At 36.1% G+C, this 144179-nt stretch overlaps 1 protein-coding gene, 1 long non-coding RNA gene and 1 pseudogene across 2 annotated transcripts; 2 read left to right on the top strand and 1 right to left on the bottom strand.

Moving 5' to 3' along the window:
• Positions 1-30692: 30692 nt before the first annotated feature.
• LOC122221146 lies at positions 30693-127022 on the bottom strand. Its single transcript, XR_006203102.1, has 5 exons — positions 126843-127022; positions 125979-126043; positions 66307-66455; positions 31271-31332; positions 30693-30995 (listed from the first exon to the last, which is right to left on the bottom strand). It is a non-coding gene; the product is annotated as an uncharacterized LOC122221146 (long non-coding RNA).
• Positions 127023-127129: 107 nt separating this feature from the next.
• Positions 127130-128783, top strand: NDN (necdin, MAGE family member). Its single transcript, XM_042941243.1, has one exon. The coding sequence runs from the start codon at positions 127229-127231 to the stop codon at positions 128201-128203; it is 975 nt and encodes a 324-aa protein (XP_042797177.1). The 5' UTR covers positions 127130-127228; the 3' UTR covers positions 128204-128783.
• Positions 128784-133558: 4775 nt separating this feature from the next.
• LOC122221719 lies at positions 133559-134104 on the top strand (annotated as a pseudogene).
• The last annotated feature ends 10075 nt before the right edge of the window (positions 134105-144179 follow it).

Raw genomic sequence — 144179 nt, 5'->3', positions numbered from 1 at the left:
CTAGAACTCCAAGTTACATGTTGAAGGGTAAAAGATGGGCAGAAAAGGCAAACTTCTGAGAAGTTTATCCTGACAATTGTTTCACAGTAAAAGGTAAAAACACAGATCTTGAGAAACCCTGGATTCAGATAAAGGGAGGGGCAAGTAGATGGGAAAATCAATCCTACCACACCTAACATCCACAACCAGGGATGTACAGGGATCCAGTCAGGAAGCAGGTGCAAAAAATGTGTCACAGAGAATAAGGAACAAAGTCTCCATATGGTCTTTTTTAGCTCAGAGAGTTAAATGAGTTTCATGCTGACATAGTTTGTGTAGACACCTGAACACTAGCCATACCTAAAGGCTTCAATTACAAAAATCCTGTCAACACCTGTTATTTCTTATGTTGTTGATTTTAACCACTCTGACAGGTGTGAGATTTGTGGTTTTGATTTGTATTTATCTGATAATCAGTGATGTTGAGCATCTTTTCATATGTCTGTTGGCCATGTAGATGTCTTCTTTGAAAACATGTCTATTCATATCTTCTGTCAATTTTTTAAGTGGATTATTCATTTTTTGGATAAGTTTGATAAGTTCTTTATAGATTTTGGATACTAACCCTTTATCAGATATGTCATTTGCAAATGTCTTCTCCCATTCCATAGGTTGCCTTTTAGTTTTGTTGATTGTTTTCTTCGCTGTGCAGAAGTTTTTATTTTGATGAAGTCCTGATAGTTTATTTTTGCTTTTGTTTCCCTTGTATCAGGAGACGTATCTGGTAATAAGTTGCTACTACAAATGTCAAAGAGGTTACTGTCTGTGTTCTCCTCCAGGAATCTAATGGTTTTATGTCTTACATTTAACTCTACAATTCTTTTTGAATTTATTTTTGTGTAAGTTTAAGAAAGTGGTACAGTTTCATTCTTTTGCATCGTGCTGTCTGGTTTTTGAGGATGTTAAAAAGGAGAACGCTTTTGCTCTGTTGGTGAGAATGTAAATTGATGTAGCCGCTCTGAAAAACAGTATGGAGGTTCCTCAAAAAATTAAACATTAGAACTACCCTATGATCCAGCTATTGCATTCCTAGGCATTTACCTGAAGAATACAAAAATACTAATTCAAAGGGATACCTGGGTCCTAAAGTTTATAGCAGCATGATCTATACACACACACACACACACACACACACACACACACGCACATATATGTAACTCAGCCATAAAAAAAGAATGGAATATTGCCATTTGCAATAACATGGATGGACTTACAGAATATTATCCTAAGTGAGATAAATCAGTAAAAGAAAGAAAATACCATACAATTTCACTCATATGTGGAATTGAAGACACAAAACAAATGAGCAAAGGGGATAAAAAAGAGAGAGAGGAAAACCAAGAAACAGACTCAATATAGAGAACAAACAGATAGTTATCAGAGGGGTGGTGGGTTGGGGATGGGTTAAATAGGTGATGGGCATTAAGGAGTACACTTGTGATAAGCACAGGTTGTTGTATGGAAGTGCTAAATCACTAATATTCATGTGATTATAATATTATACCATGTATTAACTAACTGTAATTTAAATAAAAACTTAAAGAAATTACACTTAGCATAATATTCTCCAGTTCCATCCATGTAATTGCAAATGGCAAGTTTTCATTCTTTTTGTTTGCCAAGTAATACTCCATTGTATATATATATACCACATCTTCTTTATCCATTCATCCATTGATGGACATTTGGGCTCTTTCCATACTTTGAAATATGAAATCATTGTTGCACTATATGCTAACTAATTTGGATGTAAATTAAAAAAAAATAAAAATAAAATTAAAAACAAACTTAAAGAAATTAAACACTGGGAAGTTTAAGTAAAAATAAAATCCTATCTCTGGTTTAAACATTCTTTTCCATGCTAAGCTTAACATGTGGAGTATTTTGTCCACACGCCTCTAGACAAAATGTACTTTAAGGAAAAAGCAGCCTGGCATAAAGAATGAGGATGGATGGAACATCAGCTCATATTTGTGATTAGAAAAGCTCCCAAAGAGATAAACTATCCACACAGCCTTCTGGGAAATCCCTCACCACTCACAGATATTTGTTCCCTTACAGCCTCTAATTTCAATACACACTTATCAGAATTTAGTTTTTAACTCTCTACATTCTTTCAGTGTGGATTCTCACAGACCTAAACAAAACAATGTTTGACAAATACATGTGGACCGGGGAGAATTGATCTGAATTTAGAACCCTGGATGACCCTACTTGTTTTCTCTACAAGTCAACAAGACAAAAAAAACAAAACAAAACAAAAAACAACTGAATAGATGAGCATAGGGAGGAGAGGAAAGCAGGAGGCAGACTCTCTACATCTCTGTTCTTCAAGTAAGCCCTCGAGAATACAAACAGAAAGCACAGAAACAATGTAGGACCTCCAGTAAGACTCTGGAACAAAACGTTTGCTAGCAAAGAAGCCTCCAAGTGTTTTCCTCTCCTTTCCCTTTCTAACTTTCTGCAAACTTCCTGTGTTCTCAAAAAATGAATCTATAGAATTATAAGTCTACATAATGTGTCTATAAATGAATCCAATTGAAAGGCTTGAACACTCAGAAACCAAATCACAAATATGCCATTTTCAACCACCTCATGGAAGAATTTTCTAGTTGTCAGAGGTCCAGAATGAGAAATGCACAAAGCTAGGGAACTCTTAATAGTCATGAAGGGAGGTGTACCAGCAAGCATCCTATTATTTCTCATTCATTGCTTAAGAAACATGTTGGCTGCACTGGATTTTTAACTTAAACACCCTTTACTTTTCAATCTATGTCTTGAATTACTATTAGAGATTTTATTAATACATTTTCATAAGCCCCTCTGATAATGGGGACTTATTTGTTACCACAGTGAAGCCTATTCTATGTTCAGTATTAAAATGGTTTAAGAGTTCAGTGGGGCTTGGGGACCTAAAGGGGACAAAATTCAGGGCGAATATATAAAATGGCAGATCATTTATATTGACTGAGAGAGATGAATGGTCAGGTAGAAAAAAACCTCTCCCCCCACAAAAAAACCTACAAAGAAGTAAACAGAAATAAACTAGCTTCTCTCTATCTTCCTAAATTTCCCCATATATGTTCTGAGCACAGGTACAGTCACTACAGAGACCAGATGGGGGTAATATCCAGCCTTGTCCCAAAAACAGAGAGCAGGAAGAGCATTTGTCACTATTAAGTAAGGCTACATCCTGGTTAAGACTTAGAGAGCTGTGCTTTTCATTTACTTCTTACTCAAGGCCTGATAAATCTATAGTCTACCTCAGTGAATGAGACAGAACCATCTGGTGAACTTGGGGAAACATATATGGCTGAGTCCCTCATCCAGTTTCCAATTCAGTAGGTTTGGAATGAGTTCCAATAACCTGTTTTAATTCCAGGGATAGCTACTGGCCAAATACTATTCTCATTTTTTCCCTTTAGTTTCTAATTAGTTTTTCAGTTATCAAACTGTTCATGACATCCCTCCTAGGCCTCCACAAAGCCTCTCTGCAGTGTAGTCACAATGGGAGAGGTTGGAGTTAGAGGAAGAGAGGATAGATGGTGGAACCATGGTGAAATCTGGGCGAGAGGTGACTCTATACAGAATCACAAAATAGCATAGAGTGAGATCAGGGGGCTGTTTAAAAAAGAGAAGGAGGTTCTCTGAGTCGTATGTCAATACAAGGACAAAAGACACAGGCTTAACTGTGCACCAAGCTCCAGAGTTAAAGGTTAGAATTATAGAGAGGAAGGAGAAATTCCCAATTACTCCTTATTTCCCTAATCCAATTGTCAATGTATAGCAATATTGACGTGGACAATACAATTCTCAGAAGATAACCATTTAAAACATGCACACATGCATTAGATCAACATTTGAAGCCAGATCTCAAGGTCACATTCCTACCCTGTAGCAAAGAAAGGATTCTGGGGATTAGAAGCCTGGAAGGAGGAATGTAGCTGACAGGGCACACAGCTCATATTTCTGCATCTGGGATTTTTAGTTCTCTCTACTCAGACTTTATGAAGCCTTTTCCATGCTGGACAGTCTCATGTGAGATTCCTGGCACAGGTTCACCCAAAATATTAAATAGTAATCATTCAAATAACTCCAGGATTTTTCTTTCCTCAACATTTATAATGTGGACCCCAGTGTTAGATGTAGCCAGAGGTGTTGAAAGCAGAGCATCACATTTAATGCTAAACAAGAGTATTGCTGGAGTGACATATCATTACATTGCTGCTCCCAATCCAGTGGATGCAGAGGAATATGCTGCAGGGATATACAGACAAAACACTTATGTGGATGGAAATCAGGGGATAAGAAATGCATCAATAAATTCCTAGAATCATACAAGCTACCCAAATTTAAGCATTGAGAAATAGAAAATCTTGACAAACCAATAACAAGTTAGAAAATTGAATAAGTAACTAAAACTTCCTAAGAAAGAAAAGCTCAGAACCAGATGACTCCATGGGTAAATTCTACCAAACATTTAGAGAAGAATTCACATCAATCCTCCAATTCTTTCAAAAAATTGAAGAGGAAAGAATACTCCCAAACTAATTTTACAAGGCCAGCATGACTCTGATACCAAAGTCAGATAAGGACACTACAAGGAAAGAAAACTACAGGCAAATATTCCTCATGAATGTAAGTACAAAAATTCTCAACAAAACACTAGCAAACTGAATTCAACATCACATTAAAAGGATCATACGTCATGATCAAATGGGATTTACCCCTTGGATGCAAAGTTGGTTCAACATACGCAAGTCAGTAAATGTGATACACCACCTTAATAGAATGAGAGATAAAAATCATATGATCATTTCAGTAGGTGCAGAAAAATAATTTGACAAAGTTCAACATCTTTTCATGATAAAAACCCCAAAAAGATGGTATACAATGAATGTATTTCAACATCATAAAGGTCATATATGACAAACCACAGCTAATATCATGCTCAATGGTGAAAGACTGAAAGCTTTTCCTATAAGATGAGGAACAAGACCAGGGTATTTACTCTCACCACTCCTATTCAACATAGTACTCTAAATCCTAGCCATTAGGAAATCCTAGCAATTAGGAAATAAAAATAAATAAAAACAATTCAAATAAGAAAAGAGTAAGGAAAATTATCTTTGTTTCCAAATGACATACTATTGTGTATAGAAATTCCTAAAGACTTCACCAAAAAATTCTTAGAACTAATAAATTTAAATTTAATAGTCTCAGGATACAAAATAAACTTGCAAATATCAATTATGTGTCCATACACTAACAATTAACTACCTGAAAAAGAAATAAAATAGTTCTATTTATAATAGTATCAAAAAATAAAATATTCCAGAATAAATTTAACCAAGGGGGTAAAAATATTTTTTCACTGATAATTATAACACATTTATGAGAGAAACCAAAGAAGACACAAATAAATGGAAACATATTCTAAGGGGCACCTGGATGGCTTAGTTGGTTAAGCGTCTGATTCTTGGTTTTGGCTCAGGTCATGATCTTACAGTTGGTGAGTTCAAGCCCTGCATCGGGCTCTGCACTGACAGCGTGGAGCCTGTTTGGGATTCTCTCTCTGCCCCTCTCTCTGCCCCCTCCCTGCACAAGTGAGTTCTCCCTGCCCCTCAAAATAAATAAAATAAACATTTATTAAAAAGTAGAAAAAAAGACACCCTGACCCCATGGATCCATATCAAAATTTCAAAGGCATTTTTAGCAGAAAGAGGAAAAAAATCATTCTAAACCACAGAAGATCCCTGATAGCCAAAGCAATCATGAGAATGAGCCAAGTCAGAGACATCCCACTTCCTGATTTTGAACTATGTTACAAAGCTATAGTAATCAGAATGGTATGGTACTGACTTAGAGATAGATATACACATCAATAGAATATAATTGAGAGCCCAGAAATAAATCCACACATATAAGGTCAACTAATCTCTGATCTTTGTTAAGGGAGTTAAGATTATGAGTAAAGGACAATCTCTTCAATAATGAAAATCATGTTGGGGAAAGTGCATACTCATATGCAAAATAGTGACACTGGACCCTTACCTTATGCCCCTCACAAAAATCAACTTAAAATGGATGAAAAACTTAAAGACAAAATGTGAAACCATAAAACTACTGGAACAAATACAGAAGAGCCCTTTGACATCAGTCTTTTCAATAATTTTGTTGGATATGTTATCTAAAGCACAAGAAACAAAAGCAAAAATAAGCAAGTGGGACTATATCAAACTAAAAAGTGTCTGTGCAGAAATAAAAATAAAATGAAAACATACAGAATGAGAGAAAATATGTGCATCATCAGCAAAACAAAACAGCGACCAAATGAATGGAAAAAGATATTTGAAAATGATATATTTGATAAGACATTAATATCCAAAATATATAAGAAACTGATACAACTCAATAGCAATACTATAACTCATATAACCCAATTAAAAATGGACAAGGACCTGAATAGGCATTTTTCCAAGGTAGGTATGCAATGACCACCAGGTATATGAAAATGTGCTCAATATCATTAATCACCTGGGAAATGCAGAAAAAAACGACAGTAAAATATCACTGCATACCTTTTAGAATGGCTATTATCAAAAATACAAGAAACAAATGGTGTAGACGATGTGGAGAAAAGAGAACTGTACTACAGTCTTGGTGGGAAAGTAAATTGGGACAGCCATTATAGAAAACAGTAGAGAAGTTCTGTAAAAATTGAAAATATAACCTCTATATGGTCAAGCAATTCAGCTCCTGGGTATATATCTGAAGGAAATTGGTATATCAAAGAGATATCTTCACCCTAATGTTTACTGCAGCATTATTCATGATCACAAAAACATGGAAACAACCTAAGTATCCATCAACAGATAAATGGGTAAAGAAAATGTGGTATATATACAACAGAATATTATTCATCCATAAATAAGAAGGAAATCTTGTCATTTGAAACAACATGGATGAACATTGAGGAGACTATGCTAAGTAAACTGATTCAGACAGATAAAGACAAATACTGTCTCTTCCCACTTGTACATGGAATCTTAAAAAGCCAAACTCAGAAACAGAGTGTAGAATGGTGATTGCCAGGGGCAATCTGGGGGAATGAAGAGATGCTGGTCAAAGAATACAAACATCCAGTTTTAAGATGAACAAAATCCATAGATGAAATGTAGAGCATGGTGACTATAGTTAATAATACTGTACTGTATACTGGAAAGTTGCTAAGATAATTGATCTTAAATATTCTTAACACACACACACACACACACACAATCATATGTGGTAATGGAAATGTTAAATGTATATATATATATATATATATGTATATATTATATATACAACTGAGATACAATTGACAAATAACATTGTGTTAATTTAAGGTGTACAACGTGATGATTTGAGGCATGTATATATATATATATATATACATGAACTATATATATATGTATATATATATGTATATATATGTATATGTATATATGTGTATATATATGTATATATATGTATGTATATGTATATATGTGTATATATATATGTATATATATATGCCTCAAATCATCACGTTGTACACCTTAAATTAACACAATGTTATTTGTCAATTGTATCTCAGTAAAGCTGGGGAAAATGCATCTGAGATAAAATACTGTTCCTATTTCTGAGATCTTGGCACAAGTTCCTAAAGCTCAGCTTCCTTTAGATTTTTTTTAATGTTTGTTTATTTTTGAGAGAGACAGAGACATAATGCGAGTGGATTAGGGGCAGAAAGAGAGGGAGACACAGAATCAGAAGGTTCCAGGCTCTGAGCTGTCAGCACAGAGCCCAACATGGGGCTCAAACTCACAAGCCCTGAGGTCATGACCTGAGCCCAGGTCAGACGCTCAACCAACTGAGCCACCCAGGCACCCTGGCTCAACTTCCTTTAGAAGCTAGAAATACCTAGGAAGCTAGCACTCACCTCAAAGCTCAATTCATTCCAATTCTTTAGCCATCAACTCTTAGGGTAGGTCCAGCATCTAAAAGAGGGAGCCCCTCACACTTTAAAAATCTCAGAGACCTAAAACCTTGCTTCCAAAATTCCTTAGTGACTTACACTATCCCTAGCCCCTCCCAACTTGAAAGTATATAATCAATCACCCGTCACAACCCCAGGTCCTGTCGGTTCTTTAATAAAATCACCTATTTCACTGAAAAAAAAAAAATCTCAGAGACCTGTCCTTATGTCTCAGTAGGGATTTTGTTCAGGCCACCAAATAGCAGAGAAGCCAGCATGGGGCCATTTACAGAAATAGAAAAAAGAATGGCAAAGAAGCATTTCTCTCCTGCTCTCCCACACCTGCAACTCCTCCATGCATTCTTTGCACTAGGAAGTGGGCATTGACACCAGGAAGAGCCTATATGCTTTTCATATGCTGCAGACTCCCAGGAAATTCCTCCCAGTACCATGGATTGCCTTCCATGATGCCCTATGTGCCTTTCTTATCCTTTTTCCAAAACCCCTTGAGGATGTTTGACAATAGCTTTATTGTTTATTCTTCATCACTTAAAAAAGTGCATATTCTCAGAGTCCCTCCTCATCTTAAAGAAAACTATAGTGTTCTTAAGGAAGCTTCTCCACAGTACAGACTTGTCTGCTCTACTCTTTCTGAAGGGGTTGTTACAATGATCTGTTTTTAGGGACCAAATCTGCATCTACAAATCTCAAAATATTTCCACCCAAGGGTCCCAGTTATAAATTTCTGACCATGCTCTTTCAGATGAGGCTACAACATCACACAGCATGTCCTAACTAGCATAGCATGTTGCTTTCAACCCCCCGCCTTGAAATCATTTCCAAGATTTAGCAGCCTGGCCTGGGTAATGAGGCTGACAACAACTCTGTTCTCATAAACTCCCCAAAGACGCTTCAACGCCCCCACCACAAGCTCACGACAGCCACCTAGTTAATCACACGCCTTCGCACATACGCACTCAGTAGGCAGAGACCCAGCAGGTATGGGGACAAGGCATCAGGGAGCAAAGTGCGTAAATCTGAGCAGAGTCACGTTTTAGCCCGTCCCCATAGCAACAGAAAGTAGAAAACAGGCAATCAAGGATAATAAGCCCCGTGGGCGGGCGAACCTGTGAGAGCAAGTTAAGCCCCCATCCTTCCTTTTCTCTCTTTTCCACCCCCACCATCTCTTTGGATTATAAACAAACGTCAAGCCCCAGTAAAGAGGGCTCTTCAGGGCTCCATGACAACTGCCCTCCCTTCATCCTGTCTTCCCCCGCTAGCTTGGATACACCACCTTTCTGCAAAACGCCTCCATCTCAAACAATCTGGTGACAATATGGCCACTTCACAACACCCAATCCCTGAGCATGACCAGAAGGGGTTCTGAGGGTCAGCGACCTGGACAGTAAGGAATGTAGCAAAGGCAGAGCAGAGGCTAGACAGCTACACACAGAACAATGCTGTTCTTTCTTCTCTTCTTTTCTCCAATTATTTATTTTGAAATATTTCAAAGCCACAGGAAAGTTGAAAGCATAGAAAAGTAAACCACTGTAATATCCTCATCTAAATTCACCAGTTGCTAACAATTCAGCTTTTTAATATTCTATCTATACATCTGTTTATGTGTCTGTGTACTTATCATAGTCGTTTATTACATAACTATGATAATATCACATCTAAGAAAATTAAGATTAATTATGTAATATTTAACATGTAGTACATGTTTAAATTTTCATTTTGTCTCCAAAATATCTTTTATAGCTTTTTATTTTTATTTATTTTTGGACCCAAAATGCAAGCAAACCACATGCAGTGCATTTGGTGTCTTGTCTCCTTTAATGTATCATGATCATGTGCCCTCCACCAACACCCGTTTTTGGTTTTTGTTTTTAGTTTTTTTTAAAGGACAAAGTTCTTGTAGATAATTCTACATTCTGGATTTCTCTGTTTCCCCCCCGCTAAGGATTAGATTCAGGTTAGGTTGCCACACCATCAGAGATGCTGGATTTGATCACTACCCTACTGTACAGGCACATTTTTTTTCAAAGGGAAAATTCCTTGGGGAATGATGGTTTGAGACAACAAAACTATCCTGAAACACGGGAGCCTTTCACCTGGTGATTGTAGCCTTGACAAGGGTTCTGCCTGAATTATTACATCTGGTGAGAGTTGCAAAATGTTAATTTTCTACTTCTGTCACTCCTGTGGTTATTATCTATCAAAAGAAGAGATCTTCCCTAATAACTTGTATTATCTACCTACCTACCTACCTACCTACTAAGTATCTATCATCTATGTATCTATCTTCTATCTATCCATTATCTATCAATCATATCTGCCTGCCTACCTACCTATCTTCTGTAATCTATCTATCTATCATCTATCTATCTTTTATGTCTATTTATCCATTGCTTTATATCTTTATTGAGATAAACTGTAAACATCTAAAATCAGCATATATTTAAATTGTACAGTTTGATGAGCATTTACATGTGTGTATACCCATGAAACCATCACTATAGTCAAGATAATATCATTATCCCTAAAAATTCTGGTGACACGTTGTAATCTCACCCTCCTCCCTACAATCTCAATAGGCTACCACTGATATGATTTCTTTCACTGTAGATTAGTTTTTATTTGAATTTTATATACATAAAACAATGCAGCATGTATTCCTTTATGCCTGGCTTCTTCAGTCAGCATAATGATTTTGAGATTCAGTTATAATGTGTGCATCAATAGGTTGTTCCTGTTGTTCCTTTTTTATTTTTTACTGCTGTATAGTATTCACTGTCTTTCAAAATTTTTATAATTTACAATAATTTCAGACTTATAAAACAATTGCAAAGACAGTACAAAGAATCCCTGTATACACTTCTCTCAGCTTTCCCTAATGTTAACATATTATGTACTACGGAATGCTTAGCAAAAATAAGACCATTTGCAGATAACCTGATACTATACATGGGAAATACTAGAGACTACACCAAAAAATTATGAGAAGTAATAAATGATTTCAGGAAAGTTACAGATACAAAAGTTTTTTTTTAGTTTTTATTTAAATTCCATTTAGTTAACATAGAGTGTAGTATTAGTTTTAGGTATGCAATATATTGATTCAACACTTTAAGACATCAGTTGGTGCTCATCACAAGTGAACTATAGGATACAAAATAAATACCCATATTTCAGTAGCATTTGTATACCTAATATCAGTATACCTAATAACAGAGTAGCAGAAAAATAAAAAAAAATCTTTTACAATTGCACAAAAAGTAATAAAATACCTAGGAATAAACTTAGCCAAGAATGTAAAGAAGTGTACACCATAAACCATAAAAAATTGACAAAACAAAATGAAGATGATACAAGCAAATGGAAAAATATTCCATGCTCATGGATTGGAAGAAAAAATGTTGAAATATCTATATTACCCAAAGCAATCTACAGTTTCAATGTAATCCCTATCAAAATACCAACAGCATTTTTTCACAAAACTAGAACAAACAATCTTAAAATTTGTATGGAACTACAAAAGATCCCAGGTGGCCAAAACAATATTGAGAAACAAGAGCAAAGCAGGAGGTATCACAATTCCAGATTTTAAGATATACTACTAGTCTGTAGTAATCAAAACACTATGTATGAGACTGGCACAAAAATAGACACATAGGTCAATGGAACAGAATAAAGACCCCCCCAAATAAACCCACAGTTATATGGTCAATTATTGACAAAGGAGGCAAGAATATACAATGGGGAAAAGACAGTCTTTAATAAATGGCCCTGTGAAAACCACACAGCTACATTCAAAGTAAAGTTGGACTAGGGTGCCTATGTGGCTCAGTTGGTTGAGCAGCCAACTCTTGATTTCAGTGCAGTTCATGATCTAATGGTTCTGAGATCAAGCCCCACTTTAGGCTCTGTGTGGAGTCTGGTTAAAATTCTTTCTCCCTCTCTCCCTCTCCTTCTGCCCCTCCCCTGCTTGTGCTTTCTCTCTGAAACTACAACAACAGCAGCAACAACAGGACCACATTCTAATACCATACACAAAAATAAACTCAAAATAGAATAAAGACCTAAATGTGATACCTGAAACTAAAATTCCTAGAAGGAAACAGGTAGTAATCTCTCTTACATCAGCCATAGCAATATTTCTCTAGATATGTCTCTTCAGGCAAGGGAAACAGAAGCAAAAGTAAACTATTTGGACTACATCAGAATAAAAAAAATTTGCATAGCAAAGGAAACCATCAACAAAACCAAAAGCCTACTCAATGAGGGGAATATTTCCAAATCATATTTTCAATGAAATGTTAATATCCAAATATATTTTCCCATTCTGTTGGTTGCCTTTTAGTTTTGTTGATGGTTTCCTTTGCTGTGCAGAAGCTTTCTATCTTCATGAGGTCCCAATAGCTCATTTTTCCTTTTAATTCCCTTGCCTTTGGGGATGTGTCAAGTAAGAAATTGCTGTGGCTGAGGTCAGAGAGGTTTTTTTCCTGCTTTCTCCTCTAGGGTTTTGATGGTTTCCTGTCTCACATTCAGGTACTTTATACATTTTGAGTTTGTTTTTGTGAATGGTGTAAGAAAGTGGTCTAGTTTCATTTGCAAATGACATATCGGACAAAGGGCTAGTATCCAAAATCTATAAAGAGCTCACCAAATTCCATACCCGAAAAACAAATAATCCAGTGAAGAAATGGGCAGAAGACATGAATAGACACTTCTCTAAATAAGACACCCAGATGGCCAACAGGCACATAGAAAGATGCTCAACATTGCTCCTCATCAGGGAAATACAAATCAAAACCACACTCAGATATCACCTCACGCCAGTCAGAGTGGCTAAAATGAACAAATCAGGAGACTATAGATGCTGGAGAGGATGTGGAGAAATGGGAACCCTCTTGCACTGTTGGTGGGAATGCCAACTGGTGCAGCCACTCTGGAAAACAGTGTGGAGCTTCGTCAAAAAATTAAAAATAGATCTACCCTATGACCCAGCAATAGCACTTCTAGGAATTTACCCAAGGGATACAGGAGTGCTAATGCATGGGGGCACTTGTACCCCAATGTTTATAGCAGCACTTTCAACAATAGCCAAATTATGGAAAGAGCCTAAATGTCCATCAACTGACGAATGGATAAAGAAATTGTGGTTTATATACACTGTGGAATACTACGTGGCAATGAGAAAGAATGAAATATGACCTTTTGTAGCAACATGGATGGAACTGTGGATCCTGAGAAACCTAACAGAAGTCTATGGCGAGGGGAAGGAAAAAAAAAGAGGTTAGAGAGGGAGGGAGCCAAAGCATAAGAGACTGTTAAAAACTGAGAACAGGGGCGCCTGGTGGCTCAGTCGGTTAAGCGGCCGACTTCGGCTCAGGTCACGATCTCGCGGTCCGTGAGTTCGAGCCCCGCGTCGGGCTCTGTGCTGACAGCCCAGAGCCTGGAGCCTGTTTCAGATTCTGTGTCTCCCTCTCTCTCTGCCCCTCCCCTGTTCATGCTCTGTCTCTCTGTGTCTCAAAAATAAATAAACGTTAAAAAAAATTAAAAAAAAAAACAACTGAGAACAAACTGAGGGTTGATGGGGGTGGGAGGGAGGGGAGGTTGGGAGATGGGTATTGAGGAGGGCACCTTTTGGGATGAACACTGGGTGTTGTATGGAAACCAATTTGACAATAAATTTCATATTTAAAAAAGTGAAAAAAATGTTAATGTCCAATACATATCACTTATACAACTCAACACCAAAAACACCCAAATAATCCAGTTAAAAATGGGCATCGGATCTGAATAAATCTTTTCTAAATAAGACATACAAATGGCTAACAGATTCATGAACAGAAAATCAACACTCCACATCACTAATCATCAGGGAAATATAAATCAAAACCACAATGAAATATAACCTTAGATTTGTCAGAATAGCTAGTATCAAAATGACAAGAAATAACAAATGTTGTCAAGGATGTGGAGAAAAAAGAACCCTCTTACACTGTTGGTGGAAATGTAAATTAGCATAGCCACTGTATAAAACAGTATGGAGGTTCCTCAGAAAATAAAATAAAATTAGTAATATCATATTTTCCAATAATTTCACCATGGGTATTTATGAAAAGAATGCAAACACTAATTGGAAAAGATATATGCACCACTATGTTTATTGCAACATTATTTACAATTGTCCAGATATGAAAGCAACCTACCTGTCCATCAATATATAAATGGACAAGGAAGATGTAGTATATACATATATACACACAATGGAATATTTCACAGCCATAAAAAGGGATAAGATTGTGTCATGTGAAACAACATGGATGGACCTAGAGGGTATTACGTTAAGTGAAATAAGTTAGACTGAGAAACACAAATACCATATGATTTCATCCATAAGTGAAATACAAAAAAATAAAGATTAAGAAACAAAAATCAGAATCATACCTATAAATACAGAGAACAAACTGATGGTTGCCAGCAGGAGTTTGGGAATGTGCAAAGTGGGTGAAGAGGATCAGAAATACAGGCTTACAGTTATGGAATGTCACAGGAAAAAAAGATACAGCATAAGGAATATAGCCAACGATATTATACCAGTGATGTATGAAGACAAATGATAGTTACACTTGTGTTGCCCATGGCATAATGTATAAACTTGTTATATTGCTATGCTGTACACATGAAACTAATGTGATAGTGCATACCAAATATACTAAAAATATATATATAAAATAATACAATAATTCAGGAAAAAAATCTAAGCCTTTAAGTCCTTTTAATTAATTAATTAATTAATTTATTTATTTATATTGAGTTGTTTAAGTTTTTTATATGTTTTGGATATTAACCTCCTTTCAGATATATGGTTTGAAAATATTTTTCCCATTCCTTAGGTTACTTATTCACTGTTCAATTTTTCTTCAAAGAAAGATACACAGAACAATACATGTGTCAAAGTTTTTACCATCACTAATCATCAAAAAAATGCAGATTAAAACCACAATGAGATATACACAGCTTAGGATGTCTATTGTCAAAAAACAAGTGGGGCACTTGGATGGCTCAGTCAGTTTGTCGTCTGACTTCAGCTCAGGTCATGATCTCATGGTTCATGAGTTCAAGCCCCACATGGGAATGTCTGCTGTCAGCACAGAGCACGCTTCAGATCTTCTGTCACCCTCTCTCTCTGCCTCTCCCCCACTTAGGCTCCCCCTCCCTCTCACAGAAATAAACATTTAAAATATATGTTGGATAAAGGGTTAGTATCCAAAATGTATAAAGAACTTATCAAACTCAACACCCAAAAAACAAATAATACAGTGAAGAAATGGGCAGAAGACATGAATAGATACTTTTTCAAAGAAGGCATCCATATGGCCAACAGACACATGAAAAGTTGCCCAAAGTCACTCATCATTAAGGAAATACAAATCAAAACCATATTGAGATACCACCTCACATTGGTCAGAGTGGCTAAAACTAACAACTCAGGAAACAACAGATGCTGGAGTGGATGTGGAGAAATGGGAAGCTCTTGCACTGTTGGTGGAAATGCAAACTGGTGCAGCTCCTCTGGAAAGCAGTGTGGAGGTTCCTCAGAATCTTAAAAATAGAACTATGCTACAACCCAGCAATAGCATTACTAGGAATTTATCCAAAGGATACAGGAGTGCTGACTCATAGGGGCGCATGTACCCCAAATTTGATAGCAGTGCTTTCAACAATAGCCAAATTATGGAAAGAACCTAGATGTCCATCAACTGATGAATGGATAAAGAAGATGTAGTTTATCTATACAATGGAATACTACTTGGCAATGAGAAAGAATGAAATCATGCCATTTCCAGCAACATGGACAGAACTGGAGAGTATTATGCTAAGTGAAATAAGTCATACAGAGAAAGACAGATATCATATGTTTTCACTCATATGTGGAACTTGAGAAACTTAACAGAAGACCATGGGGGAAGGGAAGGGGAAAAGTAGTTACAGAGAGGGAGAGACACAAACCGTAAGAGACTCTTAAATACAGAGGACAAACTGAGAGTTGATGGGAGGGGTGGGGGACAGGGGAAAATGGGTGATGGGCATTGAGGAGGGCACTTGCTGGGATGAGCACTGGGCATTGTATGTAAGCGATGAATCACAGGAATCTACCCCCAAAACCAAGAACACACTGCACACACTGTACATTAGCCAATTTGACAATACATTATATTAAATAAATAAATAAACTTTTAAAAAAGAATTAAAAAAAAAAACAAGAGGTAACAAGTGCTGGTAAGAATGTAAAGAATACAGAATCCTAGTGCACTGTTGGTGGGAATGTGGTACAACCATTATGGAAAACAGTATATTAGTTCCTCAAAAAATTAAAAATGGAACTCCTGTATGATTCCACAATCCCACCTCTGGATATATGCCAAAGAAATAAGTATCTTGAAGATATGTCTGCACTCCCATGTTCATTGTGATATCTGTCACAATAGTCAAAATATGGAAATTATTTTATACATTCAGCTTGATTGGCAGACACTTTGATTGAGTCATCTATATTGTCACAAATGGCAGGAATTCCTTCTTTTTTTAAGGCTGAATAGCATTCCATTGTATTCCATTGTATGTGTATTTATTTATTTGTATGTTTACATATGCACACATAAACATACAATGGACTATTATTCCATTCATATGTATAATGTGTACACACACAAACACGCAGTGGAATACTATTCAGCCTTAAAAAATGACATCCTGCCACGTGGGACAACACGGATTAATCTGGAAGACCTTAAGCTAAACAAAATATTCCAGACATAAAATGACATATACCATATTATTTCACTTACATATGGAAACCTAAAAACATTAAATGTATTAAAGGAGAGAGTAGAATGGTGGTTGCATGGGTTTGGGGAAAATGGAAGATGTTGGTTCAAAGACCACATAGTATCAGTTATGAAGGATAAGTTCTTCAGGCCTATTGAAGAGCATGGCAACCATAGCTAATAATACTGTACTGAAACCCTCTCTGTTTTTATCACTTTTCCCTCTCTTCCCCTATGTTCATCTGTTGAGTTTCTCAAATTCCACATGAGTGAAATCATATGGTATCTGTCTTTCTCTGGCTAACTTATTTTGCTTAGCATAATACCTTCCAGTTCCATCCATGTTGTTGCAAATGGCAAGATTCCATTCTTGCTCACCACCAAGTAATATTCCATTATACATAATATTATATATAATATATATGGATATATTATGTATAATATATATGCATATATGTAATATATATAATATATGCATATATATACATATATTATATATATCACATTTTCTTTATGCATTCATCAGATGATGGACATTTAAGCCCTTTCCATAATGTAGTTATTATTTATAGCACTGTTATAAATATTAGGAGTATGTGTCCCTTAAAATCAGCATTTTTGTACACTTTGGATAAATTACCTAGTAGTGCAATTGCTGAGTTGCAGGGTAGTTCTATTTTTAATTTTTTGAGGAACCTCCATACTGTTTTCTACAGTGCCTGCACCAGTGGCATTCCCACAAACAGTGCAAAAGTGGTCCCCTTTCTCCACATCAGCACCAACATCTGTTGTTTCCTGAGTTGTTAATATTAGCCATTCTGACAAGTGTGAGGTGGTATCTCATTGTGGTTTCGATTTGCATTTCTCTGATTATGAGTGATGTTCAGCCTCTTTTCATGATGTCTTCTTTGGAAGTGTCTATTCATGTCTTTTGTCCCTTTGAGAGGGAGGCAAACCAAAAGACACTAAAATATAGAGAACGACTTAGGGTTGCTGGAAGGGAGGTTGGCAGGAGATGAGTTAAATGGGTGATGGGCATTAAGGAGGGCACTATTTGGGATGAGCATTTGGTGTCATATGCAAGAGATGAATCACTGGATTCTACTCCTGAAGCCAAGACTACAGTGTATGTTAACTAACTTGAATTTAAATTAAAAAAAAACTGTATTACATAATTGAAGTTTGCTAAGACAGTAAGTCTTACATGTTCTCAACACACAGAAAAGAACAGTAGCTATGTGAGGTTATCAATATGTTAATTAGCTTGATTTTGTTCATCATTTCACAATGTATATTATATTAAATGCATCATGACATACATTTTACTTTATTTTTTTAATGTTTATTTATTTTTGACAGAGAGCAAGAGAGAGAGAGAGAGAGAGAACACGAGTGGGGGAGGAGCAGGGAGAGAGGGAGACAGAGAATCTGAAACAGGCTCCAGGCTCCAAACTGTCAGCACAGAGTCCAACATGGGGCTCAAACTCACGAACAGCGAGATCATGACTGAGCCAAAGTTGGACACTTAACCCACTGAGCCACCCAGGCACCCCATAGTGTATATTTTAAATATATACAATTTTCATTTGTCAAATAAACATCAATAAATCTGGAAAAAATAATACATTAGCATTGGTACAAAGTATTAAATAATTTTTATTCAGACATTGACAGTTTCTCAGTTTTTTTTCATGACCCTGCCATTTAAAGAGCCTGATCAGATATTTTATAGAACGTCCTTCAATTTGAATATCTAATGTTTTCTTACTATCAGGCTATGGTTATGGGTTTTGGAGATGGATACCACTTAATTGAGGTGCCCCTCTTATCACATCAAATCAGGGGGTACATGATATTATAGTGACATGGTAATGTTAACTTTAATAACTTGGTTAATATGGTTTCTCCCAGTTTACTCCACTGTACAGTTACTATTTTTCATTTTTCCATACTTGTTAGAAGCAAATTACTAAGCCTTAACTCAAGGGAAGAGAATTAATCTCTACCTCTGGAGAAGTGAATATCTATGTTTATAGTTTGGGATTCTTCTGTAAATATTTATCCCTTATTTACTACTTATTTGTGTGTGTAATAATTTATTTTGAAATATAATTATGGATTCATGAGCATTTATTTTATTATTTTAATTATAACCCAAACCATCCTTAATTATTTTGTTGCTAAAGTTGTTTCAGCTCTGTTTGGTCACTGGGAGCTCTTTGATCTACTTCTATGGGCCTGTGATATGTCCAATTTTCTCTTCTTTTTTCATGTCCTTCCTTTCTGGCCTATAGGATGCTTCAGGTTCACCCTGTATTTTTCCTGTCCCAGCCCTAGAATATGCTGAATCCCTGATTCCTTTGTTGGGTAATAGAATCTAGAAAGTACAATCTAGGCATTGAATGTGCTCCTCATTGTTACTGGGGTTTTGCTACCTCTAGGCCCTGTCGGTGAACAGAATCATAAAATATAATGTATGCCTATTTTCACTCAGTTTTGTGAAAATGCTAGTTCTACCAAGCTCTTAGCTTTCCTTCATGAAACCCCATTCATTCGTTTATTCCATATCTTAAACTAGAAATTAGCAAAGCTAAATTTACTCTTTACACTTAACCAGAGATAGTAACATTCTTTCTTTCTTCCTTTCTTTCTTTTGTTTTCTTTTTAATTTTCTTTTTATTTTTTTTAATTCACATCCAAATTAGCATATAGTGCAACAATTGTTTCAGGAGTAGATTCCTTGGTGCCCCTTACCCATTTAGCCTATACTCCCTCCCACAACCCCTCCAGCAACCTCCCTCCCACAACCTCTCTAGCAATATGGAGTTTGTTCTCCATATTTTTGAGTCTCTTCTGTTATGTCCCCCCCTTGTTTTTATATTATTTTTGTTTCCCCTCCCTTATGTTCATCTGTTTTGTCTCTTAAAGTCCTTACATGAGTGAACTCATAGGATTTTTATCTTTCTCTGACTAATTTCACATAGCATAATACCCTCCAGTTCCATCCACGCAGTTGCAATTGGCAAGATTTCATTCTTTTTGGTTACCAAGTAATACTCCATTGTAGATATATACCACATCTTCTTTACACATTCATCCATCAGTGGACATTTGGGCTCTTTCCATACTTTGGCTATTGTTGATAATGCTGCTATAAACATGGGGGTGCATGTGTCCCTTCGAAAAACCACACCTGTATCCCTTGGATAAATACCTAGTAGTGCAATTGCTGGGTCGTAGGGTAATTATATTTTTAGTTTTTTGAGAAACCTCCATACTGTTTTCCAGAGTGGCTGCACCAGCTTGCATTCCCACAAACAATGCAAAAGAGATCCTCTTTCTCTGCATCCTCGCCATCATCTGTTGTTGACTGAGTTAATGTTAGCCATTCTGACAGGTGTGAGGTGGTATCTCATTGTGGGTTTGATTTGTATTTCCCTGATAATAAGTGATGTTGAGCATTTTTTCATGTGTTGGTTGCCCATCTGGATGTCTTCTTTGGAGAAGTGTCTATTCATGTCTTTTGCCCATTTCTTCACTGGATTATTTGTTTTTTGGGTGTTGAGTTTGATAAGTTCTTTATAGATTTTGAATACTAACCCTTTATCTGATATGTCATTTGCAAATATCTTCTCCCATTCTGTCGGTTGACTTTTAGTTTTTCGGATTGTTTCCTTCACTGTTCAGAAGCTTTTTATTTTGATGAGGTCCCAGTAGTTCATTTTTGCTTTTGTTTCCCTTGCCTCTGGAGACGTGTTGAGTAAGAAGTTGCTGCAGCCAAGATCAAAATGGTTTTTGCTGCTTTCTCCTAGAGGATTTTGATGGCTTCCTGTCTTACATTTAGGCCTTTCATCCATTTTGAGTTTATTTTTGTGTATGGCGTAAGAAAGTGGTCCAGGTTCATTCTTCTGCATGTCATTGTCCAGTTTTCCCAGCACCACTTGCTGAAGAGACTGTCTTTATTCCATTGGATATTCTTTCCTGCTTTGTCAAAGATTAGTTGGCCATACGTTTGTGGGTCAGTTTCTGGGTTCTCTATTCTGTTTCATTGTTCTGAGTGTCTGTTCTTGTGCCAGTACCATACTGTCTTGATGATTACAGCTTTGTAGTATAGTTTGAAATCTGTGATTTTGATGCCTCCTGTTGTTTTGTTTTTTTTTTTCCCTCAAGATTGCTTTGGCTATTCGGAGTCTTTTCTGGTTCCATACAAATTTCAGGATTATTTGTTCTAGCTCTGTGAAGAATGCTGGTGTTACTTTGATAGGGACTGCATTGAATATGGATATTGCTTTGGGTAGTATTGATATTTTAACAATATTTGTTCTGCCTATCCAAGAGCATGGAATTTTTTTCCATTTTTTTGTGACTTCTTCAATTTCTTTCACAAGCTTTCTATAGTTTTCAGTGTATATATTTTTCATCTCTTTGGTTAGATTTATTCCTAGGTATTTTATGTTTCTTTTTGTGCACCTGTAAATGGGATAGATTCCTTGATTTCTCTTTCTGTCGCTTAATCATTAGTGTATAGGAAAGCTACTGATTTCTGTGCACTGATTTTATATCCTGAAACTTTGCTGAATTCATGAATCAATTCTAGAAGGTTTTTGGTGGAATCTTTTGGGTTTTCCATTTAAGTATCATGTCATCTGCAAAGAGTGAAAGTTTGACCTCCTCCTGGCCGATTTGGATGCCTTTTATTTTTTTGTGTTGTCTGATTGCAGAGGCTAAGACTTCCAATACTAATCTTATGCCTTAAGGAGCTGGAAAAAGAACAACAAATAAAACCCCAAACCAGCTGAAGACAGGGAATAATAAAACTTATAGCAGAAAAGGGGCGCCTGGGTGGCTCATTTGGTTAAGCGTCCAAATTCAGCTCAGGTCATGATCTTGCAGTTTGTGGGTTCAAGCCCCACATCAGGCTCTGTGCTGACAGCTCGAAGCCTGGAGCTTGTTTAGGATTCTCTGTCTCCTTCACTCTCTGCCCCTCCCCCACTTGTGCTCTGTCTCTCTCTATCAAAAATAAATAAATGTATAAAAGAAAAAAAAAAGATTAGAGCAGAAATTAATGCTATTGAAACCAAAAAAAAACAAAAAACAAAACAAAACACAACAGTAGAACAGATCAATGAAACTAAAAGTTGGTTCTTTGAAAGAATTAACAAAATTGATAAACCACTAACCAGTTTGATCAAAAAGAAAAAGGAAAGGACCCAAATAAATAAAGAATGAAAGAGGAGAGATCACAACCAACACAAAAGAAATAAAAACAATAATAAGAGAATATTATGAGCCATTATATGCCAATAAAATGGGTAACCTGGAAGAAATGGACAAATTCCTAGAAACATATACACTACCAAAACTGAAACAGGAAGAAATAGAAAATTTGAACAGACCCATAACCAGTAAGGAAATCGAATTAAGAATAAAAAATCTGCCAAGAAACAAGAGTCCAGGGCCAGATGGCTTTCCAGGGGAATTCTACCAAACATTTAAGGAAGAGTTAACACCTATTATCTTGAAACAGTTCCAAAATAGAAATAGAAGGAAACCTTCCAAACTCTTTCTATGAAGCAAGTATTACCTTGATTCCAAAACCAGACAGAGACCCCACTAAAAAGGAGAACTACAGACCAATTTCCCTGATGAACATGGATGTGAAAATACTCAACAAAATATTAGCCAACCGGATCCAACAATACATTTAAAAAATTATACACCACGACCAAGCAGGATTTATACCTAGGATGCAGGGCTGGTTCAATATCCGCAAAACAATTAATGTGATTCATCACATCAATAAAAGAAAGGACAAGAACCATATGACCCTCTCAATATGCAGAGAAAGCATTTGACAAAACACAGCATCCTTTCTTGATAAAAACCCTCAAGAAAGTAGGGATAGAAGGAGCATACCTCAAGATCATAAAAGCCATATATGAACAACCCAATGCTAATATCATCTTAATGGGGAAAAACTGAAAGCTTTCCCCCTAAGGACAGGAACAAGACAGAAATGCCCACTCTTGCCACTGTTATTCAACATAGTATTGGAAGTCTTTCTTTCTTTCTTTCTTTTTCTTTCTTTCTTTCTTTATTTCTTTCTTTCTTTCTCTTTCTTTTCTTTCTTTCTCTTTCTTTCTTTCTTTTTCTTTCTCTTTTTCATTTTTTTCGTTTTTTATTTTTTGTTTCATTTTTTTTTAATTTAAATCCAAATTAGCATATAGTGCAACAATGATTTCAGGAGTAGATTCCTTAGTGCCTCTTACCCATTTAACCCATCCCCCCTCCCACATCCCCTCCCATAATCCTCAGTTTGTTCTCAATATTTATGGGTCTCTTCTGTTTTGTCCCCCTCCCTGTTTTTATATTATTTTTGTTTCCCTTACCTTATGTAACATTCTACTTCAAAATGAAATCCTCATGATTACATACAGATAGGATAAGAAATAAATGGAATTGGACAACATTTGTAAGCCAAATGAGAGTCTGTGTTGTGAAAATATACAATGTTGCCAACCCAAGAGGGATGAATGATCTGGGCAGGTCCCCCAGTCTGGCCCCACCCCTACTCCACCACACTCACATATGCTGTGAGCTATGAAAAGAGCATGGCTATAATGGATATCCATTGCACGGTGCATGGAGTATAGTGTGGAGGCTCCAGGAAACTCTCCTGGCTTGTCATATTTCTCCTCTTACTTCATACTCCCAGAAGAGCTCTGTGATTACCTCCTCTATTTTTCTCAGGAAGAAAATGTGAAAAATTGGGGATGTGAATCATGAAGGTCTATAGATAGAAAATATTTGGAATATTTGGGCCTTTCCATATACATGACATGTACTGTATCCTCATTTTATCCATGATTTTTGGTCCCCAAGATTTGTGGGGCTTTCAGTCCAAAAGGAAGAAATGCTGATAGTAGAGAAGACAGGGTACTTCCTAGGATTTATTAGGCAATACTATTTTCTTCACTCAGTTGTTTTGATGTGCAAATCTAAGACTTTCAATGTGCCACCCTGAAACCGCAGTTTTTAACTGTTCCAGAGATCACATCCTGGAATATGAAGTAGTTTGAGATTTACACTTACATCTGGAAATTTCAGAGTCCCACCCAAAGTCCTAGACCAAAGAGCTCTATGTTGATAGGAAAGAAAGTGAGCTGAGCAAGACGGTTATTTTGGATAAGTGTATCAACTTCAATAACACATACACACAATAGAAAAATTCCCCAGAAAATACAGTTTTAGGTGTGCATGGGGGGAAAGAGCCAACTGAGGTGGGGAAGACAACAGACACATAACCTACTGTTCCATCCCCATAATTCGATCTATGAGAACAGCACAGGTTGAAGAGGCTAGAGGGATAGAAAAGAACCTGCTGATGGAAGATGCTCTCACCTGCCATAATGGATCACTGCTGCCTGCTTTCCCCCACTGTGTGCCCACATACCTCTCCTCCCTGAGTGGCACAACCTGCTTAGATTTTCACTTGGACACCACATTTCCCCATACATCTTCTCAGACACAGTTACGAACTGTGGCTTGAATCCAACCACATTGGGTATCATGGCCTCTCCTCACTTCAATCCAAACCAGGGCTGGACCTGGGGTGAAGAGAGCAGCTGGCTAAGGTGTAGCTCATGTTTCTGATTTCAGGAAGACATTTCCTTAGGTGCTGTTATTCAGGCCATTTGGCCACCAGGAACCCCTCTGGCTCTCTGAGCTCTTACCTCATCCCTGGTCAACTTTCACAGGATTTTCCATTCCTTGTCTTAAATAGATCATGGACAGCTGTTCTTGTCATTTTATGCTCTATGGTTCTTAACCCTTTGCCAAGCCTCATTTTTGTCATTACTTTAGACACTCTGAGAAAAGGCAGAGTGTGCTGGGTAGGAAGAGAGAATCAGCTTTACAATCATCTGGGCTCAAACCCTGAATCTGACTCTCATAGCTATGTGACTCTGTGTAAATCATTTAACCTCTCTGTGCTGTTATTTCAACTGTAAAGTGGGAAAAAATAATAATAGCTCTGTTACCATAGGGTTCTAATGATGTTTACATGAGTTAGTATACAAAGTCCTAAGAAGAGCACCATGCACCTCAGAACTGTTATGGAAGTGTTGGGCACGTACTAAAAGCTGTCATTGCTCACAATCCTCTCCAAAATCCCAGGGTGGCCCAGGTATAGGATAGGAAGAAGGTCTGATACTTACTGCAGGTTAACGTGTTCAGGCCTTGAAGAGTCCAATAACAAATACCAAAGACCAGAAAATGTCATCCAAAGGGAAGGAATGTTTTCCCAGGCATGTACTCTTCGGGGGTAAATACATATTTTGAAGACCCTTCCTCTCCTATAAGATCTCACAAATAATCATTTGAAACCGCAGGCAACTTATATCCAATACCTAAGTTGTGAATTGTTAGGGCATGATTTGTAACTTCTTCACTTAACAACCCCAAAGTCAGCTCCAAATTCCAGCTCCCCAAAACATCTTAAGTTGCAAATAACATGCCCAGAAGGAGGTGGAGGTAGGAAGTGAAATATGGAGGTAATTATATTTGAGAATGAAGCTGACAGGGAGCACTTTCAGTTTCCTATTCATAGTTCCATAATCCCTTTGCCTCCAAAACTTCCATATGGCAATGAGTACAGCTAAGGTCACAGACAGAGTAAGGAATGCTGTGCTGATCCATGAATGTTCTTCTGTCCCCAGGAAGAACCCTCAGGTCCCAGAGCATTGTCTACTGTCTTTCTCCTCACTCCAACCCCTACCCTGCTCCTTGTAGTTGTCTCTCACTTTTGTCTTCAACAGAAAACCAAACAAACAAAATAGCCAAATATATAGGCATATTCTCAAATACATTTCTTATACTGAACTGGTAAATATTTTGGCCTCAATATTTTCAAAGATATATACATATACCTTTTTTTCCCCTCACAGTAACTTTCAAATACACATACAAATACTTTTAAGGGAAAAACCTTAACAAATAAGTTGTCTTTATTCATGATTGTTTTGACTGTGTTACCAAATATAGGTGTAGCAAAATAATAAATTTTCTCAATTTTATTCCCTGGCAGTACAGAATATAAACATATCCAGCTAAGAAGAATAAACAAGCAAAAAGAGATGACTTTCACATGTTGTGATGAGCAAGTTAAGGATTTAATATTTAAATTGTGAACACTGCTTGAGCCCTAAATATTTAATGGGTTTAGTCCTTTCTTTCTTTTTTCTCTATTCAATCATGAAAAATTTCAAACCAAAATGTTGAAAGAATTGTGTACCCACCACCTAGATTCTAAAATCAATATTTTATTATATTTGCTTTAGCAAATATCTATCCATTTATCCATTCCTACATTTAATCTATTTTACTTTTATGTACTTAAAGGAGATTGCAGATATCAGTACACATCACCCCTATAAATATCACTAATGAGATGAAAGTATTTTCTTACTAAAAGAAAATCTAAATATAGTGAAATGTATAAACTTAAGTGATGAGTTTTGACAAATGGATGAACTGATGGACTTCAAAACCCTATCAAAATATAGAAAATTACCATCAATGCAGAAAGTTCCCTCATGCTTCTTTCCATTCAATTCACAGCAACTGCTGGCCTGATTTCTCTTAACAATAGATTATTTTGCCTGTTCTTGAAAATCATATAAACATAATAAAATTGTATGGACTATTTTGTGTTAGATTACTATTCATCAGCATAATGTTTCTGAAGTATGCATGCTGCAGCATATAACAGCAGTTGTTTCCTTTTTGTTGATGAGTTGCATGCCAAAGTTTGGCACGGTGGCTGTTTCCAGGTGTTTACTTTTGTGTATAAGAAACATGGATCAAAAGACAAGCCCCATCTGAAGAGTCAAAGATGTGAATCAGAAAGAATTGTAGTATTTCATCATCAAAATTCATCATTCTTACATCTCTAATTTTAGCGGATTTTGATAAATTAGGTGGTGAGAAAACCCTCTGTAATTTGGACAGAAAGAGACCAGGATATCTAAAAGTTGGGTTTTGTGGAAATTAAGTGCTAAGAATCTTTTTTTGTGTGTGTCAAAAAAATTATTTTTAAATAATATAATTTATTGTCAAATAGGTTTCTATACAACACCCAGTGCTCATCCTAACAAGTGCCCTCCTCAATGCCCATCACTCACTTTCCCCACTCTCCCACCCCCATCAACCCTCAACTTGTTCTCAGTATCCAAGAGTCTCTTATGGTTTACCTCCCTCCCTCTAACTGTTTTTTACCCCTTCTCCTCCACCACAGTCTTCTGTTAACTTTCTCAAGATCCACATACAAGTGAAAACATATGGTATCTGTCTTTCTCTGACTGACTTATTTCACTTCGCATAATACCCTCCAGTTCCATCCAACTTGCTGCAAATGGCCAGATTTCATTCTTTCTCATTGCCAAGTAGTATTCCATTGTATGTATAAACCACATCGTCTTTATCCATTCATCAGTTGAGGGACATTTAGGCTCTTTCCATGATTTGGCTATTGTTGAAAGTGCTGCTGTAAACATTAAAAAAATGTTTATTTATATTTTGAGAGAGTGAAAGCAAGCAGGAGAGGGGCAGAGAGAGAGGGAGAGAGAGAGAATCCCAAGTAGTCTCTGCACTATAGTGCAGAGCCCAATGTGGGATTCTATCTCATGAACATGAGATCATAACCTGGGCCATAATCAAGAGTTGGATACTTAACCAAGTGAGCCACCCAGGCAAACCCCCCCTACCAAAATCATTTTTGTCAAAATTTGTTCCCAATAAAAAATCGTGTGGCACCCATAATGCATGGGAACAAAATGCATGGCAGATACCCTGTTTAAGAAATATATGTTGACTACAAAGGCAGAAGTTATTCTCATGTTTTATTTTAGAAAAGTTTCCCATACTTTATCATTCATGTTTATATTGGAAAGCTCTCAATAGTTGTTATGTTATATGATACAAGGTAGGGACCATATATTTCCATATTGATCTAAGGACATTTTTTAAATGACTATTTTACCATTGCTTTACAGTATAGTTATGTTATAACTCACTTATAACATAGTTATATATGTGTGGATCTGTGCCGGTATTCTCTATTTTGTTCCACTGTTTGCTTATTTATTTATTTATTATTTATTATTTTAGGAGTGGGAGATATGTGAACTTTGTGCATTTTGAGTAGAAAGTTGATTTTTCACTCGGTGTGTTTTAATTTGAACAGTCAACTTAATGTAATCACTGTTCTATTTGGGTTTAACTCATTTTATATAACTTCTGTTATAGTTTAAAAACTATAGTAGTTTGCTTTTGTTTTTAACTACTTTAAAATCAAATATTTAGTCATGCATTATTTTACCCTCTAAAATTATTATTTATTTGTTATCTTATTATTGTTGACTATCCAATTAATTACAACATGCTCAATTTTACAAATCCTAATATGAATTTCTACTTTTCTCATTTTCTCAGTAATGACAGAAACATGGAACACGTCAACTCCCTTCTCCCCTTTTTTGACAATTATTTTTATCTTGTATTTCGATTCTACTTATATTGTGAATCCTATAAAATCTTAGGATCATTGTTTTGTACACCAATATATATTCATATTTAAATGCATATTCAACTTTATTTGTCCTTCATATGAGTTTCTTTTAGAGATTATCCTGCTTGAATAAATCTTGTTTATTTTTCATTTGGGATGATATTTTGGTAAAATATCTCTAAAACTTTCTCATAGTATCTGACTTTTAAATAATGTTTCCATTGAACATAGGATTCTTGGTCATCTGGTATTTTATTTATTTATTTACTTTTGGTTATGAGAAGGCATTCTATTGATTTCTGGCTTAAACTATTTCTGTTTAAATCTGTTTGTTTTATTGTTGCTTCCTTAAACATAATATGTCTGTTTTTTTCTGTCTTCTTTCAAGATTTTCCTCATTGAATTGGCATTCAATAATATATATATTATATATACGTGTATATATATTAATGTGTAATGTATGTATATATAATGTATATATGTAAAGTATATATCAGTAATATATATGTAATATATTATATTACATATATATTAACCCATATGTACTTATTTAAACATATATATATACATGTATACATATATACATACATATATGTATATATATACCATAATGTCAATTTCTTTGTATTTATCCTGCTTGATTTTCACTGGACGTTTATAATCTATTTATTGATGTTTTCAACAATTTTGGAAAATTCTTAGGCATTACTTTTTAAATATTTCTTTGATCCCCATTTCTCTTTATTTTACTTTAGTCTAATTCCAAATGTGTTAGGTATTTTCACTGTGCTCTAGAGATTTCAAATATAAATATTCAATTATTTTACTTTAGTACTTATTTTCATATATTTGCTCTTGGTTCATCTTCTTTACTTTTTACTTGATCTTTCAAATGATATATGGAGTTATTAATTTTAGCTATAGTGTCTTATTTTTGTAGTTTTTGAGTATTTTATGCATTCTTCACCATTGAAAATGCCTTATATTTTTATCTTTCTGTATTTTTCTCTATTTCAATAGACATATTAAGCAAAATTAGAATGAAGAATGTTAACTCACCAACTTCCTCAACAACTGTAGAAAAAAATTGCCAGTTTAAAATATTATGCTGTATAGAAAAGTGCGTGGAAGTGTCAACAACAATGGAATACTACTTGGCAATGAGAAAGAATGAAATCTGGCCATTTGTAGCAATGTGGATGGAACTGGAGGGTATTATGATAAATGAAATAACTCAGGCAGAGAAGGACAGATACCATATGTTTTCACTCATATGCGGATCCTGAGAAACTTAACAGAAGACCATGGGGGAGTTGAAGGGGGAAAAAGTTACAGAGAAGGAGGGAGGCAAACCATAAGAGACTCTTCAGGACTGAGGACAGACTAAGGGTTGGTGGGGTGTGGGGGAGAGGGGAAAGTGATTGACGGGCATTGAGGAGGGCACCTGTTGGGATGAGAACTGGGTGTTGTATGGAAACCAATTTGACAATAAATTATATTTAATATAAAAAATTTTAACCATGAAAGTACATGAAAGTACAAAAATTTCAAAATACTAATGAATAGCATTTTAAATAGATATTGCTAAGAAATAGACTATAGCATATGGGTGTGTATCAAGAGTAATGTGCTTATGTCATGTTTTCAGTGTTCAGAAAACCCATTGAAAAAGACAGCAGAATGGGTTAATTCAAGATATCAGTGTTTCTCCAAATTTTCAGGTTAAAATAACTTTTATGAGACAATGATCAAAGTTAGAGAAAAAATGATCAGCTAGCATCTTCCTGGAAACAATTCCCTTTGTCTTTCTGGAAAGAGGCAAGACTGACTATGGGCAGAAAGAACGTTCATGTTGCAGACACAATGCTGTGTGGACTCCAATCAGAACCGCAAGCTCTCCCTTTGCCCTTACCCATAAATGCCCTCTCATGTGTCTGTTTCCAAACTTTTTTCTTATTGGTAATGCATAGACAAATAGACCTCAACATTGCTTCACTTTAAACACTTTTTAAAACTCTGGCCCTAGTATTATATGTTTTGGCTTGTAAAAGTGTGAATCATATAGCATGTCCTCAGCAGCTGCCCCATCCTAAAGCCAGAAAATGCTTCTAGGAATGAGCACATGGGATGAGGAGAAAGACTAATAGGACACAGCTTATACTGTGGGACCAGCACTCTTTATAAGGCATATCCTTCTTGTTTATGATAATTTTCTAATGGTTCTTATTTTTCTCAGGCCTTAGCTTATTCTTTATACAATTCCATATTACATAAATTTTTAAAATTTGCAGATTATCAGAGTATTTTTATGTACACTAAAGGCACCTTAATCAGGGATTGGGTTAATCCTTTCAAAGCCCAGTGACTACAGTGCTTGTCGACAGGGAAACAGGTGGTAACAGTGAGTAAATGTTGAGCTATATTTCATTCTATCTCCATAGCAACAAGATAGAAAACTTCAATTAGGATACATCATTTTCAGCGAGGAAGAATATGAGATGTTCCTTTCTTCTTTTCATTTATCCCCAAGTCTCATTTCTCTCCTTTTCCTCTAGGAAAAAAAAGGGGGGGGGGAACATAGGTACAAAGAAATCTATTTATTACACAAATAATGCCATGTAGGGTCTGTAAAGATATCTCAAGAGTAGGTCCTTTCTTGCCTCCCTCTCATACGGCAGCAGATTGTATTATTGGTACCAATTATTAATTCTCACTTTTTTATTAGAGTTTTGTTGCTCCATCAAGTGCATAGACACTTGACTTGCTTTTGGAATGTGAGCAGAAATTATGAATGCTGTGCTCGGGCATAAGCTTAAGAGTCCTTACTCGCTTCTGTGGTTGCTTTTGTTCCTCCTGTCACACAAATCGCATGTCCTTCAACCTGAATCCTAGAATAAAGAAGACATGTGATGAATTGCACATGATCCCCATCAAATACACAGCCACTATTTTTTGTGAAAAAAAAAATAATGCTTGTAATTATGAACATCAGAGACTTTGAAGTCCTTTCTTACTATATATTAACTTAGTGAAATTAATGAACAAAGAAATTGGCACCAGTTATGAGGTGCCACCAGAAAAAAAAAAAAAAAACTAATAGATTCTTAGCAGATCCAAACAATAGGCTGTTACAAAGTTGTTATTGATGCCTAGAAAATGAAGTGAGCCATGTTTTTTATCGATAAAACATTTTCTAAAACTTTTCTGTATGAAAAGTTGTTATAAGCTTATGGGTTTAGGCAAAGATATTGGGAATGTGAAGCTAATCATATGACTTAGCTGTTATTAGCTACAGTAAAATGTATTATGTGAAAGAGAAAATTTCAGAAAATAACCTGTGAATTTGATAGCAAAATTGAAATATGGAATTGTTTATTCTCTCTAAACAATGAAAGGTAAAACAGAAACAAAGATCAAAACTCAGTATTAAAGCAAAGACCAAAACAAGAGTATGGCCTCAAGGGTGTGGCCTCATATCCTTTGTTACAACCTCTGAATTGATTAAAGGGAGAATTCAGTCAACAAATTTAGCTTCACAAAATGTCTCAGGAGACAAAGGAGACTAAGAATATGATTCTTTTTTGGAGGCGTGATTGATTTAAGTTACATCAATTTACTTCAGATTACCTTAAGCCACAAGTGGAGGATGTCTTGGAAAGAATTGTGGGTGTGGTTACTGTCACATTGGAATTTTACAGAATAAAATCTAAATTTGTTTAGAGAGAGCTATACTGTCAAAGAGCCAGCAGCCTGTATTAAAATATGCTGTGGCTCTTTGAGACTTAAAATGATCTTTGGACCCCCAATAATCTGCTTGTCCCCAAAGAAGAAATACTGTTTAATGCCTTATGCCAATGTGGCCAAGGAGAGTGATGAAAAACCCTCTACTTTCAGAAGGTAGAGCCAAGAATCAAAGAGAATGGAATCCTGCTCCAAGAGAGTAGACACTGGGACCTAATAAAAGAAAACTGTCTACCAATTAGCTAGTACGGACACAATGTTTGTCCAGAAGGATTTCAGAAATCTTACAATGAAAGCTGAGTCCCCCCCCCCACCCCGCCACCAATCTTTGAATCTTCCCCTTTTAGAAGGAGGGTATTTATTGAAATAGCCCTGCTCTGATATTTTATGCTGATTGTATGCTGGGCAGAAAGCTTATATATATATGTATATATATACACACACATATATATATATATATATATACACACACATATATATATATATATATATATATGTAAATATATATGTGTGTGTGTATATATATATAAGAAAGCTTATATATATGTGTGTATATATATGTATATATATATACACACATATATATACTTATATATATGTGTGTATATATATATGTATATATATATATACACACATATATAAGTATATATATGTGTGTATATATATGTATATATATATAAATCTGGATAATAAAACAACAATATAGACTAGAATGTTATCATGAGATACAGAAGTTTAGCTATGATGGCATGGTTAGATGACACAGATTTCACTTACAGGAGGGAGTGAATTCTATACACTTGAGGGAATGAAGTAATATTTGTAACAAGGGTTGGGTTATGGTATATTCTATTGTTGTACTCAATTGTTCCTTCCCCACTTCCCTGCAAAAAAGGATATACTCTATGTTCCATATAAATTGGGCTTGGACATAGGACTGTCTTTGGAATGTGAGTTGAGGTGGTGAATATCACATCCAACCAGAAACTTCACCCATCCAAGCATGTGTTTTTACCTTTATTTTTACTATAAAAATGTAATGAATTATTTGGTTTGGATCCCAGAAGATACATAAAGGAAAGCTGTAATTGACAACTATTGATATATACATGAGTAAAATATAAATGTTTGGGATTTTAAGTTCAATGAAATTTGGGGGAGGGGTCTTTGATATTACAGTATAACATAATGAAATCCAAATAATAAAAGTGCATATACTTCATTTTTTAAGAGATGATTTCAGCAACAAAATCTCAGAAAAAAAGGGCTTTAGCAACTCATTTTGACAGATAGGTCAATTTTCAGACATCCTGACCTTTCTCTGTACAAATCTGCTTGTAAATCACATAGGTTTTTTTTGTGTTTTTTTGTAATATTAGGGAAAAAAAGGTGGTGAGAAATCCTGTGTGATTTTCCCTACGTGAGGGGCAGCCCTGCGTAGGGTATCTGAACTAGAGGGGCCTGAAGAAGGAATATATGTGTTGCGGCCTGGCAGGATATGGGTTCTGAGACAGGTGAGAAGGCACAGAGAAAACAAAATGGAGCTGCCATGGGAGAATGGTTACATATTACAGACACACTAAGTAAGAACATTTTTAAGGATATTGGAAAACAGGATTTCACTCTTGGAGAATGGACTTTCACACATTCAAAATCTTGTGCTGGATACTGTCCTTTGATATTTTTCTCACTTTATTGGGGCTCCCACATCCTGTGCTGGGCCATCACAACCACCTCTAAAGTCGCCTTCCCCCAGACCCATATGCAGTATGCCTTCCCTTTCACAACCTTCCTTACCCATTTCTATGCATGAAGGTACTTGGGATAACCCACTCATGCCCACAGTTAGTGTGTGAGTTTTGTAAAGAACTGTGCTACACCCTAGCTCTCTAAGCACTCTCCCAGATACCTACTACCAATTTGCTTCACTCATGGGTTTAAAAACAACATTTTAACAAAGTTAAGCCTGGATACCAGCTTATATAAGAAATTTCAAATTAGGGGCCCATGGGTGGCTCAGTTGGTTAAGTTTCTGACTTCAGCTCAGGTCATGATCTCACTGTTCATGGGTTCGAGCCCCATGTTGTACTCTGTGCTGACAACTCAGAGCCTGGAATCTGCTTTGGATTCTGTTTCTCTTTCTCTCAATAAAGAAATATTTTAAAAAATAAAAAAAGAAATTTCCAGTTAAATATCTTGATTTTTATTAGTTTACACTTGAGTAGCTCATATCTCTCAGGGAGTTTAGAGATCAGAAGTTTGAAACAAGGATTGCATGCAGAAGAATTCCAAATAATTTATGTAGATAATCTACCCTGAAGGAGAGGAGCATAACTCCCTACTCAAGTGTGGGCTGTCCAAAGTGATTTCCTTCCAATGATTACAGTATGGAAAGGGGATTAAAAGAGTAACTGCTGTGGAGAAATCTGACAAACATTACCAGGTTTCAAGGTCAACATCAACAGTGATAAATTACACTGATGACATATGACCTTGATATGATGTGATGAAATGGAACATTATCCATAACCCCCATTTAATCATGAGGAAAACATTAGGTAAATTCTGATAGAGGGAAAATTTACAAAATACTTGACCAGTACTCTTCAAAATGGTCAAGGGCATAAACAACAGAAAATCTATCACAGCCAAAAGGAGAGTTAGGAAACATGATGACTAACTGTGATGTGGTGTCCTGGATGGGATCTTGGAACAACAACAACAACAAAAAGGTATTAGGTATAAACTAAGGTAATATGAATATACTTTAGTTATTAATAACATATCAGTATTGGTTCATTATTTATGACAAAGGTAACTTACTAACTGAAGATGTCAATAATAGGGAAAACTGGGTATGTGGTATAAGGGAACTCTGTACAATCTTTGCAACTTTTCTTTAAATCTAAAGCAAACAGTCACCTTCCCTCATCTTCCCTTCAATGAATCAGGGCAGGTAAAGCACAGCATGGAGATGTGCTCCTGAAAAACCCTCCAGCATGGAGAGGCACCCCTGTTCACCCTATCCAACTGTAAAAGAGACAAAGACATGAAGAAGATGCTACAGTCCATCAAAAAGAGTAAGCAAACATCAAGAAGCCCGTTGTTCCTGTACAGCCAGTTGTGAGCACTTTATTCCTTCCCCTCTGCCAGGCAGTGATTCTGAAAATTGACAGTAGGAACAATTAGTCATGTCAAGACTTGAGTCACAGTTTGTACACCTAAAGGAACTAAAAAAAAGATGAACAAATAGAGACCAAAGTAAATAGAAGAAAGGAAATAATAAAGATAACAGCAGAAATACATGGCATAGAGATGAAAGAATTAAGAAAGAAAAAAATCAATGAAACAAAGAGCTGTTCTTTGAAAAGATAAACAATATTGATAACCCATAGCCAGACTCATCAAGAAAAAAAGAAAAAGGACTCATATGAACAAAAACTGAATCCAGGAAGAAATAGAAAATTTGGACATACCAATTACTAATAACGAAATTGAATCAGCAATATAAAACTATCAAAAAGTTAATAAAAGTCCAGGGCCACATGCATTCATAGGCAAACTCTACCAAACTTTAAACAAGAATTAATACCTATCATCCTCAAACTATTCCAAAAAGTAGAAGAGGAAGGAAAGCTTCCAAATATGTTCTGTGAAGCCAGCAGTACCCTGACACCAAAACTAGATGAGTACACTAGAAGGAAGGAAGGAAGGAAGGAAGGAAGGAAGGAAGGAAGGAAGGAAACTACAGGCCAATATCTGTGGTTAACATACAAACAAAACTTCTCAGTAAAATATTGGCAAACCACATTCGACAATACATTATAAAAGGATCATTCACCACAATTAAGTGACATTTATTCTAGGGATCCAAGGATGCTTAAATATTCACAAATCAATCAATGTGACATACCATATCAACAAAACAGAGGATAAAAATTATATGGTCATCTCAATAGAGAAATAAAAAGCATCTGACAAAATTCAGCATCCATTTATAACAACACTCTTAACAAAGTAGTTTTTGAGAAAACATACCTCAGCATAATAAAGGCCATTTAGGAAAAACCCACAGCTGGCATCATATTCAATAGAGACAAACTGATAGCTTTCCCTCTAATATCAGGAACAGGACAAGGGAATGCCTACTCTGACCATTTTTATTCAACATAGTACTGGAAGCCCTAGCTATAACAATTAGACAAGAAAATAAATAAGAGGCATCCATATTGGTAAGGAAGAAATTAATCTGTCACTAAATGCAATGACATAATACTGTACATAGAAAATCCCAGGGGCGCCTGGGTGGCTCAGTCCGTTGGGCGGCCGACTTCGGCTGGGGTCATGATCTCGCGGTCCGCGAGTTCGAGCCCTGCGTCGGGCTCTGTGCTGACAGCTCAGAGCCTGGAGCCTGTTTCCGATTCTGTGTCTCCCTCTCTCTCTGACCCTCCCCCGTTCATGCTCTGTCTCTCTCCGTCTCAAAAATAAATAAACGTTAAAAAAAATTTAAAAAAAAAAGAACATCTTAAAGACTACAATAAAAAACTATTTAAAGTGATAAATTAATTCAATAAAGATTCAGGATACAAAATTAATACCCAGAATCAGCAGCATTTCTCTATACTAATAATGAGTTAGCAGAGAGAAAAATTAAGAAAACAATTCCATTTACAATTGCACCAAAAAGAGTGACATAACTAGGAATAAACTTAACCAAGTAAGCTAATGACTTGTACTCTGAAAACTATAAAACACTGATGAGAGAAGTTGAACATCATCCAACTGGAAAGATATTCCATGCTCATGAATTGGAAGAATTAATATTTATTAAGTGTCCATACTACCCAAGGCAATTTCCAGATTCAGTGTAATCCCAGTAAAAATACCAGCAACACTTTTTCATGGAACTAAAACAAATAACGATAAAATATGTATGCAACTAGAAAAGACCCCTCAAAGCCAAATCAATCTTGAGAAAGAATAAAACTGGATGTATCACAATCCTAGATTTCAAGGTTTACTACAAAGCTGTAGTAAAAAAAAAGGTGTTGTACTCACACAAAAATAGACACATGATCAACAGAAGAGAAAAGAGAGCCCAGAGATAAACCCATTATTAAATGGTTAATTAATTTGACATAGGAGGCAAGAATACACAGTGGGGAAAAATAGTGTTTTCAGTAAATGGTGCTGGAAAAACTGGACAGCTCCATTCAAAAGAATAAAACTGAATCGCTTTCTTATATTATACATACTAATAAACTCAAAATGGATTAAATATCTAATAAGGAGTTAATATGCAAAATATAAGGGGTAATATCCAAAATATACATGAGACTTATGCAACTCAACACCAAAAAAATAAATAATTTGATTTAAAAATGGGAAGATGACCTAAATACACATTTTCTGAAAGAAGACATACAGATGGACAACAGACACATGAAAAGATGCTTACCATCACTAATTCTCAGGGAAATGCAAATCAAAACCACAATGAAATATCACCTTACATCTGTCAGGTTGGCTAATATAAAAACAAAACAAAACAAAAAAACAAAGAAACAAACACAAACAAACAACAAACAAAACAAAAAGAAAGGACAAGTTTTGCCAAGGATGTGGAGAAAAAGGAACGCTTGTGCACTTGTGGTGGGAACACAAATTGGTACAGCCACCGTAGAAAACAGTATGAAGGTCCTTCGAAAAATTAAAAATATAAATACCATATGATCCAATAATTCCACTACTGGGAATTTACTCAAAGGGAATTAAAACACTAATTCAAAAAGATATATGTACCCCCATGTTTATTACAGAATTATGCACAGTAGCCAAGATATTGAAGCAACCTAAAGTCCATCAATAGACAAATGGATAAAGAAGATGTGATATGGGGTGCCTCAGTGGCTCAGTCAATTAAGCAACCAACTCTTGACTTCAGTGCAGATGAAATGCTCTGTCAGTGCAGAGGTTGCTTGGGATGCTTTACCTCTCCCTCTCTCTCTGCTTGTTCGTACTCTCTTTCTCTTTCTCTCTCTCTCTCTCTCAAAGTAAATAAATAAACATTTTTTAAAAAGATGTGACATGCACACACACATACAATGGAATATTACTCAGCCATAAAAAGTAATGAAATATTGCCTTTCACAGCAACATGAATGTACCTAGAGGGTGTAATCGTAAGTGAAGTAAAAGAGACTGAAATAGACAAATACCACATGATATCAATAACATGTGGAATCTAAAAAACCAAACAAATGAACAAACAAACAAATATGAGAATCAGAACAATAAATACAGAGAATAAACTGATGGTTACCAGAGAGAAGGGGATGGGAGAAGAGCAAAATGGGTGAAGGGGACTGAGATACAGGCTTCCAGTTATGGAATGAGTAAGCCATGGGAATAAAATACACAGCATAGGGAATATAGTGAATGACATTGTAACAGCAATGTATGGTGACAGATGGTAGCAACACTTGTGAGCATGGCATAAGATATAGAAAAGTGGAATCAGTAAGATGTACACCTGAAACTAATGTAACACTGTGTGTCAACTATATTAAAATTTAAAAAAAGTTATACAAAATTCCAATTAAAGAAATAATCTTTACTCCCAGTGTGATAGCTAGACTTCCTTAGGCCTGACTTGCTTGCAAATCTTTCAGGGCAGCAAACAAGTGCCTAGGATGCAGGATGGCCTCCAGGTCTCACACACACACACACACACACACACACACACACACACACACACACCATGCATTTACCTTACAGGGATGGCTGTGGAGACCAGGTATCTCAAGAACAATTTAAGGAAATTGTGGATCCAATTTCAGGCATACTGCCTTGGGCTAAGATGAGTCACACACATCATCCACTTGGCCCCTCATTTCTGCCTCTTCTTAGAGAAAAAAAATATTTGGGCAACAGCAGACTGAGATAAGAAACAGGGCCATTAGGGAGCGGAGCACAGATTTCGTAGATGGATTTTAATTCTGAAGGGCTTTCTCCATTCAGTCCCCCTGAAATTTTATCTTCAAAGACCTGAAATCAATCTTTATGAAAGTGCAGCTGTCTTATCATCCCACATCATTTTTCATAGTTTGTCAAGGTGAGTTATTGTATCCTATATCTAAGCTATATCCTTCACACACACACACACACACACACACACACACACACACACACTCCAATACCTGTAGTTATGCTTCATGTGTAAATGGAAATATAGGGACAGCTGAAGGAAATAATCTGAAGTCACAGTTAGGATTCTGTGTACTAAGACTTACTTTAAAAACTATCCCACTAATAAACATGATCCCCAAAAAGAAGAGGAGTCAGTCAAAGGTGACAAATGAACAGCCATTTCCCTTTTGTCCTTGTTTTCTATGAGTCAAAGGTAGGTACAGATGCAGCACAGAGACCACACATGCCCACACAAAACCCTCCTCCCTCTCTCTCCTTTAATTCCCTAAAACCCTCAACAAACTTTCTCCAGCACTCATCACAGAAATACAACTGGCTTCCTGATGGGTCTGATGCCAACCTTTGCTCATAGTTTGCTTAATCCAATTAAAACATCTTTGAATATTAGAGATCTCATATTTACTCTCTCCATCTGAGGTCCCTGCCCTGTACACATTGAAACCATCTGAGACCTAGCCATGTTCAATGGAGAATGTGGCCAATGTGGGCGCCCCACCCATTTGGGGATCAATATTGTTCTTCAGTTGCATCTCCTCAAGTTTATTTCTTTTCCACTTCATTCCATTGTATTATCTGTGTTTGCTCATTCACTGTATTGCTACATTTTGTGAGGTGTTCCCATGATTCACCCATGAAGTAGGCAGTTGGTAGGCAGATTATGGATGTATATGGGTAGACTTGCTTGGTCTATATTTATAGTTACAGCTTATCAGGAGCAAGAGCCATGCAAGAGGAGAAAGCAATGCCAGCATCCCTCTGTCCACTCTGTGACATAATTTTCCTATTTCTCCTTCAACCCTCCTCTTCACAACTTTCTCCAGCCCTCTGTGCTGAGTTGAGGAGAATACAGTACCAAGAAAGCCCTGCAGCACATAAATAATCTTCACACTTCAGAAGGACACATCTCAGCCCAGAGCTGCCACATCCCACAGAAGAGCATGACTCATCCCTAAGATAATCTCAATGCAAATATTTTGGTATGTTTTCAATGAGTTCATAATTTTCAATGTCCCGAGCACCACATTCAGAAAAGGGCACAGCAAGATGAAAATGAGAAACAGGCTGACAGTAAAAAGAGCTTAGATTCTGACTTTGGTTGTCATTCCTATCTGTTTTTCTCTTTAATCAATTTCCTCAACCAACAGATCTTAAGGTCCCATATATTAAACTGCAATAACTGTCATTCATTCTTTTTTTATTACTAGACACAATGCATTTTATTTATTTCTTCTTTTTTATAATATAATTTGTTGTCAAATTGGTTTCCATACAATGCCCAGTGCTCATCCCAACAAGTGCCCTCTTCAATGTCCATCACCCACTTTCCCACTCCCCCAGCCCCCATAAACCCTCATTTTGTTCTCAGTATCCAAGAATCTCTCATGGTTTACCTCCCTCCCTCCCTGTAACTTTTTTTCCCTTCCCCTCCCCCATGGTCTTCTGTTAAGTTTCTCAAGATCCACATATGAGTGAAAACATGGTATCTATATTTCTCTGACTTATTTCACTTAACATAATACCCTCCAGTTCCATCCACGTTGCTGCAAATGGCGGAATTTCATTCTTTCTCATTGCCAATTAGTATCCCATTGTATATATAAACCATATCTTCTTTATCCATTTGTCAGTTGATAGACATTTAGGTTCTTACCACAATTTGGCTGTTGTTGAAAGTGCTGCTATAAACATTGGGGTACATGTGCCACTCTGCTTCAGGGAAGTAACTGTTATTCATTCTAAATCAAGTTCAAAAATACCTGAGCTTCAATATGTTTATTCTATCAAAAAGTTAGAGCCCTCATGGTCTATACCAAACCATACTATCCCACCATTAACTTTTTCCCCCTTTTCCTGACATGAGAGGGCTGTTTATGGGAATTCCCATTTATGTTCATCTCTTTGGTGACACCTCCAACAAGTTGCATTAACACCCATAAGCTCAGAGACAGGGTGGGAAGGCAGGAATTGGCATGCAAACTGGCCTTACACTCCCTGTTTGGGAGTCTATTTCTCCCTCACTTTCTGCACCTCCTCTCTCTCTCTCTCTCTCTCTCTCTCTCTCTCTCTCTCTCTCTCTCTCCATCTCTCCCTCTCTCTCTCTCTCTCTCAAAATAAATGAATAAACTTTAAAAAATAAATTCTGGTTATAAGTTCTTTGGGAATACAAAGTTCTTAATTTTGATGATATCCAAATTGCCAACCTTAAAAAATTGCTGCAATAAAGTATTATTTTTTTATTTTATTTTTAAAAATGTATTTATTTAAATTCAAGTTAGTTAACATACAGTATAGTATTGGTTTCAGGAGTAGAACCCAGTGATTCATCAGTTCCATACAACACCTAGTGCTCATTCCAGCAAGTGTCCTCCTTAATGGCCATCACTCATTTAGCCCATCTCCCTACCCACCACCTCTCCTGCAATCCTGTTTGTTCTCTACATTTAAGAGTCTCTTCCGGTTTGCCTCCCTCTCTGTTTTTATCTTATTGTTCCTTCCTTTCTCCTATATTCATCTGTTGTGCTTATTAAATTCCACGTATATGTGAAATCATATGCTATTTGTCTTTCTCTGGCCTATGTCACTTAGCATAATATATTTTTGTTCCATCCACATTATTGCTAATGCCAATATTTTGTTGTTTTTTATCACTGAGTCATATTCCATAGTACACAAATACCATAAGTTCTTTATTGATTCATCAGTCATTGGACATTTGGGCTCTTTCCATAATTTGGCTATTCAAGAGAAATGATAAGAACCATATGATCCTCTCAATAGATGCAGAAAAAGCATTTGACAAAATACAGAATCTTTTCTGAATAATAACCCTCAAGAAATTAGGGATACAAGGAACATACCTCAATGTCATAAAGGCCATATATGAAAGATCCATAGATAATCAGGAAAAATCCATCCTCAATGGGGAAAAACTAAGAGCCTTCCCCCGAAAGGTAAGGGACACAACAGGGATGAACATTCTCACCAGTGTTCAACATAGTACTGGAAGTCGTAGCCTCAGTAATCAGACAACAAAATAAAAGGCATACAAATTGGCAAAGAAGTCAAACTTTCACTCTTCAAGATGACATGATACTCTACATGGAAAACCTGCAAGACTCCACCAAAAAAACTGCTAGAACTGATACATGAATTCAGCAAAGTTGCAGGATATAAAATCAATGTACAAAAATAGGTTGTATTTATATACACTAATAATAAATCAACAGAAAGAGAAATAAAGGAATTGATGCCATTTACAAGTGTACCAAAAATCATAGGATACCTGGGAATAAATCAGAACTCAGAAATGGACCTAAAGAGGTAAAAGGTCTGTACTCTGAAAACTATAGAAAGTTTATGAAAGAAAATAAAGAAGACACAAAGAAATGGAAAAATATTCCATACTCATGGACTTGATAAACAAATATTGTTAAAATGTTTATACTACCCAAAACACTGTACATATTCAAGGCAATCCCTATCAAAATAACACCAGCATTCTTCACAGAGCTGTTGTAGAATAAACAATTCTAAAATTTGTATGGAACCCGAAAAGACTCCAAATAGCCAAAGTAATGCTGAAAAAGAAAACCAAAGCTGAAGGCATCACAATCCCTGACTTTAGCCTGTATTACAAAACTGTAATCATCAAGACAGTATGGTACTGGCACAAAATCAGACACATAGATCAATGGAAGAGAATAGAGAACTCAGAAATTGACCCACAATTGTATGGCTAACTAATCTTCAACAAAGCAAGAAAGAGTACGCAATAGAAAAAAAAAAAGACAATCTCATCAGCAAAAATATTGTTTAATAAATATTTCCCTACCTCAACATCATAGAAATGTTTTCTAAGTCTTCATTATTTCTAGATTTTTTTCACATCTAGTACCCTAACACATTTGGATTTATTACATATGGTGTGAACTGGAGGGGGCAGATACATATTTTTTCTTACCTGTTATGGGTTGATATATATTGATAGACTTTAATACTTCATTTCTGTTCTCTTGCCAGACAAAATTTCTTAAAATTAGAAGCAGAAATAAGGATTAAAGTAAACCCAAATCCTTTCTTCCAGGAACTCCATTAGAGTCTCAAAGTGAGTATTTCTGAAAGACCCAAACTCAGCCCTGATGGAAGTGGAAGGGAATAATGCAACCATTGTGAAAGACACTCAAATCCCTCTCTGTAGCGTAGCCACTCTTCAGAGAGAAGGACAATAAGAGCACAATTCTAAAACCTTATCCAAGCCAGGGACAGGGAACTACTCTCCTCTCCAGCTCCCTCCAGCCTTTCTGTCTCACCTAAGAGAACAATGAAACAAAATGAAAACGATAGTCAACACAGGATTCACAGAAATAGATTTAAAATGTCATAACCAACAAAGGGAGTAAAAATTAGCCCATAGGGTTGAGGGAAGCCTTAAAACTAGAAGAAGGATATAGACACGTTGTGAAGGCCACAGCTCTCAGACACGTGCAAACCAAAAGTTTGATATTTACTCAAGATTATAGAATGCTCCCCCTCTTTCAGAACCTATGACCACAGCAAGACAGTCCCAATATAATGAAGTGGATTACAGCTGAAACAGCTGCAAGATACAAATGCTCTAAGTAGTAAGACACAGGGAATTCCCAAAGCTAAAACAGGAGACAAACACAAAGTCATAAAGGAATTTTAACCCTCTGGTACCTATAGCTACAAAAAAAAAAAATTAAACAAAACACAACTTCTGACCAAATTAGCACAGATACTCACACAAAAGTCCTAGTTACCTCAGTTCCTAATAGGTGATGCAATATATCTAGATTTCAAAACAAAAAACCCAAGATATAACAAGAAAACACACAGACTGCATAAATAACTCAATTATCAGAACCAGACTCAGTTATAACCCATATGTTGGAATTATCAGACAAGGAATTTAAAATAGCTATACTTAATATAGTAAGGGTTCTGATGGAAAATAGACAACATTCAAGAAGAGATAGATGATCAATGTAAGCAGAGACATGAAAATTCTAAGAAAGGAATTAAGAAAATACTAGATATGACAAACACAGTAACAGATAGGAAGAATGTCTTTGACAGTCTTTTTACATGGCTGAGGAAAGACTTATTGAACTCAAATTTAAGTTAATAGAAGCCTTCCAACTGAAATGTAAATAAAAAATAATGAACAACAACATAAAAGAAAACAAAATAGATCATTCAAGAACTGTGTGACAGTAACAGATGGCATAATAACGTATACAGAAAAAAATTAAAGACCCCACCAAAACACTATTAGAAAAAATAAATGAATTCAGTAAAGTTACAGGATATAAAAAAGGGAGGCAACATAGGGGGACGACTGGGTGGCTTAGTAGGTTGAACCAGTAGGTTGATTTTGGATCAAGTCATGATCTCACAATTTATGGGATCAAGCCCCACATAGGGCTCCGTATTGACAATGCAGAGCCTCCTTGGGATTCTCTTCCTCCCTCTCTCTGCCTCTTCCCCCTCACACTCTCTTTCAAAATAAATAAACTTAAAAAATAATATACAATGGGGATAAAACATATTCTTCAATAGAGAGTTGTTGAGAAAACTGGACAGCCAAAGAATGAAACTGGACCACTCTCTCATACCATATACGGAATAAACTTGATAGGTTAAAGACCTAAATGTCAGACTTGAAACTATAAAACTCCTAAAAGAAAATATAGGCAGTACATCTTGAATATCAGCCTTAGCAATATTTTTCTGGATGTGTATGTCTGGTCCAGGGAAACAAAAACAAAATAACAATTAAAACTACATCAAAATAAAAAGACTTTACACACTAAGGAAAACCATCAATAAAACAACAACAAAAAAACACAATCTATTAAATGGGGAATGATACATCATTTGCAAATGATACATCCGATAAGGGGTTCATATTCAAAATATATACAGAATTAATATAGCTATACATTTAAAAATAAATAATCAATTTGAAAAATGGACAGAGGACCTGACTAGACATTTTTTTTTTCCAATGAAGAAAAATGGATGGTGTACCACCTCGTACCTGTGAGAATGGCTAAAATTAACAACCCAGGAAACAGATGTTGGTGAGGATGCAGAGAAAGGAGAACAATTTTGCATTGTAGGTAGGAAAGCAAACTGGTGCACCCACTCTAGAAAATAGTATGAAGGTTCATAAAAATTAAAAATAGAACTACAACCCAGAAATTAGATACTACTAAGTTTTTATCCAAAGGATACAAAAAATGTGGATTTAAAGGGACACATACACCCAAATGTTTATAGCAGTGCTATTAACAATAGCCAAATTATGGAAAAAGCCCAACTATCCATTGACTTATGAATGGATAAAGAAGATGTCGTGTATATGTACACACACACACACACACACAATGTAAATTTATGTGGCGATCAAAAAGAATGAAATCTTGTCATTTGCAGCAACGTGGATGGAGCTAGAGTGTAGTATGCTAAGTGAAATAAGTCAGTCAGAGAAATACAAAATCATGATTTCACTCATATGTGGAACTTAGAAACATATTAACATAGGGGAAGGGAAAGAAAAATAAGATAAAAACAGAGAGCAAGGCAAGCCAGAGAGACTTTTAAATTCAGAGAACAAACTGAGGGTTGCTGGAAGGGAGGTGAGTGGAGGGATAGGCTAAATGGATGATGGGTATTAAGGAGGGCACTTGTTGGGATGAGCACTGGGTGCTCATATATGGAAGTGATGAATCACTGGGTTCTACTCCTAAAACCAACACTACAGTGTATGTTAACAAACTTGAATTAAAAAAAAATAAAAGAAGACCAATGTATAGTGAAAAGACACATGAAAAGATGATCAACATTATTAATTATCAGGGAAATGCAAATTAAAACCTCAATTAAACCCTCTCCTTATTCCCCATCAGTGGTTTTGTTAAAAATGTTTATACTACTCAAAGCAATCTACACATTTAATGCAATACTTATCAAAGAACCACCACCATTTTTCACAGACCTAGAGCAAACAATCCAAAATTTGTATGGAACCACAAAAGAGCCTGAATAGCCAAAGCAATGGCAAAAGAGAAAAAAAAAACAACAAAACTGGAGGCATCATGATTTTGGATTTCAAGCTACATTATAAAGCTGTAGTCATCAAGACAATATGGTACTGGCAAAAGAACAGACAACTAGATCAATGGAAGAGAATAGAAAACCCAGAGATGGACTCACAACTATATGGTCAACTAATATTTGACGAAGGCAGGAAAGAATATCCAGTGGAAAAAAGACAGTTTCTTCAACAAATGGTGTTGGAAAATCTAGACAGCAACATGCAGAAGAATGAAACTGTCCCACATTCTTACACCATACACAAAAACAAATTCAAAATGAATGAAATACCTACATGTGAGACAGGAAAACATCAAAATCCTAGAAGATAACATAGTCAGCAACCATTTGACCTCAACTGTAGCAACTTATTACTAGACATGTCTCCAGAGGCAAACATGAACTCTTGGGACATCATCAAAATAAAAAGCTTCTGCACAAAGGAAACAATCAACAAAACTGAAATTTAGCCTGAGGGTTGGGAGAAGAGATTTTCAAGTAACATAGGTGATAAAGGACTAGTATCCAAAATCTATAAAGAAATCATCAAACTCAACACCCCAAAAATAAATAATCCAGTTAAGAAATGGGAAGAAGACATGAATACATACTTTCCCAAAGAAGACATCCAGCTGGCTAGTAGACACATGAAAAGATGCTCAACATCATTCACAGTCAGGTAGATACAAATCAAAACCCACAATGAGATACCACCTCACACCTGTAAGAATGTTTAAATTAACACCACGAGAAACAACAGATTTTGCTGAGGATGGGGATAAAGGGAAACATTCTTGCACTGTTGTTTGGAATGATAACGGGTGTAGCCACTCTGGAGAAGTATGGAGAGTTCTCCAAAAGTTAATAATAGAATCACCCTATGATCCAACAATTGCAATACTAGGTATTTACCCAAAGGATACAAAAATACAGATTTGAAGGGGTACATCAGGGGCACCCTGATGTTAATAGCAGCATTACCAACAATAGCCAAATTATGGAGAAAGACCAAATGTCCATCAACTGATGAACAGATAAAGAGAATATGGTATGTATGGAATGGTATGTATAAGGAATTTATATGGAATTGAGGAATGCATAAAGAAGATGTGGTATGTATATGGAATGGAATATTATTCAGCCACCAAAAATAATGAAATTTTGCCATCTGCAACAACATGGATAGAATTAGAGGGCATTATGTTAAGCAAAATAAGTCAGTCAAAGACAAATATCATATGATTTAACTTATATGTGGAACTTAAGAAACAAAACAGATAAACATATGGGAGGCAGAAAAAAATGAGAGAGAGAGAAATAAATTGTAAGAGCCTCTTAAAGATAGAGAACAAACTGAGGATTGATGGAGGGAGGTTGGTGGATGATGGGATAGATGGGTATGAGTATTAAGGAGGACACTTGTTATGATGAGCAGTGGGTGTTGTAGTGATGAATCACTGATTTCTACTCCTGAAACCAATATTGCATTGTATGTTAACTAACTAGGACTTAAATAAAAATTTGTAATAAAAAGACCTGATCTCACAGTTGTGATCAGTTCATGATCTCACAGTTCATGAGATTGAGCCCCATGCCAGGCTCTGTGCTGACAGCAGGGAGTCTACTTGGTATTCTCTCTCTCCCTCTCTCTCTGCCCGTCCCCCACTTTCTCTCTCAAAATATATAAATCAACTTAAAGAAGAAAACAAAGCAAAACATAATGATATATAACTTCATACCAGTCAGAATGGGTACAAAACAAGAAAGAAAGAAAGAAAGAAAGAAAGAAAGAAAGAAAGGGAAGAAAGAGAGAGAGAGAGAGAGAGAGAAAGAAAGAAAGAAAGAAAGAGCAAGAGATTGAATAAGTGTTGGTAAGGATGTGGAGGAAAAAAAAACACCCTTGTGCATTGTTATTGAAAATATAAATTGGTGCAGCCACTATGGAAAGAATATGTAAGTACCTCAAAAAGTTAAAAATATAAATGCCATACTACTCAGTAGGTCCACTTATGGGTAGTTATCCAAATAAAATGAAACCAATTTGAAATGATATACATACCCCTATGTTTATTGCAGCATTATTTACAATATCCAAGGTATGAATCAACCTAAGTGCCCATTTATAGTAAATAGATAAGGAAGATGTGGCATACATGTACAATGAAATATTACTCAGCCATAAAAAATGAAATGTTGTCATTTATAACAACATGGATGAGCCTACAGATTATTATGCTAAGTGAAATAACTTGGCCTGAGAAAGACAAATACTATTTGATTTCACTTACATGTGGAATCTAAAAAACAAAACAAAGCAAAACAAAAGGACAAAGAGACTTCTAAATATCAAGTACAGTTGCACATGCCAGGGGGAAGAGGATGCAGGGATAGATGTACTAGGTGAAGGGTATTAAGAGGTACTAACTTGCAGTTATAAAATAAATAACTTATAGGGATGAAAAGTATACCATAGTGCATATATTCAATAATATTGTAATAAAAGTATGGTGACAGGGGGTAACTACACTTATTGTGATGGGCATTTTGTAATGTTTATAATAGTTGATTTGCTACATTTTACACCTGAAACTAACATAATACTATATGTGAACTATACTTCAATTTAAAAAAAATGAAAAAATTGAGATTTAGGCTTTTGGTTATGGAAAGAATGTCACTGGGATAAAAAAAAAGTACAGCACAACATTTTATGGTGACAGATGGTAGTTACACTTGTGGTGATCATGGCATAAAGTACAGACTTGCAGAATCACTATGTTGAACATCTGAAACTAATATAGCATTGTGTATCAACTCTACTTCAATTTTTAAGAAATTTAAAGGAAAAATAAAAAAAATTAAAAAAATATGTGACAATATGAAAAGGTATAACCTACTCATAACTGGAATATCAGAATTATTAAGAAAGAGAGAATAGAGAAGAATAAATATTTGCAGTAAAAAAAAATCTTACCTACTAAAGAATAAGGATAGAAATTACAGTGGAAAAAATCAATATGATTGTTTGTTTGATAACCTCTGGCTAGGGTAGCTAATAAAAAAAGAGAGAATATACAAATAACCAATATTACAAATGAGAGAAGAAACCACTACTGATTCTATAGCTATTAAAAAGACAATAAAGTCATACAGTAAAGAATTCAATGTACATATGTTTGATAACTTAGATGTAATGGATTAATTACTTGAAAGGCACAACTACCAACACTCCATCAAGGAGAAATAGATAACTTGAATAGTCTTATACCCATTAAGTAGATTGATTTGATAATTAAAATATTCAAAAAAAGAAAGCATTAGGACCAGATGGTTTTAGTGATGACTTCTAATAAACATTTAGGGAAGAAATAATACAAACGTTTTACAATATCTTCCCCAAAATAGAACTAGTGGGAGCACTTCCCAACTCATTTTATGAGACCAGCATTTTATTAATGTAAACCTGGTTTACAAAACCAGGAAATTACATTGTAATAATAGAAAACTAAATACAAGTATCTCTCAAGAACATAGATTCAAATATCTTTAATAAAATGTTATTTAGCAATGTATAAAAAAGGTTATATAGGATGACCAGAAGATATTAATTAAAGGAAAGACTGGTTCAACATTTATAAATCAATCAATATAATTCATCACATTAACAGTTTGAAAAAGGAAAAAAATACAATCAAATCAATAAAGCATAAAAACATTTAACAAAATTCAATTACCTATTCATAATAAAAAATCTAAAGAGAACAATAGGAATGGAAGGAATTTTCTTAACCTAATAAAGGGTATACATGAAGATATCTACATCTAAAATCTAAATCTAAAAATAACATCATAATGGTGAAAGACAATTATTTTCCCTTATAATCGGGAACAAGGCAAGTATGTCTCTCTTACCACTCTTATCCAACAGTATACTGGCTTTCCTCACTAGTGCAATAAGACAAAAAGAAATAAAAGGCATACAAATTGAAAAATAATAAGTAAAGATATTTTTATTTACAGATGAAATAATTCTCTATGTAGAAAGTCTCACAGAATTTACAAGAAAGCTTCTGGTACTAATAAGTAAAATAACAAGTTTGCAGGATACACTGCTTCTTATAAATCAAAAATTAACTATTGGAATTGAAATTTAAAAATGATATTTACAATAATACCAAGAAATGAAATGCTTAGGTATAAATATGTGCAGGATTTCTATGCATAAGAGTAATTAAATAAATCAAGTAAAATCTAACTAAATAGAGGGGTATTCACTATTGAGAGACTCACATTGCTAAAATGTCAATTCTTTCCAACTTAATCTATAGACTTAGTAAAATCCCAATCAAAATCCCAGGAAGCCATTTTGTAGATATCAAGTGATCACAAAACATCTATGAAAACACATAGGAACTAGAATAGTCAACATAAAACTGAAGAAGAACAAAGTTGGAGGACTCACACTACCAGATTCAAAACTTAATATAAAGATGCAGTAATCAAGACAGTATGGTAGTGGCAAAAACATCCCACAAAATACACACACACATACAAAACAAAACAAAACAAAACAAAAAACAAACAAAAAGAATAAAAAAGAAAACACCCCCAAAAAACCATAGATTAATGGAACAGAACATAGAACCCAGAAAAAGACCCACGCAAATATATTTAACTGAGTTTTGGCAAAAAAACAATCCAATGGACAAAAAATAGTTTTCAACAAATAGCACTGGACAATTGGACATCCATATGCTAAAAGATAAACCTAGACAGAAGTCTTACACCACACAAAAATATTTTCTAAATGGATCATAGACTTATTGAAAAACTATGTATTTGACTTAGAATTTGGTGATGCATTTTTAAATATGACATCAAAAGCCTGACTCATGAAATAAAAAATTGCTGAATTGGACTTTATTAAAATTTAGAACCACTTTGCAAAAAAACATTTGTTAAGAGAATGACAAGTCAATCCTCATACTGATAGCAAATCTGTAAAACACATATCAGATAAGTGATAACACATATCATTAAGTGATATCTGCATATTATACCCACAATATGCAGATATCACTTAAATTCAACAAGAATAAATCTAATAACAGCATCAAAAATAGGCAAAAGATTAAACAGGCATCTGATCAAAAAGATGTGCAGATAAAATATAAGCATATAAAAATGCTTAGCATTATTTGTCATTTGAGAAATGTAAATTAAAATAGCAATGAGATACTATTACATCTATTAGAATGGCTAAATTCCAAACAAGTGACAAAACCATTTGTGGGTGAAGACTCAGAGCCCAGGAGCACTCAGTCTTTGCTGGCACAAAACCAAAACGGCACAGCCACTGTGAAAGATAGTTTGTCAATGTCTCACAAAGCTAGCCATAATATTACCATACAATTAACATACCTAGGTATTTGACCAGTTGATTTGAAAACTGACATCCATAGAAATCCTGTGCTTTTTTACATAAAGCTTTACATAAACTTTTCTCATAATCAGTAAAAACTGAAACAATCAAGATGTCCCTCAATGAATAAATAAGTTGTGGTATATCCTTATATTGGAATACTATTCAGTAATAAAAAGATATGGGCTATCAAGCCCTGCAAAAACATGGAGAAACCTTAAATGTGTATTACCAAGTGAAAGAATCCAATCTGGAAATGCTACCTACCTACTGCCGGGGTGGCTCAGTTTGTTAAGCTTTTGACTTCAGCTTAGATCATGATCTCACTGCTCATGGGTTCGAGCTCCCTGTCAGGCTCTGTGCTGACAGCTCAGGGCCTGAAGCATGCTTCAGATTCTGTGTCTCCCTCTCTCTCTGCCCCTCCCCTACTCACACTGTCTCTCTCTCTCAAAAATAAATAAACGTAAAAAAAAATTTATATAACATTTTGCAAAAGGCAAAACTGTGGAGAGGATGCTTCTATCAGCTGTGTCATGGGTTCATAGAGATGCAGCATTGCATAGCTGAGGCACAGGAGATTTTTCTTAGGACAGTGAAACTATTCTGTATGACATTGTAATTGTGTATATATAACATGCTGAATTCACCAAAACCCATAGAATTGTACCACACAACCTTCTCAAGACTGCACATTCATAGTTGAAAGCAGTAAGTGAAGGAAATAACCTGTCCCTATGATTATTTTTTGATTTGAGGAAAATTACTCCCCAGACTAGACAATTCATACTTTTAAGCCCGCACACTCTCTATTATTCCATGGGGTTGACATCATCTTTATCTCTTAAATGGAAACTTGCACAGAATCCCCTTAAAGAGGCCCAATGTAACCATTCATGTATCTGTAAGTGCTCAGCGCCCCATTCTTCCTGCCTGAAGGCTGACAGAGCTACTGGGAATAAGAGGGTTAACTGAGAAGGGAGGTCACCAGGAAGCAATGCTCAAAATTTGTCCTCATCCCCTCATGCTTTTAATTGTGTTTTGTGAAATATCAGTTATTATTATTCTGTATCATAATTCCAAGATTATGAGGTCTGTAAAATTTTGAACTAACTTTACGTCTAAACATGCAAAGCCATTCCAAAGCTTAGACCACTGGTGAAGTGAATACAACAGCGTATGCAAGAGATTTGCAATTCTGGTTAAGTGTTTACATCTGGAGTGATAAGTGAGAAATGGTTTGTTAATAATCATGATGCCACTAAGAGGGAAGGAGAAGAGAGAGAAAACAGGGAGATGATGACAAATGCACAGCCTCCTCTCCTCTTTTGCACAAACATCCCCAAAGAAGAGCCCAGGGCCAGTGAAAGAGGCTACCAGACACTGCAATGCAGGGAGAGAAGTGTGCAAGCATGCTCCCAGAAGACCCCTCCCAGCACTGAGAGACACAGGCCCCCCACCCTTCCCCCTCTGCTGCTGCAAACACAAGTGGTTCCTCAGTCAGGAGCTTTGTTTTCAGAAACACAGTTTTACTCATGGGCCTGAAATCAGCTTTTACTCAAGAGTTCCAATTTCAAACATTTAAGCTTTACTACAATAATGAACATAGAAAATGTTTTTTAAAAAAGTCCCTTCCAGCAAACTAATCACCTTTGTCTTCAAAAGGACAAAACAAAACAAACAGAAAAAAAAACAAAAAACAAAAAACAAAACACCTGCACGGATATGACACTGGGCTGAGCCAAACTATACCTACTGTGGCCTCTTCTTGGATAATTATGTAGAATATCATTAGTACCCTGTACCAGTCCTGAACTAGGCATGCTTCTGGGAATGGAGAGGTAAAGTGGGGGAAAGGCTTTCATTGAACACAATTTGCATTTCTGATAGTAGAGTCTTCTAAGGCTATGGGGTTTTTTTTTTCCTTTTTCTTTTTTTCTTTTGAGTTGTTCTTGAAGTTACCCTTGGCTCTATGAAGTTCTTAACTCACCTCTTGTCGAATTCCATCTGCCTTTTAATTCCACATCTTAAACCATAGATGATCAGGACTTCTCCATTCATCCACACCTGAATCGAAGACCCCAAATATTCCATCCCAAATGTCCACACTCACAGTTGTATTTGGATGGGGAGCAGATGGGAAGAAAAGCAATTTATTTGGAGCCACTGAAGGCTGTCTCCATAGTAATAGAATAGAAAATGGCTGATGAACGGCTGTCAGCCTAAAGGAAAGAATGGCGGGTTAGAAGGGTAGGCAGAGCATTAGCCCTCTGTATCTCCCTACGATTCCCACCCTTGCTTCTGCTGTGACCCTAAAGGAGACACAAGCACAATGAAGAACTTGCCAGGCATCAAAGAGAGTGCAAGGCCGGAAGCCCCCTCCTCTCAACGGGAGGGCTCACCGCTTGCCCCTCCCTCCAGCACCGCTCCCTCCCAGCTGTCTGTCCACACATTTGTTCTCAGAAACAAAGCTCTCACAGACACAGACCCGCACTCCAGATTTCCCAAGAATACCCCCAATCTTAACATTGTGCTTACAGTCTTGTCAAACAGTAGGGATATCACATATGAAGTACATCCCTGCCTGTTGGCAGCAACAGAATGTTGGGTTTGGGGGATGTCAAATAATGAATGTGGATGTCACTATTTCAGAAATCTTGATGGAGCTACCTGAAGCTTTAATGATGTATTCATTCAGCCTTCACTGAGACTCCTCTCTCCTTTACATTAATTCGTATTGTCCAGCCCCAGCTTTAAGCAATTTGCTGTCTGAATCCAGAGACTCTCAAGGTTTTTATTAACCTTTTATTCCACATAGGAACCAGAGATCCCTTCAGACCTTTCTGTAGCCAATCATCAAATTAAGGCAACTTAAGTGGAGGCAATTTAAGTAGGAACAGTTGTAGAATATAAAATAGATGATTAGGGCTCTTAAGCCTAGGAAGAAGAATAGGTGGGGAGGGGTAGAATGGAGAAACAGCACAGCCAGCATCTCCCTCACCCCCATACTCCTCCCCCATCAGTTTGCCCCTGTGAAAGAAGAAAAGAGAACATGCACAAAGAGGATCCCTTGGTGTACAAAGCCCAGCAGGGAGACCCCTAATGCACAAAGAAGACTTCCCCTTGTCTTCTTCCCCCACACCATACCCCATGCCTGCCAGCAGCTGGTTCTCATGTACAATCTCTCCAGACACACAGTCTGGACACCACATTCTCTGAAGTGCCACAATTTCAAGCATTCTGCAGCGGATTTATTCATATCTTCTGTCTTCTTAATCCTATGCAATCATTTTATATAGGATTGGAGTGTGAAGTGAAGCTAATAGGGAAGTAGTGGACATTTCTGAAGTGGAAGCAACTTTCCAAACCTACTACTATTTTGTTCTATTTCTGATACTGTTTCAGCCCTCTAAGCCAGTATTACTATTCAGTTTGTTTAACTGAAATCTCCTTTCTGGGATGTGTGGGTGCTTAGTCTGTTATGTCCGACTCTCCATTTCAGCTCAACTCATGGTCTTGTAGTTAGTGTGTTCAAGCCCGGAGTCAGACTCTGCACTGACAGTGTAGAGCCTGCTTGGGATTCTCTGTCTCCCTCTCTCTTACCCTCCCCTGCTAATATTCTCAATCTCTCTCTCTCTCTCTCCTCTTTCAAAAACATTTTAAAAGGTAAAAACATTAAAAGAAATAAAATCTCCTTTACATTTCCAGTTTTACATGATCTGTAACATATATGCTCTAGGGGCCCAATTAACCCATATTGGAACTCAGCAACCACAAATGTTTGAAGATATTAACCAGAGAAACCAGGAGGGTCAATCATTTGAAGCTAAGTTCATGCTGCTCTATAAGAGACACACTGTGCAATTTGTCTGTCAAAACCTCAAAATTAGAAGGAAGGAGAGGGGGTAGATGAGGGAGGGAGAACAAAAAACAAACCCACATTCCCATACCTCTCTGACCCACCCCCATTTCTACAGGGAGCTGAGACAAAGGAGAAGCCAGTGCTCCTAGAAAGCTCTCCTGAGGTCAGAGGACCCCATTCTGTCCCTCTCCTCCCCAACACTCTCCTTCTCACCACTCTGACACTGGTGGCTTTGTCTTCAGAAATAATGCCTGTACAGAATATGCCATTATACCATATTTCACTTTGATAGCCCTAATTTTAATCATTTTCCCTTGTATCTGGCCACATGATTGAACATTAGTCCTGCACCCATTCTCTGTACCCAAGCAATAAGGAATGCAACCAAGAGCACAAAGCACAAATTTATGACAGTAAGGCATTGATATCTGTTATTCCTTTTAGTCTTTATGATGTCTTCTTAGGCTGTCAACCTCTCAACCCACTCCTTGTCAAAACCCTACAGCCTTTTCATTCTGTGTTAAACATACACCCACCCACTCATGCACACATAAAGACACATATATGTAGAATATGAGGGCTTAATCTTTCCCTATATACATAATTCATGGATCTTAGTTATCTATTTAAAATCTGAGGGACCTGCAGTTACATGTAGGAAGATTAGTGGGATGGCAGAATGAGGTAATTTTTGAGAAGTAAAGCTGAGGCTGGGCTCTTTAGTAAGACATAAAATATCTTTTCCCATTCCATTGGTTGCCTTTTAGTTTTGTTGATTGTTTCCTTTGCAGTGCAGAAGCTTTTATCTTCATGAGGTCCCAATAGTTCATTTTTGCTTTTAATTCCCTTCCCTTTGGATATGTGTCAAATAATAAATTGCTGCGGCTCAGGTCAGAGAGGTTTTTTCCTGCTTTCTCCTCTAGGGTTTTGATAGTTTCCTGTCTCACGTTCAGGTCCTTTATCCATTTTGAGTTAATTTTTGTGAATGGTATTTTTGTGAAATTGGTCTAGTTTCATTTTTCTGCATGTTGCTGTCCAGTTCTCCCAGCACCATTTGTTAAAGAGACTGTCTCTTTTTTTTCCATTGTATATCCTTTCTTTGTCGAAAATTACTTGCCCATACTTTTGTGCCTCCAATTCTGGAGTCTCTATTCTATTCCATTGGTCTATGTGTCTGTTTTTGTGCCAATACCATGCTGTCTTGATGATGACAGCTTTGTAGTAGAGGCTAAAGTCTGGGATTGTGATGCCTCCCACTTTGGTCTTCTTCTTCAATATTACTTTGGCTATTCAGGGTCTTTTGCGGTTCCATACAAATTTTAAGATTGCTTGTTCTAGCTTTGAGAAGAATGCTGGTGCAATTTTAATTGGGATTGAATTGAATGTGTACATTGCTTTGGGTAGTATTGACATTTTAACAATACTTATTCTTCCAATCCATGAGCACAGAATGTTTTTCCATTTCTTGGTATCTTCTTCAATTTCCTTCATAAGATTTCTACAGTTTTCATCATACAGATCTTTTACCTCTTTGGTTAAGTTTATTCTAGGTATTTTAGGCTTCTTGGTGCAATTGTGAATGGGATCAGTTTCTTTATTTGTCTTTCTGTTGCTTCATTATTAGTGTATAAGAATGCAACTGATTTCTGTACATTAATTTTGTATCCTGTGACTTTGCTGAATTCATGTATCAGTTTTAGCAAACTTGTGGTGGAGTCATCAGGTTTTCCATGTATAATATCATGTCATCTGCAAAAAGTGAAAGCTTGACTTCACCTTTGCCAATTTTGATGCCTTTGATTTCCTTTTGTTGTTTTATTGCTGATGCTAGAACTTCCAACACTATGTTAAACAACAGTGGTGAGAGTGGACATCCCTGTCGTGTCCCTGATCTCAGGGGGAAATCTCTCAGTTTTTCCCCATTGAGGATGATATTAGCTGTGGGCTTTTCATAAATGGCTTTTGTGATGTTGAAGTATGTTCCTTCTATCCTGACTTTCTCGAGGGTTTTTATTAAGAAAGGATGCTGAATTTTGTCAAATGCTTTTTCTGCATCGATTGACAGGATCATATGGTTCTTATCTTTCCTTTTATTAATGTGATGTATCACATTGATTGATTTGCAAATGACATATCAGACAAAGGGCTAGTATCCAAAATGTATAAAGAACTCACCAAACTCCACACCTGAAAAACAAATAATCCACTGAAGAAATGGGCAGAAACCATGAATAGACACTTCTCTAAAGAAGACATCCAGCTGACAGACACATGAAAAGATGCTCAACGTCACTCCTCATCACGGAAATACAAATCAAAACCACACTGAGATACCACCTCATGCCAGTCAGAGTGGCTAAAATGAACAAATCAGGAGACTATAGATGCTGGAGAGGAGGTGGAGAAACAGGAACCCTCTTGCACTGTTGGTGGGAATGCAAACTGGTGCTGCCACACTGGAAAACAGTGTGGAGGTTCCTCAAAAATTAAAAATAGATACCCTATGACCCAGTAATAGCACTGCTAGGAAATTACCCAAGGGATACAGGAGTGCTGAGGCATAGGGGCACTTGTACCCCAATGTTTATAGCAGCACTTTCAACAATAGCTAAATTATGGAAAGAGCTTAAATGTCCATCAACTGATGAATAGATAAAGCAATTGTGGTTTATGTACACAATGGAATACTATGTGGCAATGAGAAAGAATGAAATATGGCCTTTTGTAGCAACGTGGATGGAACTAGAGAGTGTAATGCCAAGTGAAATAATTCATACCGAGAAAGACAGATGCCATATGTTTTCACTCTTACGTGGATCCTGAGAAAATTAACAGAAGACCATGGAGGATGGGAAAGAAAAAAAAGTTAGAGAGGGAGAGACCCAAACCATAAGAGACTCTTAAAATCTGAGAATAAACTGAGGGTTGATGGGGGGTAGGAGGGAGAAGAGGGTGGATGATGGGCATTGAGGAGGGCACCTGTCGGGATGAGCCCTGGGTGTTGTATGGAAACCAATTTGGCAATAAATTTCATATTAAAAATAATGAAAAAGAAATAACTCAGCAAAAAAAGACACCAAAAATTGGCTCATCAGATACAAGAAGCTCAGAGAAAGGGAGTGGCAGTCATATAGAAAAGGGCAAGATCCATCAATTGCCACTGCTGATACTGCTGCTGAATACTAAGATGCATTTTGTAGGGTGAGACTCTATAAGGAGGTACAAAGAGATGATAGAGAGCTGTATCCTGAACATTTCCCAGAGTTTGGAAAGGAGTGTGAGATATTGAGTTATAACCAGGCAAAGTAGTCTTTGTTGGGCACCTGGGACATTAAGTGAAGACACCAGAAGAGGCACACCTTAATTATTGTGATAAACTATCCCTAGAATAAAGCTACCAGAGATCTGACATACAAGGCTTAGATAAACTAAAAAAAAAATCACACTGGTTCAGTGTATATTTTTTTAATCTTTTTATTATTTTCATTTTTATTTTGGGGGGAGAGAGAGAGAACACATACATGTGAGTGGGGAAGGGGTAGATAGGGAGGGAGAGAGAGAATCCCAAGTAGACTCTATGCTCAGTGAGGAGCCCAATCATGGCCTGAGCTGAAATCAAGAGTAGGATGCTTAAAAGACTGAGCCACCCAGGTGCCACATGATTCAATACATATTTAATTTAATTTAATTTAATTTAATTTTAATTTAATTTTATTTTATTTTATTTTATGTTATTCTATTTTATAATTTTATTTTTAATTTTTTAATGTTTACTTTTATTACTGAGGGATAGAATGTGAGCAGGGAAGGTGCAGAGAGAGAGACGGGGACAGAGGATCTGAAGCAGGCTCTTCACTGACAACAGAGAGCCCAATGTGGGGCTTGAACTCACAAACCATGAGATCATGATCTGAGCCAAAGTTAGATGCTCAACTGACTGAGCCACCCAGGCACCCCTCAAAACATATTTTAATTGCCTGTCTAAACTTCAAACTTTTTTAAAGAAGGTTTAAAATATCCAGGTGATCAGCAGTGTGAAATCACAATGTCCAAAACCAACTAATCAAACGATCATCCCCACAATACTCCAGATAACCAAAGAAGCAGGAATATAAGTCTCATAACCAGGAGAAAAGTCAGTAAAAATAAATAGAAAAAAATTAAAGGGGTGATGTAACTAGCAAACAATGAAATAACAAGCCACATTCTAATCATATGTCAAAACTTGAACATAAAAGGAAAAAAATGGAACTTTTAGAGCTGGAAAGTACAACTGAAGTGAAAATTTCACTGCACAGGCTTAAGATTAAATACTGATTAAAATTACAAAAGAAATTAAAGATACTACAATAAAAACTACAAAACACAGGAATAGAGATTTAAAGAAAAAAGAACAGAGATATATGAACCTATAAGTGAAAAGCAACATACAGAGCAGAAGAAAGTTTTTTACAAACTATCCATCTGATAAGGGGTCAATATGCAAAATATATAAAGAAGTCCTACAACTCAATAGTAAATCATCATCACCATCATCATCATCATCATCATCATCATCATCATCTAATTTTAAGAATGGGCAAAGATCTGAACAGACATTTTTGAAAGCAGATATCCTATCCAAAGCACTAACCTGTACATGAGAATGTGCCCAACATTACTGATCATTTAATTTGAACAGCAAATTAACACCATAATGAAATATCACTTCATACCTGCTATGATGGCTATTATCAAAAAGGCAACAGATAAAAATGTTGTCAATCATGTAGAGAAGGGGAACCCTCGTACACTGTTGATGGGAATATAAATTAGCACAGCCACTATGGAAAATAACATGGATGTCCTCAAAAATTAAAAATAGAACTGCCATATGATTCAGCAATTCTTCTTCTGGGTATATATATATCCACAGAAAATGGAATCACTATCTTGAAGAGATATCTGCACCCTTATGTTTACTGAAGCATTATTTGTAATAATCAAGACATGTAAACAACCTATGTGTCTATCAATGAATGAGTATATACATAATGGAATATTAATCATCCACAAAAAGAAGAAAACTGGGGTACCTGGGTGGCTCAGTCGGTTAAGCTTTTGGCTATCGATTTTGGCTCGGGTCATGATTTCACTGTTCATGACATTGAGCCCCCAGTGGAATTCTCTCTTACCCATTCTCTCTGCCCCTCTCCAAGTGATGCTCTCTCTCTCTCTTTATCAAAATAAATACATAAATAAAAGAAGAAGAAGATGAAGAAGACGACGACGATGACGACGACGACGAAGAAGAAGAATGGGAAAGGAGAAGGAGAAGGAGAAAGAGGGGAATGGAGGAGGAAAACCTGCCATTTGTGATAACATGGATGGATCCTGAGGGCATTATACTAAGTGAAATAAGACAGAGAAAGGTAAATACTGTGTGATCTCACTTATATGTGAAATCTAAAAACAAACTAACAACAAACAACCCCCCCCCAAAAAAAAACACAAAACAAACTCATAGGAACAGAGAACAGTTTGGTTTCCATTGTCCAAGATATTATGTCAGGTTTCAAGATTTTTATTCCCTTCAGTAATAGGGATAGATAGCAAGCCAATAATTGTTTCTCAAATGGTTTCAATGTACCACTGTCTCTGAAAATTTTCTGGTTCAAAATCCAAAAATCACTTCTGGGTGAAATGGCCAGATTTTACCATAAATTTTAGTCTGCATAAATGTGAATTTAAAGATACTTTCAAATTATATCTGAGTGCGGATCATAATGGCTCCAAAGTATTGCTTACATCACCACTTTTTGCAATTTGAACACAACCTACCATTTTTCAGGCTTCCATTTAAATATGTCCTTTTGGGTAGTTTTATAGATAGGAGTTAGTAATATTCTCAGATTAGAATATGTGCCATCCAAAATCCTGATTAATTTGCTTAACAAATTAATATCTTTGGAGATTTGAAATCACATTTCTCCTTAGCTTTACCTTCTAGCTTTAAAAATCCCTCCACTGGATTATTTGTTTTTTGGTTAATAATACAGTGAAGAAATTGGCAGAAGACATGAATAGACACTTTTCCAAAGAAGACATCCAGATGGCAAACACATGAAAAGATGCTCAACATCACTCATCATCAGGGAAGTACAAATCAAAACCACACTGAGATATTACCTCTCAATGGTCAGAGTGGCTAAAATGAACAAATCAGGAAATTACAGATGCTGGTGAGGATGTGGAGAAATGGGAACACTCTTGAACTTTTGGTGGGGATACAAACTGGTGCAGCAGCTCTGGAAAACAGTGTGGAGGTTCCTCAAAAAAATAAAAATAGAACTACCTTATGACCAATAATAGCACTACTAGGAATTTACCTAAGGGATACAGGAGTCCTTATGCATAGGGGCACATGTACCCCAACGTTTATAGCAGAACTTTCAACGATAGCCAAATTATGGAAAGAGGTCTAAGTGTCCATCAATTGATGAATGGATAAAGAAGATGTGGTTTATATATACAATGGAATACTACTTGGCGATGAGAAAGAATGAAGTCATGTCATTTGCATCAACATGGATGGAACTGGAAGATTTATGCTGAGTGAAATAAATAAGTCAGAGAAGGACAGATATCATATGTTTTCACTCATATGTGGATCTTGAGAAATTTAACAGAAGACCATGGAGGAAGGGAAGGGGAAAAAATAGTTACAAACAGAGAGGGAGGTAGGCAAGCCACAAGAGACTCTGAAATACAGAGAATAAACTGAGGGTGGATGGGGGGGGTGAGGGAGAGGGGGAAATGGGCATTGATGAGGGCACTTGCTGGTATGAGTACTGGGTGTTGTATGTAAACCAATTTGACAATAAATTAAAAAATAAAATAAATAAAATCCCTCCAAAGTAAGCAGAGTGGATTTGTTTAGAGCTCTTCAATGTTGTGATCCAGTGGAGCATCCCATTTGTCTACCTAACCTTGATAGTACTGCACTAAGACCTTTGAGATGACCCCCTAAGAGTCTGTTTTATTCACTGATTCATTAACAATCATTTCAAGGTTTCTATCCTTTGGTAACATGTCCCTTTGTCTACCTCCATTTTCTTGTGGATAATTTTCTTAGCTTCTATAAGACCCATGAAGAGACAAAGAAAATTGATACAGCATCTCAGACTATTGCCTAATTTCTCAGCAGTAAGCTTATATGGGGTGCTCTTGTGAAAGAAGTCTCCTTGATCATGGCATCCACCATGACCTAGGTAAGGATATTATTAAATGCATAGACATACCCATCATCATAAAGCCAATTCAGCATGGCTTGCATACACAGCACATCAGCCACTTACTCTGGGAAATTTTCCTTGGAGAGAAAGTAAAATTTCATTTCACAGGGTAAACAAACCTTAGAGTGACTTATATTAGTATATCAGACTAGCTGTTCCTTCAGAATTCACTTATTTTTTGTTTATATAATATACAGCCATTTGTGATTGTCCAATAGTAAGCTGTGTGTTTTACATCAACCCCAATATGCTCCTCCATAGTGCGGCATTAAAAATCTGGATACAGGGGCACCTGGGTGGCTTGGTTGATTAAGCATCCAACTTTGGCTCAGGTCATGGTCTCACAATCTGTAAGTTCAAGCCCTGAATCTGGCTCTGCATCGACAGCTCTCTCCTCTCTCTCTCTCTCTCTGTCTCTCTCAAAAATAAACATTTTTAAGAAAAAAATCAAGTAGACAGCTTCTGAGTTTTTCTTTCTTTCTTTCTTTCTTTCTTTCTTTCTTTCTTTCTTCTTTTCTTTCTTTCTTTCATCAATCAAATGAGACAACTGCTTCACCCTGACTCCCACCCCCACTTAATTTCAGTACTTTCTTGGTTTTGAGCTCCCCACAGCCACTTGGATTACCTTCTTGGTGAGCAGAGTTTATTCTAGAATAATTTCCTTTTGTTGACTACCCTGAGGCTAATGGCTATAGCTAAGACTGTCCAAAGTTCAAGCTTAGTACAGGTCCAGGTTCTGGTCAACAATCTCCTCTACTTAATTTTAGCGATAGCAAATAAAAATTTCCAAAATTTTATATATTTATATTTTTAAAATTACTTTGCATTTCTTTAGGTATACAACGAGCCAACTTTTAAGGAGTCAATTCTATCATTTCTAAATCCATTAGTAACATTTTCCCTCTAGTAACTGATCACAACACATCTGCTGTCACATACTATGAGTGATTTGGTAGCCACCCATGCATCTAAGGTTTTCTATCCTTTGCTTATTTGCATATCATTTTTCCAAATAATTCTTCCACCATTTCAGTGAGTCAGAGACATTCTTGTGAATCCCTCTTTAGCACAAACTTGAGAACTGGGTTCTTACTACAACTTTCAGGCCCGATGATGTACGAAGACTCACAGGACTCAGAAAAGCTATTGTACTTACAGTATGGTTTATTAGAGTGAAAGGAAACATTAAAATCAGAAAAAGGGGTGAAGTCCAAAAGAACCCAGATTCAAGCTTTCAGTTGTCCTCTCCCAGTGGAGTCACATGATATACTTAATTCTCCTAGCAACAATGTGTGATAATATATGTAAAATGTTGTCAACATGAAAAGTTCAACTGAACCTTCGTGTCCAGAGTTTCTCTTGAAGGTCACTCACATAGGCATGCAGCTCCTGCATGACTAACCACGACTACTCAAACTCCAGCCCCCCAGAGTAAAATAAGGTAGTCACCATAAAACACATTTTTTAATGTAAACTGTCTAATTAAACTGGTTCTATGGGAGCCAGGGCCTCCATAAAAACAAACAAACAAGCAAACAAACAAACAAACAACACTCTTATCAGGCAGAGTATCCCAAGGGCTTAAAGAGATCATCTCCCAGAACCAGGCCAGGGGCCAGTCCTGAAGAGAAGTATTGAAAATATCTAGTTCTGAACAGCCCAGAACTACTGGGTTAGCCTTTTCTTGCTTATACTCTTTAACTGATTTTGTGAAAATCTTATTATCTTGATACAAAAACCAAAATTTACAGAAATATAAAAGCAAAGAACATTGCAGTTCAATTTTCCTCATGAACGTAGATGCAAAAATATACAACAAAAGATTAGAAATGGAGGTGGGTGGGGGAATAAGTTAAATAGGTGATGGGAATTAAGGAGTGCATTTGTGATGAGCCCTGGGTGATATATGAAAGTATTGAATCACTATATTGTACACCTGAAACTAATATTACACTGGATGTTAATTAACTGGAATTTAAATAAAAACTTGAAAAATATATATTAATAAATTGAACCTAGAAATATTTAAAATGTCTAATACATAAGGACTAAGTAAAATTTATCCTGAAATGTAACCTTGATTGCACACATACCAATCAATCAATGTAATTTACCATGTAAATACAATAAATGAGAAAAATTATATAATTATCTCAGTAGATACAGGGAATTCATATGACTAATCAGACTCATTTATGATAAAACTTGTCAAAAATCTAGGAATAGAAGAGAATTTCCTCAACCTGATAAAAAACATGTTTGAAAAACCTACAGATAAGCATCATACTTAATAGAGACAAATTATGTGTTTTCTGCTTAAGATGAGAAATATAGCAAGGATGTCCTCTCTTACCACTAGTTAACATTACATTCTTGGCCCTACTCACTGAAATCAAGCAGGAAAAATAAAATCTGTATAGATTATAATTTAATAGGCAAAGCTTCCTTTTTTATGTAGATGAAAAGTTTATCTCTGTGGATGACCTTTTAAGGAATCTGCAAAAACTACTAGATAGTTTAGCAAGGTTGCATGATCAAAAAATATACAAATATTAATTTTATTTGTATACAACAATTGAAAAACTGAAAAGTATAATTTAAAATAGCATATAGAATGACATTAATGTATCTTTTAAAAATTTAATAATAAATTTAACAAAATATGTGCAAGAATTCTACATTGAAATCTACAATTCATTGCTAGGATATATTCAAGATAAATAAGTTAATGAATTTGAAGACACAATTTTACTAAGATATCAAGTCTCTGAAATAGATCTATAGTTTCAGCATAGTCCAAAATAAATCCTCGTAGTTTCTTTTTGGGGGAGGAAACTTTTAAGCTATTTCTAAAAATCTACAGGAAAGTACTAATTTATATGAAATAGCTAAACATATTTGAAAAAGATAAACTATAAAGCCACAATAATTGAGTTTTTTTATTTGCCTAAGGAAGATATAGATTTTAATAGATCAGAAGAATACATCCAGCAATAGAGCCACACACATATGGTCAACTAATTTTTGACAAAAGTGCCAAGTTAACTCAATAGGGTAAAAATAATCCTTCAAACAAGTTGTTCTATAAAAACAGCAACAGATAAACCTCAAATATTTTCTTCCACTATACACAAGGGACATAAATCCTAGTCCTAAATGTAAGAAATAAAACTATAAAATTTGGAGAAGTCAGAGAAATAAATCAACAGACAGGAAAAAAAATACTATGTAACATTACCTCACCCTCAATGTCCACCAGTAAATCAAACCCAGAAGGGGCCCCACAGCTTGAAGGTTATACATGCCTAGAGCTTTCAGATTCCTGGCAGACCTTTACTGCACAGTGCTGCTCCTTCTCACATTCCATCAGCTTGGGCCCACTTTAACCTAGAAATGAAATTTTCACAAATGGACTTTGATAACGGATTTCTTGGGAGATTCTCAGTTTTATTTATTTATTTTTATTTTTCTTTATTGTTTTTTGGGGGGGGCTTTCTGTGTATCAATTTATTATCGATCTCATTAGACAGAGATCAAACCCACAAATCTTTTTGAGATAACATCTTTTTTTTAATATATGAAATTTATTGTCAAATTGGTTTCCATTAAACACCCAGTGCTCATTCCACCAGGTGCCCTCAATACCCATCACCCACCCTCCGCTCCCTACCACCCCCCCATCAACCCTCAGTTTGTTCTCAGTCAGTTTTAAATCAAATAGTGTCGACCCCAAAAGATATGTCCAAGGTCACCTGTGAATGTGACCTTATTTGGAAATAGGGTTTTTGCAGATGTAATTGAGTTAAAGATTTGGTGTAAAATAATCCTGGATTTAGGGTGGTGCCTAAATGCAATTACTGGCATACTTACATGAGAAAGGTGAAATGATATTTAAGACACAGAACACACAGAGAAGGCAACGTGAAGATTGAAGCAGAGATTGGAGGGCTGGAGTTAAAAACCAAGGAAAGCAAGGACTGCTGGCAACAAACTAAAATTTCAGAGAGTGGCAAGAGAGGATTCTACCACAGAATTTCTGGAAGGACCCACCCTGCCTACATCTTGATTTGGGCTTTTGATCTACAGAAACATGAGAAGATAAATTTCTGTTCTTTTTGCAAAGTTTGTTGTAATTTTCTATAGCAACCCTAAAAATTAATATGCCCAATAAATTTATTATATGGATTTCCTGAAAACTCCTAACCTTATAAAGAGTTCTTAGCATTGTCAAATTCCAACCTCTTTTCCATTATATGTCTCAACCCATGTTTAATAAGATTGTGTTTGATGTTAGGTTTGATAAGTTCTTTATACATATTTTGGATACTAACCCTTTATCAGATGTCATTTGGAAATATTTTCTCCTATTCTACAGTTGACTTATAGTTTTCTTGATTGTTTTCTTTGATGTGCAAAGGCTTTTTATTTTGATGAAGTCTCAATAATTTATTTTTGCTTTTGTTCCCCTTGTCCAGGAGACATATCCAGTAAGAATTTGTTATGACTGATCTCAAAGAGGTTACTGTCTGTGTTCTTCTCTAGGATTTTAATGGCTTCCTGTCTCAACTTTCAGCCTTCAATCCATTTTGAATATATTTTTGTGTATTGTGTAAGAAAGTGGTCCAGTTTCATTCTTTGTACGTTGCTGCCCAGTTTTCCCTTATGATCATTTCAATAAATGCAGAAAAAGCATTTGACAAAGTACAACATCTATCCATTATAAAAACCCTCAACAAAGTAGGTTTTGAGGGAACACACTTGAACATAATAAAAGCCATATATGAAAAAACCACAGCTAATATCACCCTCAATGGGGAAAAAGTGAGAGCTTTTCCTCTGTGGTCATAAATAAAGGAGGGATATCCTTTCTCACCACTGTAATTTAACATAGTACTGGAAGCCCTAGCTTCAGCAATCAGACAACAAAAAGAAATAAAAGGCATTCAAATCATCCAAGAAGTAAAAATTTTACTATTTGTAGATGACATGATAGTCTATATAGGAAATCCTAAAGACCACCAAAAAATTGTTAGAACTGATACATAATCCAGTAAAGTTGCAGGATAAAAAATCAGTGTACAGAAATCTGTTGCATTTTGTATACCTATGATAAAGCAGCAGAAAGATAAAGAATCAACCCCACTTACAATTACACCAGAAACCATAAGATACCCAGGAATAAACATAACCAAAGAGGTAAAACACCTATACTCTACACTACCCAAAGCAATCTACACATTAAATGCAATCCCTATCAAAATACTGCCAGCATTTTTCACAGGGTTAGAACAAACAATTCTAAAATTGGCATAGTTTCCTTTTTTTTTTTAACCTGTTTCCCTGAGTGCTACTTGAACATAATTTATAATTTAATTTTAAATTACCTACAGTGCTTTGAGTATACCTATTTGAATACTGTTTTTACCACAATCTGGTGGTATTATTATTTTACCAACTTAAATGAAGTGTATAAACTTTTCTTCTTTTTACATCCCTCTGAACTCCATCATTTATAATATAATTAAATTAAATATTCCTTTATCTACATTTAGAACTCTATCAAAATGTTGTAATTTTTTAACATTTTTTTTTATTATTTTTTTTTTATTTATTTTTGGGACAGAGAGAGACAGAGCATGAACGGGGGAGGGGCAGAGAGAGAGGGAGACACAGAATCGGAAACAGGCTCCAGGCTCCGAGCCATCAGCCCAGAGCCTGACGCGGGGCTCGAACTCACGGACCGCGAGATCGTGACCTGGCTGAAGTCGGACGCTTAACCGACTGCGCCACCCAGGCGCCCCAAAATGTTGTAATTTTTTACTTCAACCATCACACACAACTTAAGAGATTCAATAGAAGGAAAGTCTATTTTATTTACTCATGTTTTTCTTACTCTTATTTCTTCCTTCATGATGTTCCATATTCCTTCCCTCATTTTTTATTTTCTATTTATAAAACTTTATTCAGCCATTCATTTACTGTACATCTAATGGTGCGGAATTATCTTATTTTTCCTTCATCTTAAATGTCTTGATTTCCCCTTCATTGATGAAATATATTTTTAGGACATATAAAGTTCTAGGTTGGCAGTCTTTTTCTTTCAGAATTTGACAAATGCTATGGCACTTCCTTCAGTTCCCCACAGTTTCGGTTGAGATTTCGACTCTTACTCAAACTCATCCTCTTCTATAGCTAAGATAGCTTTCTCACTGTCTGCTTTCATGTTTTCTTTGTATTTAGTTTTCTGCAGTTTGTCTGTGATGTAACTTAGTGTTCATTTCCTTCTTCATCCTGGAGTTCATTCAGCTTCTTGAATATTTATGTTTATGTCTTTTGCCAAATTTAGGGAGTTTTCTGTTATTATTTCTTTCTTCAGTCCTGCTCTCTTTCTCCTCTCCTTCTGGAATCCTAAAATATAAAATATAGGTCTTTTATTATACTTCCACAGGTCCCTGAGGTTCAGTTTATTTGATTTTATTCGATTCCATTATATTATATTATATTATATTATATTATATTATATTATATTATATTATATTAATTTATTTTTTAGTCTATTTGCTCCCTATTGTTCTGATTAGGTAATTTCTATTACTCTGTCATCAACTTCACTGATTTTTCTCTCTATTTTCTCAATTCATCTGTTGAACTCATCTTGTCCTTGCTGTGTTTTACAATTTTTCTAAGTTCATTTATTATTATTTGCTAAGTTCTAAGTAGTTCCCATAAGATTTTCTATGTACATGATCATATCTGTAAATAAAGACAATTTTCTTTCTTTATAATATATAATATATATTCTTTAATATATATTCTTTAGAATATATATATTATATATTTAGAATATATATATTATATATTTAGAATATATATTAGTATTGTATATTTAGAATATATATTATTTAGATATATATTTATATATTTAGAATATATATTAATATTATATATTATATTTCTATATTTATATATAAATTAATTATAATTTATTATAATTAAATTATTATATACTTTATATATAATTTATAATATATATTATTATAATTAAATATAATATATATTTATATATTTAGAGTATATATTATTATTTTTAATTTTTAATATATATTGATATTATATATTTATAATATATATATAATATATATATTATTCTGACCTTGTTGCACTATCTAGAACCTCCAGTATAATGTTAAATAGAAAAGGTCAAAGTGGAAATCCTTGTCATATTACCAAAACTAGGAAGAAAGCATTCAGTCTTTTATCATTAGGTATAATTTAAGATACAGGTTTGTCTTACATGACTTTTATCAGTTTTAGTAAGTTATTTTCTACTCCTTATTTGATGAGAGTTTTATGCATGGATTTAAAATTTTGCCAAATGATCTTTTCATATCTCTTGAGATTGTTATATAATGGTTCTCCTTTATTCTATGAATACGGCAAATTATATTGATTAACTTTTCTTTATACTGATTGACTGTTTAACATTAAAACTAACTTGCAAAATTTTTACCAGGTCATTTTTTTTTTTTTTACATTCTGCACACATTGCCAGATTTAATATGATAATATTTTATTAAGAATTTTTTTAATGTAGGGGCGCCTGGATGGCTCAGTCGGTTAAGTATCTGACTTCGGCTCAGGTCTGACTTCCTCTCAGGTCATGATCTGGCAGTTCATGGGTTCAAGCCCCAGGTCGAGCTCTGTGCTGACAGCTTGGAGCCTGAAGCCTGCTTCAGATTCTGTGTCTCCTTCTCTCTCTGTTCCTCCCCTGCTCACGCTCTGTTTCTCTCTCTCAAAAATAAATAAAGATTAAAAAAAATTAAAGAAAATATTTTTTTACTGTTTACTTATTTTTCAGAGAGAGAGAGAGAGGGGAGAGGGGAAGAGAGAGCGGGAAACACAGAATCTGAAGCAGGCTCCAGGGTATGAGCTGCCAGCACAGAGCCTAATGCAGGGTTCAAACTCATGGACTGGACCATAAGATCATAACCTGAGCTGAAGTCGGACACTCAACCGACTGAGCCACCCAGGTGCCCCTTATTAAGAATTTTTATATCTACATTCATGAGGAAATTAGTCTTTGCTTGTAATATCCTTCTTTGATTATGTTACCAAGGAAATCCTAGTATGAAAAGATACACTGAAAAAAAGTTTTCTATTTAGTTTTCAATTAAAGTTTTGGTAGAATTGATATAATATTTTTCTTTTTTTTTAAAGTTTATTTATTTATTTTGAGAGGGGGGGTAAGACAGAGAGAGAATCCCAAGCAGACTCCACACTGTCAGTGCAGAGATCAACGTGGGGCTCAAACTCACAAACTGCAAGATCACGATCTGAGCTGAAACCAAGAGTAGGATGCTTAACCAACTGAACCACCCAGGCGCCCCAATATAATACTTTTCTCATACTTTATAAAATTCATCAGTGAAGTTATCTGGCTGGGGCATTTTTTTCTTAGTGGCAAGGTTTTCAATTACAAATCTTTTAGAAAGATCTATAAAATTGAGAAGTTTACCAATAAGAAAATCATAAAAAGAAGACACAAATTAGTAATTTCAGAAAGTAAAAGTTAGTATATTATCAAACACCCTGCAAATAAAAAAAGGATAGTACATTAATATTTTGAAATTACATGTTAGATAAATTCAGCAACTTAGATGAAATGTACAAATTCCCTGTTGTATTAGCATCAATAGGAAAATAGTGCAGCTAACATGTCCAGTGGCTTATCAACTATCTAATCAGGGAAAATGCCAAAATTCCTTTGTGTAGGCACCATCTAACTTCACCACTGCTTTTTCTCTGGGCATTCTTTAAGGTAAGAGGTGACTCCCTTATCTTTCTTGTAGAGAAATGATGGTACACAGTATTCATACACCCACTTCCTCAAAAGGGGCAATTCTTTCTCTCTCCCTGTCTGACCCTCATACTGAATGGTGAGTGGGCATATTGGAGTGGTAGAAAAATATCTCTCAATTCACTGGGGAACATAATGCTATTTGTTCCCTGAAATAAAACATGAGTCATTTAGGTCACTTTCTCTTCAACTTTATGCTTGAACCAAGATTACTTGAACAAAAGAAGAAAAGAAAAATCTCATTTGTTCTCCAACACCGTCTTATTTCTTTAAAATCACAGAGCTGTGGTGATCAAGACAGTATAGTACTGGCACAAAAATGGACACATAGATCATAGAAAACCCAAAAATAAACTCATAACTATATGGTCAATTAATCTTTGACAAAGCAGCAAAGAGTATCCAATGGGTAAAAGACTGTCAACCAAGAGTTCTATATTCAACATAATTATTCTTTAAAATGGGAAAGAAATTAAGACCTTCCTAGATCAAACAAACACCACCAACCATCAACAACAACAAAAATTAAGAAGAGTTATTATTAATAAACCTGATCTACCATAAATACTAAATGGTTTCCAGGAAGTCAAACTAAGAGGACATTAGACAGTAATTCAAACCCATATGACAAAATAAAGAGCTCCAATAAAGTTATTACCTTGAGAATAGAAGACAAATAAATGTATTTGTTGTCTGTAAATATTTTTTTCTCCTAACTAAAAAGGCAACCTAATAAAATTATAAATCTGTATTGATGGAATTAAAAAGTATAAAATTGTAATTTGTAAGTTAATAATAGTATGAAATATGGGAAGGTAACAGAGCTATAAAGGAGCAAAATGCTTATATACCATTGAAATTAAGTTGTATTAACCTATGCTATATTGTCATAAATTAAGCTGTTAGCTGTAATCCTCAAGGCAACCACTAAGAACATAACTTAAAATGTATAATAAAAAATGGCAAGGTAATTAAAATGATTCGCTAGAAAGTATCTACTTAATACAAAATAAATTTTACAACTTTAAGGAGGAATAAAGGAAGAAAAACAGAAATAAGACATAAAGAAAACAATACATTAGCAATTGTAAATCATACATGACCAATAATATCATGAAATATAAATTAATTAGAAACTCAAAATAAGGGGTAGGTAGTGGAGGAATGAATACAAAAATAAGTATATGCTCTCTATAAGAGACATAGTTTAGATTCAAAGACATAAATGAATTGGGTTGAAAGTCAAAAGGTGGAAAAAGATATACCAATGAAAATGTATCCAAAAACAGAGCTAGAGTTCTAATATATGACTAATATTTGAGGAAACAGTCTTTAAGATGAAACTTGTACTAGAGAAAAATAAGGCTATTTATAATAGTTAATTCATCATAATAACAAAAAAACATATATTCATATAACAACAGAGCCCCAAAATACATGAAGCAAAAAACAAAACAGACAACAACAACAAAAAAGGTCTGAGAATTAAAGGGAGGATTAGATGATCCAATAATAGTAATTGGAGATACCAATATCTCACTTTCAGTAATGGAAAGAAAAATAAATGAGAGACAATACGGAGATAGAACACTTGGAAAACACTACAAACGAACCAGACATAACAGATACACAGAGCACCCCACCCAGTAATGGAAGAATATGCACTCTTCTCAAGGACGCAGGAAACATTCACCAATGTAGACCACCTTTGGGATGATGAAACACAACTTAATAAATTTAAAAGAAAGAAATTATAAGGATATTTACTCAGATCAAAATGGAATCAAATTAGAAATCCAGAAAAGACTATGTGTTAGTTCACAAAACAATTTTAATATATTTATTGAATTCCAAATGATTGAAATCATACAAAGTATGCAACCAAAATGGAATGAAATTAGAAGTCAGTTACATAAGGGAATTTTGAAAGTCACAAACATTTTACGGTTAAGCAACACATTCCTAAATAATGTATGTGTAACGGAAGAAAATAAAATGAAAATCACAAAATACTTAGAGATAAATTAAAATGAAAACACATCATACCAAAACTTAGGGATGCAATAAAATAGCGTTTAGGAGAAAATATATACCAATATGTACTTTTATATATTTATTTTTTAAAGTCTATTTATTTACTTTGAGAGAGATGAGGAGAGAGAGGAAAGGACAGAGAGAATGGGTGAAAGAGAGAATCCCAAGTGGGCTTCACGTTGTCAGCACAGAGCCCAAAACAGGACTCAAGCCCATGGAGCTGTGAGATCATGACCTGAGCCGAAATTGAATTGGATGTTAACCGACTGAACCACCCAGGCATCCCCTAATATGTACCTTTAAATGACTATTTAAAAATGGAAAAAGATCTCAAATTAATACTTTTTTTGCTTAATTTTACCTATTGCTTTCCTATTTTATGTTTATTTCCAGTTTAATTTTTATAATATCCTGTCTTCACTTTATTTTCAATAATAATTTTAAAACAACTCAATGGGAAAAAGATAGTTTTTTCAACAATTTGCCTGAGGTCAATTGGATATCCAGATGCAAGTGAATGAAGTTGGACCCATATCTTATATAAAAATAAGTAAATAAATAAACTGAAATTTATGAAAGATTGAATGTGAAAGCTAAAACAACAATAGAGAAAGCCATTAGGAAAAAGACACAGATGTCAATCTTCAAAACCTTACATTAGGCCAGGTCATATGTGGTCATAGGTCAAATATGACAGAACATGCACAAGCAACATATTACAAAAAAGCATAAATTGAACTTCATCAAAATTAAAACCCTCTATTATTCAAAGTACACTATCAAAAAGTAAAATGACAATCCAAAGAATGGAAATAAATATTTTCAAATAATATATCAGTTAAGAGTCTATTAACAAAAATACAAAGAATTCTTACAAATCAAAAATAAAAAGACAACTGGGTTGAAAATGATCAAAGGATTTGAATAGACATTTTTCCAAAGAAAATATACAAAAGGTCAACAAGCATATGAAAACATACTCAATATTATTAGTCATCAAGGGCATATATAAAAACCATGATGAAATACCACTTCATGCCCACTAGAATGGCTATAATAAAAAAGACAATAGCAAGCATTTACAAATAGAGTTGACACTTGAACAACACAGATTTGAATTGCATGAATCCACTTATACGTGGATTTTCTTCAATAAATATATTGGAAAAACTTTTAGAAATATGTAAAAAATATTTAAAAAACCTAGCAAATTGTGTAGCCTAGAAACATAAAAAAAAATAAAGAAAAGGTATGTCATGAAGACAAAATTTATGTAGATACTAGTTTATCACTCACTACCATAAAATATATACAAATCAATCATAAAATGTTAAAAATTATCAAAACACAAATACACAAAAACTTACAGACCATACATAGCACCATTCATAGTTGAGAGAAATGTAAACAAATGTAAAGATGAAGTATTAAGTCATAACTGTATGAAAATAACTGTAGTAAATTTTTTCACTGGATTATTTGATTTTGGGGTGTTAGTTTTATAAGTGCTTTATATATTTTAGATACTAACCCTAACCCTTTATCAGATATGTTATTTGCAAATATCTTCTCCCATTTCGTAGGTTGCCTTTTGGTTTTATTAATTGTTTCTTTGTGCAGAAGCTTTTAATTTTGATGAAATCCCACCTGTTTATTTTTGCTTAGGTTTGCCTTGCCTCAGGAGATATACCTAGAAAGAAGTTGCTATGGCCCATGTCAAAGAGGTTACTGCCTGTATTTTCCTCTAGGATTTGATGGTTTCCTGTCTCCCATTTAGGTCTTTAATCCATTTTGAATTTGTTTTTGTGTAAATGTAATAAAGTTGTCCCGTTTAATTATTTTGCATGTTGCTGTCCAAGTGTTCCCAAACCATTTTTTGAAGACACTGTCTTTTTCCCATTGACTAGGCTTTCCTGCTTTGTTGAAGATTAATTGACTATATAGCTCATTTCTGGCATTTATATTCTGTTCTATTGATACATGTGTCTATTTCTCTGCTAGTACCATACTCTTGATTGCTACCCCTTTGTAATAAAACTTGAAGTCTGGAATTGTGATTCCTCCATCTTTGCTTTTCTTTTGCAAGGTTGTTTTGGCTATTCAGGGTCTTTTGTGGTTCCATACAAATTTTTGGATTGTTTGTTCTAGCTCTGTGAAAAACAATGATGCCGGATATTTTGATAGGAATTGCATTAAATGTGTAGATCGCTTTGGGTGTATACACATTTTAACAATATTTTTCTTCTGATCCATCAGCATGGAATTTCTTTCCATTTTTTTGTGTCTCATTCAACTACTTTCAACAGTGTTTTATAATTTTTAGGATACAGGTCTTTTACCCCTTTGGTTAGGTTTATTCCTAGGTATATTGTGGGTTTTGGTGCAACTGTAAATGGGATAGATTCCTCAGTTTCTCTTTTTGCTGCTTCATTATTGCTGTATAGAAATACAACATATTTCTGCACATTGATTTTCTATCCTGGAACTTTACTGGCTTTGTTAAGCAGTTCTAGATGTTTTGTGGTGGAGTCCTTAGGGTTTTCTATACATAGTATCATGTCATCTTCAAATAGTGTAATTTTTACTTCTTCCTAGCTGATTTGGATGTCTTTTATTTCTTTTTGTTGTCTTATTGCTGTGCCTAGGACTTCCAGTGCTATGTGGTATAATACTGTCTTGTTTCTGAAAGGAGAAGAAAATGTCTCAGCTTTTTTTCCCTATTGAGGATGATATTAGCTATTGGTGTTTTGTATATGGCCTTTATTATGTTGTGGTATGTTCCCTCTAAACCTATTTTGTTGAGGGTTTTTATCATGAATGGTCATTTTACTTTATAAAATGCTTTTTCTGTATATATTGAGAGGAGCAAATGATTCTTAATTATTTATTTTATTAATATGCTGTATTATGTGGATTGATTTGTGAATATTGAACCACCCTTGAAACTCAGAGCTAAATCCCACTTGATCGTGGTGAATATTTTTAAATATATTGTTGGATTCAGTTTGCTAGTATTTTATTGAGCATTTTTGCATCTATGTTCAATAGGGATATTTCTTCTAGTTCTCTCTATTAATGGAATCTTTATGTAGTTTTGGTATAAGGCTAATGCTAGTTTCATGTAATAAATTTGAAGGTTTTCTTTTCTATTTTTTAGAATAATTGGAGAAAAATGTTTCAACTCTTTTTTAAATGTTTGGTAGAATTTTCCTGTGAAGCCATCTGGCTCTGGACTTTTGTTTGTTGGGAGATTTTTGATTACTGATTCATTTTCTGCCCTGGTTATCAGTCTGTTCAATTTTTCTATTTCTTCCTCTTTCAGTTTTGGTAGTTTATGTGCTTCTAGAAACGTATCCATTTTTTTCCAGATTGTCCAACTTGTTGACATTTTTTCATAATATTTTCTTATAATTGTATTTCTTTGGTGTTGATTTTTATTTCTACCTGGGTAGAGGTTTATCAATTTTATTATTTCTTTCAAAGAACCATCTTCTGGTTTCATTGATCTGTTATATATATATTTAGTTTTTATATCATTTGCTTATGCTCTAATCTTTACCTTTCCTCTTTTCTGATTGCTTTAGGCTTCATTTGTTTTCCTTTTCTAACTTCTTTAGGTGTGAGCTTAGGTTGTTCATTTGGGATTTTTCTTGCTTCTTAAGGTAGTTCTGTATTGGTACATACTTCTCTGTTAGAACCACTTTGTTGCATCCCAGAGGTTTGGGATTGTTGTGGTTTCATTTTCATTTGTTGCATGAATTTTTTATTTCTTATTTGATTTCCTGGTTAACCCATTTATTGTTTGTAGCATGGTGCTTAACCTACATGTATTTTTGGTCTTTACATATTTTTTCTTGTGCTCCGCTTCTAGTTTCACAATGTTGTAGTCAGAAAAGTTGTGTGGTATGACTTCAATCATTTTGTATTTGTTCAGGCCTGTTTTGTGACCTAGTATGTGACCTATTCTGCAGAATGTCCCATGTGCACTTGAAAAAAATATGTATTATGCTGCTTTAGGATGAAATGTTCTGAATATATCTGTTAAGTCCATTTCATCCAGTGTCATTCAAAGCCATTGTTTCCTTGTTTATTTTCTGTTTAGATAATCTGTCCATTGAAGTAAGTGAGATGTTATATTATTATCAATTAGTTCCTTTATGTTTGTTATTAACTGTTTTATATATTTTGGGTGCTCCAATGTTGGATGCATAAACATTTACAATTTTTATATATTGTTGTTGGATTGTCCCCTTTTATTAATCTATAGTTTGCTTCTTCATCTCTCATTACAGTCTTTATTTTAAAGTCTACTTTGTCCTATATACCTATTGCTACTCTGGCTTTCTTTTGTATTTTATTTTCATTATATATGATTATCCATCCCATCCCTTATAATCTACCATTGTCATTAGGTCTAAAATTAGTCTCTTGTAGGCAGCATAAAGATGGATCATATTTTTAAATCCACTTTGACACCTTATATCTTTTGATTGGCATGTTTAGATCATTTATATTCAAACTATTATTGATAGTACGTATTTGTGCCTGTTTTGTCATTGATTCTGGAAATTTTCTTTGGTTCTTTTTTGTCTTTACCACTTTTGGTCTCTCCTTTCCAGTCAGAGTCCCCTTTAATACTTCTTGAAGGGTTGATTTAGTGGTCAGTAACTCCTTTAGTTGTTATTGTTGTTGTTGTTGCTTTTGTTTTTGGTCTGGGAAATTCTTTATCTCATCTTTTATTCTGAATGACGGCCTTGACGGATATACTACTCTTGGCTGAAGATTTTTCCCATTCAGCAACTTGAATATATCATGCCACTCCCTTCTGTCCTGCCAAGTTTCAATTGAGAAATCTCCAGCTAGCTGATGGGTTTTCCTTTGAAGTGATTAACTTCTTTTATCACGATGCTTTATCATCTTTTCCTTAACACTATATTTTGCAAATTTGAGTACAATATGTTTTGGTGTTGGACTGCTATTTTTTATCTTGATGGGAGTTCTCTGTGTTTCTTGCATCTGGATGTCTCTTCCTTCTCCAGATTAGAGAAGTTTCAGCTCTTATTTCTTCAAATAAATTTTGTCCCCTTTTCTCTCTCTTCTTCTGAGACTCCTGTTATAAATATTATTATGTTTAATGGAGTCACTGAATTCCCTGTCTATTTCATGTTTCATAATTCTGCTTTCTCTTTTTTTTGTTCTGCTTCATTACTTTCCATTACTTTGTATTCTAGGTCATTAAATCGTTTCTCTGCTTCTTCCAGGTTGCTGTTCTTTGCATGAGGCATGTTTCTAATCTAATTTAGTGCTCTCTTTCTCTATGATTCATTTTTAAAACTTTATTTATTTATTTTGAGAGAGAGAGAGAGAGAGAGAGAGCAAGTGGGGGAGGGACAGAGAGAGAATCCCAAGTAGGCTCTGTGCTATTAGTGCAGAGCCTGATTAGGGACTTAAACTCACAAACCATGAGATCATGACCTGACCTGAAGTTGGACACTTAACCAACTGAGACATCCAGACACCCCTCTATTATTCTTTTTTAACTAATATGTCTCTGTGTTATTTTCTCAAGCCCAGAGAGTATTCTTAGGATTGTTGCTTTAAAATCTCCATCAGGCATGTTACTTATATCTGTTTTGTTTAGATCTTTGGCCATGGCTTTATCTTGTTCTTTCCTTTGGGATAAATTCCTCCATCTTGGCATTTTGTCTAAACCTGTGCCTTCTCCTCTGTGTTAGAAAAACCAGTTATGTCTCCTGCTTCTGAAAGTAATGGCCTAGTGAGGAAGAGTAGTGTCAAGGGCCTGGTTCTTCAAGTTTGTGCTGTGTGTGCTGTTGTAGTTTGGCTGCTCTATACTTCAGGCCAGTCATCCTTAGAGGCTCTCCTTGCATGCTGTAGGCAGTGTTTGGTCCCTTGAGTGAATGTGGTGAGATTTAACTAGGTGTGCCCTGATCTGCTTGTGAAATGAGTCCTGACACCATCTCCATCAGAACCGAGGACCTGCAGAGCTCGGGCTGGAAGATGTGGTATGAGCATGAGTTTATGCTGATCTCTGAGGGAGAGGCCCACCATGTTGGGACTAAGGAAAGTGTGACTGAGAAGAATTGTCCCACCAGAACACAGGGGTTGGGGCTTGGTGTATGCAGGTTAGACATCCTGTGTTGGTGCTGCTCAGCTCCCTTCAGGTGATTCTGTGTTTATGCTGAGGGCCAAAGCAGGGAAATTGTGCCAATCAGCTCCTTTGTGTCTCTGTGACTGTATCTCTGGGATGTGTTACAAGAGGAGTGAATTATCTCCCCACTGTGTGTCACCAGTGGTTTTCAGATCACTGTTTCCACATTGCTTGCTCTTGGGTTGTTTGTCTGCCTTCTCTCCAGGAAGATGCAGTGTCCTCTGGGCTCTATTTCAGCCAAACCCACTGACTTTTAAAACTCCAGGCTTTAAGCTCTACTGGTTGTAAGAACTCAGGAAATTCAACCCCTCTTGTTTTCCAAGCCAATGCATTTGGGGGAACATTCTCCTTGTATGTTTTCCTATGTGCTCCTTTCTCTCTTACCCTTATTCTGACCATAATTCCTTCACATCCACGGCACCTGTGATCTGTTTCTCCTCTAAACCAACAACCCACACTTCCTATCTTCTTCGATGTGGCCTCTTGTCTTCCTTTAGTTGTGGAGTTTGTTCTGTTGGTCTTCAGGTTGATTTCTTGGGTATTTAGAATTATTTTATAGTTATCTTGTGTTTGTAGGATGAGTTGAGTTTAGGGTCCTCCTACTCTCCTGCCACCTCCCTCCCCTCCAGCAAGTGCTAAATATTAATACACATAGTAAACTGGATGTATCTACAAAGGATTATACTAGGTTAAAAAATTCACACTCAAAGGACTACATATTCCATAATTATTTTTATATAAAATTTTTGAGATAGGAAAAAGTATAGAAATGGAGAACAGATTAGTGGTTACTAGTGGTTAAAGAGGGGTGTGGGGAGGTAGGTAAGTGGAAGCTGTAAAAAGGAATATGAGAGATCCTTGTGGTGGTAAACATGTTCTGTGTCTTGATTGTGTCAGTGTGAATACCTTGGTTTTGATGTCGCAGTATAATTAAGATGCTGTAAAGAGAAACTGGGGTAAAGGATACATACAATCTCTGTATGTATTATTTATTATAACTTTTGTAAATATACAGTCATCTCAATTTTAAATAAAATTATTTGTACATCTATATACTAGAAACAAAAAGTTTAAGAATTAAATGAAAAAAATATCATTTATGAAAGCATCCACAAATATAAAATACTTAAGGATACATTTAACAAAATATAGGCAAAGTCAGCACTCAGCCCATGACAAAACATTCATATTCTTCCTTGGCAAAACATACAGCAGGTCCCTGCCCAGGTCCCTAGATACATGTGTTTCTCTGGGGATCAGGAGAAGTAGAGCTGATATTTCTGAGATCAGGATGATGCTTCTGTGGGACTATCTTCATGAAGCTTGTTTTTTCTAACTTATTTTCTTTCATTCCCTATGCATCTCTAGGCTCCTTTTTTTCACTCAATATTGCATTTTTCTCTCACTAGAAACCCACTCCAAAGACATTCTAAGTCCTAAACCCTGCTTGTATTTGTTAATAATATCCCCACTGGAATTTACCTTTGTAAATCACCATACTCCAGAGCATGATGTTCTGTACCTTCTTTCAACATATTTTTAAATGTTTTTATTCATTTTTGAGAGAGGGAATCACAGAGTGCAAGCAGGTATGGGGCAGAGAGAGAGAGAGAGAGAGAGAGAGAGGGAGACACAGAATCTGAAGCCGGCTCCAGGCACAGAGCCCAACAAGGGGCTCAAACTCATAAATGGTGAGATCATGACCTGAGCTGTGCCTGATATACCTGTGTTTTCAATGTTATGTAGCACTTAAACAGGAAAGAGAAAATAAAGCCTAAAAGTGGTGTCTATTGACTACAGTCTTTGTGCAATACTATTTCTTCAAGGAATCTCAGAACAATGTGTCTCAGTGATATACAAGGACAGGGTCTCTCTTAGGGTACCTGACTCTGCAGAAGGTATAGATTCAATACAAAGAAATCATATCTGACATAGAACCCATTATCTTGCTCTTATTCTTTTACTGCCTTCTTTCTATAATTGTGCCAAAAGATATTAGGGAAGACCCTCCACATTATTTTCAATAGTGGGTTACACCATTTTACATCCCCACCAACACTGTATGAGTTATAACTTTCCCACATTCCTCACCAACACTTGGTATCTTTTTTTTATAATAATAAATCTAACAAGTGTAAGGTGATATCAGATTATGGTTTTGGTCTACATTTCCCTGATGATTATGTTGAACACCTTTTCATATACCTGGTGGACATTTGAATGTCTTCTTTGGGGGAAAAATGCCCATTTTAAGTCTTGTTTTTTTTTACAATTGAAGTTTTTTTAAACTTAAGCTTATCTATTTATTTATTTATTTGGTGCTGAGTTGTAGGAAAGTCTTATATATTTTGAATATTCACACTTTACCATGGGAATGGTTTGCAAATATTTCTTCCCATTCCTAGTTTGTTTGTTTTTTTCATTCAGTTGATTTTTTGCTTTTTGCACAGATTTTTTTAGTTTAATGTAGTCTCCCTTAATCTTTGGATTTATTTTGTATATGTTAGCAAATCCAAGAAATCATTGCCAATACCAATGTCAATAAATTTTCTCCTCTTTCTTTTCTTTCTTTTCTTTCTTTCTTTCTTTCTTTCTTTCTTTCTTTCTTTCTCCTTATTTCTTTCTTTGAGAGGGAGGGAGAATATGTGTAGGGCAGAAGGGCAGGGAGGGAGAGAGAGAGAGAGAGAGAGAGAGAGAGAGAATCCTAAGCAGACTCCATGCTCGGCATAGAGCTCGACACAGGGCTCAATCCCACAACCTGTGCTGAAATAAAGAGTCATCTCTTTTTTTTTTGTTTGTTTGTTTGATAATTATGTTTATGTATTTTGAAAGAGAGAGAAAAAAAAGTGTAAGTGGGGTAGGGGCAGAGAGAGAGAGAGGGAGAGAGAATCCCAAGCAGGCTCTGCACTGTCAGAACAGAGCTAGTTGCCAAGCTCAGTCTCACAACTGACCTGATCCGATATTGATCTGATTGGATGTTGACCTGCTCCAATATTGAGTTAGATGACTAATTGACTTAACTACCCAGGTGCCCTTTTTTTGTTCATACAGTTTTATAGCTACAGGTCTTACATTTAATATTCAATCCATTTTGATCTGACTTGTGTATATGGTGTAAGATAAGGGTCCAATTTCATTCTGTGACATGTGAATATCTAGTTTTTCCAGCACCATTTGTTCAAGATGCTAGCTTTTCTCCACTGTGTGTTTTTGGTATTCTTGTTGAAAATTAGCTGACGACATATGTGTTCTTTTTTTCTGGTTTCTCTATTCCATTCCATTGGTCTTTCTGCCAATGTTACTGCTTTATGTAGCTAATATGCTGTTTTAACTAATATAGCTTTGTAATATATTTTGAAATTAAGAAGTGTGATGGCTCTAGCATTGTTCTTTTTTCTCAAGATTGTTTTGACTATTCAGGGTCATTTGTGGTTCCATATGAAAATTGGGATTTTTTTTTTCTGTGAAAATTGTCATTGGGATTTTGACAGAGATTGCATTGAATTTGTAGATCTATTTGAGTATTATACACATTTTGACTATATTAATTCTTTCAATCCATAAACACGTGGTGTATTTCCACTAATTTGTGTCCTCTTTAATTTACTTCACCAGTTTTTTAAAGTTTTCAGTGTACAAGTCTTTTGCTTCCTTAAGTTTATTCCTAAATGGCATTGTTTTTCTTAACTTACTTTTAACATAGTTCATTATTCATGTATAGAACTATCATATGATCCAGAAATTCCACTCTGGATTTATATCCAAAGAACTGAAATCCAGATTTGGAATAAATATTTGCACTTCCATATTCATTGCAGCATTATACACAATAACCAAGACGTAAAAATGAACCAAATTTTCAGGGTGCTTGGGTGGATCAGTTGGTTAGGTATCACACTTCTGATTTTGGTTCAGGTCATGATCTCACAGTTTCTGAGTTCAAACTCCATGTTGGACTCTGTACTGACAGTGTGGAACCTGCTTGAGAGTCTCTCTCCCTCTCTCTGATCCTCTGATCATGCTCGCTCTCTCTCTCTCTCATAATAAACAAACTTAAAAAATTATAAAACTGAACTAAATTTTTATTATCAAATATATATAGAAAATGTGGTATATATATACAATGGAATATTACTGATCCTTGAGAAAAGGAAATACTGTTATCTGCACCAACATGGGTGAATCTAGAAGACAATATTCTATATGAAATAAGCAAGTAACATAAGGAGAAATACTACATGATTCTAATTTTACAAGGTATAGAATATAGTCAGACTCATAGAAGCAAAGAATAGAATGGTGTTTCCAGAAAATGAGGGAAAGGGTAAAAGCTGAGTTGTTGTTCAATGATAATAAAATTTCAGTTATGCAAGATCAAGAAGTTCTAGAGATCTGATGTATAATACTTATCATTAACAATATGGTGTTAAACATTTTAAATATGTTAAGAGGATATATATCATGTTAACTGTTCTTACTATATGTGTATGCTCACACACACACACACACACACACACACCATAAAAGGACACATGGAAAATTTTGGAGGTAATGGATATGTTTAATGTCTTGATTGTGGTGACCTCATTATGGTTGTATGCATATGTCCAAGATCATCAACATGTGTACATTCCATATGTGCATTTTTTGTATATCAATTATACCTCAATAAAGCTTAACAGAGATAGTAAGGAAGGTTTAACAAAGAAAAAAATTAATCTCAGAGCATTAAATGGCACTAAAGTCTATATGAGGAAACACAAAGAACTAAGCTCACCACCATCAACAATGACAAAACAACAAAAACTAAAAAGAAACATTGCAAGAAGTATTACGGGAACATTGCTTTCTCCCTTAATCAAGTGTTCCTAGTGACTATAACAATAAATAAGTGATAAATAATCAAATTATATGAATAGTTATGCTCCAAATTATACATACACAGTGAAATGTAGATAATTTGAACCTTGTTAATAATTAAACTAAAGCAAAGATTCCAATATATAATCATTTTGTTAAGAAAAATTTTCACTACTTAAACACAAAATTGGTTTAAGTGATAATTTGCCTTGTATGTGTTGTAGCAAAATGACTTAATAATATACAAGATGGCTTAGTGGAATTAAACAATTACATTAGGAAAGCAGCTGACATCACAATCAAACACCGTAAAATATTCTCTTTTCCCCAATGACACTATCCCAATAGAATATATCTTACAATGAAATCAGTCAAAAATAAAGAAAATAACAATGCATACCCAGACTCTCAATGTAACTTAATTTAAAATAACCCTGAAGAATTGGAAATAAGCTATGTTTCTAACAACAATGAATAATAATTAATTGAATAATGCTTTTTTTTCGCTCATGAATCTACATGTTGACTAGAAAATAATTATTAGTGTTCTCTGGCAGTCAGGAAAGGGCTCGTGAAATTATTGCAAGGTGAAAATTGGAATAGAAATTATATAGTGCCATAATTTCAACTACTGAAGAAACATTTATTCATATGCAAAAAGGATTAACCAGGCACATAAACAATACTATAACATGTATTATGAGTGTGGCATTGAAATTCATTTGATGGGGAAGATAAAATAATAGGAGTGGTTGAGAAGCAAGGGAAGAAAATCAGTCCTTAGGCAATGAGTAGAGTGGAAACTGTTGCCAGGGAGACCAGTTACTAGGCTCCTGAAATAGCGTAAATGAGAGTTGATGAAATTCTAAACCAAGGCAGAGGCTGTGGGGATAAAGGGAAAGGAAATATTGACGTTACTATATTTTTAAAAGAAAGACCATATTATAAAGAATATTTTTTTCTCCAGGGAAAAAAAGGAACAAAAATAATGTTAAATGGGCCTTATGACTATTAGAATAGATTGAAATGATATTATTTATTGTTTGTTAATTACCTAATCAGTGTTAGGCAATTAGCTCTTATTGTCTTTTTAGGCAGCCTATGTTGTTCCCATCAGTATCCTCATTTTGAAGAGGAGACAACTAAGTTGGACAGAGTTAAGTGCCTTGTAGCACATCACATAGCCAATGAGTGTGAGACCTACAATTCCGATCAGATATCAGACCCTCCTACCCTCATCAACCCTGTTTATTATTGGTATTTAAGAATCTCTTACGTTTGCCTCCCTCTTTGTTTGCATCTCATTTTTCCTTCCCTTACCATATGGTCACTGTTAAGTTTATCAAATTGTACATATGAGTGAAATCATATATCTGTCTTTCTCTGACTGACTTATTTTGCTTAGCATATCTTTCGTTCCATCCAAGTTGTTGCAAATGTCAAGATTTCATTTTTTTCATTGACAAGTAGTATTTCACTATGCATATATACCACATCTTCTTAATCCATTCATCAGTTGATGGACATTAGGGCTCTTTCCATTATTTGGTTATTGTTGATAGTGCTAATATAAAAATTGGGGTGCGTGTGCCCCTTTGAATCAGCGTCCTGTATCCTTTGTATAAATTCTTGGTAGTGCTATTTCTGGGTCATAGGGTAATTCTATTTTTAATTTTTTGAGGAACCTACACACTAATTTCCAGAGAGACTGTACCAGTTTGCATTCCCACCAACATGCAAGGGGGTTCCCATTTCTCCATATCCTCGCCAACATCTGTTGTTTCCTGAGTTGTTCACTTTAGCCATTCTGACAGGTGTGAGTGGTTTCTCATTGTGGTTTTGATTTGTATTTCCCTGATGATGAGTTATGTTGAGCATATTTTCATGTGTCTGTTTGCCATCTGGATGTCTTCTTTGGAAAAGTGTCTATTGATGTCTTCTCATTTCTTCACTGGGTTATTTGTTTTTCAGGTGTTCAGTTTGGTAAGATATTTATAGATTTTAGATACTCTTTATCCGATATGTCATTTGCAAATATCTCTTCCATTCCATCTGTTGCCTTTTAGTTTTGTTGATCGTTTCCTTTGCTGTACAGAAAATTTCTATCTTGATGAGGTCCCGATAGTTCATTTTTGCTTTTGTTTATTTTGCCTTCAGAGACATGTCAAGTAAGAAGTTGCTGCCGCTGAGGTGAAAGAGGTTGCTGCCTGTTCTCTTCTGTAGGATTTTGATGGTTTCCCAGCTTACATTTAGGTCTTGCATCCATTTTGGATATATATATATATATATAGAGAGAGAGAGAGAGAGAGAGAGAGATGATAGAGATAGAGATGACAGAGATGATAGAGATAGAGATAGAGATGATAGAGATAGAGATAGAGATAGAGATAGAGATAGAGATAGAGATAGATAGAGATAGAGATAGAGATAGAGATATAGAGATGATAGATATATGGTGTAAGAAAGTGACCCAGTTTCATTCTTCTAAACGTCGCTGTCCGGTTTTCCCAGCACCATTTGCTAAAGAGTCTGTCACTTTTCCATTGGATATTATTTCCTGCTTTGTCAAAAATTAGTTGGGTCAGTTTCTGGGTTCTCTATTCTATTCCATTGGACTATGTGTCTGTTTTGGTGCCAATACCATACTGTCTTGATGACACAGCTTTGTAGTAGAGGCTAAAGTCCAAGATTGTGATGTGTCCAGTTTTGGTTTTCTTTTTCAACATTAGTTTGGCTACTCAAGGTCTTTTGTGGTTCCATACAAATTTTAGAATTTTTTGTTATACTTCTGTGAAGAATGCTGGTGCTATTTTGATAGGAATTGCATTGAATGTGTAGATTGCTTTGGGTAGTACAGATATTTTAATGATATTTTTCCTTCCAATCCATGAGCATGGAATGTTTTTCCATTTCTTTGTGTCATCTTCAATTTCTTTCATAAGTTTTCTATAATTTTCAGGGTACAGATCTTTTATTTCTTTGGTTAGGTTTATTCCTAAATATTTTATGGTTCTTGGTGCAAATGTAAATTGGATCAGTTCCTTGATATCTCTTTCTGTTGCTTCATTATTGGTGTATAGAAATGCAACTTATTTGTGTACATTGATTTTATATGCTGTGACTTTGCTGAATTCATGTATCAACTCTAGCAGTTTTTTGAAGGAGTCTTCTGGATTATCCATGTAGAGTATCATGTCAACTGCAAAGAGTGAAAATTTGACTTCTTCTTTGCCAATTTTGATGGCTTTTATTTTATTTTGTTGTCTGATTGCTGAGGCTAGGACTTCCAACATTATGTTAAACAACAGTGGTGAGAGTGGACATCCCTGTCGTGTTCTTGATCTAAGGGGTAAAGCTCTCAGTTTTTCCCCATGGAGGATATTACCTGTGGACCTTTCGTATATGGCTTTTATGATGTTAAGGTACATTCCTGCCATCCCAACTTACTTGAGGGTTTTTATTAAGAAAGGATGCTGTATTCTGACAAATGCTTTTTCTACATCTTGAAAGGATCATATGGTTCTTATCCTTACTTCCATTAATGTGAATTATCACCTTGATTGATTTGTGAATATTGAACCAGCCCTACAGCCCAGGAATGAATCCCACTTGATCATGGTAAATAATTATTTTAATATAATGTTGAATTTGATTTGCTAAGATCTTGTTGAGAATTTTTCATCCATGTTCATCATGCATATTGGTGTATAGTTTTCCTTTTTAGTGGCATCTTTGGTTTGGGAATCAAGGTAATTCTGGCTTTATAGAATGAGTCTGGAAGCTTTCCTTCCATTTCTATTTTTGGAACAGCTTGAGAAGAATAGGTATTTACTCTGCTTAAATTCCCCTGAGAAGCTATCTGGCCCAGGAGTCTTATTTGTTGGGAGATTTTTGGTAACTAATTCAATTTCTTCTCTTGTTATGGGTCTGTTCAAATTTTCTCTTTCTCCCCCTTTGAGTTTTGGTAGGGTGTGAATGTCTAGGATTTGTCCAATTTTTTCCCAGATTTTCTACATAGATGATTTGTCCGTTGCTCTAAGTGAACTATTAATTCCTTATAATCATGGTTTTATATCTATACATTTATTTATGTTTGTGATTAATTGATTTATATATTTGGGTGTCTGATGTTGGAGGCATAAACATTTACAATTGTTAGTGCTTCTTGATGGATAGACCCTTTATTTATAATATAATGCCCTTCTTCATCTCTTATTACAGTCTTTGTGCTAAAATCTAGTTTGTCTGGTATGACTACTTTGGCTTTATTTTGACATCCAGCAGCATGCTATATGGTTCTCCATCCCTTCACTTTCAATCTGCAGACGCCCTCAGGTCTAAAATGAATCTTTGGGGCTCCTGGGTGGCTCAGTCGGTTAAGCATCTGACTTCAGCTCAGGTCATGATCTCGTTGTTCTGAGTTGGAGCCCATGTTGGGCTCTGTGCTGACAGCTCAGAACCTGGAGCCTGCTTCTGAGTCTGTGTCTCCCTCTGTCTCTGCCCCTCCCCTGTTCATGCTCTGTCTCTCTCTCTCTCTTTATCTCTCTCAGAAATAAACATTAAAAAATAAATACATAAAATGAATCTCTTGCAGGCAGCACATAGATGGATCTTATTTTTTTATCTATTTTGATACCCTATGTCTTTTGATTGGGACATTAGTCCATTTACATTCAGATTTAATGTTGAAAGATATGGATTTAGTGTCATTGTGTTATCTGTAGGTTTTGTGCTTGTGGTGATGTCTCTGTTCCTTTGTAGTCTTTGTTCCTGTCCATTAACAGAGTCTCCCCTTGGGATCTCCTGCAGGACTGGTTTAGTGGTCATGAATTCCTTTAGTGTTTGTTTGTCTCAGACAACCTTTATCTCTCCTTCTATTCTGAATGACAGTCTTGCTAGATAAAGAATTCTTGGCTGTATATTTTCCCTATTCAGCACATTGAATATTTCCTGCCACTCCCTTATACTCTGTCAAGTTTCAGTGACAGGTCTGCTACTACACTTATGTGTCTACCCTTGTAGTTTAAGGCTCGTTTGTCCCTAGCTGTTTTCAGAAATTTCTCTTTATCTTTGTATTTTTCCAGTTTCACTATTATATGTTGTGGCGGTGACCTGTTTTTGTTGATTTTTAAGGGGGTTCTCCGTGCCTCTTGGACATGGATGTCTGTTTACTTCCCCTTACTAGGGAAGTTCTCAGCTATAATTTGTTCAAATAAACCTTCTGCCCCTTTTTATCTCTATTCTTCCTCTGGAACTGCTATGATACAGATATTATTTTATTTTATTTCATTTAACCACTTAGTTCTCTAATTTTCCACTCGTGATCTAGATCTATATCTTTTCCCTTTTTTTTTTTTTGCAGCTTCATCGCTTTCCATAATTTTATCTTTTCTTCCATCCTTGCTGTCATTGTATCTAGTTTATTTTGCATTTCATTTATAGCATTTCTTAATTCACTGTGACTATTTCTTAGGTCTTTTATCTCCACAGCAATAGATTCTGTGCTGTCTTCTATGTTTTTTTTTTTCTTTTTCAGGCCAGCTATTAGTCTTACTATTGTTATTCTATACTCTTGTTCAGATAATACTGTTTATATATGTTTTGAGAAATTCTCTGGCTGTCATTTCTTCCTGGAATTTCCTATAAGTAGAATTCTTCCTTTTCATCATTTTGGTTACATTTCTACCTTTTATGTATTTTAACAGTTTGTTATGTGTCCTGCACATGCGAGAAGTATTATCTTAAAAAGGGATCATTCACTCAGGGCCTGGCACTTCAGGAAGTGTTTTTGGAGTGTGTTGCATGCACTCTATTGTTGCATATTTGGCTGCTATATCCCACTGGTAAGTCTTCTACAAAGTTTTTCTTTATTCTTAGTGGTGGATTGTTTAAACCTTCCATCAGGTGGGTTTTGATTTGTTTACTGAAGTAACTCTGCATAAAAAGAAAGGGCAGGGGACCTGATCCCATACAAAGAGAAAAATAAAAGGAGAGGGAAAAAAAAAAGACTGAGCAGTGAATCAAAGAAACTATAAGGATAAATCCAGAGAGAGTGAAAGGAAAATAAAGAAGAAAGAGATATAGCAAAGGTGTAAACAGAATACAGTGAAAATGCCTGACTAAACAAACAAAGCAAAGAAGGAAAGAAAAAAAAAATATATATATAGTAAGAATTGACCAAAAAATCAAATCAGAAACTATGAGCCTGACTTCAAAGGGAAAAAAAGAAGGTAGAAATAGAAAGAAGAGGAAAGAGAAACAAATAAAGCAAAGAAGGGAAGAAAAAATATATAGAGAGAGAATAAGAACTGACCAAAAATCAAATCAGGAACTATGAGCCTGATTTCAAAGGGAAAAGAAAGAAGAATGTAGAAAGAAAAAGAAGAGGAAAGAGAAGAAAGGAAAGAGAAAAAAACAGGCTAACATACAAAACTGCAGGACTGCTGTTGGTTGGTGCCTGGGACTGGTGGTTGTGTTCGTCTGGAGAAGAGGCCATCCGTTCACTCAGTGTCAGTCCCACACCAGTAGATAAGCGGTTTCCAGGCACAGATGGCTGGGGTTTGGTGTAAATGTGTCCCACCTTCACTGGGGACCACTGTCCTGTTCCTTGAAGGCCCACCATTTTGGTGATGGGGAGAAAAATGGAATATCCCAATCTCTCCTCCCCAGACCAGGTGTCTCAAACCGCACTATTCAGGCAGCTCTCACAGAGTAGCACAGGTGGGAGGCTTTCCCTGCTCCATAGCTCTCCCACACCTCCCTGATGCATGGGTGGAATTCAAAACCCAAAGTCTTTTTTTTTTTAATTTTTAAGATCTTTATTTATGTTTGAGAGAGAGAGAGAAAGAGAGAGAGACTGAATGTGAACAGGGGAAGAAGAGAGAGAGGGGGAGACATGGATCTGAAGCAGGCTACAGGCTGTCCTCAATGCAGGACTCGAACTCATGAACCGTGAGATCATGACCTGAGCCAAAGTCTGATGCTTAACTGACTGAGCCACCCAGGCACCCTGGACTGAATTCAAGATGTATTACAAAGCTGTAATCATCAAGACAGTATGGTACTGGCACAAAAGCAGACACTCACATCAATGGAACAGAATAGAGAAACCAGAAATGTACCCACAAATGTATGACCAACTAATCTTTAACCAAGAAGGAAAGAATATCTAATGGAATAAAGACAGTCTCTTCAGCAAGTGGTGCTTGGAAAACTGGACGGCAACATGCAGAAGAATGAACCTGGACCACTTTCTTACACTGTACACTAAAAGAAACTCAAAATGGATGAAAGACCTAAATGTAAGACAGGAAGCCATCAAAATGCTAGAGGAGACAGCAGGAAAAAACCTCTTTGACCTCGGCCACAGCAACTTCTTAGCCAACATGTCTCCAGAGGCAAGGGAAACAAAAGCACAAATGAACCATTAGGAGCTCATCCAAATAAAAATCTTCTGCACAGCAAAGGAAGCAATCAGCAAAACTAAAAGGCAACCAACAGAATGGGAGAAGATATTAGTAAATAACTTACTAGATAAAAGGTTAGTATCCACAATCTATAAAGAACTTATCAAACTCAGCACCCAAAAAACAAATAATCCAGTGAAGAAATGGGCAAAAGACATGAATAGACACTTCTCCAAAGAAGACATCCAGATGGTTAACAGACACATAAAAAACTCAACATCATTCATCATCACGGAAATACAAATTAAAGTCTCAATGAGATACCATATCACACCAGTCCAAATGGCTAAAATTAATAACTCAAGCAACAAGAGATGTTGGTAAGGATGTGGAGAAAGAATATCTCTTTAGCACTGCTGGTGGGAATGCAAAGTGGTGAAGCTATTTTGGAAAACAGTATGGAGGTTCCTCAAAAAATCAAAAATTGAACTACCCTACTACCCAGCAATTGCACTACTAGGTATTTATCCAAGGGGTACAGGCGTGCTGTTTTGAAGGGGCACATGCACCCCAATGTTTATAGCAGCGCTATTAATAATAGCCAAAACCAAAAAGCCCAAATCTCCATTGATTGATGAATGGATAAAGATGTGTCATATATATGGAGTATTACTCGGCAATTAAAAGGAATGAAATCTTGCCATTTGCAACTATATGGATGGAACTAGAGGGTATTATGCTAAAGGAGATTAGTCAGAGAAAGACAAATATCATATGACTTCACTCATATGAGGAATTTAAGATACAAAACAGATTAACATAAGGGAAGGGAAGTAAAAATAGTATAAAAACAAGGAAGGGAACAACACATAAGAGACTCTTAAATATAGAAAACAAACAGAGGGTTGCTGGAGGGGTTGTGGGAGGGATGATGAGCTAAATGGGTAAGGAGCATTAAGGAATCTACTCCTGAAATCATTGTTGCACTATATGCTAAGTTGGATGTAAATTTTTAAATAAATAAATAATTAATTAATTTAAAAAAAAACAATGTGTTAAAAGGTTCTGCACCATGCAAACCTGTTTCTGGGGTAGTGCCACTCTGCCCTGCAAATAAAAGGCCTTTGCCTGACACCTACAGGGTCTTTTATCCTTGAGGGGACAATATACACTCTTCCCACAGACCTCAAGGGAGGGGACTGTTCTCTCCCAGTGGGCCCCTGAGATTATTACCACTACCTGGGACTGGATCCCCACCCCCAGGCACACACACATGGTAGTGGCTTCAGTCTGAGAAAGTCATGTGCTTCTGAAAACACTGATCTTTAGCTCCTAAGGCTGTTTACAAAGTAGAGACTGGCACTCTCTGTATTTCTCTTTCTCCAATTCATGGTCTGAAGAGGTTTGTTTCTTGTCCTAAGTCAATACTGCAATCCACAGCTTCTCCTTCTCTCCATTTTGTCTCCCTCCCTGCCCATTCTGTTTTATTTCCCTCAATTCACATGTGCCTCTGTCCCACCAAACTGTCTCGCTCCACCTGTGGAGAATCTTCTGTCACTCCTCAAATTGGTTTCCTGGGTGTTCCAAGTGTTCTGACCTCAGTACAACTGTGTTTGAGGGATGAGGTAAATCTCAGTCCCCCTACTTCTCCACCATCTTAACTCTAACTTCAATGTAAATAAAAACTTGAAAAATTAAAAAATAGAGAAATGAAATTACTGAAGTATTTTCTCTTTATGTACATGTGTCTTTTTTAAATTATTTACAAATTAATAGAAAACATTTTAAAACTATAACACAAAATTTTACTTTGAAAAAGAGAAAAAAATAATAGAAACTTTAAAATGGGCAAAACCAGAAACAATTCACAACAGAAATATAAAAAATATATTTAAAAAATTAACCTTCTAAATCATTAAACAAATTCAGAGTCTTAGGCTGACAAACCATTTCCACATATCTAATTCAGGGATGTAAAAATATATATATGCACTGTAAAGTTGAACAAAATAATATTTTTTGCATCACTGGGAGTCAATTAGGCAAACCATAAAAAGTACATTAAAAATGGCATACCTTCTTTATCTGAAAAATTGCACATTCAGAAATCAGTATGAAGAAAATAATAAAAGATTAGACAGTAATTTCTTTAAAAAGAGATACTTATTATATGTCGCTTAAGGACTGCCTGAAGTAAAAAATAAAATAAGTCAATAGAGTTGTATAAAACCAAAAATAATGTTTCTATATGTTTTTTGTTGGCAAGGTCTAATAATGTACACAACATCAATATTTAATATATTAGACATGTAACAATGGCATATACAACTTGCTGGGAATGCAGAGAGTAGTCAAAAAGGGAAGAATCAACACTATTTTCTGTACTTTATGGTCTACAGGATGCAAAGATTCTTTATTAACATAAACAATTTACTCAAGATCTCCTTACTCTGTGACTCCGAATTTGGGTCTCAAAATAAATTATATAAAATATGACATCATATAGACAACACATGGAGGGGATGGTACAAATTAAATTATTTTATAATGTGTTGAGTTTAAGCAAACATCAATTTAATATTGAGTGCTATATATTTACAATATTATATAAGCCCTCATAGTAAACAAAACCCAAAAACCTATAATAGACACACACACATTAATAAATAAATAAATAAATAAATAGGAATCCAAACTATGGAAAGAGGCCAAATGTTCATCGACTGATGAATGGATAAAGAAGATGTGGTATATATAAAAATAGAATATTACTCAGCCATCATAAACATCTGCCACCTGTAATGACATCGAAGGAGATACAGTGCATTATGCTAAATGAAATAAGTCAGTCAGAGAAACACAAATACCATATGATTTCACTCATATGTGGAATTTAAGAAACAAAGCAGATGAACATAGGGAAAGGAAAGAAAAAAATCAAGTAAGATAAAAACAGAGAGTGTGGCAAACCATAAGTTACTCTTAGCAGTAGAGAACAAACTGAGAATTGGTGGAGGGGAAGTGGGCAGGGGAATGGGCTAAATGGGTGATGGGCATTAATGAGGGCACTTGTGATGAGCACTGGGTGTTGTATGTAGATGATGAATCACTACACTCGACTCTTGAAACCAAGACTATATGTAGATCAACTTGAATTTAAATAAAATCTTCAAACAACAACAACAAACAACAACAACACATAGTACTAGATGTCCCAACTTCACCAATTAGACAAGAAAAAATGGCATCCAAATTACTAAGAAAGAATTAATACTACTATTTCCAAAAGACAAATTGTGTGATACTACATGTAAAAAATCCTAGACTCCACCAAAGAGTTATTAGAACTAATAAATGAATTTAGCAAATTTACAAGATACACAATTAACATACAGAAATTGGTTGCATTTCTATACACGAATTACAAAGTTGCAAAAAGAGAAATTAAGAAAACAATCTCATTTCTAAATGCATCAAAAAGAATAAAATACCTCAGAATACATTTTACCAAGAAGGTGAAAAACCTGTACTCTCAAAAATGCAGGATACAGATGAAAGTAATTAACGATCACACACACACACACACACACACACACACACACACACACAGACACACATATATATCATGTTCGTGAATTGGGACAATTAATGTTGTTAAAATGTCCATACTACCCAGAACAATCTACAGGGCAACACAAACCCTTTGATAATACCAACAGTATTTTCTACAGAACTAGATAAAATAATCCTAAAAATTGTATGAAATCACAAAAGAAAACAAATAGCCAAAGCAATCTTGAAAAGAACAAAGCTGGAGGTATCACAATGTCACATTTTAGGCTATACTACAAAACTATAGAAATCAAAACAGTATGGTACTGGGACAAAAATAGAAACATGTGTCGTTGTAACATAATAAAGTCCAGAAATAAATCCATCCATATATGGTCAAATCTATGACAAATGAGGCAGGATACACAATGGGTAAAAGACCGTCTCTTCAATATATGATTTTGGAAAAACCGGGCAGCTACATGCAAAAAACTGAAACAGGATCACTTTATTACATCATACACAAAAATAAACTCACAATGGATTCAGACCTAAATGTAAGACCTGAAAACATACAACTCCTTTAAAAACAAAGTGGACAGCAATGTCCTGGACATTGGCCTTAGAAACATTTTTCTGTATATTTCTACTCATGCAAGAAAAACAAAAGCAAAAATAAACACTGGGATTAAATAAAATTAAAACCCTTTTGAATGATGAAGAAAACCGTCTACAAAACAAAAGACAGCTTACCAAATAGAAGATATTTGCAAATGATTATAGCTTATAAGGGGTTAATTTCCAAATATATAAAGAGCTTATAATACTCAACACCAAAAATCCAACTATAAAATGGGAACCTGAATAGACACTTTTTGAAAGAAGACATACAGCTAGCCAACAGACACTTGAAAGGATGTTCAACAGCATTAATCATCAGGTAAATGCAAATCAAAACCACAGTGAGGGGCACCTGGGTGGCTCAGTCAGTTAAGCCTAAAACTCTTGATTTCAGCTCAGATCATGATCTCAAGGTTCATGTGACTGAGCTCTATTTGGGGCTGTGTGCTGACAGCTTAGAGCCTGCTTGAGATTTTCTCTCTCCCTCTCTCTCTGAGCCTCCCTTGCCCCCACCTTTCTCTCTCTTAAAATAAATAATTAAACATAAAAAAATGAAAAACTACAGTAAGATATCACCTCACACCAATCAGAATGGCTAATATCAAAAAGGCAAAGTATAAAAAGTGTTGGCAGGGCACCTGGGTGACTCAAGCATCTGACTCTTGATTTTGGCTCAAATCATGATCTCACAGTTCATGATTTCAAGCCCCACTTTGGGATCTGTTAGTGTAGAGCCTGCTTGGGATTCTGTCTCCTCTCTCTCTACCCCTCCCCTGCTTGCTCTCTATTTCTGTCTCAAAATAAATAAAAATAAACTTTAAAAAAGTGTTGGCAAGTATGTCAAAGGAACACTTGTGTACTGTTTGTGATAAAGTAAATTGGTGCAGCCACTATAGAAAATAGTTGGAGGTTCCTCAAAAAATTAAAAATATAATTATCATATGATCCAGTAATTTTACTGTTGGATGTTTACCCAAAGAAAATGAAAACACTAATTCAAAAAGACATATGAACCACTATGTTATTGCAGAATTATTAACTATAGCCATGATATGGAAGTGTCCATCAATCAATTATTGGATAAAGAAGATGTGGTATATACAGTGAAATATATTTACTTAGCCATAAAAAGAATGAGGTCTTGTCATTTGTGACAAATGGATGGAACTGCAAGGTATTATGCCAAGTAAAATAAGTGAGATAGAAGACAAATACCAAATGATTTCACTTATATACGGAATCTAAAAAACGAACAAACAAAAACAGAACTAGATTCATAGGGTCAGAGAACAAACTGGCGTTTGCCAGAGGGGAGGTGGATGGAGTCATGGACAATATAGGTGAAAGGGATTAAGGTATAAAATAAATAAGTCATGGGAAGTCAAAGTACAGTATAAGAAAAATAGTCATTAACATTGTAGTAACTTAGAATGATGACTGATGGTGACTACACTTGTGGTCATCATAGGGTAATGTATACAATTCTTGAACCATTATGTTATATATCTGAAACTAACACAACATTGTTTATCAACTATACCAAAATTAAAAAAAAAAGAGAGAGATAACATGGTGAGGGGGAGTGAACACTGACTGGTGAATGATGCTATTCTTTTACTGGCTTCCAATTCCAAAATAAGTTGTGAGACTCTGGATTTTGTATTTCAACTGGAAAACAAAACCTAACTTAAGAATAGTGGGATAATTGCCTTCTCAGGAGCCCCCAGGGTTTTAAGAATTCAAACTGACAACATATGTTTATTAACTTTGTTTCTTTATACTGTGGTAGAATTATAAAAAGAGGTTTTTCTAAGGGGCTTTGGATTGGAAAGTAGTCGGTGGTGATTTAATTGAAAAACAAAAGTGCTGAAGTATTATAGCTCAAGTAGCACATCCATTAAAGGAAATTCCTCATTATTAGAGACATCTGAAAAAGATCAAAATTAACAGAGTATGAAACTAACCTATATTAAGAAAAATGTTTACTCTTCTTTTTTTTAAAAAAAATATTTAGTTATTTAAATTCAAGTTAGTTAAATTAGAGTGTAGTGTTAGTTTCAGGAGTAGAACCCAGTGACTCATCATTTACATGTAACAGTGCTCACCCCAAAAATTGCCTTCCTTAATACACATCACCCATTTAGCCCATTCCCCCACCCATTGCCCCTCCAGCAACCATCAGTGCATTCTCTGTATTCAAGAGTCTCTTATGGTTTCCCACCCTCTCTGTTTTTATTTTACTTTTCCTTCCTTTCCCCTATGTTTATTTATTTTGTTTCTTAAATTCCACATATGAGTGAAATTTGTCTTTTTCTTTTTCTTACTGACTTATTTAACTTAGGATAATACCCTCTAGTTCCATCCACATTGTTGCAAACAGCAAGATTTCATTCTTTTTGATAGCCAAGTAGTATTCCACTGTGTATGTGTGTACACACACACACACACACACACACACACACACACACAGTGTTTTCTTTATCCACTCATCAGTCAATTGACATTTGGGCTTTTTCCATAATTTGGCTGTTGTTGATAGTGATGATATAAAAACTGGGGTGCATGTGCCCTGAATCAACATCTTTGCATCCTTTGTATAAATACCTAGCAATAAAATTGAAGTGTTGTAGGGTACTTTCATTTTTTTATTTTTTAGGAATCTCCATTCTGTTTTCCAGAGTGGCTGCACCAGTTTACATTCCCACGAACAGTGCAAGAAGGTTCCCCTATCTCAGCATCCTTGCCAAAATCTGTTGTTTCATGAGTTGTTCATTTTAGACATTCTGAGAGGTGTGAGGTGATATCTCATTGTGGTTTTGATTTGTATTTCCTTGATGATGAGTGATGTTGAGCATCTTTTTCTGTGTCTGTTTTGTCATCTGGATGTCTTCTTTGGAAAAGCATCTATTCATGTTTTCTGCCCATTTCTTCACTGGATTATTTGGGTTTTTTGGGGGTGTTGAGTTTGGTAACTTCTTTATAGATTATGGATACTGAGTCTTTATCTGATATGTCATTTACAAATAATTTCTACAATTTCATTGGTTGCCTTTTAGTTTTGTTGATTGTTTCCTTCACTGAAGCTTTTTATCTTGACGAGGTCCCAATAGTTCATTTTTGCTGTTATTTTCTTTGCCTTCAGAGACGTGTCAAATGAGAAGTTGCTGTGGCTGAGGTCAAAGAGGTTGTTGCCTGTTTTCTCCTCTAGGGCTTAATAGTTTCCTGTCTCATAATTATGTATTTCATTCGAGTTTATTTTTGTGTATGGTGTAAGAAAATGATGCAGTTTCATTTCTCTGAAGGTCATTGTCCTTTATTCTCAGAACCATTTGCTAAACAGACTTTTTTTTTCACTGGATTGTCTTTCCTGCATTGTCAAAGATTAGTTAGCCATACATCTGTGAGTCCATTTCTGGGTTCTCTGTTGTGTCCATTGATCTATGTGTCTTTTTTGTGCTAGTGCTATACTATCCTGATGATTACAGCTTTGCAATATAGGTTAAAGTCTGGAATTGTGATGCTGCCAGCTTTGTTTTTTTTGTTTTTGTTTTTGTTTTTGTTTTTGTTTTTGTTTTTGTTTTCAACATTACCTTGGCTATTCTGGATCTTTTCTGGTTCCATATAAATTTTAGGTTTGTTCGTTCCAGCTCTGCGAAGATGCTGGTGTTATTTTGATAGAGATTGTATTGAATGTGTAAATTGCTGTTGGTAGTATAGACATTTAACAATATTTGTTCTTCCAATCCTTGGAATGTTTGTCCACTTTTTGTGTATCTTTAATTTCTGTGTACAGACCTTTTTCCTCTTTGACTAGGTTTATTCCTAGGTATCTGATGGTTTTTGGTGCAATTGTTAATAGGATCAATTTCTTGATTTCTCTTTCTGCTGCTTCATTATTGGAGTGTAGAAATGCAACCGAATTCTGTACATTGATTTTATATTCTGAGACTTTGCTGAATTCATGTGTCAGTTCTACCAGTTTTTTGGTGGAGTCTTTCATGTTATCCATGTGGAGTATGTCATCTGCAAAGAATGAAAGTTTGACTTCTTTTTTGTCAATTTGTGTGCTTGTGTTTCTTTTTGTTGTCTGATTGTTGAGGCTTGGACTTCAAATACTATGTTGAACAAGAGTGATGAGAGTGGACAAACTTGTCATTTACTTGGCCTTAGGGGGAGAGCTCTCAGTTTTTCCCCATTGAGGATGATATTAGCTGTGGGTCTTTCATATATGCCTTTTATGATTTTAAGTATGTTCCATCTATCCTTACTTTGTTGAAGGTTTTTATCAAGAATGGATGATATATTTTGTCAAATGCTTTTTTGTATCTATTGAGAGGATTGTATGTTTCTTTTTTCTTTCCTTTTTTTTAAATGTTTACTTAATTTTGAGAGAGAGAGAGAGAGAGAGAAAAGGAGCACAGGGGAGGGGCAGAGAGAGGAGACAAAGGATCTGAAGAGGCTCCGTTCTGTTAGCACAGAGCCTGATGTGGGGATCAAACTCATGAACCATGGGGTCATAACCTGAGTCAAAGTCAGATGCTTAACTGAGCCACTCGGATACCTCATATCCTTTCCTTTATTAATGTGGTATATTACATTGATAGACCTGCAAATATTGAACCTGGCCTGCAGCCCAGGAATGAATCCCACTTCATTGTGTGAATAATTCTTTGAATTTAGATTTGATTTGTAGTATCTTGTTGAGAAGTTTTGCATCCAGGCGCATCAGGGATATTGGCTTGTAATCATCCTTTTTAGTGGGGTCTTTATCTGACTTTGGAATCAAGGTAATGCTGGCTTCATAGAATGAGTTTGGAAGCTTTCCTTCCATTTCTATTTTTTTAACACTTTGAGAAGAATAGGTATTAATTCTTGTTTAAGTGTTTGTAGAATTCCCTGGGAAGCCATCTCGCCCATGACTATTATTTGTTGGGAGATTTTTGGGAACTGATTTAGTTTTTTTGCTGATTATGGGCTTGTTCAAATTTTCTATTTCTTCCTGTTTAGGTTTTGATATTGTGTGAGTTTCTAAGAATTTGTTCTTTTCCTTCATATTGTCTGGTTTGTTGCCATATAATTTTTCATAGTGTTCTCTAATTATTGTTTGTATTTCTATGGTGTTGGTTATGATCTGTCCTCTTTCATTTGTGATTTTATCTTTTTGGGTCCTCTCTCTTTCCTTTTTGACAAATCTGGCTCTGGATTTATCAATTTTGTTTATCTTTTCAAAAAACCAGCCTTTAGTTTCATTTATCTGTTCCAATGTTTTTTTTTCTCTTCTTTGTTTCTATATATTTTTTATTTCTGTTCTAATCTTTATTATTTCTTCTGCTGCTGCTAGCTTTGGCCTTTATTTGCTGCTCCTTTTCTAGCTACTTATGTGCATGTTTTGCTTGTGCATTTGGGAACTTTTTTGCTTCTTGAAAGAGGCCTGGATTACAACATATTTTCCTTTTAGGACTTCCTTTGCTATATCCCAAAGGGTTTAGACTTTCATGTTCTCATTTACATTTGCTTTCATTTTAAAATTCTTTTAAAATTCAATTTAAAATTCTTTTAAAATTCAATTTAAAAATTATTTAATTTCTTGGTTAGCCCATTCATTTTTTTCGTAGGATGTTATTTAACCTCCAGGTATTTGAGGGCTTTTCAAATTTTTATCTTGTGGTTGATTTCAAGTATTATAGCGCTGTGATCTGAAAATATGCATGGTATGATTTTCATCTTTTTGCACCTGTTGAGGGCTGATTTGTGACACAGTAGGTGATATAAATTGGAGACTGTTCCATTTGCACTAGAGACTAATGTGTATTCTGTTCATTTAGAATGAAATATTCTGAATATATCTGTCAAGTCCATCTGCTCCATTGTGTCATTCAAAGCCATTGTTTCCTTGTTGATTTTCTGGTTAGATGATCTGTCCATTGCTGCAAGTGTGGTATTAAAGTTTCCTATTATTATGATACTATTATCATGAGTTTCTTTATGTTTGTGGTTAATTGATTAATATATTTGTGTGTTTCCAAGTTGAAGGCATAAATATTTACAACTGTTACATCTTCTTGATGGATAAACACCTTAATTATGATATAATGCCCTTCATCTCTTGTTACAGTCTTTGGTTTAAAATCTAGTTTGTTTGATATGACTATGGCTACTCCAGCTTTTCTTTTGATGTTCATTAGCATGATAGATTGTTCTCCATCCCATCATTTTCAGTCTGCAGGTGTCTTCAGGTCTAAAATGAGTCTCTTGTAGGCAGCATGTAGATGGATCCTATTTTTTGATCCATTCTGATACACTATGTCTTTTGATTGGATCATTTACCATTTATATTCACAGTGATTATTGAAAGGTATGGATTTAATGCCATTGAGTTGTTTGTAGAATTGGTGTTTCTGGTCCTTTGTATTCTGCTGCTTTTGTCTTCTTCTTCTTCCTTCTCTTCACTGAGAATCTGCTTTAAATTTCTCACAAGTCTGGTTTAGTGACCATGAAATTTTTAGTTTTTGTTGTCTGGGAAAGGCTGTATCTCTCCTTCTGTTCTGAATGACAGCCTTGCTGGATAAAGGATCCTTGGCTGCATTTTTTTTTCCTATTCAGCACATTGTATATTTCCTGACACTCTCTTTTGGTCTGCAAAGTTTCAGGTCTGCTTCTAACCTTCAGTGTATACTTTATAGGTTAAGGACCTTTCAGAATTTTGTTTTCAGAATTCTAGCTGATTTCAGAATTTTCTGTTTATGCTTTTAATTTTCAAGTTTCACTATGATATGTCATGGTGTTGACCTGTTTTCATTGATCTTGAAGAGGATTCTCTGTGCCTCTTGGACTTGGATGCCTGTTTCCTTTCCCAGACTGGGGAAATTCTCAGCTACAATTTGATCAAATAAACATTCTGCCTCTTTTTCTTACTCTTCATCCTCTGGGACTCCTATTATATGGATATTGTTTTGTTTCATAGAATCAGTTTGCTCTCTTAGCCTCCTCTTGTGATCTAGTAATTTCCTTTCCCTGTTTTTTGGCTTCATTATTTTTCATAATTTTATCTTTTATTTCACCTATTCTTTCCTCTGCTTCTTCAGTCCTCACTGTGACTGTATCTAGTTTATCTTGTATCTGTTGTAACATTTTAAAATTAATCCTAGTTTGTTCTTAGGTCTTTGATCTCTGTAGCAAGGGTTTCTCTGGTGTCTTCTACATTTTTTTCAAAAAAAATAAGTTTATTTATTTATTTTTGAGAGAAACAGAGACAGCATGAGCAGGGGAGGGATAGGGAGAGAGATAGAGAGACAGAATCCCACCAGGCTCTGCACTGTCAGTTCAGAGCCTTATACAGTGCTCCAACTCATGAAACCATGAGATCATGACCTGAGCTGAAACCAAGAGTTGAATGCTTAAATGACTAAGCCACCCGGGTGCCCCTATGCTTTTTTTCAAGCCCAGCTAGTAGTGCTATGCCTATTGTTCTAAATTTTTATTCAGATATATTGCTTATATCTGTTTTGAGAAAGTCCCTGGATGTGATTTCTTCTTGTCCTTTCTTTTGGGGAGAATTCATCCACCTTGTCATTTTGGCTACATTTCTGTCTTTTTTTGTGTTTTAAAAGCTTGTTGTGTTTTGTGCACCTAAGAGTACTGCTATATTAAAAATGGGTCATACACTGCCCAGGGCCTGGCACTTCAGGAAGTGTTTCTTGTGTTTGCTGTGTGCATTCTGCTGTTGCATTTTGGTTGCTCCTTCCCACTTGCCAGTCATCTGCAGAGCTCTTCCTCACTTGCAGTGGTGGAGCATTTGGACCTTTAGCTAGGTGTGCTTTGATTTGATTTGTTTGTTTTTAATATTTTTAATGTTTATTTGTTTTTGAGAGAGAGAGAGAGAGACAGAGAGACAGAGAGCAGGAGCAGGAGAGGGACAGAGAGAGAGAGGGAGACACAGAATCTAAAGCAGGTTCCAGGCTCCAAGCTTTCAGCACAGAGCCCAACGCGGGGCTCACACCCACAAACCATGAGATCATTACCTGAGCCAAAGTCAGACTCAACCAACTGAGCCACCCAGGTGCCCCAATTTGTTTTTTGAAGTAACCCTGGGGGAAAAAAGTGAGTGAGGAGAAATATCCCAAGAAGAGAGAAAAAGAAAGGGAACAATAGCAATAACAAATAACAAAACAATAACAAAAAACAGAGAATCAAAAACTATAAGGCTATGAGCCTGTTTCCAAAAGAAAAAAAAAAAAAAAGAGAGAAAAAAAGGAAAAAAGTTGTCTGTTGGTGCCTGGGGGTGCTGGCTATACCAGTCTGGAGAAGAGGCTGGGTTGAAGCACCTGGGTGGCTCAGTCAGTTTAAGCATCTGACGTCAGCTAAGGTCATAATCTCACAGTTCACGTGTTTAAGCCCCACATCAGCTCTGTGTTGACAGTTCAGAGCCTGGAGACTGCTTCAGGGTCTGTGTTTCCCTCTCTCTCTTCCCCTCCCCTACTTGTGCTCTGTCTCTGTCTCTGTCTGTCTCTGTCTCTCTCAAAAATAAATAAACATTAAAAAAAAAGAGGTTGGGTGCAATGGCTCAAAGTCAGTCTTGCCCCAGGCAATAAGCAGTTCCCAGGCAAGGAGATGTAGGGATTGGGGTAAGTGGGTCCTGCCTCCACTGGGGGCATCTGTGTTGCTCTCTGAAGTCCCAAAGTGTTGGTTTTGGGGCAAAAATGGTGTCATCCCTATCTCTTTTCCCCATTCTGTGGATATCAACCCCTACTGTTCAAGAAGCCTTTACAGAATAGTGAAGACAGTCCGCTTGCCCTGTAACACAATGCTCCTGCATTTTTCTTTGAGGCACAGCTGGGATTCAAAACCCGAAGTCTTAAAAGACCTGGCACATCATGGATCTGCTCCTCTCTTCCTGAGTAAAGCTTCTCCTCTTTTGATGAAAGGCCACTGGCTGGCACCTGCAGGGGTCTTTTGACCTTGGGGAGGCAATAAACTCTCCTCCAACAGTACTCCAGAAAGGGGAATGTTCTCTCCCAGTGCACCCCGGGAATTTCTACACCACACTATGTGCTCTGGGGTCAGCTCCCTTCTCCCCAGGATTGCCTGCCACAGCTATGCCCTGGAAAAAATCATGTCCTTCCAAAACCTCAGTGCTTGAGCACCAGAGTTTGTTTGCAGAAAAAGAACTGGGACACTCAGTACTTCTCAATTCCCAGTCCATGGTCCAGAGAGGTTTTCTTCTTGTGCTAGCTCCATGCCACACTAGCTCAACCCCTCTCTCTTTCTCTCCCTTTTGTCTCTCCATGAAAAGGGTTTCCTCCCTTCCACTGCACTGCTGTTTTTCTCTCTTCCAATTCACATCTAGGCACCTCACATCTAGACTGTCTCCCTCCAACTGTAGAGATCCTTCTGCCACTCAATAGATCGATTTCTTGGGTGTTCTACGTAATCTGACTTCAATACAGCTGTGTTTGTAGGAGGAGGAAAACCCAGTGTCCCCTTACTTCTCCTCCATCTTAACTCGAGAACTTGAGATGGGAGGTTATCCTCAATTATCCAGTGAGTACAATCTAATCACAGTAGTCCAAAACCCTCAGAAAACCTCATACTTCACAGTGATTTGTTATAAACATTTCTTTCAGGCTACTTGAAGGGGATTAACCAGGAGTGGGTGGCTGGATGCGACTTGCTTCAGGACTTTCTTAGGTGATGGAGAATTCACCCAGGTGGTAGCCAATCATTTCAGGCTTGATTTACACCTGGTTGAAGGTCCATTATAGATGCCCACCATGCTGTCCACCAACTCCAAGAATAATGTTTCTTCTTACCAATTATACTGGAAAAACTGATAATTCATGGAGCATTTGGCAGAATACACAAGAGGGTTTTCTTCAGTTGCAGAGAATAATTAGCTTTCAAAGAGCGCTGATCTGACCCATCCTAACAAGTCTTAAACATCTAAGTAACTTGACTAAATTCCAGAATATCTAATCAAGAATATAGAGATTGAACAGTGGTTCTGAGAATATAACATTCAAAATGTCTATCACTCAATACCAGACATGCAAAGAAAGAGGAAAATGTAACAGAATTGACCATAGAGAAAAGAGATTAAAAAAAAAATCAGTAGGCAGGGAGCCTGCGTGGCTCAGTCACTTGAGTGCCTGATTCTTTACTTCAGCTCAAATCATGATCCCAGGGTCGTGGGATTGAGTTCTGTGTTGGGCTCCATGCTAAGAATGGAGTCTGCTTAAGACTCTTTCTCTCAGGGCACCTGGGTGGCTCAGTCGGTTAAGCAACCAACTTTGGCTCAGGTAATGATTTCATAGTTTAGGGTTTGAGGCCTGTGTTGGGCTCTGTGCCAATAGCTCCGAGCCTGGATCTTGCTTTGGATTCTGTCTCGTTCTCTCTCTACCCCTCCCCTGCTCATGCTCATGCTCATGCTCTGTCTCTGCCTCTCAAAAATAAATAAATATTTAAAAATTTGTAAAGAAAAGATTCTCTCTCGTCTCCCTCTGCCCTTCTCCCCCACTCACACCCTCTCTCTCTCAAAAATAAAATAAAATCAGTGGGCTGTGAGAGAATTTCAAGCAGCATAATGATATATTGTAAATACACATTGTGTTCCCCAAAAAACTGAAAATGTAATGGTGAAAAATTTTCAAAGTGACAATCCCAAGAAGCTTAAGAAACCCAAGAACAAGAAACTTAAAAGAATACTACATTAATGTACCTCATAATCAAAACACCCAAACCCAATGGACAAAGAGAAAATTTAATAGCAAAGAAAAAGACATTACATAAATAGGAAAAAGATAAGAATGACAGCATATACACTGTTTCCAACAGTGTAGCAAAACCTTTAAAGTACTAAACAAAGAAAAACCTATTAACATAGAATTTTGTACAAACAGGGAGGGGGAAAGCTTTCAAAAATAAGTAAAACAAAGACTTTTTCAGGCATACAAAAGCTGACTGATGGAAGTGATTTCATTGAATTTGCAGAGTAGGGAGCTGGAGTATTATGTCTTCCACTGAAACAACCATTAAAACTGGTAAAAAAAAAAAAACCTGAGAGAATCAACATTTTCAAAATTTTAGAATTTAACCAAAAACTTATGGAAATCAAAGGAGTATTTATTGAAGAAACGGAATGCTTAACTGTGGTTATAGAGCATTTTGACATATTTGTAAATGATGAATCACCAATTTCTACACCAGAAACTAATATTAATTGTATGTTAACTAACTGGAATTTAAATAAAAAATTGAAAAAAAGAAAAAAGAAAGTAATATTATAACAACTTTGTATGGTGAGAAATGGTAGATAGATTTATTGTGGTGACTATTCATAATGTACATAAATACTGAATCACTATGTTGCATACCTGAGACTAGTGGAATATTTTATGTAAATTATTCTTCAGTAGAAAAGGAAAAGTAGTGTCAAGTTTTTAAAAATAGGGGAGCCTGGGTGGCTCAGTCGGTTAAGCATTCGATTCTTGATTTTGGCTCAGGTCATGATCTCATGGTTCTTGGGATCAAGCCTCGCATAGGGCTCCATGCTGACAGCACTGAGCCTGCCTGGAATTTTATCTCTCCCTCCCTCTCTGTCTCTCCCCCTCTTGCTCTCTGTCTTTTAAAACAAATAAATAAACATGAAAAAATAAAAAAAATAAACACACACACATACACATATGCATGCATGCACACACAAAACATTGAAGGCAAACTAAAAGAGCTGGCAAGAACCAAATGTGGAATAATTTGAAAAGCAAAATATATTACACTAGTATTAATTTATAACCCAAGAGACAAAATAGGTGTTCATGAGTCCATACTGATATAAAAACATGATTGAATAAATAAATGAAAAATAAAGGACAAATCTTAACTCACAGAAGAATTCTAATTAGTGGATGTATAAGGATCAGGGACAACAAAAAAATCACCATTAGGCCATCACAATAAACAGTTCTGCAGGCAAGATTCAAGAAAAATTCTAAAATCACTGGGTGAAATTTTAAAGAGAAACAGGATAACAAGCTATTCGACACAGGCTGAAATAACCTTTCTGTCTTAGTGTGGTTATCTTTTCAGTTTTTTTGAGATATAATTAACATATAACATTGTGTAAGTTTAAGGGGTACAATGTGATGATTTCATATACATACATATTGTAAAATGATATACACACAATAACGTCAACATATCCTTAACCGCACATGACTACATTTTCTGTGGTGAGAACATTTAAGGTCTACTTTCTAAGCAACTTTCAAGTATATAGAGATTACATTCCATGTGCTATATACTAGATCCCCAGAATTTACTTATCTTATAAAGGGAAGTTTGTACCCTTTGATCAACATTCCCTCATTTTCTCTACCCCCAGCCCTGGTAACCACCACTCTAATTTCAGTTTCTATGAGTTCAGCTTTTTTGTTTGTTTACGTTCCACATATAAGTGAGTTCATGAAGAACTTATCCTTCTCTGTTATTTCACTTAGTATAATGCCCTCAGTGTTCATCCATGCTGGCAAAAATATCAGAATTTCATTATTTTCCATGGTTGAATAATATTTGATCATATTCATATACCACATTTTCTTTATCCATTCATATACTGATGAAAACTTAGATTTTTGCCCTTGTCTTGGCTATTGTGAACAATGTTGTAATGGACACAGTGGTACAGATGTATTTTCAAGACAGTGATTCCTTTCCCTTCAGACACATATCCAGAAGTGGGATTCACAGATTATTTACTAATTCCATTTTTAGTTTTTTGAGTAACATCCAGTGTTTTCCATTGTGGATATTCCAAATTGCATTCCCACCAAAAGTGCACAAGAACTGTTTTTTTTTTTTTTTTTTTTTTTTCCCCACACCCTTGCTAACACTTAGATCTTGACTGCTTGATAATGGTCATTCTAACACGTGTGTGATGATATTTCATTGAAGTTTTTATTTACATTTTCCTGATGCCTAGTGATGTTAAATACACATGTACCTGTTGGCCATCTGTATATGTTATTTGGGAAAAATGTTTATTTGGGTCCTTTGCTCATTTTTTAATCATACTATTTGATATTTTGTTATTGAGTTGTAAGACTAACATATGTTTTGAATATTAACACCCTATCAGATAAATAGTTTGCATTTTCCCTCATTCTGGAAGTTATGTGTTTATTGTTTTTTTTAACTTTTTAAAATTCCAGTATAGTTAATATACAGTATTATATTAGTTTCAGGTGTACAATATAGTGATTCAACAATTCCATACATACAAGTGCACTCCTTAATTTTCATCACCTATTTTATCCATCCCTCCCACCCAACTCCCCTCTGGTAACCATCAGTCTATTTCTTGGTTTCTCTTTCTCTCTCTCTCTCTCTCTCTCTCTCTCCCCAGCAGCAATTGTTTTGTTTCTTAAATTCCACATATGAGTAAAATCATAAGATATTTGTCTTTCTCTGACTTATTTTGCTCAGCATTACACTCTCTGTCTCCATCCATGTCATTTGCATGTCATTGCAAATGGCTGAATTCCATTCTTTTTTAATGGCTGGATAATATTCCCTTCTTTATTTTGCTGTGCATATTTTTAGTTTGATCTCATCCCATTTACTGATTTTTGCTTTTGTTCTTATGCTTTGGTGTAATATCCAAAAGAATAATGTTCAAGACCAACGTCAAAGAGTTTATTTATTTATGTTTTCTTCTACAGCTTCACCATCTTGGACCCTACACTTAAGTCTTTAATATATTAAGAGTTAATTTTTGTTAGTGGTATAAGATGCCAGGCAAGTTCCCCTCCTCCTCCTCCCGCTCCTCCTCCTCCCGCCTCCGCCACCTTCTCCTCCTCCTCCTCCTCCTCCTTCTTCTTCTTTCTTCTTCTTCTTCTTCTTCTTCTTCTTCTTCTTCTTCTTCTTCTTCTTCTTCTTCCTCTCCCTCTTCTTCACATGTGAATGTCCAGTTTTCCCAGCACCATTAATTGAAAAAACTACCTCTGAGTATTTATGGCTTCCCTGTCGAATATTAATTGACTGCATATGCATTGGATTATTTTTGGGTTCTTGATTCTGTTTAATTGATCTATTTGTCTGCTTTTATGCCAGTACCATGGAGTTTTGATTACTATAGCTTTATACTATAGTCTTAAATTTAATGTGATGTGTCCAGCTTTGTGTCTCTTTTTCAAGATTGCTTTAGCTATTTGTAGTCTTTTGTGATGCCATATAAATTTTACTATTATTTTCTTCTATTTATGTGAAAAATGGCATTGAGATTTTGACAGAGATTACACTGAATCTATGAATGGTTTGGATATATGGACATTTTAACAATATTAATTGTTCCAATCCATTAATATAAGTATAGAATATATTTCCACTTATGTGTGTCTTCATTTTTTTCATTAATGCCTTTAGTGTATGCATCTTTCACCTCGATTAATTTTAATTCCTAATTATTGTATTGTTTTTGATACTATCATTGATAGTATTGTTTTCCTTATTTCATTTGCAGATAGTTCATCATTTATTGTCAGTGTATAAAAATGCAATAAATTTTTATACGTTGATTTTGTATCTTACAACTTTACTGCATTTGTTCTAACAGTTTCTTGGTGGAGCCATACAATCTATGTATGTAAGATTATGCTATCTGAAAAAAGAGAGAATTTTACTTTGTTATTTTCTGTTTGGATGAGTTTTAACTTTTTTCTTGCCCAATTTCTCTAGTTAGGACACTGGTTATTTTAATATATATTCACACATGTTGGGTGTCTTTTGTTTTTTGTTTTGTTTTGTTTTGTTTATGTTACTCCCTCCAGTAAGTGGGGAAATTTAATTCCTCTCATCTTGAGTACAGTCTGGAATTAGTGATTTCCTTCTTCTTTTTTTAAAAGTAGGCTTCACAGCCTACTTATGTGGGGCATGTACTCATGACCCTGAGATCAACAGCTGAGCTGAGATCAGGAGTGGGAGGCTTAACCAACTGAGCTATCCAGGCACCGCTGTGATTTTCTTCTTATAAATGTAAAGGGAAAAAATAGTAACTTAACATGTATATCATATATACTCTGATATAATGTGGTAAAAAGGACACATTACTTCTATGTTGTCATTTCCAAAAATTCACAACCAAAGATTGTCATGAGAAAACATCAGACAAATAAGTAAATCTAAGTGGATGGATATTCTTCAAAATGCCTCACCAGTTCCCTTCCAAAGTGTCACATTCATAAGGAACAATATTAGAAAGCACCACAGGTTGGATGAGACTAAGTAGATATGATGACTAATGCAATGTGGTATTCTGGATTAGATTCTGGAATGGAAAAAATACATTAGAAGAAATAAAAATAAAATAAAGTCTGTAGCTTTATTAATAGTACTACATCATTGTTAATTTCTTAGTTTTGATAAATATGCCACACTTAAGAATGTTAACTTTTAATGGAAACAGAAGAAAGAGTATACAGAAATGTTCTGTACCATATTTGCTACTCTTCTATAGATTATTTCATAATAAAACCTAAATGTTAGGCCTAAAACCATAAAACTTTTAGAAGAAAACATAGGCAGTTATCTCTTTGACATTGGTCATAGCAGTATTTTTCTGGATATGTCTTCTGAGGCAAGGGGAAAAGAAGCAATAATAAACTATTGGGACTACACCAAAATTTAAAAAAAAATGCACAAAAAGTTAGCTTACTGAATGGGAAGAGATATTTGCAAATGCTATATTTGATAAGGGGTTAATATCGCAAGTATATAACGATTCGATACAACTCAACACATACATAAAAAAAAAAAACCCTCAAATAACCTAATTAAAGTGGGCAGATAATCTGAATAGACATTTTCCAAAGAAGACCTATAGATGGCCAACATGTATATGAAAATACTCAACATCATTAATCATCAGGGAAATGGAAATCAAAACCACAATGAGCTATCACCTTTACCTATTTGAATGTGTAGTGTCAAAAAGACAAGAAGCAAGAAGCATTGGCAAGGATGTGAAGAAACCCCCATGTGTTGTTGGTGGAAATGTAAATCAATGCAGCCATTGTGCAAAACAGTATGGAGCTTCCTAAATAAATAAGTAACAGAAATACCATAAAATCCAGTAATTCCATAATTAGGAATCCCTTCAATCCCCCTGACTAATTTAAAAATATATATGTGCCCCTATGTTTATTGAAGTGTTATTTACAATAGCCAAGATATGAAAGCAACCTAAGTGACCATTGATAAATGACTGTCTAGAGAACATTTAAGATATATTTCCAATGTATACTCCCATAAAAAGAATGAGATTTTGCCATTTGCAGCAACATGGATTGACCTAGAAGATATTATGTTAAGTGAATAAGTTAGACAGAGACAAATACCATAGGATTTCACTTATATGCAGAATCTTTAAAAAAGTGAGTAAACAAATAAATACATAAAAGCAGAAAAACACAGTTAGTACAAAAACCAAACTGGTGGTTGTTAGAGGGGAGGGTGGGAGTGGGCAAAATGAGTGAAGGGGATTAGGAGGTACAGCTTTCCAGTCATGGAATGAATAACTCACATGGATGAGAAGCACAGCATATGGAATACAACCAATGCTATTGTAATAATGTTGTATGGTGACAGATGGTAGCTACACTTGTGATGAGCATAGCATAACATATAGAGTTGTCGAATCACTATTGTACACTTGACACTAATGTAACATTGTATTTCAACTATACTTGAATAAAAAAATTAAAACCAAAAATGTGTAAATTGTCAGTTTGACATAGCAGCAAGATTGTCCTACAGTTTACCTACAATGTATTTAAATATAAAGACAGTAATGAGTTAAAAGTAAAAGGGTAGAAAATATATACTATGATAACACTAAGTAAAGGAAAACTGTGTTGATTATTCCAATATTGGACAAAGTGCATTTTAGAGCAAATAACATTTCCATATCATTTCATAAATATAACAGGAAATATTCATCAAGAAGACATACTAGTACTAAACATGCATATGCCTAAGTATAGAGTTCAAAATAAATGACTTTAAAACAGATCTGCAAGGAGCAATAAATAGAAATACAATTATAGTTGGCAAATTCAATATTTCTCTTAATAATTGCTATAACAACTAGACAGACAATTAGCAAAGGTATGAGACAGTTTAACACTATAAACCAAATTGACCTAATGGACACTGATTTGACATGCAGCCCAATAACATCAGAATATACATTCTTTTTGAGTACATATGTAACATCTGTGCAGGTAGACCATATCCTGGGCCATAAAAAAAAAAACACAAACACAAACAAAAACAAAAACAAAACAAAAAAAACCCCACCTCATTGTATTTAAAAGGATTCAAGAAACACAAAATGTGTTATTCTCTGACCACAAAGGAATTAAATTAGGAATCAACAACTTAATGATTTCTGCAATATCCCCAGATATTTAAAAACTAAATAACATACTTCTAAGTTTTGAAGAAAAATTCAAAATTAGGAAACATCAAAATGTGTGAGATGTTTTTGAACAAGTACTTAGGGGGGAATGTATAGGATTAAATGCATATATTATAAACAAGAAACGTCTCAAATCATTAATCTCATCTTCTAGCTTAAAAGAACAGAAAAGGAAGACCAAATTATAATCTAAGTAGAAAAAAGGAAATAATAAATATCAAGACATTGAAAATGGAGAAAAAATTGAGAATATCAATGAAACAACAACAAAAAAACCCCTTGATTCTTTGAAAAGATCAACAGTGTTGAAAATTTTCTAACTAAATTTCTCAGAATCAAGAGAGAAAATACAAAGTACTAATATCAAGAACAAAGGAGGGAACGCTACAATTTCATAAAGTAGTAAAAGGGCAAAATAGAGTATGAGGAACAATTTTATATTAATAAATTTCACAAAGTACTAACAGACAAATCTCTTGAATGGCATAAAATCCCAAACCTCACTCCTGAAATATATAATCTGAATATTTGTATATATTTTAAACAAGTGGGATTTGGAGTCAAAGTCCTTCTGACTAATAAAACTATTAGAATCAACTGAAGGATTCCTAAGAGAAATATCTTTGTAAGTTTTGCCTAATATCTGAAAATCAATTTATAATTCACAATGGTAATAACGTAAAAACACAAAGGTTAAAAAAAACACCCAAATTATCATCTCAATAGTGCAGGAAAGCATGATACTTAACAGAGAAAAATTGCATTATTTTTGTAGGATTAGGAACAACACAAGTATGTCTAATATCACTACTGGAGATTCTAGCCAGTTCAACAAAGCAAGAAAAAGAAATATACATACAGATTAGACATAAAAATATTTTTCTCAGTCTCAAATGACAGGATCATTAATGGATAAGAGCTGAGGAAGTACAAATGCTAGCGCGCAGTGCGCGAACATACACACACACACACACACACACACACACACAGTCCTATTATGTATTATACCTAAGATGGCTGGGTACAAGATCAATATTTAAAAAATCAATTGTATTTATATATATGATTAGCAAAGAAAAAATTGAATTGAAGTGAAAAAAATTGTAATAGGATCAAAAATCATGAAGTAAATAGTGAAAAATTTGACAAAAATCTTTAGAGACCTAAAAACTAAAATTTACAAAGTATTGCTGGAAGAAATTAAGGAAGACTTAAGTAATGTAGAGATATACCAGCTCTGTGTGTCAGAAGATTCAATATTATTTGTAATTTATCCCCAAATTATTGGTAGATTCTACATGATCCCAATTAAAATCATAGCAGATATATTGGTAGAAATTAACAAATTGTTTCTAAAATTCCCATTAAAATGCAAAAACAAAACCTAGGATAGTTAAAAAAAACCTTGAAAGGGAAGAATAAAGATGGAATCCTAATGGTATCTCATTATAAGAATTATGATAATATAATATTAGTTGAGACAATGTGGTATTAACACTTCTAGAAGAAAAAACAAGGAAAATAATGTAGGCTAAAGAAACATTTATCTTTTAAAAAATTATTTCTTTTTGAGAGAGAGAGAGAGAGAGAGAGCATGCAAGGAGGAGAGAGGCAGAGAGAGAGAGAATCTCAACTGGGCTCCACACTGTCAATGCAAAGCCCAATGTGGGACTTGAACTCACAAACTGTGAGATCATGACATGACCTGAAATCAAAAGTCAGACACTTAACCGACTGAGCCACCCAGGTGTCACCTAAAAACATGTCTTAACTGTGGCATCAAAATGCACAATCTCTTAAAGAACAAAGTGGTAAATTGGACTTAATGTAAAAACATTTTGCTCTCAAACAATATTATTAAAAAAATTAAAAGGCTAGGGATGCCTGGCTGGCTCAGTCAGTAAAGCATGCGAATCTTGATCTTGGGATTGTGAGTTTGAATCTCATGTTGGGTGTAGAGATTACTTAAAAATAAAATCTTTATGGGTGGCTGGGTGGTTCAGTCAGTTAAGTGTCTGACTTGATTTCAGCTCAGTGAAATAAGTCAGTCAGAGAAAGACAAATATCATATGATTTCACTCATATGTGGAATTTAAGAAACACAACAGATGAACATAGGGGAAGGGAAGGGAAAATAAGATAAAAACACAGAGGGAAACAAACCGTAAGAGACTCTTAAATACAGAGAACAAATTGAAGGTTGCTGGAGGGGAGGTGGGTGGGAGGATAGGTTAAATGGGTGATGGGCATTAAGGAGGGCACTTTTTGGAATGAACACTGGGGTCATATGTAAGAGATGAATCATTGGGTTCTCTCAAGCCAAGACTACACTGGAGGATAACTAACTTGAATTTATTTATGTATTTATGTATGTATGTATGTATGTATGTATGTATGTATGTATTTATTTATTTATTTTTAAGTTTACTTATTTAATTTTGAGAAAGAGAAGGAGGGGCAGAAAGAGAGGGAGACAGAGAATCACAAGCAGGCTCTGTGCTGTCAGTGTAGAACCCTATGTGGGGCTTGAGCTCACAAACCATGAGATCATGACCTCAACTGAAGTCAAGAGTTGGACACTGAACCTAATGAGCCACCCAGGTGCCTCTGTTAACTAATTTGAATTTAAATAAATTGAAAAAAAAATGGTATCTATAGGCATTCTTTACTCACCCACATAATGAATGGTCAGGGTCTTAATACCCTGGAGGGAAAATTATGGTTCTGGACCCCTGTCTTCTAAGCAGTAAAGCCTCTTTTCAGCTTTTCCTGGAGTGTAGAGTTTGATACAAAAAGGGTTGCAGCAGACATAAAATAGAGGAAACTAGAGTACCAGGAAGGGAGTGAGGATACACTGCTCAAATTGTCTTGTCAGAGACTATGGTACAATTAAGAATTTATTCAGACCTTGTTCTAGATTTATGGTTCATAACTTCAAAAGCCCTTGTAATTTCCTGAGTGATGGAGTGTGTTTAGTATTCTAATGAAGTACAGTGGGCTAATAAATAAATTCAAAATAAGGGCTGGTTATCAAAAAGATCAATCACATGATTAGATGATTGGAATTTTCAGTTTCCAGACATCCAGGGTGGGAAGGGTCGCTGGAGACTGAGATCATGTGGCCAATGATTTAAGTATACATGCCTACCATGAAACCCCCCAAAAAAACCTTTTGACACTGAAGCTCAGTAGAGCATCCTGGTTAATGAATACATGGATGTAATGAGAGGGTTATGTGCTCTGACTCCATGGGGAGAGGGCATATAAAATCTATATTGGAAATGAACATGGGGAGAAAAAGAGAGGAAAACCAAGAAATAGACTATTTGTTTATATACTTATTTGCTTGTTTATTGTTTTAAGTCTATATTTAAATTCTAGTTAGTTAACAAATAGTGTAATATTTGTTTCAGGATTAGAACCAAGTGATTCATCACTTACACATAACACCCAGTGGTCATCCCAGCAAGTGCCCTCCTTAACACCCATCACCCATTTAGTCCATCTCCCCACTCATCTCACCTCCAGCAACCCTCAGTTTGTTCTCTATGTTAAGAGTGTTTTATAATTTGCTTCTCTTTCTTTTCTTCCCTCTATGTTCTTCTGTTTTGTGTCTTAAATTCCACATATGAATGAAATTGTATGGTATTTGTCTTTCTCTGATTTATTTCACTTAACACACTAGCTCCATCCACATAGTTGCAAATTGCAAGATTTAATTTTTTAAATGTTTATTCATTTTTTGAAAGAGAGAGACAGAGTACAAGCAGGGGTGAGGAGGAGAGAGAGGGGGGCACAGAATCCAAAGCAAGCTCCAGGCTCTGAGCTGTGCACCACACAGATATTCTTTATCCATTCATTAGTCGATGAACATTTGGGCTCTTTCCATCATTTAGCTCTTGTTGATAATGTCGCTATAAACATCAGGATGCAAGTGTCCCCTTCAAATCAGTATTTTGGTATCCTTTGAATAAATGCCTAGTAGTGCAATTGCTGGGTCATAGGGTATGTCTATTTTTAACTTTTTGAGGAAACTCCATACTGTTTTCCACAGTGGCTGTACCTGTTTGCATTCCCACCAACAGTATTAGAGGGTTCCCCATTCTCTGCATCCTCAGCAACACCTGTTGTTTCTTGCGTTGTTAATTATAGCCATTTGGACAGGTATGAGGTGATATCTCATTGTATTTTTGATTTGTATTTCCCAGATTCTGAGTGTTGTTGAGCATTTTTTCATGGGTCTGTTAGCCACCTGGCTGTCTTCTTTGGAATAAGGTTTATTCATGGCTTCTGCCCATTTTTAATTGGATTATTGGGTTTTTTGGGTGTTGAGTTGGATAAATTCTTTATACATTTTGGATACTAACACTTTATCAGATATTCCTAAATTTCTTCTCCCATTCCAAAGTTTATCTTTTAGTTTTGCTGATTCTTTTCTTTACTGCACAGATTTTTATCTTGATGATGCCCCAGTAGTTCATGTTTGCTTTTGTTTTCTTGCCTCTGGAGACGTATCTGGTAAGAAGTTTCTGGCCAAGGTCAAAGAGGTTGCTTCCTGTATTATCGTGTAGTATTTTGATGGTTTCCTGTTTCACATTTAGGTATTTAATCCATCCATGTTGTATGATGTAAGAAAGTGGTCCAGTTTCATTCTTTTGCATACTGATGCCCAGTATTCCCAAGACCTTTTATTGAACAGACTGTCTTCTTCCCACTGGATATTCTTTCCTGCTTTGTCAAAGATTAGTTGACCATATAGCTGTGGGTCCATTACTGGATTTTCTATTCTGTTCCATTGACCTGTCTGTTTTTATTCCAGTACCATACTGTCTTGGTAACTACAATTTTGTAAACTAGCTTGAAGCCCGGAATTGGGATGCCTCCAGATTTGCGTTTCTTTTTCAAGACTGATTTGGCTGTTTGGGTTCTTTTGTAGTTCCATACAAATGTTATGATTGTTCTTTCTAGGTCTGAAAAAATGCTGGTGGTATTTTGGTAAGGATTACATTAAATGTGTAGATTCTATTGGGTATTATAAACTTTTTAACACTATATTTGCTTCCAATCAATTGAAGATGACACAAAGAAATGGGAAAACATTCCATGCTCTGACTCTTAACTATAGAGAAAAAAACTGAAGTTTACAGGGGGGTAGTTGGGGGGGGGGGGAGGTTTAAACAGGTTATGGGGATTAAGGAGTGCATTTGTTGAGATGAGCACTGGCTGTTGTATGTAAGTGTTGAATCACTAAATTCTATACCTGAAACTAATATTACACTGTATGTTAACTAACTGGAATTTAAATAAAAACTTGATAAAAAATCTAAAGTTAAGTGGGGCTTATTTACTTATTTAACTGGAACATTAGTAGAAGGGGAAATGTAAAGCTATAATTATAAAAATTACATAATTTTATATAATTATGTAATTATGTATATTAATTCCAGGCAATTAATGTGAGTAGGTGAAAGTAGTCATTCTAACAACTAAGAATTCCAATGCAATGAGGATTATTGGGTCCCATCTTTATGAAATGAAGAGCTTTCCTTATTCCAGAGTTAGTACCTGAATGTAAGATCTTAATTTATCAGTGGATAAGTGAGGGCTGATGCTATTTCCCACGGGACTCCTCAAGAGAGCCAATGTGACCTAATGATACTAAGACAGTGAACTCCTGGGGTGCCTGGGTGGCTCAGTCGGTTAAACGTCCAACTTCGGCTCAGGTTATGATCTCATGGTTTGTGAGTGTGAGCCCCACATTGGTCTCTGTACTGACAGTGCAGACCCTGCTTGGGATTCTCTCCCTTCCTCTCCCTCTGTCCCTTCCCGACATGTGCATGCTCTCTCTCTCTAAAAATTAATAAATAAGCTTAGGAAAAAATGATGTCAAAGAAATATTAAAAGAAAAAAACAAAACAGTGAACTCCTTTCATCTTGAGACCAGCCAATTGTGGATCAATATGACTCTCCAGTAGTAGACACCAAGGAGTAAAGAGAAATGCTAGATTTGGACTTTATCCAACAGCATTTGCCATCTTTATTGTCTTGGAATGTGGCTCCTGTAAATCCCTAGGTACTCATTCTATACAATATTTAAATCATCTTTCTGGAAGAAAAGAGTTTTGCAAACATTCTTTCTTCCATTAATTTTTTTCCCAAGTATGTATATTATCTCTCTACTTCTCAAACTAGTACAATACTTGGATTCTCAACTTTCTTAACATATTATTGACCCCTGTGCTAGGCTGAAAAAAAAAATAGGCCTCCAAAAGATATCCATTCCCTAATCCCCAAAACTTGTAAATGTTACCTAATATAGAAAAAAAATGACTTTGCAAATATGAATATGTTCATATCTTAAGATGAGATCATCCTGGATTTAGAATAGTCCTTCAATGTAATGAATGATATATTTATAGGAGAAAGGAGAACAGCAGAGACACACTGGGGAGGCAGCGATGTGAACATCTGTGTGAAGATGGAGGTGGAGATTGGAATTGTTCTGACACAAGCCAAAATATGCCAGGAGCCACCAAAATATGGGAGAGGCAAGGAAGCTTCCTAAAGCTTCCTAAAGGAAGCTTTCTTCCCTAGGAGTGTGGCCATGCCTTGATTTCAGATTTCAGGTGCCACAGAAGAATAAACTTCTATTCTTTTAAGGCACCAAGTTTGTAGTAATTTCAGTAGTGCAAGGAAACTGAAATGGGGGAAGATTTTAATTTCAGAAAATGTACTGCTTTCAGTGTGGAGAATAAACTTATGAATAAATACATAAGTGAGAAGATGCATTAGAAATCCATGGTAGTAATCCAGGTGAGAAAGCACAGTGGAAAAGAAGTGTCATGTTGAGAGATGTATAATGGTGGCATTTAGAAGGCAAGAACTGTGTGATTAATTGGATACAAGAGATAAAGAAGAACCGATCAATGGCATTTATTTTTTTTTTCCTGGGGATCCTGAGTAGACAGTTATTTTACATACTGTGAAATAAAGAACATACAGACAACTGAACATGCAGAAAACTGAATTTAAAGATCAAAGTCATAATGTTAAGATGTCCTTTAAGCATTTGGATATCCAGTTCTAGACCATAGCGGAGACATTTTAGACTAAAGGAATAAATTTGGGACTCATCAGTGTATAGATGCCAGCTTCAAGCTCTGGTAGATGGTGTTTTTTCAGAGGACATAGGGTGAGAAGAGAAAGCAACATAAAATATGACCAGCAGGACCACAGGAAACCTTAACTTTTAGGCAACAGTTGGTGAAAGAGACATTTTCAAAATATTTGACAAGATGCTGACAGAGAGTTACTGGCTTTCCCCAGGGTCCCTTGTGTACATTGAAGACCAAAGGGTCTCTCTGGAAGAATAACTGTGGCCTGTGTGTGTGTGTGTGTGTGTGTGTGTGTTATCAGTATAGGTGAGGAAGCCAACAGTGGACTTAGTAGATAAGTGGATCATTAAAAGGATAATAGGAGGGGGCACCTGGGTGGCTCAGTCAGTCAAGCATCCAACTTCAGCTCAGGTCATGATCTCATGGTTTGTGAATTCGAATCCCGCATTGGGCTCCCTGTTCTCAGTGTGGAGCCTGCTTCAGATCCTGTCTCCCTCTCTCTCTGCCCCTCCCTGCTCTCTCTTTCTCTCACTCTCTCTCTCAAAAATAAATAAACATGAAAAAAGGTAACAGGGAATACTACAAACACCACTACACACATAAAATTGACAACTTAGATGAAATGAACCAACTTTGAACTACAAAGTACCAAAACTCATCAAACTGAAAAAAAGAATCTGATAGACATACAACAAATTAAATAAATTGAATGTGTAGTTACATACCATCTGAAAAAGAAATCTCTAGGTACTGATGGTTTCACAAAAAAAAAAAAAATCTACCAAACACTTAAAAAAGAAATAAAACCAGTTCTACACATGTTCTTTCATAAAATAGAAGAGGAAGGAATAGTCTCCAAATAATTTTATAAGACTCTAATGTCCTGATATCAAAACCAGATAAACACAGTACAAAAAACTGACAGACAAATACCCCTGATGTACACATACACAAGAATCCTCAACAAAGTATCAGCAGATTAAGTTCAGCAACATGTAAAAAGAATTAAACACCACAAACTTGAACCCAGGGTCTGAATGAATAGGATTTATCTTCAAGATAATTGTTGAACATGAATAATCTATTTTAATATGTCCTAGAAATAGATCCCATGAGGAAAGTCATATGATAGCTTGGAAAGAGGCTTATATGACCTGGACCTGCTGGTTGGATCTGTCTTTCTTCACTCCTCCCTGCTTGTCATTTTCAGTGGTTCTCAACTAGAAAACTGTTCTGCCCATAAAAGGGCTTTTGGCAGTGTACAGGGAAGGTGTGCATTTTTTTTTTCTTTTCTTACACTTTATTTTTGTTGCTCCCATGTCTGGAAGTCATTTATACATGTGTGAAGGGGACAGAGGTATGAATCTTTGTGGTATGTATAATGAAAGATTATCACATAATTTCACATAATGAAAAATTATCCTGTCCTTATGATAGATGGTTCTCTTTGAAGAGCCTTGCTCTAGACATTCTCTCAGGGTGATGTTATTACCATCTCTATCTTCCAAACTTATCTTTTTAGCCCAGGCATCTTTTATGAGACCTATATATAGGTCTCATATATCTGGATATATATATATATATATATATATATATATATATATATATATATATCATATATCCTCATATATCTGGATATATATATCCAGATATCTGCTTGTCATGTCTACTTTCTTCCCTCAGGTAGTTATCTACAGATAGTTTCAGGAGGTGGTGCCCCCATATCCTAGCCACAAGGCAGTGCTCCATCTGAGACAACCCCCAAGACACAATCCTGATATTCATAGTCTCTCTTACATTTTCTTATTATTTATGTCTTCCTTGGCATCCTTAATGAACAAAAGTTTCCTCTGTTCTATGCTCTGTGACAACATTGTGGCTCTTCGCAGTATGTTATGCCATATCATTATGCATAATAATAATTTATCAATTGTTTGTTTATGATCTTTTTTCTCCACCATTTCCATTCAGTACAGATTGCAGAGATCACATCTCTCCTTCTCATTATAACCCCAGGTACAATGCCTGAAATGTAGACTTTAATAGTTGCAGAATGAAGATGAAATTCAAGCCATCATCCTTTGTCAAGAGGAGTCCTCCAAAAGGTCCCCTAATTGGTTTGTCTGTCTCTCCCTGTCCACCTACCTCCAACTCAAGTCTTAACTCTGATTCCAGTTGATCTTCCTAAAAGATAATCCTAACCTGGTTAGTCCCTGAGAGTTGGCAGGCTGTATTGTGGGTCTGGGAAGGACTAGACGGTCTCCCGTTCAATGAGTGTTCTTGGGCCTCAGTTGGACAGGCATGTGCAGTGTCACCCTTGGGAGACTAGAGAAGATGAGAAAGCAGGGTTGTGGTCCCTTCCCCCTTCCCAACCGTGGAAAGCAGCACTTCCTGTCCTCATTTACTATTTTCTAACACAAAGGGGCCAACCTGCCAAATAGTCCAATTGTTTCCCCCTCAGACTGAGCTACTTTTCTAAAATGCAAATCTTTCAGGCACATGATAGTCATTGCTCAATATTTGCTGAACACATTAATGTGAGTTCTCTGTTTCAATTCCTTGGCCTGCAAGGCATTTGGGGCCCAAATGGGGGCTCCAAGGTGGAGGTTGCTGCCTATGTTGACAGGAAAGAGCCAGAAGGATTCACATTTCATTTGGGGCCTCTGGGCCTCTTCACTGTGAGCATGCGTGCTGTCCACTGGAAGCTCTGGAATGACCCCCCTTCCTCTGTTCACTATGGAAACAAGTGCCAGGACAGGCTTCTCCTCCTACTCCAGAGTCTGCCAAGAACAGCCTATTCCACAGCTGTGTAATGTGTTCCACATTACAGAGTCTGAAGTATCCCACCAGCAAAAGTATCTGTACCAGAATGTTATAATTTCCTCCATACATTTCATATGTCCATGGAACTTCTACTTACAGAATCTTGATTTAAAGAGTAGCCATTCATTGATTTATTTGAGGATATTTTGTAAAGTTCAGGCTTTTGCTTCTAAAATGTAGGCCTGAAAGAACTCATTGCCCATATCAAATAGGTCTGACCCTGGAGACACTCAGAAAGCCTAAGTTATCCTCAACATTCTCAGAGCATCACTGGAGTTACAGCTCCAAATCTTGACCCTTAAATTAAGGAAATTGCGGATGTCCCATATATATTCACTTCCTCATCTTTCCTATTGTGTCATCGTTCCTTTTTCTTACCATTCTGAAGATATGCATGTCTGGTTTATGGGTAGGCACCTTATTAGGTACATATCAAGCTACTGACTCCTTCCATGACACATGTGCAGGTATACTTTTTCTACTTAAAGGCTACCCCAAGCTTTATTTTTTCTTACCCTCCCCCATTGAAGTTTCTTCTTGATAGGAAATTGAGTCTCTTCAGCATACTATTTTCTGGAAAGACAATGCTAACACTTGGGATTTGAGAGTGAACAGCACTAGGGGTCTACCCTGTACATGGTTTCAGACTTGAGGATCAGTTTTGATTCTTTAAACCCTCTGAGCATCCTCCTTCACAGAGGTCATAATACACAGGCACTGGTACAGTATTAAACAACCCTCCTGTCAGAAGTAGGGTGTGAAGTGAGCTGTGGTAGAGATGGGTGACCATTGTTTGCCATGGGCACCTTCACCAGAATGAGGCCCATTCCAGTTCAGGCAGCAACTGAAACCCAAGCAAACTCTTTGGTCAGAACTCTGATATCCCACTGAAGCAGGATATACTGCAGGAGCTCATATATTTTTATAATTGTTTTTAAAATTGCTTTCATACTTTTTATATGTAAGTGTTTTATAGATTTATAATTTTGTGCCCAAACTTGCAATTTAACTTCATGAATCTATTAAATCTAGAAAGATGAAATATGAGGATGTAATTTTCATAACCTCACAATGGCAAAACTTATGGCTCATAACCAAAGCTGAGCTGAGATTTAAATAATAGACTCCAACATTTTCATTATTAAAAATACCCTAGGCATGCCTGGGTGGCCCAGTCAGTTAAGCGTCCAACTTTTGATTTTGGGTCAGTTCATGATCTCATGGTTTGTGCATTCGAGCCCCTAGTTGGGCTTTGCACTGACAGCAAGGAGCCTGCTTGGGATACTCTCTTTCCTTCTCTCTCTCTGTCCCTCCTATGTTCACACTCTCTCTCATTCTCTCAAAATAAATATATAAGCTTAATTTTTTAAATACCTTAAATGAACTAGTTAAGCCAAATAGTTAACCCGCAAAAAATCCAAATTTAAGAAAAAGAAAAACGAAGAAAACTAATGGAGACAAAATGAGGATTGTTCTAAGATGAATAAGGGCAGTAAGTTGATTCAATAGCCATTTTTAAATAATAAAACAACAAATATAACTGACACAACTCTGTAAAATGTATTAAAAATAGAAATCCATATATTAAATAAAAAGAAAATGATAAATAGGAAAAAGTCCAACTAAGGCATATCTGAACGATCTGTAGGAATTACCCCTGTGAAATGAAAGGTTAAGGAGATCTACTGGAGGCATTGTCCTGCCAAAGGTGAAGCAAGCATGAAAATCCAAAGATAGAAAAATAATATGAAAACAATTCCAAGCCAATCTTCTTGGGAAAAAAAATAAAGTGTGAAATGAGAAAGTTGATACAAGTAAATACAAAGAGGACTCTGGAAATGTCAAGACAATACTTTAAATATGCTTAAATAACAGACTCAAGACAGCACATATTGAAGAAGCTGTTCCCTTGAGGAAACCCAGGAAGAGCTGAAGGACCACATTGGCTCAGACTAGGGATCCTTATCAGCCTTAGAAACCCTGGATTCAGAGGCTTTTACACCCACCTCTTTCTTCATAGTTGCTTCCCTGGGAGTGTCAATTTCATTTTTGCTCAGTGTGGATCTGTTCTCTGAAATTAAAAACAAAAAAACAAAAAAAAAACAACAAAAAAAAAAACCAGCAGAAAACAAAACACACACACACACACACACACACACACACACACACACGACCATAAATATGTTGCATCTCTTTGGTCATGAGAGATATTGCCAGTTATGATTTTAGGGGACCCATGTTAAAAAAAAAAAAAAAAAAAAAAAGAGTTGGAAGCGATTTGGGTGCGGCTTCCAAATAGGACCAGCCAGTTTCTGAGAGAGGGTAGGGGTGGGATCCCATGACAAGAAGAAGTTTTGTCATTAGGGAAGGGAGGGTGCTGGGCAGATAAGGAAAAAGGTTGTTCTAATGAATATGACAATCTTTGTGTGATGGGTTCTTAATGGAAGAATTAAAAGGAAATCAAAGTGAACCGAGGGAAGTAAAAGAAAACTTAAACCAAAATCAATGACCGTGAAAACACTAGCAATGTCATTCGTTTATCATATCCAAGAAAGTTCTGTTTGCACATGGATTGATTAAATTCTGCATTTCTCATTTTATAACCTCCCCGTGTAGCAGAGACTCCACCAATTTTTATCGGTATTTCTCAGGATTAGAATCTGTGCCAACCTCTTCTCAGTTTAGATTTTTTGTTGGGCAATCCCGATCTTTCTCTTGGTTTAAAGTCTCACACTCATTGTCACAAAATTCAAGTTTACACACCAGCCTAGAACTTTCTCTGGGACTTTTATATCTACCCTGATTCTGCATACACCCAATTAAACATTTCCCAAAAAACTGAAGAAACTTATCTTAGAAACTTAACTTACCATCTATACTCAAACTTTCTAGCGCTCCTTCTCCAGTGCTCTTGCATCTCCCTCCCCTCCTTCCCATCACCTCCTCAGCTCAAAGGGGACAACTGCGGGTCACTGCTGCCCCATTTCAGGGTGCTCCCCACTACTTCTGTGGGGCCTCAAATCACAACCGCCCCGTCGGGCTCCCAGCCCTGCCCCACCCCCCTGCTGCGGTCAAGCCTTCAGCCGGCGGACGCGCAAGCGCAGTGGCGGGTCCCGCCGCCGCCCCGCCCCGCCCGGCTGCTGCGGAAGGCGCCGCGCGCAGCAACGCGCACTTCCTCTCCAGGAGTCCGCGGAGGGAGCGCAGGCTCGAAGAGCTCCTGGACGCAAAGGCCCTGCCCTTGTCAGAGGGAGCCGTTATGTCCGAACAAAGTAAGGATGTGTGTGACCCTGACTCTGCACCCCAGGCTTCCAACTCCGAGGTGCACATCAGTCCTGGGGTCCCCGGGGGGCCCTCCCAGCCCGCGTCTCAGGCCGCGACCCTCGCAGCGCCAGAGAGCCCTCCTCTAGGCCCGATCGAAGCCCCGCTGGCTTCGCCTCCGCCCCAGGCCCCAAGCGAGGAGGGAGACCCGAAGGCCCTGCAGCAGGCTGCGGAGGAAGGCCGCGCCCACCAAGCCCCAGCGGCCCAGCCTGGCCCAGCGCCGCCAGCCCCGGCCCAGCTGGTGCAGAAGGCGCACGAGCTCATGTGGTACGTGTTGGTCAAGGATCAGAAGAGAATGATCATCTGGTTCCCAGACATGGTGAAGGATGTCATCGGCAGTTACAAGAAATGGTGCAGAAGCATTCTCAGACGCACCAGCCTCATCCTCGCACGAGTGTTCGGGCTACACCTGAGGCTGACTAGCCTGCACACGATGGAGTTTTCGCTTGTCAAAGCGCTTGAGCCGGAGGAGCTGGACAGGGTGGCGCTGAGCAACCGTATGCCTATGACAGGCCTCCTGCTGATGATCCTGAGCCTCATCTATGTGAAGGGTCGCGGTGCAAGAGAGAGTGCCGTCTGGAACGTGCTGCGCATCCTGGGGCTGCGGCCCTGGAAGAAGCACTCCACCTTTGGAGATGTGAGAAAGCTCATCACCGAGGAGTTCGTCCAACAGAATTACCTGAAATACCAGCGCGTACCCCACGTTGAGCCACCTGAGTACGAGTTCTTCTGGGGTTCCCGTGCCAGCCGTGAAATCACCAAGATGCAAATCATGGAGTTCCTGGCCAGGGTCTTTAAGAAAGACCCCCAGGCCTGGCCTTCCCGATACAGAGAGGCTCTGGAGGAGGCCAGAGCTCTGCGGGAGGCTGATCCCACTGCCCACTGCCCCCGCAGCAGTGTCTCCGAGGACTAGCAAGGTCTGGAGGCAGATTAATGGTTTCTGACCCTCACCAGGGCGGTGGAGGGGTGGGGGTGGGACAATAGAGTATTCAGGATTTACAGTGCAGTATTTCACGTGTAACTTTAAGTTTTCAGTACAGTGCTTTTATACTTTTTAATGCAATGTTGTATTCAGTTCAGTACTATTAGATAGTGTGCAGGATTTATGCATGTTTGTTTATAAGTAAGCTCGGTTGGTGCTTTCGCTTTTGTGCTACCTTTCTTGAATTTTTGTACCAGAGACGTGCTAAACTTATGAAATACATTGAGAAATTTTCCATCTTATTCTTTTATATGGAACGGATGATGTGTATTAGGTAGACTACTTCTGGAGAGTTTGGAAGAACTCACCAGTAAAGCTGGCCTAACCAAGAGGAGAGTCAAGGCCCCCCTCTTTATGACCTCGCTGGGCACAGTAAACATCCATGTGGAGTGCAGTGATGTGAACTGAAACGACCTCGATGTGGGCACTTGGCACAGTTTACTAAACACAAATACAACCCCACCATGAGTAAACTTTAAAGTAAACATTAAAGATTCTTGTGATACAATCATTTTTGGAAAAGCGTACTCTATCTTTTTAGTACTGTAGTATGGATTGGGAATGAGACATTGTACCAACTGTACAAATATGGTAATTTCATCTAATAGGGTGGGAAAATCACTGCTCTATCGCTACTCATAAATGTGTGAAGTTTTTTTAAAAATGTAACTTACATGTTCATCTCAAAACTGACAAAGACAGAAAAGTGTAAAAACAAAGCAAAAATGTTCATAATCACATCACATAGAAACAAGGGTTGATATTTACAGTTCCTTTCTTACATTTTCTATATTTTATTAAAATTAGCTGACTTTTGTGGGCACTTAAAAATGGGGCATTGTGCTAAAGTCCTTTATGTATATTTTCTCTTTGTCTTTAATACTTAAAACAGCCTTTCAAGCAGGCACTTACCATATCTGCACCATGGAGGAAGTACAGGAACAAAGTATGTAATTAACTTTCCCCAGATCATAAAGCTTAGTGAGAGGAGGAGCTAGGATTTGAATCCACACAGAATATGTCAGGCCCTATACATTTCTCTCCCTGCCTACAACTGCCCCACACTTCCTGCTTTTTAATTTCATTCCTAAAATTCCATGTTTGAGAATGTACTCTTAGCTCCCTACCCCCAAAATGCAAATTCACACACAGGCTAGGGATTTATTTTTTCTAATGAATCCTCACATTAATCTTTTAGAGGAAGCAATCTTATTCTGATTGTATAAATCAAGAAACTTTGTTTCAGAGAGATTAATGGACTTAACCAGATCATATTACTGCTTAGCAGTGAAGCCAAGAATTGAAACATGGTCTTCCCTGAAGGACTGAGATGAAGGTGCCTTCTCTTGAACAGTGATGTCAGAGGAACACACAGGAAACTACCTAGGAGAGGGAGGTGGAATTGGGGTGGGAAAGTTGCCTATTAGGACATATGTGATCCAGCAGTTCTTAAATCGCAATGGGCCACTAGGCAATCCCTCCCAGGGTGAAATGGGGTGAGGATGGGGGTAAGGGGCAATGATGAGATAAATCTTATTATGAAGCTTTCAATCCTGCAAGGAGTGGGGCAAGAAATGGGCCTTTAAAAATGGCCATAAAGCCTTCAAACTTCAGAATATTGGAAAAGATCATTTTTTAAAGCCAGAATCTTTTCTGGAGAAAGACCTAATAAAGGGAACACATATGTGACATCCCCCCCCCCAAAGAAGTAAATGGAGTTGTATTTGTGTGAAGGATTACAGTCTGGATTGAAAGCTAGGATTCTTAACACTTAATGGCATAACTGAATAGATAGATGCAGGTGCTAAAAATGCTCAAGAAGTCTCACGTGCTCAGATGAAATCCATCTCCAGTTTAGTAGACTTACTGTGAAGTCTCCCATGGCAAGGCATTTCTGCAGTAACTCAGGCAGGGGTGACCTGACTTTGATGCCACCAACTTACCCAGAGCCAAGGTATCTGTTTAGAAATTTTAGAAATGTTAAAAGATTTTACTTCTCATCACCCAAAAATTCTCTACAAAATCAAAACAAATCTGCCCCATTTAAATTTAAAATAATGGGGATATCCAGGATGTTCCACTTCTGGAGCAGGGCCACAGCTGTCACTCCTGCCATGGCAGGGTGCTGGTCATTTTGTCTAATGTCCTATTGCTTTCCTCACTTCTGGGTTGACTCCTGGCAGCAACTGTAACTCCTGTACACTTCTTTCAGTCAAACCCAGAGGTCACTGGGCAGGCAGTCCCTCACCTCCCACTTAACCCCCTGTGTTTGTATTCACCTTGCTTACTGCTATGAGAGACAGGGAGAACCACTCCAAAGCTGCCCAAGCTCACAGACACAACCACATCACCCATGACCTAGAGGACTGAACTTCTGCAGAAGGAGAAAGACCTTATAATGAGAAATGAGGAGCTGACCTCAGCAAGTCACATGGGCAGGGCTGCTCACCTCCTATACTATCTCAGAGGCAGCCAGACCTAAAGGAGGAGGCTTTCTAGCATGCATCAGTGTTAACTTTATGACATTTGGTCCAGCAGTTATCTGCCCCAGCATGGGGCGGGAGCATTCAATACCTTTCTTAGATTTTCAAACTGGGCATAAATAAAATGTTGGAGGGTTTGTCAAATATTTTCCAAAAGTTTCACCTACAAGGTGCTGGGAGAGGTCATTCAGAAAGGACCGCAAATCCTTGTTATTCATCTTGGATGACAGTGTGGTGAATCTCTAGACTGCTGTGGCTGGGAAAGAGTTCCTAATTTCTCAGAATGTGATACATTTTATCTGTTCTGTCAACTGGAATGTCACTTTTTTACAAACACCACACACATACTTCACTGTAATGAACTTCATTTTATTAAATTCATGGAGGGAAAAAGCGCCTTTTTAAACTTAATATAAAATATAATGCCACCTGCTCTAAGCTATTCTAGAGAGGAAAATGACTTTTGTAGTATCATTATTAAATTGGACTATGTATTTCAAATAAACTTGGTATACAGCTTAGTGTTTCCTTTGCTTGAAAAGCTTTCTATGTCCCCCTCCACCTTGAGCCTTCATCTGACTAACTCATGAACACCACTTCTGGTGGAAATGCTTTTCTAGCCTTCAAAAGCACAGCCATGTTCTCCCAGTGTTACAGCAGCATCCCAGACTGTTCACACAATGTACACAGGCTGTTTATAAATATTTTTAGTTTCTTTCTCTCTTCATGGATTGTTACATACTTAAAAATAAAAACTGCATCTGTCATTTTTATCAATTCCTTGATGTTTAACGTAGGGACTGGCATGGCATATGTATATGCTGATAAATACTTGTATGACTTGAGAAACTGAAAACATTATAATAGACCTACTCCATCACACAGCAAAACAAAACCAAACACAGAAAATAATGGTCAACTACTCTATAGTAGATGGAATATGGACAAGTTGAAATTAGAGAAAATTTTTTTCAGAAAAAAATAGTGTAAACAAGAATTTTTTAAAGAGTCAGTTCTTTAGTTAAAACAATTAAATATTTATTTTTGAGAGGGAGAGACAGAGCATGAGCAGGGGAGCGGTAGAGAGAGAGGGAAACACAGAATCTGAAGCAGCTCAAGGCTCTGGACTGTCAACACAGAGCCTGACACGGGGCTCAAACTCACAGACCGCAAGATCATGACCTGAGCTGAAGTCGGAAGCAACCAAGTCACCAAGGTGCCTAAAGAGTCAGTTCTTTAAATAAACTAAGAAATTGGGCCTATATCTAGCATGATTTTATTTATTAATTTTATTTTTTGTTGATACACAATTGACATATACTGTTCTATTAGTTTTAGGTGAAAAACATAATGATTTGATATATGTATATATTTTGAAATGATTGCAATTAGTTAACAACCATCACCACACATTGTTACATTTTTTTTTTCTTGTGATGAGAACTTTTTTAGGGATGTTTTTATTTTGTAAATTTTTATTATTGAATTATAGTTGACATGCAGTGATATGTTAGTTTTAGGTGTACAACACAGTGATTCAACAATTCTATACATTACTCAATGTTCACTATGATAAGGTGAACAGCATAGGGAATATAGTCAATAACATTGTAATGATATTGTATGGTGACAGATGGTGACAACATCTCATGATGTTGAGAACTTTTAAAATCCGCTCTCCTAGCAACTTTCAAATGTGCAATACAGTACTGTTAACTATAGTCACCAGGCTTCAAATTACATCCCCAGTTCTCATAACTGGAAGTATGTACTTTTCGACCACCTTTACTCATCTCATCTCACCCCTCAATCACCATCTCTGACAACCATTAATTCTTTGTATCTATGTTTCATTTTATTTCTAAGATTCCACTTATGGGGTGTCTAGATGGCTCAGTCATCAGAACATGAGACTCTTGATCTTGGGGTTCTAAGTTCAAGCCCCACGATGGGTGTAGAGATTACTTAAAAATTTTTTAAATCTTAAAAAAAGATTCAGTTTTAAGTGACATCATGTGGCATATATCTGTCAGACTTACTTCACTTAACATAATGCTCTCAAGTTTCATCCATGTTGAAACTGGCAGGATTTCCTTCCTTTTTATGGCTGAATATTCATATATATTTATATATTACATTTTCTTTATTCTTCAACTGATGGGCATTTAAGTTGTTTCCATGTATTGGCCATTATAAATAATGTTGAAATGAACATGAGGTTTCAAATATATTTTCAGGTAATGATTTTGTTTCCTTTGGATAAATGCCCAGAAGTGGAATTCCTGGATCCCATGATAGTTCTATTTTTAATTTTTTGAGGAACCTTCAGACTACTGCATTGGTTTATAGTTCCCCCAACAGTACACAAGTGTTCTCTTTTCTCCACATCCTCATCAATGCTTATTTCCTGTCTTTTTGATAATAGCCATTCTAACAGATATGAGGCAGATTTTTTTTTGTTCTTGTTCATTTGTCTTTAGGAGAAACAGAGCAAATAAATAACTTCTTACTAGGAAGATGAGCAAAAGACACAAACAAATTAGTGTTCCAAAGGCAACAGATAGTTAAGTGCAAAAATGAAAAGGAAAACAAAAATCACCCACACTTCTTAAATCAAGATACTGTTTGAGTTGGAGAAAGGTGTTCACTGTGGCAGAAGGATGACTCTGGGCCAGGGCCTGACAGGGACTTAGTGTGCAGAGATCACCCAGAACCCAAGACTGTGTGAACCTACACCCACCGTCTCATCCACCTACCCACTCTATGCAGCCACCTACTCCCACCCTGAGCAGAACCACCGAGGATGATAAACACCCAGGACAGTAGTATTTTGCCTTTGAGTAACTGTCCGCAGTTACTGTGTCCAGTGCCACAGGCACATTGTTCCAGGGCCTCTGTGGTACTCCTGATGCCCCTCAGCCACTGTCAAAGATCCCAGTGGGTGAAGGGGAGGTAGGGATACTTCTCTCTGAGCTATAATGTCTAAGGACGAGAAGCACCATGTGACCCATGGAAAACCTCACATCGTCCACTTCCAGTATGAGGTCCCCTAGGTGAAAGTCTTCCTGAGATGCAGCCCTGTCCGTCCAGAGCCTGTTTGTAGAAATCCCAAATAGATTCTCAGCTGATGGGAGCAAAGAAGGATTGTTAGCACTGCCAGAGTTTTCTGAAGAGACGGTGAAAATGAACTATGTCTTCATGTGCTTCAGGAAGGGCCAGGAGGAGAGTCCACTCCTGAAGGCCTTCAGGGCTTTGAGATTGTGAATCCAGACCATTCCTGAGTTCTCTCTGGGCCGTATGTGATGTTCATGGTTTACCCCTGGACCAGAACTTGTCTGATGAGGATTAATGGCCATAGAGGATGTTTTGCCCAAGAGCCACAGTTGGAGGAGAGAAAAAATTGGGCAGCCCTGGGACAATGGAGGGGGTTTCATGATGTCTAGGGAAGGACACTAAGGGGCTCAGAGTGAGGGTTGCCTATTGTGTTCTCTGAGTTGACTAGTTGAAATTGTTTTCCCAAAAAGAACAATATAAACATATTCTTCATATGTAATCACCAATAGTAAATTAAAATGTTTATGAACTGGCATTAGAAGCTTTTTAAACTTCCCTGTGTGATGTGCTCTATCTATCCTAGGGGAGGACATTGCCTAGAGGGGGAGGGACTGTCTGGATCCAGAGGCAAAGACTGGAGGATTTGTGGGTAGCACTGTCAAGTTCAGATTCTCCTGCTGTTGGGCTTCCTTATTTTGGTTTTTAAGACTTGCATATTTTCTTTTCTTACTTCCTGTCAACCCAGGGACTCCTGAATATAGGCTTTTCAGCCCCTGGGCTATGTTTTCTATACTTGAGTTTTTCTATACTCTGCCTAGTCTCCTCTGTGTGCATTTGTGTCTGGTCTAGAGAAACCAAGTCTGTCCCCTTCCTTTTTTACAGCTTAGTGTTATTCTGGCATTTGGCTAGACTGGCTTTATCTGTTTAATGTTATCAATGAATTTTAAATAGGGGCTTTGAAGTTCACTCCCACCACCAGGGCTTTCTTTGGGATGCCTTGGCCTTAAAACACTAGCCATACTTCCAATTTGTAAATAACAACCAAGAGTTCTTATTCCTGGATGCAGGCCCAGGCCCCAAGGTGTCTCCTTTCTAGGGTCATAAAGAGCAGAGAGGAAGAGGAATAGCAACTCATGGCCAGGGGTTTGTATGAGAATCTGTTCTTGGGAACTAGATGCCTTTGCCAGCCTGAGTATAGTGCTGACTTCCCTTCCTCTCTCAACTGGTTCTGAGTAGTGTCTGAGATCCTGCTCCATAGGATTTAGGGGTGGGACTGTGGGTGTACAAGGGGCCTACCCTTTTCTGTTTTCACTGAACAGCTCATTCTAACAGGGGAAGAAGGGAGAAAGATCCAGATTCGGTGAGGAGATGAGGGTGTCAGGGAGACAAGTGTTTTGTGTTACTGTTTCAATAAACTGATTTAAAGTTTAAAAAAGATACTGTTTTTATGCTAATTGATCAGATATAATAAAAGTCAATATTCTGTACTAGCAAGAGTGAGTAGAAATTGACATTTTTAAACCCTGCTATAGCTGCATAAATAACTAAATGTTTTCTTATTTTATTCATTAATTTGGAATATATACTGAACACCTAATATGTTGCAGATGCTGTGCAAGGAGTTAGGGATGCAATAATGAACAGACTAGACATTGTCCTGTGCTTGTAGCATTCAGTCTATTGAAAGGAATAGATGAATAATAAGAATTACACTTCCATGCAGTGAGTGCCACTTTTGGAGAAGCACAGAAGTTAAAGAGGCCTGAACAAGTGCACCCAACTCATATTTTCCCAGACAAGTGACACATAAATTTACATCTATAGGAAAAGAAGGAATTAGCCACATAAAAGTGGTGTGGTAAAGGTAGATATTGGAGGAGGGTTTCTTTATGACCAGGGAGTTGCTGTGTGAACACACACACAAGCATAGAAGACTATAAAAAGTTGCTGAAAATCCCCTAAAAAGGAGATGGGAAGTAAGTTTCAAAACAAGCTAGAGACTAGAATATTGGACAAAGAGAAAAAAAAATTACCATACCTGAGATAGTCAATGTCATCAAAGACATAACTAATTTCCATCATACAAAGGTCCAACAAACTGAGAAGGAAGAAGGAACTACGCTGAAAGATGTCCTTCTTTTGATTATGCATCTCCTTTTATTTTTCTGATTGCTAATCAAAACATCCTTCTGCATCTCTTAATTTGCCTCATTATTATTTTTTCACCTACTGAGCAGTCTGGAGCCCTTAACTGCATTGCGTATTTTCTCATATCTTAAGAGTTCCTCGTGTTTTCTTAGTAACCACCTATTATGTATACACACACACACACACACACACACACACACACACACACACATATATATATATCTTTTGCTAATTGATGTATAAATTCATTTGCTTATATATTTATGTAATAGAGACTCTTAGCTTCTACTATATAGCTATATTGTATTGGACACTGGGTATATATTAATGAACTAGACAAAAATGGCCCTGGCATGAAGGAGTTCAATGATAAATTCATAGTGTTGATAGAGTATAATGTGAATGTAAACGAACAAATGAACCATTAAATACAAATTATATTAGGATAAGATAATGAAACAAATGACTTGTTTAGAGTGATAAGGAGTGGTGGAGGAGATTGTCTAAAATAAAGTAGTCAGGAAAGACTTTTCTGGCCAGGTGAAATTTAAGTGGATACTTGAAGGATTAGGAAATATCTACAAAGAGTAGAAGGAACATGATCCCAGTTAGAAAAATAACATATTTGAAGTCCCATAGTTACTTATGTGGATTTTATGGTTGCCTCTGCCAGCACATATAGCATTTAATATGATGAACTGACCAACACACAATATCCAAAACTCTTTTCTGATCTGTTGAGATAACTGAGGCAGCACAAGCTAACTATTTGATTTATAGCCTTTCAGTTATGTTCTAGTCAAAATATGTAAGGAAAAACCTATTTGTGCTTTCCTTTCCTACATGCTTTTACTATTCTAAGAACTTAGAAGATCTGTTAAAGCTTCTGTAACGACAAGTATGGTAAAAGCTAAAAGAATCACAGAGATGTGGAGTCTGACATCTTCAAACCACTAAAAACATATCGATAGCTGCCTATAAATAGGCAGAATTTTTTTCTCAGCTTTACTGAGATATAATTGACACATCATTGTGGAAGTTTAAGATGTACAATATGTTGATTTGATACATTATATATTGAAAAATGATTATAACCATAATATTAGCCAGCTAAGACCTCCATCATATCACATAATTACCATTTCTTTTTTGTGATGAGAATATTTAATATCTGCTTTTAGCAACTTTCAAGTATTATTAATTATAATCACCATACTACATTAGATCACAGAACTTATTTATCTTATAACTGGAAGTTTCGACTAACATCTCTCCATAACTCCCCATACCCACCTCAGCCTCTAGTAACCACTATTATACTTTCCATTTCAATGAGTGTGGGTTTTTTCAACCTAAAAGGCATGTCATAGAATATTTGTCTTTCTTTGTCTGACTTACTCCACTCAGCATAAAGCTTTCAAGTTTCATTCATGTTTTGCAGATGACAGGAATTTCCTTCTTTCTCATTGCTAAATAATATTTGTGTGTGCACGTGTGTTTGTGTGTGTGTCTTCTTTATCCATCTACCCATTGATGGATACTTGGGTTGTTTCCATTTCTTTGCTACACTAAACATGGGAGTGCAGATATTTCCTTGAGGCTTTACTTTCATTTCCTTTGGATATATACCCAGAAATGGAATTGCTGGATCCTATGGTACTTCTATTTCTAATTTTTTGAGACCACTGTAATTCTTGGAATGTATTTATATAAAACAACCTATTTCTTTAAGCTACAGCCTTGAAGATTTGAGGTTTTTATTTGTTTGTTGTTGTTTTGCTTCATGCAGCTCAAATATCCCTAAGTGGTATAAATTCCAAGTGTTTTTTTTTTTTTTCTCCTCTTGCCCCATTGTGTGTTTGGTACTCATACTGGGTAATACCATGACAGAGAATTTATTATATATGAAAAGCAGAGTAATCCTATATCCTTGTGATAGTGTTTAGATGAGACATGGGAACTTAATTCAGCACTAGGTAATCAGAACGTGGAGATGAGAATTTCACTTAGATCTTGGCAACTGTCAGTGGTAAGAGGACTAGAGATTTTGGTCCCAAAGCTTGAACTACTTTGTTGGTTTGTTTTTGGTTATCTCAGAAAATAGTATATTTAATTCAGCTTATTATTTTTAAGTTCACATTGTTATTGAATTGAAACATCACGCTAACAATGATAATGCATATTTATTCCAGTGGATAAAAAAGAAAGGTGTGTAATTAGGAAGAGAGTAGAGCATCAGGCCAGCCTTTGTAGGCAATGATAAGCAAACAAACTGTATTAAAGAGCAAACAAGAATCACTAATGAGTTTGAGACTGGTTTGATTGACATTACACTTTTAAAATACTATTTTAATTATTTTTTTTAATTTTTGTAATGTTTATTTATATATGAAAGAGAGAGAGAGAGAGACAACAATAGAGTCCCACCCAAAACCAGCAGAAGACAGGAAATAATAAAGATTAGAGCAGAAATAAATGCTATTGAAACCAAAAAAAACAGTAGAACAGATCAATGAAACCAGAAGATGTTTTTTTGAAAGAATTAACAAAATTGATAAACCACTAGCCAGTTTGATCAAGAAGAAAAAGGAAAAGATCCAAATAAATAAAATAAAGAATGAAAGAGGAGAGATCACAACCAACACAACAGAAATAAAAACAATAATAAGAGAATATCCTGAGCAATTATATGTCAATAAAATGGGCAATCTTGAAGAAATGGACAAATTCCTAGAAACATATACACTACCAAAACTGAAACAGGAAGAAATAGAAAATTTGAACAGACCATAACCAGTAAGGAAATCGAATTAGGAATCAAAAATCTGCCAAAAAACAAGAGTACAGGGCCAGATGGCTTCCCAGGGGGAATTCTACCAAACATTTAAGGAAGAGTTAACACCTATTCTCTTGAAACTGTTCAAAAAAATAGAAATGGAAGGAAAACTTCCAAACCTTTCTATGAAGCCAGCATTACCTTGATTCCAAAACCAGACAGAGACCCCATAAAAAGGAGAACTATAGACCAATTTCCCTGATGAACATGGATGTGAAAATACTCAACAAGATATTAACCAACCAGTTCCAACAATACATTAAAAAAATTATTCACCATAACCAAGTGGGATTTCTACCTGGGATGCAGGGCTGGTTCAATCACGCAAAACAACATGATTCATCATCACATCAATAAAAGAAAGGACAAGAACCATATGATCCTCTCAATAGATTCAGATAAAGCACTTGACAAAATACAGCATCCTTTCTTGATAAAATCCTTCAAGTAGGGATAGAAGGAGCATACCTCGAGATCATAAAAGCCATATATAAATGACCCATCTCTAATATCATCCTCAATGGGGAAAAACTGACAGCTTTCCCCCTAAGATCAGAAACAAGAAAGGTATGTCCACTCTTGCCACTGTTATTCAACATAGTATTGGAAGTCTTAGCCTCTGCAATCAGACAACACAAAGAAATAAAAGGCATCCAAATTGGCCAGGAGGAGGTCAAGCTTTCACTCCTTGCAGATGACATGATACTATATATGGAAAACCCTAAAGAGTCCACCAAAAAAACTGCTAGAACGGATTTATTAATTCATCAAAGTTGCAGGATATAAAATCAATGCACAGAAATCGGTTGCATTCCTATACACCAACAATGAGAAATCAAGGAATCGACCCCATTTACAGTTGCACTAAAAACCATAAAATAATAGGAATAAATCTAGCCAAAGAGATGAAAAATCTATACACAGAAAACTATAGAAAGCTTATTAAAGAAATCGAAGAAGACACAAAGAAATGGAAAAAGATACCATGCTCCTGATAGGAAGAACAAATATTGTTAACATATCGATACTATCCAAAGCAATCTACATAGTGCAATCCCTATCAAAGTAACACCAGCATTCTTCACAAAGCAGGAGGCATCACAATCTCAGACTTCAAGCTATACTACAAACCAAACCAAACCAAACCAAAAGCATGAGGCATCACAATCCCAGACTTCAAGCTATACTACAAAGCTGTAATCATCAAGACAGTATGGAATGGCACAAGAACAGACACTCAGATCAATGGAACGGAATAGATAACCCAGAAATGGACCCACAAACGTATGACCAACTATTCTTTGGCAAAGCAGCAATGAATATCCAATGGAGTAAAGACAGTCTCTTCAGCAATTGGTGCTGGGAAAACTGGACAGCGACATGCAGAAGAATGAACCTGGACCACTTTTTTACACCATACACAAAAATAAACTCCAAATGGATGAAAGACCTCAATAAGACAGGAAGCCATTAAAATCTTCGAGGAGAAAGCAGGCAAAAACCACTTTGATCTTGGCTGCAGCAACTTCTTACTCAACACGTCTCCAGAGGAAAGAGAAACAAAAGCAAAAATGAACTACTGGGACCTCATCAAAATAAAAAGCTTCTGCACAGTGAAGGAAACCATCAGCAAAACTAAACAGCAACAGACAGAATGGGAGAAGATATTTGCAAATGGCATATCAGATAAAGGATTAGTATCCAAAATCTACAAAGAACTTATCAAACTCAACACCCAAAAAACAAATAATCCAGTGAAGAAATGGGCAAAAGACATGAATAGACACTTCTCCAAAGAAGACATCCAGATGGCCAACTGACACATGAAAAAATGCTCCACATCACTCATCACCAGGGAAATACAAATCAAAATCACAATGAGATACCACCTCACACCTGTCAGAATGGCTTACCATTAACAACAGATGTTGGTGAGGATGCGGAGAAAGAGGATCTCTTTTGCATTGTTGGTGGCAATGCAAGCTGGTGCAGCCACTCTGGAAAACAGGATGGAGGTTCCTGAAAAAACTAAAAATATAATTACCCTACGACCCAGCAATTGCACTACTAAGCATTTATCCAAGGGATACAGGTGTGCTCTTTTGAAGGGACACATGCACCCCCATGTTTATAGCAGCACTATCAACAATAGTCAAAGTATGGAAAGAGCCCAAATGTCCATAGATGGATGAGTGGATAAAGAAGAAGTGGATAAAGAAGATAAAGAGTGGATATTAATGGAAACATCACATACACACACACACACACACACACACACACACACACACACACTGGAGTATTACTCAGCAATCAAAAAGAATGAAATCTTGCCATTTGCAGCTACGTGGATGGAACTGGAGGGTATTATGCTAAGTGAAATTAGTCAGTCAGAGAAAGACAAAACTCATATGACTTCACTCATATGAGGATTTTAAGAGACAAAACAGATGAACATAAAGGAAGGGAAACAAAAATAATATAAAAACAGGGAGGGGAACAAAACAGAAGAGACTCATAAATACGGAGAACAAACTGAGGGTTACTGGGAGGGAGTATGGGCTAAATGGGTAAGGGGCACTAAGGAATCTACTCCTGAAATCATTGTTTCACTATATGCTAACTAATTTGGGTGTAAATTTAAAAAAATAAAAAATGAAAAATATAAAAAAATATTTAAAAAAATGAAAAAAATAAAAAAATAAAAAATAAAAAACAAAAGAAACAGAGTGCTAGTGGGGGAGGGACAGAAAGAGGGAGACACAAAATCCAAAACAGGGTCCAGGTTCTGAGCATCAGCACTGAGCCTGACATGGGGTTTGAACTCACCAACCATAAGATGGTGACCTGAGCTGAAGTTGGACACTTAACTGACTGAGCAACCCAGGTTCCCCTAAATTACTCCTCTATTATATTCATAATGATTTGAGAGGGAAAAAGATAGAGATTGTGGTATGATAAGAGATGGGGATGATGTAAAAAAAGATAGAGTATATGTCTTTTGGATTTTGTTGAGGAATGGAGAATGGGTAGGTAAGGAAGTTAGAAGATTGAGTACTGATTCATGTTTCTAGCTTGAGCATCGGGTGAATGGTAGTGTTATTTAATTAGACATGGAAGAGAAGGGAAAGAACAGGGGTAAAAGTAATAAAAAGTTTATGTATTAGGACTCTATGAAAAATTCTAAGAAATTTATGAGGTAAAATATTAATCAAGATGCTTAACGTAAAATGATGAATCATAGCACTACATTAAAGCAATCCATTTGTCCAGAGGGTAAGTATAAGAGTAAAGAAATGTGTATATTTATGATTTTATTCTATGACATTAAAGTTTTTCCATGCCTACGGTTGAAGAAAGATCTGGTGAAGTGACACAAAAGAGTAGATGAGAGAAAAATAAACTACCAGAGTGTTGGATCATAGAAATTAAAATAGTATTATGAGCTGGAGGAATTGGTTAATGACATCAAATGCTGTTGAGATAGCATAAGCATTTGAGGGAGGGATTGCATTAGCAGGATCATTGCCTATTAGAAATGAGATAAAGAGGATTAAGTTCAGAGAAATATAGAGTGTTGTGCATCAGCTTGGATGAGAGATAATGGGGATCTTAACCAACAAATAAGTAGTGAGAATTGATATTAATGGAAAAAAATGATAAATATTTGGAGATAAAGTTAACAAAAATGGTGATAGATTAAATGCTAGAACTGAGGATAGAGAAGAGTCAAGGAGTATGGCCAGGTTTCTGGCATACACAACAGTTTGAGTAATGCCTGTTATTGAGTTTGGGAGCAAAGGAAATGCAGTTTTAGAGGAAGCTGGGTGGCACTTTTGGTGAAGTGTATGACTTTTGATTTTGGCTCAGGTCGTGATCTCATGGTTTCTGATTTTGAGCCCCACGTTGGTCTCTGTGTTAACAGCATGGAGACTGCATGGGATTCTGTGTCTCCCTCTCTTTCTGCCCCTTACCTCCTCACATGTTCTCTCTCTCTCAAAAATAAATAAATAAACATTTATTTAAAACCAGGTTTGTGTAGAGAGATGCTAATTTCAGTTTTAGACGTGTTGAGTTTGAGGTGAATGTGAGATATCTAAGCAGAGACATCCATTTGACTGGAGAGAAATTCACAAGAGAAGAAGTGAAAATGTAGATTAACATTTCATAAATCCATGAACACGAATGCTTAGAGGGATTGCATGGACTTTGAAAGGTAAGCTGTGCTTTGCCTGAGCATTTTAGGCAGGATACCTAATAGCTGAATAGTGATTCAGCTCACTGCCAGACACTAACATAGCTATCCTCAAGTTTATGTCCTATTCTAGTTTTTAAAGGCATTAGAAGTTTGGGAACCTTGGAGGAGACATAAGAGATGCAGGGTAGAACATTGAAGAGAGAAAATATCAAATGGACAAATAGAGAGACATCTCAAATAAAGTAAATGAATAGTAGATATATTAGGAATAGAGCAAGACGTACAGAATATTGTTTTAAAAATACCAAGGTAATGGGGATATGATCAATAGTGTTGGACTTACTTGAAGTGTAAAATAATACAATAACTGATGATGTCCACTGATGTTACTAATGCATAGGTCATTTTCCTCTAGATAAGAACAACTTCAATGGAATACTTGTTAACAGAAGACAGATTTCAGTGATTTAAGAATTGAACAGCATGAAAGTATCAACAACTTGAACATATTCAACTGGAGGGAAGCTAGTGTTGAGGAAGTGGTCAGATCTACAGCTTAAGTAGAGTTACTAGCCTTAAACAGAATTAGGAATATATTCTCTGTAGGGATGAGAGAAAAAGATAAAACAACTGATTAGATGTATGCACATTTGTGTTTGTGACAGGAGGTTAATGGTGCTCTATTTTCTCTGAGGAGTGACAGGGAAAGTACATTTTTGAGACAGAGAAGGTAAGTGAAGAGAGAGAAACTTGCAGAATTTCTCTAGAGAATGGGAAGACTGAAGTATTTCCAGGAGCATCTGTCCTGGCAGATTCTTGCAGATATTAGCAAATTTAATTTACCAACATATATATTAAAAATACACTACTGCTAAATTTCTTATTTATTCCAGGAATGCAAGGTTGATTCAATATTAAAAATGAATCATCATAATTCACCATATTAGCAGTCTTAAGAATAAAAATCACATGATCATATTAACTCATGCAGAAAAAAACATTTGACAAAATTCAACTCCCATTCATGATAAAGATTATCAGCAAAGTATGCATAGAAATTAAATAATCAACTTGATAGACAGCATCTAAAAAAACACACCTGAAGTACAGTTAACATTACTTAATGTTCAATGACAAAAGACTGAATGCTTCTTTCACTCTTCCTACTCCTTTTCAACTTGCTAGTGATAG

The sequence above is a fragment of the Panthera leo genome, chromosome B3 (genome assembly GCF_018350215.1).
Source record: "Panthera leo isolate Ple1 chromosome B3, P.leo_Ple1_pat1.1, whole genome shotgun sequence".
Lineage (NCBI taxonomy): Eukaryota > Metazoa > Chordata > Mammalia > Carnivora > Felidae > Panthera > Panthera leo.
This window is presented reverse-complemented; position numbering and strand designations above follow the sequence as displayed.

Bases quoted from the DNA above. Each gene is read 5' to 3' on its own strand.
- NDN (XM_042941243.1), top strand. From the start codon at position 127,229: ATGTCCGAACAAAGTAAGGATGTGTGTGACCCTGACTCTGCACCCCAG.